At 42.8% G+C, this 144,179-nt stretch overlaps 4 protein-coding genes and 1 pseudogene across 7 annotated transcripts; 3 read left to right on the top strand and 2 right to left on the bottom strand.

Moving 5' to 3' along the window:
- Nucleotides 1-3,782: 3,782 nt before the first annotated feature.
- LOC311134794 (RING finger protein 122-like) lies at nt 3,783-26,471 on the bottom strand. Of its 3 annotated transcripts, none has more exons than XM_084168578.1 (7): nt 25,942-26,471; nt 25,352-25,678; nt 20,054-20,210; nt 10,938-10,980; nt 10,648-10,689; nt 10,419-10,501; nt 3,783-5,315 (listed from the first exon to the last, which is right to left on the bottom strand). In XM_084168578.1, exons 3-7 carry the CDS (start codon nt 20,161-20,163, stop codon nt 5,195-5,197), a joined length of 399 nt encoding a protein of 132 aa, XP_084024704.1. In that variant the 5' UTR covers nt 20,164-20,210; nt 25,352-25,678; nt 25,942-26,471; the 3' UTR covers nt 3,783-5,194. The 3 variants fall into 3 exon arrangements, with proteins under 3 accessions (XP_084024704.1, XP_084024705.1, XP_084024703.1); XM_084168579.1 differs by having other exon boundaries at nt 26,093-26,471; XM_084168577.1 differs by having other exon boundaries at nt 25,352-26,471.
- A 13,174-nt stretch (nt 26,472-39,645) lies between these two features.
- LOC311133357 (calcium homeostasis modulator protein 2-like) lies at nt 39,646-40,799 on the bottom strand (annotated as a pseudogene). Its single transcript has 2 exons — nt 40,247-40,799; nt 39,646-40,096 (listed from the first exon to the last, which is right to left on the bottom strand). The product of its transcript is annotated as a calcium homeostasis modulator protein 2-like (transcript).
- Nucleotides 40,800-63,597: 22,798 nt separating this feature from the next.
- Nucleotides 63,598-78,065, top strand: LOC311140589 (lymphocyte-specific helicase-like). The gene is made up of 23 exons (XM_084175714.1): nt 63,598-63,735; nt 64,546-64,646; nt 64,769-64,890; nt 65,011-65,133; nt 65,465-65,506; nt 65,613-65,637; nt 65,763-65,824; nt 65,922-65,963; nt 66,109-66,333; nt 66,440-66,622; nt 66,772-66,915; nt 67,206-67,402; nt 67,527-67,623; nt 67,731-67,892; nt 68,044-68,186; nt 68,567-68,711; nt 68,924-69,007; nt 69,147-69,266; nt 73,530-73,646; nt 73,760-73,919; nt 76,171-76,267; nt 76,487-76,563; nt 76,836-78,065. The coding sequence occupies exons 1-23, from the start codon at nt 63,728-63,730 to the stop codon at nt 76,922-76,924; spliced, it is 2,565 nt and encodes an 854-aa protein (XP_084031840.1). The 5' UTR covers nt 63,598-63,727; the 3' UTR covers nt 76,925-78,065.
- Nucleotides 78,066-80,228: 2,163 nt separating this feature from the next.
- On the top strand, nt 80,229-81,782 carry LOC311117455 (calcium homeostasis modulator protein 3-like; the record flags this gene model as incomplete). The annotated part of the gene is made up of 4 exons (XM_084157523.1): nt 80,229-80,515; nt 80,651-80,778; nt 80,952-81,079; nt 81,330-81,782. 4 exons carry the CDS (start codon nt 80,229-80,231, stop codon nt 81,780-81,782), a joined length of 996 nt encoding a protein of 331 aa, XP_084013649.1.
- A 19,878-nt stretch (nt 81,783-101,660) lies between these two features.
- On the top strand, nt 101,661-143,036 carry LOC311127361 (uncharacterized protein). Its single transcript, XM_084159200.1, has 8 exons — nt 101,661-102,007; nt 116,001-116,836; nt 130,272-130,433; nt 134,992-135,157; nt 136,924-137,057; nt 137,225-137,346; nt 139,171-139,276; nt 139,483-143,036. Exons 1-7 carry the CDS (start codon nt 101,929-101,931, stop codon nt 139,265-139,267), a joined length of 1,596 nt encoding a protein of 531 aa, XP_084015326.1. The 5' UTR covers nt 101,661-101,928; the 3' UTR covers nt 139,268-139,276; nt 139,483-143,036.
- Nucleotides 143,037-144,179: the final 1,143 nt, after the last annotated feature.

Here is a 144,179-nt window from a genome sequence, read left to right as displayed (position 1 = left end):
ACAATTATCAAAAATAAAATATAATCACGTCTTCCTCGCTCCTGCATGAAGTTAACACATGCAATACACCCTCTAGACTTAAGCTGCTGTCACACCCTGGCTCTGGGGACTCTATGTGTTGAGCCAGGGTGTGTAGATTCTATGTGGTTTGTTCTATGTTCACAGTCTAGTATTTGTATTTCTATGTTGGCCAGAGTGGTTCCCAATCAGAGGCAACGAGTGTCAGCTGTTACTGGTTGTCTCTGATTGGGAGCCATATTTAGACAGGCTGTTTTCCCACAGGTGTTGTGGGATCTTGTTCCTTTTGGTTTGTTCCGTGTTGGTTTTGTTTAAACTAGGACGTCACGTTATCGTTTATTGTTTTGTTCGTGTTATCACTTTGGAAAATAAAGTATGTTCGCTCATCACGCTGCGCCTTGGTCTACTCCGTTCAACGATCGTGACAGAAGATCCCACCATACCAGGACCAAGCAGCGTGTCCAGGAGCAGGCAGCCTGGACGTGGGAACAGATATTGGACGGGCAGGGGTCCTGGACCTGGGAGGAAATCCAGGCCTGGATGGATCGCCGTCCATGGAAGGAGACGGTGGAGGCGCGACGGAGAGAGGAGCAACGGCGTCAACAGTGTCGTCGTCGGACGGACGAGAGGCAACCCCAAACATTTTTTAGGGGGGGGCACACGGCATGGGCGACGGGGCAGCAGGAGGCAGCTACAGGGCGTATTGGGAGGTTAGGTGAGGAGGCCACCAGGTTAAGGGGGCTATTGGTCCAGAGGGAGCAGGAGTTAGTGGTTCAGAGGGTGGAGCTACTGGAGGCGATAAGGGAGAGGGTGAGAGTAGAGGCACGGCGAGAGGAACTGTGTAGGCAGCTGAGGGAGCGGAGGGTTATGAAGAAACCCAGTCCCGCTCCTCACACCAAGCAAGTGGTGTGCGTCACCAGTCCGGTCCGGCCCGTTCCTGCTCCCCGCACTAAGTTGATGGTGCGCGTCGCCAGCCCGGCCCGGCCTGTTCCTGCTCCCCGCACCAAGCCTACGGTGCGCGTCGCCAGCCCGGCCCGGCCTGTTCCTGCCACTCGCACCAAGCCTACGGTGCGCGTCACCAGCCCGGCCCGGCCTGTTCCTGCCACTCGCACCAAGCCTACGGTGCGCGTCGCCAGCCCGGCCCGGCCCGTTCCTGCCACTCGCACCAAGCCTACGGTGCGCGTCGCCAGCCCGGCCCGGCCTGTTCCTGCCACTCGCACCAAGCCAGGGGTGCGAGTCGTCAGCCAGGTACGGCACGTTCCTGCTCCACGCACCAAGCCAGGGGTGCGCATCGTCAGCCCGGTCCGGCCCGTTGCTGCTCCACGCACCAAGCCAGGGGTGCGCATCGTCAGCCCGGTCCGGCCCGTTCCTGCTCCACGCACCAAGCTAACGGTGCGCGTCTCCAGCCCGTCCCGGCCTGTTCCTGCTCCCCGCACCAAGCCAATGGTGCGCGTCGCCAGCCCGGCCCGGCCTGTTCCTGCTACTCGCACCAAGCCTACGGTGTGCGTCGCCTGCCCGGCCCGGCCTGTTCCTGCCACTTGCACCAAGCCTACGGTGCGCGTCGCCAGCCCGGCCCGGCCCGTTCCTGCCACTCGCACCAAGCCTACGGTGCGCGGCGCCAGCCCGGCCCGGCCCGTTCCTGCCACTCGCACCAAGCCTACGGTGCGCGTCGCCAGCCCGGCCCGGCCTGTTCCTGCCACTCGCACCAAGCCTACGGTGCGCGTCGCCAGCCCGGCCCGGCCTGTTCCTGCCACTCGCACCAAGCCAGGGGTGCGAGTCGTCAGCCAGGTACGGCCCGTTCCTGCTCCACGCACCAAGCCAGGGGTGCGCATCGTCAGCCCGGTCCGGCCCGTTGCTGCTCCACGCACCAAGCCAGGGGTGCGCATCGTCAGCCCGGTCCGGCCCGTTGCTGCTCCTCGCACCAAGCAAGTGGTGTGCGTCACCAGTCCGGTACGGCCCGTTCCTGCTCCCCGCACTAAGTTGATGGTGCGCGTCGCCAGCCCGGCCCGGCCTGTTCCTGCTCCCCGCATCAAGCCTACGGTGCGCGTCGCCAGCCCGGCCCGGCCTGTTCCTGCCACTCGCACCAAGCATACGGTGCGCGTCGCCAGCCCGGCCCGGCCTGTTCCTGCCACTCGCACCAAGCCTACGGTGCGCGTCGCCAGCCCGGCCCGGCCTGTTCCTGCCACTCGCACCAAGCCTACGGTGCGCGTCACCAGCCCGGCCCGGCCTGTTCCTGCCACTCGCACCAAGCCTACGGTGCGCGTCGCCAGCCCGGCCCGGCCTGTTCCTGCCACTCGCACCAAGCCAGGGGTGCGCGTCGTCAGTCCGGCACGGCCCGTGCCTGGGTTACCGGTGCCTGGTCAGGTACCGGTCAGCTGCTCCACACCGGAGCTTAAGCAATCCGCTCCTACGATGTCCAGTCCAGCTCCAGCCAGCGGTGCCAGACCGGACCAGGGGCGCTACGGGGGGATTATTGGAGGGTGGTGGGCAAGCCCGGAGCCGGAACTGCCTCCGAGGAGGAATGCCCACCCAGCCCTCCCCTGTTTGGTTTATGTTAAGGCATGGTCGCAGTCCGCGCCTTTGGGGGGGGGTACTGTCACACCCTGGCTCTGGGGACTCTATGTGTTGAGCCAGGGTGTGTAGATTCTATGTGGTTTGTTCTATGTTCACAGTCTAGTATTTGTATTTCTATGTTGGCCAGAGTGGTTCCCAATCAGAGGCAACGAGTGTCAGCTGTTACTGGTTGTCTCTGATTGGGAGCCATATTTAGACAGGCTGTTTTCCCACAGGTGTTGTGGGATCTTGTTCCTTTTGGTTTGTTCCGTGTTGGTTGTGTTTAAACTAGGACGTCACGTTATCGTTTATTGTTTTGTTCGTGTTATCACTTTGGAAAATAAAGTATGTTCGCTCATCACGCTGCGCCTTGGTCTACTCCGTTCAACGATCGTGACAGCTGCTGTCATTTCATCAGTGATCATATGATAATTCAGATTGATTCACATTACGACAGATCATGTCTATGAACTCAATGGGCTTGGAGAGGCACTTCTCACTATCTTACCTGTTGGTTTCTGGCCTCTCTCTCTCCCTCTCTGCCTGTCTGTCTGTTCATGGCTGTCACTCTAATACCATGATCATGATAGCACCAAACAAAGTTTTAACACATGGAACACACCTTCATGACCCATAATCACTGTGATTTTTTCAAAATTGCCAGCTAGTTTGCCATGGGGTGGTGTGCGGGCAGTTGCCTAGAACCTTACTTACAGTCCTTTTTCACTCCTTTGAAAAAAAACTCTTATTTACTCTTTTTTTTTAATCTTCTTGACTGGTGGCACACCCATTGCTAACTTGCTGACCCTATGATGAAGACTATGACAGTGATTATGCAAGTAATTCTGTAGATAGCAAGTATTCTTGGTAGTTAGATAAAACCTGACACAGCTTAAAATGACAACTGTAAATGTAAAGCTAACTAGCTACTAGCCAGGAGAAAGCTTGTAGTTGTTCATGTTCGTTCTAACATATCAAAGTTTATTCACATTCATACACTTTTTACTTAAACTTACTCTGTTGTTGTCGTCTCCATAAAACTGTCAGATTTATAAAGGGAAACATACTTCTATATGGGGTGCGCCAAGTTTATAAATCTCAATATTTTTGTAGATGTAGGCCTACTTATTCTTTTCAGAAATGGCGCATGCAGATACTTGAAATGGTTATAAACTAGGCCCCAGCTGAATATAACATCAGAGTTCTCAATATCACTGAAACAATATACTTTATTGAAAGCCAGTTATAATACAAAACAATTCCTTAGAAATAATTTAAAGATTATATATTTCATTGATGGGTCATTCTTGAATTGCAGTGGCATTTGCGTCCCTCAGCTTTGCAACAATGAAAAACACTTTAGACAAATAGTTACACATCATATACATGTTTTTGTTTATATTGAACCGTTTATAAATGATAAAATATAGCTAAATCAATTTGTACTGCAAAACTGTATACTTAATTCATTGTTTAAAGTGACTTCGCTAGTCTCATTAGTAGGCCTATCTTTTTTCATACATCTGCCCCAGAACGTAATCAGGCATCTGACGCAATTACACCAGATTTTAGTTTGGGGTTTCTGAGATGACTCATTACACAAAATATATACAAGGACCTTGAGCATTCCCTCCAGTTGCAAACTGTTATTGGGGGAGGGGTCTATATTAAAGAAAGTTCTTAGCTAATCACACCCTTTTAGCATGTCATAATTTTTTTGGATTCCATTGATAACTTGGTGTCTAAATAAAAATTGTCATTGGTATTACTCAGTTTAAAAGAAGGGAAATTACATTGTGAGTAAAATATTAATAATTTCCCTTTAGTAAATTTATTTTTCAAGGGTTAAGCATCTGTGGCCTCCATTTAAGAAAATCCTCAATTACCTAAAATGTGTCATTACCGTCCTTGATATTTAAAGTGATTAAGCTGCCATATTAGTTCATTTAGAATGGGATGTACCCAAATACAGTACATTTAAATAAAAACAATTCAACAAAAATGAAGTTAATTTCTTCCAAAATGCCATGCTTAAATGGCAATGCAAATCAAGAACGACCCTGATGTGTTATCTAGTGACAGGGTCACTGCACCCTATGTCATAGCTGGATACCTCATAGGCCCATGATGGCAGCTGTGGGCGTGGTATGTAGATGTCACCTCCATCCAGGCCCCATGTTACTCATCAACCAATCAGGACACCCTATCTTCACTTGGCAACAATTGGATGGAGGGTTATTGACTATGATTTGGGAAAGTAGAGCCCAATGCACAGCATCCCAACTTTTTTTCAGTACCTCTCCTGTATGGGTTGGCTGGTGGTCATGGGACAGGGTCTCTTCATCCATCCCCTGCCTTTCAGATATTGTTCTATAAGTTCCACTTTAAAGTCTCATCTCACACACACCTGGAGGGGTCTAACACCTTCAAAACCAGAGTAGAGTGGATTCAAATGGTCTGTCAGAACTCTAGGATGGGGGTATATTGGAGAGGTCAGGATGGAATGCCTGATTCACTTCAACTGGACCAGGGTGTGATTTGTAGGGGTCGGGTGGAGTGGGATGAGGCAGGTTGGAACTGTAGTTAGGGGTGTTGAGGTGCTGTGGTGGGTCCCTCTCTCATCTCACACCTCCATTGGGCTTGGGGGCCCCTCTGCGCCCTGTGGGGGGTCTGGCTGCAAACGGCAGATGGGTTTGTTGCACATGGGGCAGACACTGCGGATCTCCAGCCATTTTAACAGACACCTGCGTAGGGGTAGAGAGGGGAACATATTATATTACAGAAAGAAATTGAGAAGAAAAGGAGAGATAATGAGGGGGGGGAGAAAAAGAGACAGAGAGGGAGAGAGGGAGAAAGTGTGAAAGATAGCGACAGACAGACAGAGCGAGCGAGCGAGAGATAGAAAGACATACAGAGAGAGCGGTAAGTATTCAGACCCCTTGACTTTCTCAACATTTTGTTACGTTACAGCCTTATTCTAAAATGGATGAAATAGTTTTTTTTCTTCATCAATCTACACACAATACCCCATAACGACAAAGCAAAAACAGGTTTAGATTTTTTTTGGCAAATGTATAAAAAATAAAAAACAGATCACATTTACATAAATATTCAGACCCTTTACTCAGTACTTTGTTGAAGCACCTTTGGCAGTGATTACAGCCTCCAGTCTTCTTGTGTATGACGCTACAAGCTTGGCACACCTGTATTTGGGGAGTTTCTCCCATTCTTCTCTGCAGATCCTTTCCCTCGATCCTGACTAGTCTCCTAGTCCCTGCCGCTGAAAAACAACCCCACAGCATGATGCTGCCACCACCATGCTTCACCGTAGGGATGGTGCCAGATTTCCTCCAGACGTGACGCTTGGCATTCAAGCCAACGAGTTCAATCTTGGTTTCATTAGACCAGAGAATCTTGTTTCTCATGGTCTGAGAGTCCTTTAGGTGCCTTATGGCAAACTCCAGGCGGGCTGTCATGTGCCTTTTACTGAGGAGTGGATTCCGTCTGGCCGACTACCATAAAGGCCTGATTGGTGGAGTGCTGCAGAGATGGTTGTCCTTCTGGAAGGTTCTCCCATCTCCACAGAGGAACTCTGGAGCTCTGTCAGAGTGACCATCGGGTTCTTTGTCACCTCCCTGACCAAGGCCCTGCTCCCCCGATTGCACAGTTTGGCCGGGCGGCCAGGTCTAGGAAGAGTCTTGGTGGTTCCAAACTTCTTCAAATTAAGAATGATGGAGGCCACTGTGTTCTTGGGGACCTTCAATGCTGCATAAATGTTTTGGTACCCTTCCCCAGATCTGTGCCTCGACACAATCCTGTCTCAGAGCTCTACAGACAATTCCTTCGACCTCATGGCTTGGTTTTTGCTCTGACATGCACTATCAACTGTGCAACCTTGTATAGACAGGTGTGTGCCTTTCCAAATCATGTCCAATCAATTGAATTTACCACAGGTGGACTCCATTCAAGTTGTAGAAACATCTCAAGGATGATAAATGGAAACAGGAAGCACCTGAGCTCAATTTCGAGTCTCATAGCAAAGGGTCTGAATACTTATGTAAATAAGGTATTTCAGTTTTATTATATACATTTGCCAAAAAAAAAAAAAAAAACTATTTTCACTTTGTCATTATGGGGTATTGTGTGTACATTGATGGGAATTGTATTTTATTTGATCCATTTTAGAACAAGGCTGTAACGTAACAAAATGTAGAAAAAGTCCAAGGGGTCTGAATACTTTCCGAATGCACTGTAAGCCCGTTGGCTACTAACATGCAAAACATACACTACCAGTCAAAAGTTTGGACACACCTACTCATTCAAGGGTTTTTCTTTATTTCTACTATTTTTTGCATTGTAGAATAATATTGAAGACATCAAAACTATGAAATAACACATATGGAATCATGTAGTAACCAAATAAAAATGTTAAACGAATCAAAATATATTTTATATTTGAGATTCTTCAAATAGCCACCCTTTGCCTTGATTACAGCTTTGCACACTCTTGGCATTCTCTCAAACAGCTTCATGAGGTTGTCACGATCGTTGGTTAGAGATGAGGACCAAGGCGCAGCGTTGAAGGTGAACATATCTTTTTATTACTGATCTAAACGATAACGTGACGTCTACAGTTTAACACAAACCGAAATGAACAAGAAACCACAAACACAAAGTGAAAGACAGACAGTTAAATATGGCTCCCAATCAGAGACACCCAGCTGACACTCGTTGCCTCTGATTGGGAGTCACTCAGCCCAACATAGAAAATCAAACATAGAATTACACACCCTGGCTCAACATAACATAGTCCCCAGAGCCAGGGCGTGACAGTACCCCCCCCCAAAGGCGCGGACTCCGGCCGCGCCAAACAACCACAACAGGGGAGGGACCGGGTGGGCACTCCGCCTCGGCGGCGGATCCGGCTCCGGACATGACCCAGGCACGGGTTGTGCTGGACTGACGACGCACACCCCTGGCTTGATGCGTGGAGGAGGAACGGGCCGGACCGGGCTGACGAAGCGCACCCCTGACTTGGTGCGGGGAGCAGGAATGAGCCGGACCGGGCTGACGACGCGCACCACTGACCCGGTGCGGGGAGCTTGGACGGGCCGGACCGTACTGGGGACACACACCACTGGCTCTACACCGGGATCTGGAACGGGCACCACAGGATCTGGAACGCGCACCACAGACTTGGTGCGGAGAGCAGGAACGGGCCGGACAGGGCTGACGAAACGCACCATAGACTTGGTGCGGAGAGCAGGCACGGGCCGTGCCGGACTGACGACGCACACCACTGGCTTGGTGCGGGAAGCTTGGATGGGCCGGACTGGGCTGGCGACGCGCACCACAGACTTGGTGCGGAGAGCAGGAACGGGCCGGACAGGGCTGACGAAACGCACCATAGACTTGGTGCGGAGAGCAGGCACGGGCCGTGCCGGACTGACGACGCACACCACTGGCTTGGTGCGGGAAGCTTGGATGGCCCGGACTGGGCTGGCGACGCGCACCACAGACTTGGTGCGGAGCGCAGGAACGGGCCGGGCTGGGCTGTCGACGCACACCGTAGGTTTGGTGCGGGGAGCAGGAATAGACCGGACCGTACTGGGGACACACACCACTGGCTCTACACCGGGATCTGGAACGGGCCGGACCGGACTGGCAACACACGCCAGTACCTCTCGCCGTGCCTCTACACCCTCCATCCCCTCTTCTACCAGTGACCCCCGTAACCTGGCGGCCTCCTCTGCAACCCCGCTGGACCGCTCCATAGCGGCCTCCTGCTGCCCCGACGTCGTGAGCCCCCCCCTAAAAATTTTCTGGGGGTCTCTCCTCCCCGTGGGCCAGGCCTCCATCATTCTCGCCAGACTCTCACCCCACTGCTCCAAACTCCAACCTCTCTCCTCTTCTCTTGGCTTGGCCCAGTCGAGACTCCTACTCAACTGCTCCCAAGTCCTTCCTCTCTCTTCTTCATGCTGCTTGGTCCTGTTATGGTGGTTTCTTCTGTCACGATCGTTGGTTAGAGATGAGGACCAAGGCGCAGCGTTGAAGGTGAACATATCTTTTTATTACTGATCTAAACGATAATGTGACGTCTACAGTTTAACACAAACCGAAATGAACAAGAAACCACAAACACAAAGTGAAAGACAGACAGTTAAATATGGCTCCCAATCAGAGACACCCAGCTGACACTCGTTGCCTCTGATTGGGAGTCACTCAGCCCAACATAGAAAATCAAACATAGAATTACACACCCTGGCTCAACATAACATAGTCCCCAGAGCCAGGGCGTGACAGAGGTAGTCACCTGGAATGCATTTCAATTAACAGGTGTGCCTTGTTAAAAGTTAATTTGTGGAATTTCTTTCCTTCTTAATGCGTTTGAGCCAATCAGTTGTGTTGTGACAAGGTAGTGGGGGTATACAGAAGATAGCCCTATTTGGTAAAAGACCAAGTCCTTATTATGGCAAGAACAGCTCAAATAAGCAAAGAGGAACGACAGTCCATCATTACTTTAAGACATTAAGGTCAGTCAATCCGGAAAATGTCAAGAACTTTGAAAGTTTCATCAAGTGCAGTCGCAAAAACCATAAAGCGCTATGATGAAACTGTCTCTCATGAGGATCGCCACAGGAATGAAAGACCCAGAGTTACCTCTGCTGCAGAGGATAAGTTCATTAGAGTTACCAGCCTCAGAAATTGCAGCTCAAACAAATGCTTCAGAGAGTTCAAGTCACAGACACATCTCAACATCAACTGTTCAGAGGGGACTGTGTGAATCAGGCCTTCATGGTTGAATTGCTGCAAAGAAACCACTACTAAAGGACACCAGTAAGAAGAAGAGACTTGCTTGGGCCAAGAAACACAAGCAATGGACATTAGACCGGTAGAAATGTGTCCTATTGTGTAAGGGTGCTTTGCTGGTGACACTGTCTGTGATTTATTTAGAATTCAAGGCACACTTAACCAGCAAGGCTACCACAGCATTCTGCAGCGATACGCCATCCCATCTGGTTTGGGCTTAGTGGGACTATATATTTTTTTTCAACAGAACAATGACCAAACACACCTCCAGGCTGTGTAAGGGCTATTTTACCAAGAAGGAGAGTGATGGAGTGCTGCATCAGATGACCTGGCCTCCACAATCCCCCGACCTCAACCCAATTGAGATGGTTTGGGATGAGTCAGACGGCAGAGTGAAGGAAAAGCAGCCAACAAGTGCTCAGCATATGTGGGAACTCCTTCAAGACTGTTGGAAAACATTCAAGGTGAAGCTGGTTGAGAGAATGTCAAGAGTGTGCAAAGCTGTCATCAAGGCAAAGGGTGGCTATTTGATGAATCTCAAATATAAAATATATTTGGATTTGTTTAACACTTTTTTGGTTACTACATGATTCCATATGTTTTATTTCATAGTTTTGATGTCTTCACTATTATTCTACAATGTAGAAAATAGTCAAAATAAAGTAAAACCCCTAAATGAGTAGGTGTGTCCAAACTTTTGACTGGTACTGTATCCTGTGGGAGAGGTCGTTATACTATTCTACCCTTGCCCAGGGAGCGAGATGGTAGTCTATTATCTCAAGCTAACAGTCTGCAAACAATGTCATAGGGGTCTTGCCTTAGGGGTAAACAGGTGCATTTAGTCAAATGACTGAAAGTCACACAGACAGTAAATGCCTGTCACTTTCACACTAGACCTGGAGGGCTTTGTCAATATTTTTGTCTCTGTTTTTTAAATTAAAATGTTTGTTTCATTGCTTTTGATCTCTTCTTCCCTGGGTATGCCTTCAGCTTTTCACTTCACGCCATCAAAGCCAGGACTGTGGGAGGGGCCTTACTTCTTGTGAAAGGCATGTGAGCAGGGACATACTCCAAGCTCATCTCTGCTTTTGAACTCTTCTAAGCACACGGCACAGGTCTGCTGTAGGATGGGAAAGAAATCACGTTAACACTATCCTTCAAAAAACAAACTCTCAATCCCCACCCTAACCCTCTGATGCTGAGGCCTAAATTCTACTCCCCTGCAAAAACAGTTTGCAAAGTCATGGAACAACAAAATGAACTTACTCCAAGAAGACTCAGTTTATTTCCTGCTCCTTTCAAAACCACCTAGAGACAAAGATTAATTTATGACAGAGGGAATTATTTTCTACAATAAAAGCGCAACAAAATAACACCTTTTTTAATTAATATAACAGAGATCGATTTTCGAAACAACAACTGGCAATCCAAAGATATCAAGAAGAAACAGATCAAAGTCATTCTCATCAATTGAGAAATGTACCATGTTTGAGAGATTTTTCTACTGTCTGTATGTCTTACACTACAAATGTTTTATTAATGCAAGATGAAATTACCTCATTATATCCATATTGCTCCCTTGTGCCTTGTCGCCTTAACCTGAAACATAATTATATAAAAAGGCATATTGACTGATATCCACATGATCTGTTTATAATTTACATTTCATAATTCCATATTACATTGATCTGTTATGAAAGCTTTTCCCATTACTTTTGATCATATGTCCCAACATGCTTGATGTGTCGTCATGGAGACCGCTATTCATTAGGTTGCACCTCCGTCACTTTGGTCGCGTCATGCCATTGTTATGAATGTTCTCAAGCCGCCCTCTACCGGCGGCGCCATAATGGTACCCTAAAGTGGTGATAAGCACAGTCATGGAAGCGGATGTTCTGTTTGAATCAGATGGCTTGTCGAGTGGAGATGAGAGTGAGAATAATTGGATTACAGTGGCGAATGCAAAAGGAAACGAGAAGTAAAGTGGTAGTGGAAATTAGTAAATCCAAACCTAGGTCTGAGTCTTTTTTGGTTGGAATAAGGGTTTTGGATCAATGTTGTTACCTGGGAGATCCGTTTGAAGTCTCTGTTAAAATTGGGGATGCGTTGGATGAGGTGCCGTCGATGAGAATAACGAGAAGTGTTTTTTGTGTGTTTTTTTGTGTGTTTTCTATGGAACTGAAGGAACCTCAAGAAGATGTCGGATTGCAATGTGTCGTGTTTCTGGATCTTCGAAGCAGGGCACCTATCAAGGGTGTTATCTCTGGGGTGGCACTAGAAGTAAATGCAAAGGATATACACTACCGTTCAAAAGTTTGGGGTCACTTCGAAATTTCCTTGATTTCCATGAAAACATACATTAAATGAATTTGAATAGGAAATATACAGTTGAAGTCGGAAGTTTATATAAACTTAGGTCGGAGTCATTAAAACTCGTTTTTCAACCACTCCACAAATTTCTTGTTAACAAACTATTGTTTTGGCAAGTCGGTTAGGACATCTACTTTGTGCATGACACAAGTAATGTTTCCAACAATTGTTTACAGACAGATTATTTGACTTATAATTCACTGAATCACAATTCCAGTGGGTCAGAAGTTTACATACACTAAGTTGACTTTAAACAGCTTGGAAAATTCCAGAAAATGAAGTCACGGCTTTAGAAGCTTCTGATAGGCTAATTGACATCATTTGAGTCAATTGAAGGTGTACCTGTGGATGTATTTCAAGGCCTACCTTCAAACTCAGTGCCTCTTTGCTTGACATCATGGGAAAATCAAAAGAAATTATCCAAGATCTCAGTAAAAAAATGGTAGACCTCCACAAGTCTGGTTCATCCTTGGGAGCAATTATAAAACCACGTTCATCTGTACAAACAATAGTACGCAAGTATGAACACCATGGGACCATGCAGCCGTCATACCGCTCAGGAAGGAGACGCGTTCTGTCTCCTAGAGATGAACGTACTTTGGTGCGAAAAGTGCAAATCAATCCCAGAACAACAGCAAAGTACCTTGTGAAGATGCTGGAGGAAACAGGTACAAAAATGTATTTATATCCACAGTAAAACGAGTCCTATATCGACATAACCTGAAAGGCCGCTCAGCAAGGAAGAAGCCACTGCTCCAAAACCGCCATTAAAAAGCCAGACTACGGTTTGCAACTGCACATGGGGACAAAGATCGTACTTTTTGGAGAAATGTCCTCTGGTCTGATGAAACAAAAATAGAACTGTTTGGCCATAATGACCATTGTTATGTTTGGAGGAAAAAGGGGCAGGCTTGCAAGCCGAAGAACAGCATCCCAACCGTGAAGCATGGGGGTGGCAGCATCATGCTGTGGGGGTGCTTTGCTGCAGGAGGGACTGGTGCACATCACAAAATAGATGGCATCATGAGGAAGGAAAATTATGTGGATATATTGAAGCAACATCTCAAGACATCAGTCAGGAAGTTAAAGCTTGATCGCAAATGGGTCTTCCAAATGGACAATGACCCCAAGCATACTTCCAAAGTTGTGGCAAAATGGCTTAAGGACAACAAAGTCAAGGTATTGGAGTGGCCATCACAAAGCCCTGACCTCAATCCTATAGAACATGTGTGTGCAGAACTGAAAAAGCATGTGCGAGCAAGGAGGCCTACCAACCTGACTCAGTTACACCAGCTCTGTCTGAAGGAATGGGCCAAAATTCACCCAACTTATTGTGGGAAGCTTGTGGAAGGCTACCTGAAACGTTTGACCCAAGTTAAACAATTTAAAGGCAATGCTACCAAATACTAATTGAGTGTATGTAAACTTCTGACCCACTGAGAATGTGATGAAAGAAATAAAAGCTGAACTAAATCATTCTCTCTACTATTATTCTGACATTTCACATTCTTAAAATAAAGTGGTGATCCTAACTGACCTAAGACAGGGAATTTTTACTAGGATTTAATGTCAGGAATTGTGAAACACTGAGTTTAAATGTATTTTGCTAAGGTGTATGTAAACTTCCGACTTCAACTGTAGCAAAATGCATAGGAAATGTACTCATTGACAAGGTTAGAAATAATGATTTTTAGTAGAAATAATAATTGTGTCCTTCAAACTTTGCTTTCGTCAAATAATTCTCCATTTGCAGCAATTACAGCCTTGCAGAACTTTGCCATTCAATTTGTTGAGGTAATCTGAAGAGATTTCACCCCATGCTTCCTGAAGCACCTCCCACAAGTTGGATTGGCTTGATTGGCACTTTTTACATACCATAGCTGCTCCCACAACATCTCAATAGGGTTGAGATCCAGTGACTGTGCTGGCCACTCCATTATAGACAGAATACCAGCTGACTGCTTCTTCCCTAAATAGTTCTTGCATAGCACTCCTCCAGCATCTTTCCAGTTGGTCTGCGTCTCACAAATGTTCTTCTTTGTGATCCGAACACCTCAAACTTCGATTCGTCTGTCCATAACACTTTTTTCCAATCTTCCTCTGTCCAGTGTCTGTGTTCTTTTGCCCACCTTAATATTTTCTTTTTATTGGCCAGTCTGAGATATGGCTTTTCTTTGCAACTCTGCCTAGAAGGTCAGCATCCCGGAGTCGCCTCTTCACTGTTGACGTTGAGACTGGTGTTTTGCGGGTACTATTTAATGAAGCTGCCAGTTGAGGACCTGTGAGGCGTCTGTTTCTCAAACTAGAAATTCCAATGTATTTGTCTTGCTCAGTTGTGCACCGGGGCCTCCCACTCCTCTTTCTATTCTGGTTAGAGCCAGTTTGTGCTGTTCTGTGAAGGGAGTAGTACACAGTATTGTATGAGATCTTCAGTTTTTTGGCAATTTCTCGCATGGAATAGCCTTCATTTCTCCGAACAAGAATAGACTGACGAGTTTCAGAAGAAAGTTATTTGTTTCTGGTCATTTTGATCCTGTAATTGAACCCATAATTGCTGATGCTCCAGATACTCAACTAGTCTCAAGAGGGGCCAGTTTTATTGCTTCTTTAATCAGCACAACAGTTTTCAGCTGTGCTAAGATAATTGCAAAAGTGTTTTCTAATGATCAATTAGCCTTTTAAAATGATAAACTTGGATTAGCAAACACAACGTGCCATTGGAACACAGGACTGATGGTTGCTGATAATGGGTCTCTGTATGCCTATGTAGATATTCCATTAAAAATCAGCCGTTTCCAGCTACAATAGCCATTTACAACATTAACAATGTATACACTGTATTTCTGATCAATTTGATGTTATTTTAATGGACAAAAAATTTGCTTTTCTTTCGAAAACAAGGACATTTCTAAGTGACCCCAAACTTTTGAACGGTAGTGTACGTGAAGAATTGGATCAAGTGGTTGGTGCACAACGACTGACCCGCATGGTAGATGAAGTGCGGAAGCCCACTCCATCCATTATATTGTTTTTTGATGAAGAGTCTCTCCCTTCTCACGTGTATTTAGGTTATATGAGATTCCCTGTGAGAGCCTTTGTGCCCAAACCCATGCAGTGTGATAAATGTAAATTATTTGGTCATGTGTCAAGTGTATGTAGACGGGAAGAGTATTATATGTCAGCTGAGCCTAAATGCTGCAATTGTGGTGCTGAACATTCACCCGAATTTCTGAAGTGTCCTGTTAGGTGAAAGAGATGGAGGTGGCAAGAATAAGGGCTGTCTAGAATGTCTCCTATTCGGATGCATTGAGAAGAGTGGAAGAAAGGAGTGAAGTTGTGGAAGTAGGAGTAGAGACACAAGATTATGTTCTTATTATTAGTCATCAGAGGGATCCTGACATGTTGCATGTTAGGAAGGTGGACTTTGTAGCATTTATTACATTTACATTTGAGTCATTTAGCAGACGCTCTTATCCAGAGCGACTTACAGTTAGTGAGTGCATAAATCTTTTCATACTGGCCCCCCGTGGGAAACGAACCCACAACCCTGGCATTGCAAGTGCCATGCTCTACCAACTGAGCTACAAGGGCCCATATTACTTTGGTTATCAACTGCACAGCGCAAAAGGAGAGGAAATCTGAGAAAATAGGCATCATTGTTGACCGTTATTTGGGACTCAGGGACTTTTCTGCAGAGGCATTACAAGGAATCCTGTCGATGAGTGCCCCGTCCTCACAGGCACCTGAGCCTGTGTAGGGATGTGATTTGAATGTGACTGAAGGAGTGGGATGGTTTTTGGATTTATTTGTTTATTATATTGTATTTATATATATATATATATATATATATATATTTGTTTGTTTCATCTAAATTACACTATAGTGCCTGGAAATATGATGACATTGCTAAAGTATTCAAATATTTAGTAGGAAACAACGTTGCCAGCATTATCATGCCGTCAAATTTACTTTAGACAGATGGCAATGTTGTCATTAGCTAGCAAAGATCATAAAAAATCCGGTGGCCTCAATCTTAGCTGGTTAGCTAACGTTATACTTCATCTAAAGTCAATCTGGCGACATCAATATCATAATAAAATAATTTGCCTCCTTTTGAATGCATTGTATTTCCATGACACTGTAATGTACTTTTGATGAAATCTTCATCAGTGCTCATTGATGATGCATTGAGTAGAATGCTCAGTCGGGCATCAGTCCAAAACGAACGTTCAAAACAATATTGTAACGAAACATGCAACCCATGAATAGTATGCCAAATGCAAGTGACAATGTGTCTACACTTGGCTGTGCTACAGCTGCAAAGCACCTCATCAGGAGCAGATCTGAGTATGTAATTTTGGTTCCACATCTCGACAACAAGAAAGTCTAAAAGAAGTCGCCTCAGATTTGGCCAGAAAACACATTTTGCTCCAGGTGTAAACACAGTCTTAGCAAAAGGCTCGCAGCTGATGATGTCATGAGGTTGTTCAACACCTAGCATTGATCACATTGATGTTTAAAGATGCACTATGCAGAAATCGCTCCGCCATTTTCCTGGTTGCTAAAATTCTAATAGTTTGCCTAATTTCAGTTTATGTGACAAAACAAGCAAGTATAGTGTAGAGAATCATTGTAAACTGCTGTGAAATATATTTTCCTTAACCAAAAATATTGTATTTTCAACTGTTGAAGCTGGTGTACAAAACGTAAGAAAGGGAAGCATAGAAATAACGCACATAGAACAGATCTACCACTTCTTAGACTTCCTTTCAATGAAAGAGCGCATAAAGTTACAAATTGCAGCTTTTAAACATATTGTACAACTGATTGCCTCAGGGTTGTATTTTCCAAAGCAGGATCAATAGGTCAGCCACCTGAGCTAATATTGACAAAAAACATAACTCAATGTTGTGGGCCCAGTTTCCCGATAGCGATGGCTTACAAGTATTTTACATTTACATGTACATTTACGTCATTTAGCAGACGCTCTTATTCAGAGCGACTTACAAATTGGTATTTTAAATATGCATCTTTCCTACAATGGCCGAAGATGTAACATGCATTTCCCAAAACACCACACAGAGAGAACAGTCGCTAAGTGTGTCGTTGGAGCATGTGAAAGGCAGTGCTGCTCTCGGATCAGCTTTCTCAAATCAAATCTTACCTTCAAATAAAAATTATTTCACAATATTGATGACGGATCAGTTCCTAGAGAGGAGGGTGATTGGTTTATAACATTTATGACATGCGTTTTTCTGGATTTTTTTGTTATTCTGTCTCTCACTGTTCAAATAAACCTACCATTAAAATTATAGACTGATCATGTCTTTGACAGTGGGCAAACGTACAAAATCAGCAGGGGATCAAATACTTTTTTCCCTCACTGTATATATTCCCTGAAATACCTCGACTAACCGGTGCTATCGCACATTGACACATTGACATATTTTTATTGACTATGACTTTTCAGATCACCCAGTAATGCTAAAACTGCATTGTTGGTTAAGGGCTTGTAAGTAAGCATTTCACTGTAAGGTCTACACCTGTTGTATTCGGCGCATGTGACAAATAAAATTGTATTTGATTTTATTTGAAATATTGAGGCGGCTTATTCTAATGCTTACCCAATAAAAATGCACTAAATCACCAATTTGGCACATCATTGTGCACATGTTAGGCTACACATCATGAAATATTACAGACAGATATGTTACAAATTCCTATTTGTTGAGGCTAACGTTAGCTAGCTGGCTAACACTAATGTTAGCTAGGTTGGCTAACATTAGCTAGGCTAGGGGTTAAGGTCAGGGTTAAGGAAAGGGTTAGTTAACATGCTAAGTAGATAAAACGTAGTAAGTAGTTGCAACGTTGCTAATTAGCTAAAATTCTAAAGTTGTCCGTGATGTGATTCGAACATGTAACCTTTGGTAGACGTTCACGTTATACGCCCAACCATCCACTCCGACCAATCACCCTCCTTTCGTTTTTGCTTTAAGTAATCTTATGTCTTATGTAACCATCCCAAACGTAACATTCTAATTTCAGTGTCCTGGATTTACATTTACTATGTTACGTCTAGTCTATGAGACCAGGCTGTGTATTTGTTGTCAACTTTGTTTTGACTTTATGGGTGGTTACAGAGAGACAGATAACCAATGTGATTCTATGTTTAGCGGAGATCTGTCCTATGAGTAGTCTGAGGCTGGCGTTAGATTACGAGTGTTTTCAAATGCAACGTTAATAACGATGGTTTTGGGAAACAGCTCGGAGATTTAATGATGCTCCTACGAAGGTTCTAACGATGAACTTAGCCTTAAGATGCTTTCGGGCCCTGGTCTATAAAGAAAGCTATAGCTGACTATGGGTTAATGAGAGTACCAAGCCCATAACTCATTGACCCTGATTAATGACATGGCCCCTTGGTCAGGGATCAACAACTAGATTCAGCCGAGGGAGGATTTCTTTCTTGAGCGGATGTTCAGGGGCCGGAATATAATTACAAATAATTTGTAGACTTCAAATTGACCACAAGAACCCCAAACAGATGTATACTGAACAAAATGTTTAATGCAACATGCAACAATTTCAAGTTACGGTTTATATAAGGAAATCAGTCAATTTAAATAAATTAATTAGGGCCTAATCTTTGGATTTCACATGACTGGGCAGGGGCACAGCCGTGGGTGGGCCTGGGAGGGCATAGGACCACCCACTGGGGAGCCATGCCCACCCACTGGGGAGCCATGCCCAGACAATCAGAAATATTTTTTCCCCCCACAAAAGTCCTTTATCACAGACAGAAATAATCCCCAGCACCAACGGTCCTGGGCTGGTGTGGTCTGTGGTTGTGAGGCCGGTTGGACATACTGCCAAATTCTCTAAAACGACGTTGGAGGTAGCTTTTGGTAGAGAAATGAACATCCAATTATCTGGCAACAGCTCTGGTGGACATTCCTGCAGTCAGCATGCCAATTGCACACTCCTTCAAAACTTTAGACATTTGTGGCATTGTGTTGTGTGACAAAACTGCACATTTTAGAGTGGCCTTTATTGTCCCCAGCATTACATTTTACATGTTAGTCATTTAGCAGACGCTCTTATCCAGAGCGACTTACAGTTAGTGCATAAATTATATATTTTTTTAAATGTCATACCCCCTGTGGGAATCATTGCAAACGCCATGCTCTATCAACTGAGCTACATCCCTGTGTAATGATCTGTGTAATGATCATGCTGTTTAATCAGCTTCTTGATATGCCACACCTGTCAGGTGGATGGATTATCTTGGCAAAGGAGAAATGTTCACTAACTGGGGTGTAAACAAATTTGAGAGAAATAAGCCTTTTGTGCATATGGAACATTTCTGGGAACTTTTATTTCAGCTCATGAAACATGGGACCAACACTTTACATGTTGCGTTTATATTTTTGTTCAGTATAATATTTGAATAAAACATAATCATTTCAAACCTTGATTACATTTGTATACAATCAAATATTAATGAATCTGTGAAGGAAGAAACCTCATGGAAAAAGTGCTAAGCAAGTTAGGTCCAAAAAACAAATTTTCACTATATCAATTGTACTTGTGTTAGAGGTTTCACGATACTTGTATCTAAACCAAAGTAGATACTTTTAATATTGTTCTATACATGAGTTGGGGTCTCTATAAGCTTCCATATGAGGTCCTAAACCTCGCATGAAAGTGCATTATTGTAGCTGTGTGGGCTAATATAGTCAAAATGTTAGCCTTGGGGTAAGTTGAGCCAATGGTTGAGCCAATGGCAAGTTGAGCAAATTGAAGTGCTTTCTTTCCAGGCGTAATGCAAGGCATTGTCGCTGGGATATGAGGTAACAACAGGGTCTGGCCTATGTTAAAAGTGTTTTAAAAAGTGTTTGTTAGGTGTTAAGCCTGTGTTAAAATATGATTTAAATGATTAAATGACAAAAAAGCGATTGTGATTGTGTTGAATTGTGCTTGGGAAATAAAGATAGACATGGTTTTAGAAAGGTAGTGGTAATACTTAATTTAGTACAGAAATGTGTAGGCGGCTTAACTTACCCTGTTCCGTGACTCAACTTACCCCATATCCTGGTAAAGTTTTGGCCAGAGACCACTTTTTTGGACAAACTATGTTTTCAAAACTGTCATGTTTACATGAATTCTGATTATTTCCAGGGATACCCAACATCCTGAAATATATGTAGATATCTTTGTTAGAAAGAATACTATATTTCCCTTGACGGAGTGATACTGAATGTAAAAAATGGCTCAATTTACCCCACTCTTCCCTAAGCCTCACCTGAACATGTAGCAGCAGAAGATCAGGCTGAGCATGAAGATGAAGAGGCCAATGCCCAGGATGATGACATACACGTTGAGGGGCAGGTGGTAGATTTCTTCCGATGTCATCTTGCAGTAGGGGTGTGAGCTCTGCGATACTTAACCACACAGACATCCTGAGAGGAGGAAGACAGACAGCGAGCCTTGAGTTTACTTGACCAAATGCTACAGGCCCTTCTGTCGTCACAGACAAAAGACAAGAGGGGTTCAGTACGTATGTAATTCTCAATAATGGATTCTGAAGCACATTTCTGTGGCATGTGTGTTTCATTTACAATGTATAAGGATGTTTTACATTCAAGAAATTAGTATGTGGCATTTTAAAACATTGTGGTATGTCTGTGTGTGTGTTTGTTCATCTACAAAGCGCACAGAATGGCGCCGGAGAAGATGGCTGCCGTTTTACAGCCCTCTAACCAATTGTACTATTATGTGTGTTTTTTTGCGTTATTTGAAATGTATTCTGTACATAATGTTTCTGCCACCGTCTCTTATGACCAAAAAGTGCTTCTGGATATCAGGACAGCGATTACTCACCTCGTATTGGAGGAAGATTTTTTCTTCAACTAGTCGGACGTGAAGGATATCCTACAGACACCTGACAAGGCCCAAATCCCCGTCATTCGCATGAGCAAGTGACAGAGATATTGTGGACGTAGGTCGGGGTGCCTTGTAAGGATCCGACGGCAAGCGAGTAAACTGCCTCTTCCATCAATTCTATTAGCCAATGTTCAATCATTTGAAAACAAATTGGAAGACCTAAGATTAAGGTTATCCTACCAACGGGACATTAAAAACTGTTATATATCTTATGTTTCACCCGAGTCGTTGCTGAACGAAGACATGGATAACATACAGCTGGCGAGATATACGCTACATCGGCAGGATAGAACGGCTGACTCCGGTAAGACAAGTGGTGGCGGTCAATGTATATTTGTAAACAACAGCTGGTGCATAAAATCTAATACTAAGGAAGTCTCAAGGTTTTGCTCGCCGGAGGTAGAGTATCTCATGATAAGCTGTAGACCACACTATTTACCAAGAGAGTTTTCATCTATATTTTTCGTAGCTGTCTATTTACCACCACAAACCGATGCTGGCACTAAGATTGCACTCAATGAGCTGTATAAGGCCATAAGTAAACAGGAAAACGCTCATCCGGAGGCAGCACTCCTAGTGGCCTGGGACTTTAATGAAGGGAAACTTAAATCCGTTCTACCAAATTTCTACCAGCATGTTAAATGTGCAACCAGAGGAAAGAAAACTCTAGACCACCTTTACTCCACACACAGAGACCCGTACAAAGCTCGCCCTCCATTTGGCAAATCTGACCATAACTCTATCCTCCTGATTCCTACTTATAAGCTAAAACTAAAGCAGGAAGCACCAGTGACTCGATTAATAAAAAAAGTGGTCAGATGACGCAGATGCTAAGCTACAGGACTGTTTTGTTAGCACAGACTGGAATATGTTCCGGGATTCTTCCGATAGCATTGAGGAGTACAACACATCAGTCACTGGCTTCATCAATAAGTGTATCAATGATGTTGTCCCCACAGTGACCGTATGGACATATCCCAACCAGAAGCCATGGATTACAGGCAAAATCCGCACTGCGCTAAAGGGTAGAGCTGCCGCTTTCAAGGAGTTGGACTCTAACCTGGACGCTTATAAAAAATCCCACTATGCCCTCCGACGAACCATGAAACAGGCAAAGAGTCAATACAGGACTAAGATTGAATCGTACTACACCAGCTCTGACGCTCGTCGGATGTGGCAGGGCTTGAAAACTATTACTGACTACAAAGGGAAGCACAGCCGTGAGCTGCCCAGTGACACAAGCCTACCAGACGAGCTAAATCACTTCTATGCTCGCTTCGAGGCAAGCAACACTGAAGCATGCATGAGAGCATCAGCTGTTCCAGATGACTATGTGATCACGCTCTCCGTAGCCGATGTGAGTAAGACTTTTAAGCAGGTCAACATTCACAAGGCCGCAGGGCCAGACGGATTACCAGGACGTGTACTCAGAAAATGCGCTGACCAACTGGCAAGTGTCTTCACTGACATTTTCAACATGTCCCTGACTGAGTCTGTAATACCAACATGTTTCAAGCAGACCACCATATTCCCTGTGCCCAAGGACACTAAGATAACCTGCCTAAATGACTACCGACCCGTAGCACTCACTTCTGTAGCCATGAGAATGCTATTCATTGACTACAGCTCAGCGTTCAACACCATAGTGCCCTCAAAGCTCATCACTAAGCTAAGGACCCTGGGACTAAACACCTCCCTCTGCAACTGGATCCTGGACTTCCTGATGGGCCGCCCCCAGGTGGTAATGGTAGGTAACAACACATCTGCCACGCTGATCCTCAACACGGAGGCCCCTCAGGGGTGCGTGCTCAGTCCCCTCCTGTACTCCCTATTCACCCATGACTGCATGGCCAGGCACGACTCCAACACCATCATTAAGTTTGCTGACGACACAACGTTGTTAGGCCTGATCACCGATAACGATGAGACAGCCTATAGGGAGGTGGTCAGAGACCTGGCTGTGTGGTGCCAGGATAACAACCTCTCCCTCAACGTGATCAAGACAAAGGAGATGATTGTGGACTACAGGAAAAAAAAGAGGATTGAGCACGCCCCCATTCTCATCGACAGGGCTGTAGTGGAACAGGTTGAGAGCTTCAAGTTCCTTGGTGTCCATATTACCAACAAACTATCATGGTCCAAACACACCAAGACAGTTGTGAAGAGGGCACGACAAAGCCTATTCCCCCTCAGGAGACTGAAAAGATTTGGCATGGGTCCTCAGATCCTCAAAAAATTATACAGCTGCACCATCGAGAGCACCCTGACTGGTTGCATCACCGCCTGGTATGGCAACTGCTCGGCCTCCGACTGCAAGGCACTACAGAGGGTAGTGCTTACGGCCCAGTACATCACTGGGGCCAAGCTTCCTGCCATCCAGGACGTCTATACCAGGTGGTGTCAGACGAAGGCCCTAAAAATTGTCAAAGACTCCAGCCACCCTAGTCATAGACTGTTCTCTCTGCTACCGAACGGCAAGCGGTACCGGAGCGCCAAATCTAGGTCCAAAAGGCTTTTTAACAGCTTCTACCCCCAAGCCATAAGACTCCTGAACAGCTAATCATGGCTACCCGGACTATTTGCACTGCCCCCCCCCCCCCCCCCCCACCCCCCCCCACCCCCACCCCACCCAATCCCCCTCTTTTACGCTGCTGCTACTCTGTTTATTATTTATGCATAGTCACTTTAACTCTACCCACATGTACATATTACCTCAATTACCTCGACTAGCCGGTGCCCCCGCACATTGACTCTGTACCGGTACCCCCCTGTATATAGCCTCCCTACTGTTATTTTATTTTACTGCTGCTCTTTAATTATTAGCTTTTATTTTTTACGTATCTATTTTATACATAACACTTTTTTTTTTTTTTTTTTTACTCTATTGTTGGTTAATGGCTTGTAAGTAAGCATTTCACTGTAATGTCTACACCTGTTGTATTTGGCGCATGTGGCAAATAAAATGTGATTTGATTTGAAGATGTTTTACATATGAAGCAGATTGAATCAAATTCAATTTGGAATGTCCTATTAGCATAAATGTTTTGCGTTCTTTACTGTGAAGTGGGCTGCGCATCGTATGTCTGACCGGTACTGGACTCTTGGCTCATCACATTGCATGTGTGCTCCCAAGGCTGGGTGGGCATGCATATTGCATACTGTTAGCCACTCAGCAGCTTCTTGTTTTACATACTGTATCAATGTAACACTACTTCCATTGTTGAACTTCATTGAGTTGCATGAACTTTTCAAAACGTACTGCGTTACTTCAACTGAAAAGTGAGCTCTCAGTGGGAGTGGGGTGTGTGTTGGACCAGCTCCCCCAGTAAGGCCTGTGTGTGTGTGTGTGTTTGACAGGTGTGTGTGTGTGTGTGTGTGTGTGTGTGTGTGTGTGTGTGTGTGTGTGTGTGTGTGTGTGTGTGTGTGTGTGTGTGTGTGTGTGTGTGTGTGTGTGTGTGTGTGTGTGTGTGTGTGTGTGTCCCATATCTGAAGGCCACCCCAGCAACGAGGCACTCCACAATGACAACAAGAAAAACACTTTAGTAACATTCCTTGGAGGTTAATCTGTTATGAAACATTTCCATAGCCAATGTTTTCCAGCACAGAAACATTCCACGACCACATACTGTATTCTCTCCATTCATGGTCCTTTAAACACAAACTATATCCCTAGAATTCAACATCTAAAAGCAATTACATATAAATAACAACAGGCCATACATAAAATGCATGCACGAATGAGTGTAAGTCGCTTTGGATAAAAGCTTCTGCTATATGGCATATATTATATCAGTGGTATTCAAATCTTAAGCGGGGACCCCATAGAATTTCTGGGGACCCCACCCCAAATCTAATGACAAAACCTTAAAATCAGTACATTTAGATTTTTACGTCAACAAATAACCTTCAATTTATTGCATTATAATCTAAATGAAAAGAAACCAATAAATACATTTACTCAATAAAATATATATTTTTAAACGGTTGTATATTGTCCCATACAATCATCTGATTTTTTTGTTCCTAATCCCGATTTTGAATACCACTATTATATTATACAGTATATTGTTGGACTGTAATGTGTTACACTTGTTCATCGGCCTGGGGATGTGTGTGTGTGTGTGTGTGTGTCATTTTGTGGGCCTGAGTGGGAGATGGGGAATTGGCAAATTGGAGTTGGGTCCTTTCAGTCCATGCAGCCGTTTCAGACCATCACCAGCAGAACTATCTATGGAGAGAATGGTGAGCAACCCTAATGTCTAATGCCACCCATATTCCCACAATGAGTAGAGTACTTCCTGGGTCAAAGGTCACTTCTGCCTGTGTGAGGGTCTGGCCAGAAGGGCCATTCCACCGGGTCTGTCTCTGAGGGGGGTGGGGTACTGGGTTTGGGTGAGGGAGGGGGCATCTGTAATCTTAGGAGGATGTTAGTAAATCATTGACAGTCGAGCTCTAAGAGGTAGGCCACTGTGAACACATGCTGTCTGGGAGAGGGTTTAGGGCCTAGCATTAAAGGGAAAGGCACACAACAAAACACACAGGACCATACAAGTCATACCCACTCAAATGCAAACCAATTGTAACGAGACAACACATTGTTACACCACAAACACAAAGGTCATTATTACGCCACTACACATAGGAAGGACGCACTCACCGTGACACCACTGGACCGGGTGAAATCAGCCTCCAGACAGCCAGAGGGACCCAGGGAATCAGTGGACGGGGGTCAAAACGTCTGAAGTTACTCACAACCTCTAGAGTCACTGTGTCTGGTGTCACAACCAGTCCTGGTTCTTTGTTTGTTGGGGTGCCGACAGATCGAGGAGGTTTTCCCCAAAAAAGTCACTGTCTTTCAGACAATGATGTGAGTCCAACCTCTTCTGTGTCCCCAATGAAAATGACTTTTGTCTGTAGGCTATGAGTCAATCCCATTGGGACAAACACTCTCAGTTCCCCAAGATGCTCTCCTGTAGATGATGATCTGTTTTCCAGTAAAACATTACAAAAACAAGTCACTCATTGTTGAAATCCACACTCTTCTTTGTGATGATTTGTCATGATGTGAATAATGAAGCAAAAATGTAATCAGGAATTGATAGCTACTTTTTAAAATCCAAAATTATGCTTAAAAGTGTGAAAAGTTATTAAAGGCAACATAAACAAATATAGCTGTATTGCAATGGCTCCCCTCTTCAAATAAACAAATGGATTTCCAGATCATATATTATGGGATAAACATCCTACCCTCGCAGGTTAAAGACACATCAATGTCATTGTTAATATTTCAAATGGAGAGAGAACTGTCCAAGTCCCATGCAGCTAACTGAATCTATCCAGCTGAGTGCAGTCGCTGCTTTGCTTTGTCTCCCCTTCAAAACATTGTCACAAGGCTTACCCCTCCCTCCCCTGCTCCTCTGAAGGCCTCTGTTTTCCTCTCCCTCTCTCTCTCTGCCTCTGCCTTCCTTGGATACTTGTCTCGACATAGATTTCCTCTCTTGCTGTGAAAACCTGCCAATTATGGGAAACAAAGGAAGAACTTGAATGGCTCTCTGCAGTGCCTAGTGTTCCTGTAAAAGCAGCTCCTCATGCCCGCACTGGCGTTGTGCTCTCTGCTCTGTCAGGCCCAACCATCTGCTCCCCTTCTTCCAAAACAGACAAAGAGGGGGTGGAAAAGGAGACAGCGAAAATTAGCCTAACACTGATAATTTTAACCCAGGCAGCCGCTCTCCTCTGGTCCCACTCGCTCTTTATCTCTCTCTCTGCTCTCAGTCCCTCTTCCTCATAATGGAGCTAGTGAGCACACCTCCTCAGCTCCGTTTGTAAACAAAACCCTGCTCATGTGATTCGCTGTCTGCATCCCAGCTCTGCTTTCACCCTCCCCCTCCTTTCTCTCTGCCTTGCTCACTTTCCCTCTCTCATTTTCCCTCCCTCCCCCTCTCTTTCCAACTGAAAGCTATTACTAGGTGACAACAGAGCAGGAGCTATACAGGCAGACAGACAGAAACCCAGCTAACAATTCTAGGCAGAAATAACATTTTTGTAATGTTACCCGTAATGTTCCCCTAATGTTTGACTGTCCAGTTTTCCGTTAGATAGGGGAACATTCTATCTATGTTAGTAAAGATCTTGTGAGAACCTTTTTAGCATGTTTTGCCATTAGAGTTAGAACATTCCCTTAATGTCAAACAGAACCATGTTCTCAGAAAATATACAATGTTAATGTTCTAGACACATCCATGTCACAGGAGGTTGGTGGCACCGTAATTGGGGTGCCACCAACCCGCAATCTCTCGGTTCATGGTACACCGATCTTCTTGCTATGCCACCATGTCCTTGTTAAATATCGGTTAATCTGACTATTCTCATCACTGATTTGATGTACTTATTTCAGCAATTTAAGGGCTTTCAGTATAGTTGTCTAATGTTGGTGGGGCATGTTAACCTGTTTTAATGATACTCCTGAATCACTATGATCAATAAAAGTTTTTCTTGAGTGTACTTTTAAAAGAGCTGAGATTTACTTCAAAGTGTATTTTTTTTGGAGAACCTTTCTTTCGGACCATCCGTCGAAGTCCTGAAAACTGATACACAGAAATGTTCCTGCAACGTTCCCATGAAACTTGTTTAGAACATTAATATCATGTTCTGAGAACATGGCAACCATGTTCTGTGTATGTTTGGTGGGACGTTGATGGAATATTCTCCTAGCCCACAGAAAACTGGACACATTGCAACGTTCCCATGAAACGTGTCTAGAGCATATTAGTTAGTAGGCCAAACCGTTCGGATGCAACAGACATTTTCTTGAGAAGACCGATATTCGGGATGTCTCCTGGACTGACAAACAGCGCTGTAGCTCTGCCACTTTCCACCACAGACATGGAAGGTCGACATAGGCTGATGCGGTAGATTGAGACGCAGCCCATGCAAAAAAAACAGCTTAATCTCTTAAGGGTCGTACCCTTTTTTTCAATTTTCGCCTAAAATGACATACCCAAATCTAACTGCCTGTAGCTCAGGACCTGAAGCAAGGATATGCATATTCTTGGTACCATTTGAAAGGAAACACTTTGAAGTTTGTGGAAATTTCAAATGAATGTAGGAGAATGTAACACATTAGATCTGGAAACAGATAATACAAACCATCTTTGAAATGCAAGAGAAAGGTCAGACAGTGATGTAGGAATCTAGGTGTAATCTAGATATTGTCCACAAGATGGCATCATTGTGTGTGCAAAGTTTCAGACTGATCCAGTGAGCCAGAGACAGCAGGGGGACAAACTGTAGAACCCAGTTCCTACATTTGAATATAAAAATGGATTTTATCAAACAAATCTATGCTACATCTTATCTCTGGGACCCTCAGGGTGACAAATCAGAGCAAGATTACTGAATGTAAGAACATTATTTACCTTCAGAGGTGAATGTATCAAACCAGTTGCTGTGACAAAAGTGTTTTGTTGTGCACTATCCTCAAACAATAGCATGGTATGTTTTTGCTGTAATAGCTACTGTAAATTGGACACTGCAGTTAGATTAACAAGAATTTAAGGTTTCTGCCCATATAAGACATGTCTATGTCCCGGAAAGTTGGCGTTGTTTATAATAATAAATACACAATGACTAACGATAACTTGGCTATATGCACGGGGTACCAGTACCGAGTCGATGTGCAGGGGTATGAGGTAATTGAGGTAGATATGTACAGTGAGGTAGATATGTACAGTGAGGGAAAAAAGTATTTGATTCCCTGCTGATTTTGTTTGTTTGTCTACTGACAAAGACATGATCAGTCTATTATTTTAATGGTAGGTTTATTTGAACAGTGAGAGACAGAATAACAACAAAAAAATCCAGAAAAACCCATGTCAAAAATGTTATAAATTGATTTGCATTTTAATGAGGGAAATAAGTATTTGACCCCTCTGCAAAACATGACTTAGTACTTGGTGGCAAAACCCTTGTTGGCAATCACAGTGGTCAGACGTTTCTTGTAGTTGGCCACCAGGTTTGCACACATCTCAGGAGGAATTCTGTCCCACTCCTCTTTGCAGATCTTCTCCAAGTCATTAAGGTTTCGAGCCTGACGTTTGGCAACTCGAACCTTCAGCTCCCTCCACAGATTTTCTATGGGATTAAGGTCTGGAGACTGGCTAGGCCACTCCAGGACCTGTTTTCAATGCCCTGGCTGAGGGAAGGAGGTTCTCACCCAAGATTTGACGTTACATGGCGCCGTCCATCGTCCCTTTGATGCAGTGAAGTTGTCCTGTCCCCTTAGCAGAAAAACACCCCCAAAGCATAATGTTTCCACCTCCATGTTTGACGGTGGGGATGGTGTTCTTGGGGTCATAGGCAGCATTCCTCCTCCTCCAAACACGGCGAGTTGAGTTGATGCCAAATAACTCAATTTTGGTCTCATCTGACCACAACACTTTCACCCAGTTCTTCTCTGGATCATTCAGATGTTCATTGGCAAACTTTCGATGGGCCTGTATATGTGCTTTCTTGAGCAGGGGGACCTTGCAGGCGCTGCAGGATTTCAGTCCTTCACGGCGTAGTGTGTTACCAATTGTTTTCTTGGTGACTATGGTCCCAGCTGCCTTGAGATCATTGACAAGATCCTCCTGTGTAGTTCTGGGCTGATTCTTCACCGTTCTCATGATCATTGCAACTCCACGAGGTGAGATCTTGCATGGAGCCCCAGGCCGAGGGAGATTGACAGGTCTTTTGTGTTTCTTCCATTTGCGAATAATCGCACCAACTGTTGTCACCTTCTCACCAAGCTGCTTGGCGATGGTCTTGTAGCCCATTCCAGCCTTGTGTAGGTCTACAATCTTGTCCCTGACATCCTTGGAGAGCTCTTTGGTCTTGGCCATGGTGGAGAGTTTGGAATCTGATTGATTGATTGCTTCTGTGGACAGGTATATTTTATACAGGTAACAAGCAAAGATTAGAAGCATTCCCTTTAAGAGTGTGCTCCTAATCTCAGCTCATTACCTGTATAAAAGACACCTGGGAGCCAGAAATCTTTCTGATTGAGAGGGGGTCAAATACTTATTTCCCTCATTAAAATGCAAATCAATTTATAACATTTTTGACATGAGTTTTTCTGGATGTTTTTGTTCTGTCTCTCACTGTTCAAATACACCTACCATTAAAATTATAGACTGATCATTTCTTTGTCAGTGGGCAAACGTACAAAATCAGCAGGGGATCAAATACTTTTTTCCCTCACTGTACATATAACTAAGAATAAAGTGACTAGGCAACAGGATGGATAATAAACAGTAGCAGCAGCATATGTGATGAGTCAAAAACGTTTGCACAAAAAGGGTCAATGCAGATACTCCGAGTAACTATTTAACTAACTATTTAGAAGTCTTATGGCTTGTTTGTAAAAGCTGTTCAGGGTCCTGTTGGTACCAGACTTGGTGCATCGGTACCGCTTGCTGTGCGCTAGCAGAGAGTACAGTCTATGACATTGGTGGCTGGAGTCTTTGATCATTTTTAGGGCCTTCCTCTGACACATGGTATAGAGGTCCTGGATGGCAGGGAGCTCGTATGCACTACCCTCTGTAGCATCTTGCGGTCGGATGCCAAGCAGTTGATGTAGCCAATCAAATTGCTCTCAATGGTGCAGCTGTAGAACCTTTTGAGGATCTGAGGGCCCATGCCAAATCTTTTCAGCCTCCTAAGTGGGAAGAGGCATTGTAGTATTTTATTTATTAGGATCCCCATTAGCCGACGCTTACTTACAATAGAGATTGCGTCATCTGTGGATCTGTTGGGGCGGTATGCGAATTGGAGTGTGTCCAGGGTATCTGGGATGATGGTGTTGATGTGAGCCATGACCAGTCTTTCAAAGCATTTCATGAGTGCTACAAGGGGATTTATACAGGTTACCTTGGCATTCTTTGGCAGGTTACCTTGGCATTCTTGGGTACAGGGACTATGGTGGTCTGCTTGAAACATGTAGGTATTACAGACTGGGTCAGGAAGAGGTTGAAAATGTAAGTGAAGACACTTGCCAGATGGTCAGTGCATGCTCTGAGTACGCATCCTGGTAATCTATCTGGCCCTGCGGCCTTGTGAATGTTAACCTGTTTAAAGGTCTTATTCACATCGGCTACGGAGAGCGTGACCACACAGTCATCCGGAACAGCTGGTGCTCTCATGCATGGTTCAGTGTTGCTTGCCTCGAATCGAGCATTGAAGGCATTTAGCTCGTCTGGTAGACTTGTGTCACTGGGAAGCTCGCGGCTGGGTTTCCCTTTGTGGGGCGGCAGGTAGCTTAGTGGTTAAGAGCGTTGTGCCAGTAACCGAAAGGTCGCTGGTTCTAATCCCCGCGCCGACTAGGTGAAAAATCTGTCGATGTGCCCTTGAGCAAGGCACTTAACCCTAATTGCTCATGTAAGTCGCTCTGGATAAGAGCGTCTGCTAAATGACGTAAATGTAAATGTAATCCATGATAGTTTGCAAGCCCTGCCACATCTGACGATCGTTAGAGCCGGCGTAGTAGGATTAGATCTTAGTTCTGTATTGATGCTTTGCCTGTTTGATGGCTCATCGGAGGTCATAGTGAGATTTCTTATAAGCATCCGGATTTGTGTCCTGCTCCTTGAAAATGGCAGCTCTAGCCTTTAGCCCATATGTTGAGGGTCAGCGAAGTGGAGGTGTTGTTTCCTACCTTCACCACCTGGAGGCGGCCCGTCAGGAAGTCCAGGACCCAGTTGCACAGGGCAGGGCCTCGAGCTTAATGATGAGCTTGGAGGGTACTATGGTGTTGAAGGCTGAGCTATAGTCAATGAACATAATTCTTACATAGGTATTCCTCTTGTCCAGATGGGATAGGGCAGTGTGCAGTACAATGGCGATTGCATCGTCTGTGGATCCACTTTGTCTCTGTACTGACATTTTGCCTGTTTGATTGCCTTACGGAGGGAATAACTACAATGTTTGTCTTCGACCATATTTCCAGTCTCCTTGCCATGGTTAAATGCAGTGGTTCGCATTTGATTGTGAGGTATTCTAGGTAGGGTGAACGAAAGGACTTTAGTTTCTGTACGTTATCACAATCACACCATGAGTAGTTAATAGTGAAACATACACCGCCTTTCTTCTTCCCGGAGAGTTCTTAATTCCTGTCTGCGCGATGTACTGAGAATCCAGCTGGCTGTATGGACGGGGACAGTATATCCGGAGAGAGCCATGATTCCGTGAAACAGAGTACGTTACAGTCCCTGATGTCTCTCTGGAAGGAGATCCTCGCCCTGAGATTGTCTACTTTATTGTCCAGAGACTGAACATTAGCGAGTAATATACTTGGGAGCAGTGGATGGTGTGCACTCCGGAATACCTCTTCTCCGCCGGCGGCGTCTTGGAGCGGCCTCTGGGATAAGTTAAATTGTCCTGGGGACAAAAAACGTTCTGGGCTAATGTAAGAAATAACACACAAAAAAACGAAATACTGCAAAGTTTCTTAGGCGCTAGAAGCAGAGCTGCCATGTCTGTCGGCGCCATCTTGAATCCCAGAACATATTCCAGTCTGTGCTAGCGAAACAGTCCTATAGCTTAGCATCCGCTTCATCGGACCACTTCCGTATATTGAGCGCATCACTGGTACTCCCTGTTTGAGTTTTTGCTTGTAAGCAGGAATCTTGAGAATAGAGTTATGGTCAGATTTGCCAAATGGAGAGCGAAGGAGAGATTTCTATGTGTTTATGTGTGTGGTGTAAAGGTGATCTAGAGCAGGGGTATTCAACTCTTACCCTACGAGGTACGGAGCCTGCTGGTTTTCTGTTCTACCTGATAATTAATTGCACCCACCTGGTGTCCCAGGTCTAACTCAGTCCCTGATTAACGTCTACGGGATCGGTGTCCCGTATACGGGACAGTTGAGCTAACGTGCGCTAATGTGATTAGCATGACTGTTGTAAGTAACAGCAAACTTTCCAGGACATAGACATGTCTTATATGGGCAGAACGCTAAAATGATTGTTAATCTAACTGCACTGTCCAATTTACAGTAGCTACTACAGTGAAAAAAGACCATGCTATTGTTTGAGGAGAGTTCACAACAACAAAAAACGTATCACTGCAACTGGTTTGATATATTCACCTCTGAAGGTAAATAATGTACTTACATTCAGTAATCTTGCTCTGATTTGTCATCCTAAGGGTCCCAGAGATAAACTGTAGCATAGTTTTGTTTGATAAAATCAATTTTTATATTCAAATGTAGGAACTGGGTTCTACAGTTTGAACCCCTGCTGTCTCTGGCTCCACACCCACCCCGCCCAGCCATCTAGATGTGTGAAAGTTAGTGTATAAGCTAATGATCCATCATGTATGACATTCCTGGGAGGGTGTAAACTTACCATATCATTTTTGTATGTTCTCTATAGTTATGTACTTGAAAATGTATCAATTGACCAATTCGGCACATTTGGGCAGACTTGACACAAAATAGTCCAGTATTGCAACGCTTCACTGGATCAATCCGAAGCTTTGCACACACACTGCTGCCATCTAGTGGCCTAAACTAAATTGCACCTAAACTGCAATATTACATTGTGGCCTTTCTCTTGCATTTCAATGATGAAAAAAATTGGTAATATGCATGTTTTTTGGTTTGTATTATCTGTTTCTAGATCTAATGTGTTACATTCTCCTACATTAATTTCACATTTCCACAAACTTCATAGTGTTTCCTTTCAAATGGTATCAAGAATATGCATATCCTTGCTTCAGGTCCTGAGCTACATGCAGTTAGATTTGGGTATGTCATTTTAGGCGAAAATCAAAAAAAAGGGTCAGATCCTTAAGAGGTTAAAGGGGAACAATTTAAAAAATGCAGTGGAACTGGCTTTGAGGTCCAGCGCTGAGTTTGAGGGATCTAGAGTTTTGTGTCCTCTAGTTGCAAAGGTGACTTCCTGGTAAAAATGAGGTAAAACGGATTTCAATTTTTCTGCATTAAAATCACTCATAGGCTGGAGCCATCTCCTGTTTCTGAAGCTTGAGGCAGAGGCAGGAGATTATGTAGTATGATGTAGTGTTATATATATTAAGTATATTATGTTATTATATTATGTATTTTATTTGTTGTGTTTTGTTTCCTGTTTGGACCCCTGGAAGAGTAGCTGCTGCCTTGGCAACAGCTAATTGGGGATCCTAATAAATACTACTACTACTACCGGCCACTAGGAGTGCCGCCTCTGGATGAGCACTTTCTTGTTTGCTTGGACCTATACAGCTCGTTGAGTAGGGTCTTCGTGCTAACATCGGTTTGACTGCTACAAAAAATATAGATAAACTCTCTCGGTAAATAATAAAGTCTACAGCTTATCACAAGGTATTCTAACTCAGGCGGGCAGAACCTTGAGACTTCACCAGCTGTTGTTAACAAAGAGACACACACCTCTCCCATTGAGCTTACCCGAGGCTGCCGTTCGACCCTGCCAATGCATAGAAAAACCAGCTAGATGTCTATTATCTATGTACTTGTTCAGCCACGACTCGGAGAAAGATATGATATTACAGTTCTTCAGGTCACGTTGATAGGATAGTCTCGAACGGAGCTCGTCCAGTTTGTTCTCCAGTGATTGTACGTTCGCCACTAGAACGGAGGGTAGAGTCAGATTATTTACTCGCCGAGTCAGTTTTGTCAGGGTTCCTGCACGTCGGCCACTCTTACGCCGTCTCTTCCTTTTCTGCGTCTCGGGGATTAGGGCCTGGTCCGTGATGAGCAGTATGTAGAAATCTTCATCCAAATTGAGGTTAGTGATTGCTGTTCTGATGCCCAGAAGCTGTTTTCGGTCATAGGAAACGATGGCGGAAACATTATGTACAAAAAAAGTTACGATCAGCGCAATAAAACACACAAAATAGCAGAATTGGTAAGGAGCCCGAAAAACGGTAGCTATCCATTGCAACAAAACTCAAGTGCAAAGAGAATAGCCTACAAGGAGTTTTACTATGACGTCTGCAGTGCCTGGCTGGACAAACCAAGACTCGGGCATGAGGAAAGAACATTTAAAAGCCCTTTTGGCATCGGAGAGAAAATTCTGCAGTTTTCAAGCTAATTTACTGCAATTCTACACATTTTGTCATGGGGCAGATATATTTTTTGTTGTTGCAGCTTTAAAGGCCCAGTGCAGTCCAAAATGTGATTTTCCTGTGTTTTATATACACTGACTGTACAAAACATTAAGAACACCTTCCTGAATGGCACACATACACAATCCATGTCTCAATTGTCTCAAGGCTTAAAAATCCTTATTTAACCTGTCTCCTCCCCTTCATCTACACTGATTGAAGTGGATTTAAAAAAGTGACATCAATAAGGGATCATCGCTTTCACCTGGATTCACCTGGTCAGTCTGTCATGGAAAGAGCAGGTGTTCTTAATGTTTTGTATATTTCCACACTATGAGGCTGGAATAATACTGTGAAATTGTGAAAAGGATGATAATGGCGTTTAAGTGTAAGAGCTGTTTGAAAAGAGCCTGTTTTCAGCCTGTTTTGGTGGGATGGAGTTTTGGCCTTCCATGGAGACATCACCATGCAGTAAACTACTTAATACATCGATAAGAAAGGAAGTTCAAAACCTCTCTGCCGTTAACAGCTAGTTTTCAGTTTTCCCCTCTCCTCTGAGACCACTTCCATACGCAATTATTGCTTGAGAAATTGCCCTTTGCTAAGAAGTTTATTTTTGACCCTTTTAATTGAAAACAATCACATTAAGGTATTTAATTGTTACCCAGAAATGATTTAATATTGAGATAAACTCATCTGCATTGGACTATTGAAGCTAATATCCTGTAATTCTACACATTTTGCAATGAGGCAGAGAGAAAACTTTGCCGTTTTAAAGCTTACAGTAAATGACAGTACATTTATGTTTTTAAAACATTTGGGGAATAATATTGAGTTGAACATTTGATGAAATGGTGGAGTACTGTGGATACAAATATACCTGTGAGCCTCCCAGGCCCATGTTGCCCAAGGTTACGAACATACATTTTGGATGATATTACATTGTATTGTATTGCACACTTACTCCACGGATAAAATGAAGAAATACCCTTGAATGAGTAGGTGTGTCCAAACTTTTGACTGGTAGTGTGTGTGTGTATATGTATATATATATATATATATACAGTGCCAGTCAAAAGGTTGGACACACCTACTCATTCAAGGGTTTTTCTTTATTTTTACTATTTTCTACATTGTAAAATAATAGTGAAGACATCAACTAGATCTGGCCGCGGACTCCCTGCAGTACCGTGGGTCTGCAGACCCCACTTTGAGAACCCTGTCCTAACACACAGAAAACTGGACACATTAATATTCTTGCAACGTTCCCATGAAACGTGTCTAGAACATTAATATCTTAAATTCTAAGAACATGGTAACCATGTTCTGGGTAAGTTCTATTTGACATTAAGGGAATGGTCTCTTGGAAACATTCCTTGCACATCACGGGAACATTGATGAGACTAATGAGACTCTTAAGGGAAGTTGTGAGAATGTTTGTTATCTGGGAAGGCAGGCAGAGCGGCAGACAGGATCACAGACAGACAGCAGGCAGACAGATGGTTGAGTTCTTGCCTGACACAAATACAGACACATGCCAGATCTTACAAAGCATGGATAGGTATTCAACAAATCAGCCAACCACATATGCAGTGGTGACCCTTAATTCAAGGCAGGTGGGGCTGACAACAACCCACCTGTTTTGAGCCCCTCCTGTTTAGCTAAATAATAATAATAATCTATTTATTTATTTTTTGGGGGGGGGTGTTGCCTGTTCTGCATGTTATTTTGGTGTTAATACGTGTCACATATCAGTTTGCAAGCAATGTAAAAAAATAAATAATCATTGAGTTAATAAAGCCGCATGCAAACATGGTCTCTGTTTTGCATTCTTGAGTAAGGCAGTTCCAAAATGCAGGTGTTTCAGCCTAGCTCAATGCTTTCTGTGGTGGTGGGGCAGCTAGCGGAAAATACGGAGCATAGGGGTTGGTAATGTTCTCTAGTTGTGCTGTGATTGGCTCAGTCATGGGGACACTACGTCACCACAAAATCTACGGGGAAAGCTAGAAAATTCAAGCCCCTTGGGTGCTGCCATAGAGTTACATTAGAAGTGCCCATCCAAGAAGGCTCAAGGTCATTGGCCACAGATAAAATTACATCAAATCACGCTGTAGCTTTGATTGGACTGATCATGTCAACATAATACTTTCAAAATCTTAGCTAGCAAGCTAGCAGTCATTACCATGAATCAAGTCGACAATCTACTGGCAAATCCTTTTCAATCCTTGTCATATGAAGAGAAATTATAGATAAAACGTATCGGTGCTCATCAGCCATTGGAATAAACATTACACAACAAGTTGGAAATTGCAAATTCAACAATGAGTAGTTTGGAAGGAATCAGTGACTTGCCTGCCATTCAGTGGAGTGGGTGTATGATCCAAGTCTGGGTTTAAGGGTCTCTTTTCCAAGCTTAAAAGGATAAACATTCAACATTGGCCATGCTGTCAATCCAGCATGACTTCTTCCGCATTCAAAACAACTGGAAACTCTGAACTGGGAAATCTTAAACTTCAGTGAGTTCAAGACAACTGGGAACTCTGGGAAATAAATGAGCTCAGACTGGGAAAATTTTTGAATGGTCATCCATCTCGGAATTCCAAGTTGGGAACGGGCCTCTTTCTAGAGCTCCAACCTGAAGATCACTGACGTCATGATTCAACTTTGTTTTTTTCCGAGTTCCCAGTTGTCTTGAAAGTGCCATAAATCCAGAGAATGCCAGACTTTGATGACAAAGTTTGATGACAAAATTTGCCCACAAGGACCGCCGCGCCACCTTCCTGTTCAAGTGAGCACAGCACAACAAGCTGTCCATAAATGTCTTGTATGCTGCTGCATAAATTATGTAATATGCCAGGGAGATATGTATACTGTAGCTAAGAAAGTAATACTAAGTGTATGTTGTGTAGTAAGCTGTTAGCTGTTGGTGGTGCACATGTAGCCTATAGCCAGTTTTAGAGAAATGTCCAAATCTAATATTGTAAAAGCTTTCATTGTCTGCTTACTGTATATGCCTCCTTTATTTATCCTTGGTGTACAGGGAGAATACTGTAAGAATGACCCATGTTCGGAATTCTGTCGCTGTACATTTCAAAAGTGCTAAACAAATAGTTATATTGACTACGTCCGTCCTAGCTCGGTAATTAATGTTTTAATCGAAATTACGTACTGCCTCTTATCCGCTCGTCGTCCCCTTATGCCATAGTTTGTACATCTCAATTGTCAGTAGAAACCACATTTGTTTAAGCAAGTCAGCCATATCAGCTATGTTTTTTAAAAGGCAGTAAATGAGGCTGAATTAACTGTTTCGCTGGCAAACAAGGCTCTGCTGATAACCAGGTGTAGCAGTGGTAAGGATTCACTCCATGTGCTGAAATGTTGCAACATGCTGAAAAGAAAGCTCTGCTGTTGGGACAGCTTTATGTAGACCCTAACAGTTTCCTGTCACCGTTATAGTGCAATTAATCTATTTATTTGTGTTGTGTAGTGGCTTTGCTGAATTTTGACCAACCAAGATTTACATGTTAAAATAACCACTGCACATATTATAAATCAAGCAATCTGATGCCTGACTACACAGTCGATTACGTGGCACGCAACCATTGATTGATGCAATGCATGTCACTGGTGTAGAGAGGAGTAGGCAGGAGGCAGTCACAGGTTTAGAACTATTGAATTTATTTAAGCGCCATAGACAAAAGAGGGACGAAACCCAAACGCTGTTGTGCTCAAAATATATCTTCATAAACAAAAAGGCACAGGGCGCACCCAAAGTGCAAAATATAAAGTACTCAGGAAATAGTAGGAGAGATTCCTCTCAGGAAAACAAGTAACATTTACAATGACCGATAAAGACAAATGGCAGAGGGAGTATATATACAGTGATAGAGTGGGGATTGGATCCAGGTGTGTGTAATGATGACGAGACAAGTCTGGGGTTGATGAGTGAAAGGCGTTTGCCAGCAGTAGGTTCAGCAGCAGCTAGAAGGCTGGCGACGCCGAACGCCTGAGCTGGACAGGAGGGGGAGCCAAAGCGAAGGCTGGTGTGACAATGCAACACCTGCACATTTAGTTGGGCAGGAACTCGACCATGGTAACATAGACAGACAGACATGAGGACAAACAGGCAAACAGATAGGTACAAATGAAAGGCTCCTAGACAGATAAGCAGACATTCAGGTGGGTTTGACAGTCGGACAATCAGGCAGCCCGTGAATCTGATAGTAAGACAGACAAGCAGATAAGCAATCAGATAAACACACACAGAAACAGACAGACTTGGCGACTATTTTAGAGATAATCCGGAAGAAAGGCAAAATAGAAAATGACCAGTAAAAAAGCAACAGAACTGAATTCTGACAGAGAGAAAGGTGCTCTGTCTACTGGCTGATGTTTGGAAGTGCAGGATGTTACAGCAACTGACCATCTCAAAGAAAAAGCTCTGAGCTTTTTCTTTGAGGGGGAGGGTAAAACACCTTGCATACAACGTCCTGTTAAACATGGACCGTGAACTAGACACAATAAGCATATAAACACACTCAGAAATCCTTTATCAGCCATTACAAACATTTGACAACTAGAAGAGAACAGAAATAAATGGGGAACAATGACAGTAATGTTGGGAACATTATTTCAGTCCATATTTGAGTCTATTCCAATTTACTGACATTTATCACAAGTTGATGGATGTTACACATATCAATGTGGGAAAATACAAGTAAAGGACTAATCTACCTAGGCCAGTGTACTTCAACCCTGGTCCTGGGTACCCACTGGGTGTGTATGCTTTTGTTCTAGCCCTGTGCTTACACACCTGATTCATTCAACTAATCAAGGACTTGACTATTAAGTTAATCAGTTGAATATGTCAGTGCTGGGCTGGTACAAAAGCCTGCACTCCCTGTTGGTTCCCAGGATCTCTTTCTCTATGGCCTCAGTGTTGTTCTCCACACTGTACTGGTCCCACTTGTTGAAGCGGTTGTAGAGGGGCAGTCCCTTGTTCTCTTTGTACAGGTAGACCCCAGTGATCCGGTTCCACACTGTATTAAAGATGGAGCTGGCGCTCTTGTGCTCCTCCAGTTTCTCTTTCTCCTCTTTCGCCACGAAACCAAAGTAGCTCTTCACGCTGTCGGCGGTTAGGGTGCGGGCGTGCACATCGGCCGTGCGCGGAAAAGGTCATGCTTGTTGGAGCTGAACTGGAACCAGTACGCCTCCTATTGGTAGCCCAGGGGAGAGCAGCAGCGCTTCATGCACAGCAGGAGGAACAGAACCACTGACATCCCGCCACCATCAGCCAACCTAGCAGCTGAAAGGAACAACACAATGACAAATCACCACAGGAACAGAAGCCAAACAGCCAAGTAACCTTATCAAGGGCACTGATAAACCTTTGAATGTAATGACACAGTGATAAATAATGTTTATTTGTACTTCCTCTTTCCACCAGCTATAATGCCACAAACATATCTCTACCGAACACACAGGAAATGAACATGGAATTGTGGAATGTGATAAAATGAAATATCTGAGACTTCAGCCGGCGTTCAATCTCCGCCCAGAAACCCTGCAGCTCCTGTGGGACAGTAGCCGTACAGGGAAACCTGGCCATGCCCATGATCTCTAACCCCTGTCCAGAGTCGTAATAGTCAGATGACCGTCCAAGTCACAGGAGCCACGGCCGCTCGGCCAATGATAGTGGCTAGGACGGCGAAGGCAGCTGCCCCCGATAGTTTCCGGCAACTCCTGAGGCGGCACTCAGACACCAGGTCCCAGGTACTCTTATTCAGCATGTCGCCAACGAGGTAGAACACCAGGGCGGGCACCCCGATGGCTGCCAGGCCGTAGAGGTAGTTCCGCCGAGCAGAGCACGGGAAGTCGATGACAAAGATGTTGTACATGGTCTGACTGGCCACTGTGCCCAGGGCTATCAGGCCATTGAAGATCATGACATCCTTGTTCTAGAAGAAGAGCGAGACAAAATTGAAGTTCTCTGTGATGAGAGCGGCCATCTTGCAATGTTTGTTGTATGGTCTGACACTGGACAGCATTGGAGGGTTTTCCTATTTTTTAGAGCTAAAGCCCTAAAACAAACCATGTGATTCCACAGGAAAACAGAGAAGAACATTTGGAGTCAATGAAGTCATGTAAACTTACGTTCCACAGCCGTGAGATAGGATATTTGAGGCACACTCTTTTGTGTAGAATGGTTAAAAAACAAAAACTATGAGTAAAAGCAGCTTTCAATGGAATTTTGCATGGGTATATCTATTCCTAAAGTACCAAAGAGTCTGTGCTGGTAGGTTTGGGGGTAGAAACATCCCTCTTCATCTATGATGTCTTTATTTTACTGGAAACGTGTTGGAGATCACAGAGCAACATGGTTGCTGCCAGGTCACTACTAACTCAAAGCAACAGAAAGTATTCACACCCCTTCACTTTTTCCACATTTTGTTGTGCTACAGCCTAAATTTTAAATTGATTAAATTGAGATTCTGTCACTGGCCTAAACACAATACCCCATAATGTCAAAGTGGAATCATGTTTCAAATAAAATACAAAATACAAATTTATTAAAAATGAAAAGCTGAAATTGAGTAATTATTCAACCCCTTTGTTAAGGCAAGCCTAAATAAGTTCAGAAATAAACATTTGCTTAACAATTCACATCAGTTGCATGGACTCTGTGTGCAATAATAGTGTTTAACATCATTTTTGAATGACTACCTCATCTCTCTACCCCACACATACAATTATATGTAAGGTCCCTCAGTCGAGCAGTGCATTTCAAACACAGATTCAAGCACAAAGACCAGGGAGGTTTTCCAATGCCTCGCAAAGAAGGGCAACTATTGGTAGATAAAAATTAAAAAATTAAAAGAAGCAGACATTGAATATCCCTTTGAGCATGGTGAAGTTATTAATTACACTTTGGATGGTGTATCAATACACCCAGTCACCGCAAAGATACAGGTGTTGGCAGAGAGGAAGGAAACCGCTCAGGGATTTCACCATGAGACCAATGGTGACTTTAAAACAGTTACAGAGTTTAATGGCTGTGATAGGAGAAAAATGAGGATGGATCAACAACATTGTAGCTACTCCACAATACTAACCTAAATGACAGAGGGAAAAGAAGGAAGCCTGTACAGAAAAAAAATATTCTGAAACATGCATCCTGTTTGCATGAAGGCACTTAAGTAAAACTGCTAAAGGTTTGGCAAAGAAATTAACTTTTTGTCCTGAATAAAAAGCGTTGTGTTTGGGGCAAATCCAACACATCACTGAGTACCATTCAAGCATGGTGTTGGCTGAATCATGTTATGGGTATCCTTGTCGCCGGCAAGACCTAGGGAGTTTTTTAGGATAAAAAATAATGGAATAGAGCTAAGCATAGGCAAAATCCTAGAGAAAAACCTGGTTCAGCCTTCTTTCCAACAGACACTGGGAGAAAACTTCAACTTTCAGCAGGACAATAACCTAAAAATGTCTTACCAATACAACATTGACTGTTGAGTGGCCTAGTTACAGTTTTGACTTAAAATCTGCTTGAAAATATATGGCAAGACTTGAAAATGGCTATCTAGCAATGATCAACAACCAACTTGACAAAGCTTGAAGAATTTTCAAAATAATATAATTTTTGAGCCTGTGTGCTGTAGGATGTGAAATCTGAAACCACTTGAAGCTGGTATGTTCCTCTTACCATTTAATTTGCTCTTCCTACTGTCTATCAACTCATGGCTGAACCCTACATCACAGCCACAGACAAAGCACATGCCTGCAATCCTTACATCGTAGAGCAGCATGAGAGAGTAGTTTCATCACTGTAGCACATCCAGAGATTGATTTATAGTGATTAATGTAAAACAATTCATAGATTTTAAACACAAAACACTTTCTGTTTGTCATAGACAGACACGATTAATATGAGATGAAAGGCGAGTTCCTAACGAGTTCAGGAAGCCAAGCTAGAGCTATGTGGGACATTCACCGCGATGGGGTCAGAAGTTTTGATCAAGAGAGACCTTTAGAAGATATGCACATTTTCTCTAACACTAAACATACAAATATGTATTTTACAGTTATAAGGAAGGTGAAATCTTATAGTTAGTCATTTTATAATTTGATTATACTATATTTAGAAAGTATATTTGTAATTTCAAGTCTTATTCATACAGTTTTGTTGAATAGGAAATACAACATAAAATGTCATATTTTCAAATTTGTACTGTGTACTTGAGCTTGTGTCCTCAAAAGTGACTACACCTCAACAATTCATAACTATTTTTACCAGAAAGTTGAGATGTTAACCTTTCTTGGAGTATGCAGCATTACTAATTATTGTTTATGACACTCTCATGATAAATAATTACTTTTGGGGATTACGTAGATTACATTTTCGATAACATTTAACTGATTTTAATTGATTTTTAATTCAGGCTGCAACACAACAAAATGTGGATTAAGTCAAGGGGTATGAATACTTTCTGAAGGCACTGTAGGCTTTATACAGTTGTAACTGTTCAAGGTTGAATTAAAAAGTGGTAAGATGAAGGCACTAGAGCAGGGATCATCAACTAGCGGATGGTCAGGGGGCCAGAACGTAATTACCAATAATTTGTAGACTGCAAATTGACCGCAAGAAGCCAAAACAGATATCATGTTTGACTAAAACATAATAATTTCTAACTTTGCTTACATTTGTCGTTACTTGGATGACTTCAGCAATTCTAGAGCTAATACATGCCAACAAAGTGCTGATCTTCACGGATGCATGTGGCAGGATCACTTAGGTAGACCCCCACAACATTGATGTGTACCTGGCCTTTAATGATGGGGGAGACCCAAGCGCACCCATGCGTACCAAGTGGGAGGCCCCAACCTACCAACAGCTGAAGCCGTGGGAGCTGAAGCACCGCTCGAGATGTGTTCTTTTGGAGTATACTGCACAATGGAGCCAATAACAGGGTTTGAAAAACACAAAGTGTCTCTGATGCTGGCTGGTGACCCAGTGGTCGCCGGAGCAATGGTCACCTGCAGGGTGTGAGAAACCAGACCTGGGAGAATGAACATTTAAATATTGCACTCAGAACCACTTAAAATTATCAAAATTGCAACAGGATACAAATAGGTATAATACAAATAAGTGTTATTTGACAAAAATAAGTCTAAAAGGGTCATTATAGAAGTTTATTAATGAGTTATGTCCCTTGGAGTGGAAATGTCCCTTGGAGTTGGAAATCTCAGGCTTTATGGTCCATTTTGGTCCTTATTGTTAACAATAAGCCTTCCATTTGATTTCACCAAAACATTGCTTTTTATACTTCAATTGTCAAACAAATAATATTTATTTTCAACTATACATTCAAAAGGTGTTACACCAAAGGACTAAGTAATCTATTTTATGATGGCAGAAAAGTAAATATTTCTGATAAAAATTACAATCTGTTCAGACCATGTGATCCAGCAATGTCTTTTGTACTTCCTCATTGCAGGAGAACCTTCCCCTGCAATGGTGCCCAAATGCTGGCTTGTTGTTTAATCACAGAATTGTCACACCATGTGGAAATTGATTTTAGGGACAAAATGTAATCAATCAGAACTATTTGGAAATATCATGAATGGAATTGGGGACTACTGTTTCTTGAAATAGACTGTGTCAGAAGTACAAGAGTAGTTGGAGGGAATTGTATTAATGTTTTCATTCATTAAGTTCCACAACAGTACCCGGGACAGTCACACCATCGGAAAATTACCATGTTTGGTTAAACATTTTAAGAAAACAAACACACTGCATGAATTTACTCATTTTTTTGTTGCTTTTTTTGTAATATGTCACAATTTTAACCAATTTAATTAAGTTATTTGTGTTTGCCATTATGGGCAAAAAAGGGGCGTCACATCAACTTGCAGTTACCGCTGAGCAGAAGAGGCAGAGACATTAGAGAAAGGAGAAGATAGGAATCCCATTGAGCAATGAATAATGCCTCTCCCAGAAGACTGTCAACCAATCGCGTTCACATTGTCATGCTGCGTCATGCGGTTGGTAAGCATCATGCAATCCCTTCTCAAAGTCAGGGTATGAGTCGAAACCTGCCTATTTTACTCAAAAGTACATAATGTCACGATTCCAAAGCTATAGATCGTTATCAATAAAGCGTCACAATATGGTGCAGAGCATTCGATTTGCCTGCTGGGGGGCAAGGAGACCCCCAGCTCCGCTGAAACCAAAAACATCTACGTGCCGTTTTCAAGGGATTGTTAAATAAATGTGAACTATTTGGTTAATATCATCACCTCTTGAAGAGCATAGTCAGAACAAAATATTTCATATTATTCCATGCAAATTTTGCTCTATCATCAGAGTTACAGTGGGGAGAACAAGTATTTGATACACTGCCGATTTTGCAAGGTTTTCCTACTTACAAAGCATGTAGAGGTCTGTAATTTTTATCATAGGTACACTTCAACTGTGAGAGACGGAATCTAAAACAAAAATCCAGAAAATCACATTGTATGATTTTTAAGTAATTCATTTGCATTTTATTGCATGACATAAGTATTTGATACATCAGAAAAGCAGAACTTAATATTTGGTACAGAAACCTTTGTTTGCAATTACAGAGATCATACGTTTCCTGTAGGTCTTGACCAGGTTTGCACACACTGCAGCAGGGATTTTGGCCCACTCCTCCATACAGACCTTCTCCAGATCCTTCAGGTTTCGGGGCTGTCGCTGGGCAATACGGACTTTCAGCTCCCTCCAAAGATTTTCTATTGGGTTCAGGTCTGGAGACTGGCTAGGCCACTCCAGGACCTTGAGATGCTTCTTACGGAGCCACTCCTTGGTTGCCCTGGCTGTGTGTTTTGGGTCGTTGTCATGCTGGAAGACCCAGCCACGACCCATCTTCAATGCTCTTACTGAGGGAAGGAGGTTGTTGGCCAAGATCTCGCGATACATGGCCCCATCCATCCTCCCCTCAATACGGTGCAGTCGTCGTGTCCCCTTTGCAGAAAAGCATCCCCAAAGAATGCTTCACGGTTGGGATGGTGTTCTTGGGGTTGTACTCATCCTTCTTCTTCCTCCAAACAGGAGGAGTTTAGACCAAAAAGCTCTATTTTTGTCTCATCAGACCACATGACCTTCTCCCATTCCTCCTCTGGATCATCCAGATGGTCATTGGCAAACTTCAGACGGGCCTGGACATGCGCTGGCTTGAGCAGGGGGACCTTGCGTGCGCTGCAGGATTTTAATCCATGTCGGCGTAGTGTGTTACTAATGGTTTTCTTTGAGACTGTGGTCCCAGCTCTCTTCAGGTCATTGACCAGGTCATGCCGTGTAGTTCTGGGCTGATCCCTCACCTTCCTCATGATCATTGATGCCCCACGAGGTGAGATCTTGCATAGAGCCCCGGACCGAGGGTGATTGACCATCATCTTGAACTTCTAACATTTTCTAATAATTGCGCCAACAGTTGTTGCCTTCTCACCAAGCTGCTTGCCTATTGTCCTGTAGCCCATCCCAGCCTTGTGCAGGTCTACAATTTTATCCCTGATGTCCTTACACAGCTCTCTGGTCTTGGCCATTGTGGAGAGGTTGGAGTCTGTTTGATTGAGTGTGTGGACAGGTGTCTTTTATACAGGTAACGAGTTCAAACAGGTGCAGTTAATACAGGTAATGAGTGGAGAACAGGAGGGCTTCTTAAAGAAAAACTAACAGGTCTGTGAGAGCCGGAATTCTTACTGGTTGGTAGGTGATCAAATACTTACAGTGGGGGGAAAAAGTATTTAGTCAGCCACCAATTGTGCAAGTTCTCCCACTTAAAAAGATGAGAGAGGCCTGTAATTTTCATCATAGGTACACGTCAACTATGACAGACAAAATGAGGAAAAAAAATCCAGAAAATCACATTGTAGGATTTTTAATGAATTGATTTGCAAATTATGGTGGAAAATAAGTATTTGGTCAATAACAAAAGTTTCTCAATACTTTGTTATATACCCTTTGTTGGCAATGACACAGGTCAAACGTTTTCTGTAAGTCTTCACAAGGTTTTCACACACTGTTGCTGGTATTTTGGCCCATTCCTCCATGCAGATATCCTCTAGAGCAGTGATGTTTTGGGGCTGTCGCTGGGCAACACGGACTTTCAACTCCCTCCAAAGATTTTCTATGGGGTTGAGATCTGGAGACTGGCTAGGCCACTCCAGGACCTTGAAATGCTTCTTACGAAGCCACTCCTTCGTTGCCCGGGCGGTGTGTTTGGGATCATTGTCATGCTGAAAGACCCAGCCACGTTTCATCTTCAATGCCCTTGCTGATGGAAGGAGGTTTTCACTCAAAATCTCACGATACATGGCCCCATTCATTCTTTCCTTTACACGGATCAGTCGTCCTGGTCCCTTTGCAGAAAAACAGCCCCAAAGCATGATGTTTCCACCCCCATGCTTCACAGTACGTATGGTGTTCTTTGGATGCAACTCAGCATTCTTTGTCCTCCAAACACGACGAGTTGAGTTTTTACCAAAAAGTTCTATTTTGGTTTCATCTGACCATATGACATTCTCCCAATCCTCTTCTGGATCATCCAAATGCACTCTAGCAAACTTCAGACGGGCCTGGACATGTACTGGCTTAAGCAGGGGGACACGTCTGGCACTGTAGGATTTGAGTCCCTGGCGGCGTAGTGTGTTACTGATGGTAGGCTTTGTTACTTTGGTCCCAGCTCTCTGCAGGTCATTCACTAGGTCCCCCCGTGTGGTTCTGGGATTTTTGCTCACCGTTCTTGTGATCATTTTGACCCCACGAGGTGAGATCTTGCGTGGAGCCCCAGATCGAGGGAGATTATCAGTGGTCTTGTATGTCTTCCATTTCCTAATTATTGCTCCCACAGTTGATTTCTTCAGACCAAGCTGCTTACCTATTGCAGATTCAGTCTTCCCAGCCTGGTGCAGGTCTACAATTTTGTTTCTGGTGTCCTTTGACAGCTCTTTGGTCTTGGCCATAGTGGAGTTTGGAGTGTGACTGTTTGAGGTTGTGGACAGGTGTCTTTTATACTGATAACAAGTTCAAACAGGTGCCATTAATACAGGTAACGAGTGGAGGACAGAGGAGCCTCTTAAAGAAGAAGTTACAGGTCTGTGAGAGCCAGAAATCTTGCTTGTTTGTAGGTGACCAAATACTTATTTTCCACCATAATTTGCAAATAAATTCATTAAAAATCCTACAATGTGATTTTCTGGAAAAGAATTCTCAATTTGTCTGTCATAGTTGACGTGTACCTATGATGATAATACAGGCCTCTCTCATCTTTTTAAGTGGGAGAACTTGCACAATTGGTGGCTGACTAAATACTTTTTTCCCCACTATGTCATGCAATAAAATGCAAATTAATTACTTAAAAATCATACAATGTGATTTTCAGGATTTTTTTTTTTAGATTCCGTCTCTCACAGTTGAAGTGTACATATGATAAAATATTACAGACCTCTACATGCTTTGTAAGTAGGAAAACCTGCAAAATCGGCAGTGTATCAAATACTTGTTATTCCCACTGTATACAGCAAGTAACTGCATGATTTTCATGATCAGTAAACATCAGTTGATCATGCAATTTCAGGTACGTAAGGGTAGCCTATCCATTTGGCATATGGCATGTAGTTAGCTTGCTACATCAGGGATTTAGGCTTTTGGAACAAGCTTGATATCGGCAAGTCCTCATCCTGGCAAAGTTGTCAGTAGGACTACTGTGATCACCACTGAGGGTACAACACATTAGGAACAGCTTCCCAATATTGAGTTACACCCCCTTTTGTCCTCAGAACAGCCTCAATTCGTCGGGGCATGGACTAGAAGGTGTCGAAAGCGTTCCACAGAGATGCTGGCCCATGTTGACTCCAATGCTTTCCACAGTTGTGTCAAGTTGGCTGGATATCCTTTGGGTGGTGTACCATTCTTGATACACACAGGAAACTGTTGAGCATGAAAAACCCAGCAGCATTGCAGTTCTTGACACACTCAAACCGGTGCATCTGACACCTACTACCATACCCTGTTCAAAGGCACTTAAATATTTAGTCTTGCCCATTCACCCTCTGAATGGCACACATACACAATCCATGTCTCAATTGTCTCAAGGCTTAAAAATCCTTCTTTAGCCTGTCTCCTCCCCTTCATCTACACTAATTTTAAGTAGATTTAACAATTGAAATCAACAAGGGATCATAGCTTTCATCTGGAATCACCTGGTCAGTCTGTCATGGAAAGAGCAGGTGTTCTTAATGTTTTGTTCAATCAGTGTAGATGGCAAGCAAATAAAACAATATTTGTATATAGCCATCTAGTTTATCCCCTGAAAGTTAGCTCCTTAACTAGCCATACTGACGTGATCTGTTATTAGCTAGCTAGCCAATTTGATGTGGTCCATCAATCAATTTAGCCTATCATGTCTGTGAGCAGCAATCGTGATTAAACACTCTTAAAAACAATGTTGAAAAGGGTATAATGTTAGTTAACTTCACTAGGTAGGCCTACGTTGGTTGGAGAAAGAAGTACATTATGTCTATTTATCACTGTTTAGCCAACTGTACAAAGTTTCTAAGCTTTCAAAGTAAACACTATCAGCTAACAGTACATCAGCAAATGCGTCCTTCTGCTGCTTGACAGGCAGAGCCCACAAAGGATGGGAAATTAACCTAAATCACTCATACATAAAAATAAAAAAAATATGCCATTTAGCAGACGCTTTTATCCAAAGCGACTTACAGTCATGGGTGCATACATTTTTGTGTATGGGTGGTCCCGGGGATCGAACCCACTACCTTGGCGTTACAAGCGCCGTGCTCTACCAGCTGAGCTACAGAGGACCACATGTCATGTATAGTTCACTTTGATTTTATATCACTCAAATATCCAATTAATGGTGGCCAATATTGAGAGATATCTTGAGGCTAATCTCACGTATCTGAAATTACATGCTCAATTGATGTTTACTGATCATGAAAAGCATGCAGTTTCTTGCTGTTTAACTCTGATGATAGAGCTAAATGTGCGCAAGTGTTTCGAATGGAATAATCGAAAATGTGTAGTTCTGACTATGCTCTTCAAGAGGTGATAATATTACAACCAAATAACTAACATTTATTTAACAATCACTTGAAAACGGCACGCAGTTGTCAATGGTTTTAGCGGAGCTGGGAGTCTCCTTACCCCCCAGCAGGCTCTGCACCTTTTATTGATAACGACCTATACAGATATTACAGAGAATAAGTTCATTCTCACATCTCGGAAAATATTTGTAATGTTGTACTTCTTGTTCACGAAATTCATGCTAATGTTGGATTTTTGAGCTAGCGCCCAGGTGACTCCCATTCACTCCTTGGAGACCCCTCCCTGTCCCAGAATCACCCAAAATGCACTGCGCGGACCATTGACGACACATGGGCAACGTACACAATGGCCATTAATACAATGGAGCTTACCATCTCCTCGTTGCATGCATCAACCAATGGTTGCGTGCCACGTCAGTGACTGTGCAGTCGGGCACCAGATTATGGAACGCCGTTTGGGTCTTTGCGTGTCAAATAAGCTTGTTCACCAATCAGGTCCTGAATATGACTGCATGTCACATAATCATTTAACACGTTATTAAAACATTTACGTAGTTATTACACATTGATTACACTATCACTCGTATTTCATATGTCACAGCGATTCACCGATAGGTATGCTTTGATGCTGGTAAAGTTTTTATGGAGCCAGATACCTACCGGTTCAACGTAGGTATCGTTAGGATCGTAAGAAAATCCATACGTAAATTGTTAGGATCGTAAGAAAAGCCATTTGTGATAAATGAAAAGTAACCATTAAATTAAATCTGTAAACGTACAAACCCGATGTTACGACTATGCATGAAATTTACACGTTCAATTCTTACTTTACGTCTCCCTTTACTCGGTTACAGATCTTTTTTATACGTACAAACTTTTGTCGGGAATGTGGCATCTGAAAAGGACATGAACCAAACGTAGCTAGTCAAAGTTAGCTAGTCAATCAAGCAACTCTAGCCCAGACTTTAGAGTTACTTTGCAGCTTCCGGTTTAATAAAAAAAAAAGTATATAGTTTGTTTTAGAACAGCATTCGATAACGACGTTATACCAGTAGATGGCGTAGTATAGGCTTGGGCCTTCAGCAAATTACTTGTGTGAGAATTATACTATAAAGACACAGAAGAGCCTTCTCTAGAATAACCACCTGAGCTGCAAAATAGAAAGTAAATATGATTTAGGCTAGGCCTATTCCACTATCTAAATATGACATGCTGTTGTATGTTATTTAATGGCCATATAATTGCATAATTTATTTTTATACAGTGCCGTGCAAAAGTATTCATCCCCCTTGGGGTTTTTCCAATTTTGTTGCATTACAACCTGTAATTTAAATGGATTTTTATTTGGATTTCATGTAATGGACATACACAAAATAGTCAAAATTGGTGAAATGAAATTTACAAAATAACTTGTTTCAAAGAATTCTAAAAAATAAATAACGTAAAAGTGGTGTGTGCATATGTATTCACCCCCTTTGCTATGAAGCCCTAAATAAGATCTGGTGCAACCAATTACCTTCAGAAGTCACATAATTAGATAAATAAAGTCCACCTGTGTGCAATCTAAGTGTCACATGATCTCAGTATATATACACCTGTTCTGAAAGGCCCCAGAGTCTGCAACACCACTAAGCAAGGGGCACCACCAAGCAAGCGGCACCATGAAGACTAAGGAGCTCTCCAAACAGGTCAGGGACAAAGTTGTGGAGAAGTACAGATCAGAGTTGGGTTATAAAAAAAATCCCACGGAGCACCATTAAATCCATTATTAAAAAATGGAAAGAATATGGCACCACAACAAACCTGCCAAGAGAGGGCCGCCCACCAAACCTCACAGACCAGGCAAGGAGGGCATTAATCAGAGAGGCAACAAGGAGACCAAAGATAACCCTGAAGGAGCTGCAAAGCTCCACAGCGGAGATTGGAGTATCTGTCCATAAGACCACTTTAAGCCGTACACTCCACAGAGCTGGGCTTTGCGGAAGAGTGGCCAGAAAAAAAGCCATTGCTTGAAGAAAAGAATAAGCAAACACGTTTGGTGTTAGCCAAAAGGCATGTGGGAGAATCCCCAAACATATGGAAGAAGGTACTCTGGTCAGATGAGACAAACATTTTGCTTTTTGGCCATCAAGGAAAACGCTATGTCTGGTGCAAACCCAACACCTCTCATCACCCAGAGAACACCATCCCCACAGTGAAGCATGGTGGTGGCAGCATCATGCTGTGGGGATGTACTGGCCCACGGGGGGCCAGTATAAAAAAATATGCATTCACTAACTGTAAGTCGCTCTGGATAAGAGCGTCTGCTAAATGACTAAAATGTAAATGTAATGTTTTTCATCAGCAGGGACTGGGAAACTGGTCAGAATTGAAGGAATGATGGATGGAGCTAAATACAGGGATATTATTGAGGGAAACCTGTTTCAGTCTTCCAGAGATTTGAGACTGGGATGGATGTTCACCTTCCAGCAGGACAATGACCCTAAGCATACTTCTAAAGCAACACTCAAGTGGTTTAAGGGGAAACATTTAAATGTCTTGGAATGGCCTAATCGAAGCCCAGACCTCAATCCAATTGAGAATCTGTGGTATGACTTAAAGATTGCTGTACACCAGTGGAACCCATCCCACTTGAAGGAGCTAGAGCAGTTTTGTCTTGAAGAATGGGCTAAAATCCCAGTGGCTAGATGTGCCAAGCTTATAGAGACATACCCCAAGAGACTTGCAGCTGTAATTGCTGCAAAAGGTGGCTCTACAAAGTATTGACTTTGGGGGTGTGAATAGTTATGCACACTCAAGTTTTCTGTTTTTTTGTCTTATTTCTTGTTTGTTTCACAAAAAAAGTATTTTGCATCTTCAAAGCGGTAGGCATGTTGTGTAAATCAAATGATAGAAACCTCCAAAAATCCCTTTTAATTCCAGGTTGTAAGGCAACAAAATAGGAAAAATGCCAAGGGGGGTGAATACTTCCGCAAGCCACTGAAGTAACCGCGTGGGGCTACTGTGGTGATCATGTAACCTAATGAATTACACTTTTTCCAGTATTTGGGAGCACGGACTGTAGGCCTTATATTAGGCATTTTGACTGTTGTATTTGTGAATTCCACTCTGTATTGTTATAGCCATTTGTGTTGCACAACCCCATCACGCAGAGGCTATATCCATATCAATAAATGAGACAAAGCAATTTATTTCATCAATCAAAATCTTGCCAAAGCAAATTCTGTAGGTGGGGTTAATGTGAATGTAAAATAATTTGACATGATTTATATGAATCGGGTCATGAACGTTAAATGTAGGCTAAGTCTGGCATAAGCTTATTCCCACATTTAACAATAACTCTGTTGCAGTGGTTTTAGGTAGTCGCCAAATAGGCTATTCCCTCCATCGCGACACTGCTGCCCAGTTGAAGAGCTTGTGATCTCCATGCAGCACCACAGCACCATGCGCCTTCGGAAAAGCCCTTCTGGAGGCATGCAGCCATAGTCATTATACCCTAATGTAGGCCTATTTGCCTACTAGCCAAATAAAGTGCAGAGCATGCACGATGCGTGCAACTCATCATTCCAACATATTTGAACATTTCATTCATCCTTCATTCAGTTCAGTCAGTCAGTATGTAATCCATTCTGTCATTTGTCTGAGTTGCAATAGGAACTAAATCAAAGAGAATAGAACAGTCTCATCCATTTGTTTATTGAAATCCAAGTTCTTTAGCCTATCACTTTAATAATTCAAAGTCTAATTTAGGCCGACCCCCCCTACCCCTTGGCTATTTAGCTCAGGACAGGTTATAGCCAAGACTTAATCAACATTTTGTTTTGTCTCATTTATTGATATGGATATAGCCTCTGCGTGATGGGGTTGTGCAACGCAAATGGCTATAATAAGCCTACATACAGAGTGGAATTCGCAAATACAACAGTCAAAATGCCTAATATAAGGACTACAGTCCGTGCTCCAAATACTGGAAAAAGTGTGATTCATTAGGTTACATGATCACCACAGTTGACCCACACGGCTATAAAAATAAATGATGCAATTATATGGCCATTAAATAACACAACAGCATGGCGTATTTAGATAGTGGAATAGGCCTAGCCTAAATCATATTTACTTTCTATTTTGCAGCTCAGGCTCTTCTGTGCCTTTATCATTCTCACACAAGTCATTTGCTCAAGGCCCAAGCCTATACTACGCCATCTACTGGTATAACGTCGTTATCGAATGCCGTTCTAAAACAAGCTCTAGACTTTTATTTTGGAAATGAAACCGGAAGCTACAAAGCAACTCTAACGTCTGAGCTAGAGTTGCTTGATTGACTAGCTAACTTCGACTAGCTACGTTCGGTTCATGTCCTTTGCAGATGCCACATTCCTGACAAAAGTTTGTACGTATAAAAAAGATCTGTAAACGAGTAAAGGGAGATGTAAAGTAAGAATTGAACGTGTAAATGTAAATTAATCTGGAGGCAGGGGCCGGCTGGGCCCCAGAGACAAGGTCAGGTGGTCTCACACGTGGGAAGGGCTGAGGGTCGTCCAAGGCAGCAGGCGGGTGGCCCCCCAGAACTAGAGACAGCAGGCCCCCCGGGTCAGGGAACGGTGGTTCCCCCAGGTCAGGGAGATGAGGGCCTAGCAGGGCAGGGGACTTGGAACCAACTACTAAATCTGAGGACTTCAAGCCAGGTATGGTGGGAGGCTGCAAACCTAGCCGAGCAGGGATCATATAGTCTACGCTAGTATAGGCGACTGGGTACAGGCTGACGGCTGTGAACAGTCTAACTGCACACCTAGAGGAGCAGATAACTAGGGCAGGTGGTTTGGCGTGTAGCACTGAGGGAGCTGACTGCTTGCCGACTGAGGCTGGGGGCTGCGGACCAACTGAGGGCAGATGCTGCAGACCTAGTGGGGCAGAGAACCTATAGCCTGGCGGAGCAGTGGACTGAGGGCCGACTAGAGCTGGACACAGCGAAACTGGAACGGCTGAAGGCTCGGAGCCTAGTGCTGATAACTTTGGGTCTGACAGGGAGAACATCTCTGAACCTGACAGGGAAACCGACTCTGGACCTGACAGGGATACGGACTCTGGACCTGACAGGGAAAATTATTTTGAACTTGACAGGGAGAACGACGCTGGTCCTGCCACAGAAACTGACTCTGGACCTGACAGGGAGAACGAATCTGGACCTGACGACTTTGGTTCTTCTATAGTGCTGTCCGGTTAGAACATGATGTTGAGGCCCATCACTGTACTCTTATTCCACGCTGTTGGCTTGAGCGCACATATAGCCTACATCAGTGGTTCCCAACCTTTATTGGTTACCCTACCACACAACTGAATTTTGCTCTGCCCGGAGTACCCCTGAAGTACCCCCTCATGTGAATTTTACCAGTAACCCTATGGACTCATGAGTCTTTTCAAGTACCCCCTGTGGATAGGCCAAGTACCCGGATGGGAACCACTGGCCTACATGATGAGATTATTATGGACAAAAGAGCCAGATTATTTTGTCAAAGGGCAGCCAAGCATCGACGATCATGTCACCATCATAAGACCCTAAATATTTATTGAAAAGGAACATCAAGCTCATCACCTTGCACTTTCACCACCCTGTGAAGGTCATCATAATTTATTTCATCTGTAGCCTAATAAACTGCATGCTTTCCCGACAAGTCATAGTGGGAGGACCACACAACATGTCATCGCGTGACTCCAAGTTTACTTCGATATGATGGTTACTATATCAATATTTGCACATTAAAGCGTTTCCACCAACATTTCTCGCATAATTCATTTTACCAACGCAAAAAGATCCCACCTTGTCTAGCGTATTTTGTTTTGTAGACATTTGGAAAGTTTACTGAAAAATGTTTTAATGTTTCCATCAGGCCTGTCATTACATTTCTTATCTGACATTTACTTTACTCCCATAAAAAGGTTGGAGAGAAACCTGGTTACTGAGGAGGAAAAAGTACCACAATATTCTCATCTGGAATGGATAGTGTTATGATAAGGGATAATCTTTCTTGTCCAAACAAAGTACTTTGTTTTCAAAACATTAATTACATTCAGATGTCTTCAGTTACTAATAGGTTATAGTATGATGAACATAGCCTACTTATTGATACTGATGATTTGTCGCTGAAGATGGTTTGTTTACATTTCTACAGTCGTGGCTAGATGGAGTAGGCCTACAGCTCCATCTAGTGATCACGTCGGGACAACAGCGTTTAGTATTTTATTAGGCTACTCTTCCTAGTGTCCAAACAGGAAACAAAACACAACAAATAAAATACCTAACACTACATATAACAATACATAATACAATGCAAAATACAATACAAAAAATATAAAAATGTCTGTGTTCTTTTACCTGTTTGTTTTTTTATCTTGTTTTTATTGCTAGCTTGAGTTACCTGGGGTGGCAGAGATTTCCATGTAGGCATGGCTCTATTTAATACTGTGTGTTTCCCAGCCTCTGTTCTGGACCTGGGGACTATGAAGAGACCTCTGGCTGCATGTCTTGTGTGGTATCGATGAGTGTCCAAACTGTGTCCCAACTGCTTAAACAGACAGTTTGGTACCTTTAACCCATCAACACCTCGCACAAAGACCAATAGTGATGCAGTCAGTCTCTCCTCAACTTTGAGCCAGGAGAGATTGACATGCATACCACTGACATTCGCCCTCCATGTACAGTACAGCTAAGTGAAATACGTGCTGCTCTGTTCTGGACCAACTGCAATTTTCATATGTCCTTCTTTGCCGCACATGACCACACAACTGGGCAGTAGTCTAGGTACGACAAAACTAGGGTCTGTAGGACCTGCCTGGTTAATTTAGATGTCAAGAAAGCAGAGCAATGCCTTATCCCGGACAGACCTATTCCCATTTGAGCAACCTTTGATTCTATATGTTTTGACCATGACAGCTTGCTATCTAGGGTTACACACAGCAGTTCAGTCTGCTCAACTTGCTCAATCGCCACATTATTCAGTAATAGATCTAGATCAGGTTTAGGGTTGAGTGAGTGATTTGTCCCAAAAACTATGCTTTTAGTTTCTGAGATATTTAGCACCAGCCTATTTCTAGTTACCCATTCTAAAACGGACTGGAGCTCTATGTTAAGGGTGTCAGCTACAGTTGAAGTCGGAAGTTTACATATACTTAGGTTGGAGTTATTAAAACACATTTTTCAATCACTCCACAAATGTCTTGTTAACAAACTATAATTTTGGCAAGTCGGTTAGGACATCTACTTTGTGCGTGACACAAGCAATTTTTCCAACAATTGTTTACAGACATTTATTTCACTTATAATTCACTGTATCACAATTCCAGTGGTCAGAAGTTTACATACACTAAGTTGACTGTGCCTTTAAACAGCTTGGAAAATTCCAGAACATGATGTCATGGCTTTAGAAGCTTCTGATAGGCTAATTGACATCATTTGAGTCAATTGGAGGTGTACCTGTGGATGTATTTCAAGGCCTACCTTCAAACTCAGTGCCTCTTTGCTTGACATCATAGAAAAATCAAAAGAAATCAGCCAAGACCTCAGAAAAAAAATGGTAGACCTCCACAAGTCTGGTTCATCCTTGGGAGAAATGTCCAAATGCCTGAAGGTACCACGTTCATCTGTACAAACAATAGTAGTATAAACACCATGGGACCACGCAACCATCATACCGCTCAGGAAGGAGACGCGTTCTGTCTCCTAGAGATGAACGTACTTTGGTGCGAAAAGTGCAAATCAATCCCAGAACAACAGCAAAGGACCTTGTGAAGATGCTGGAGGAAATGGGTACAAAAGTATCTATATCCACAGTAAAACGAGTCCTATACCGACATAACCTGAAAGGCCGCTCAGGAAGATGCCACTGCTCCAAAACCGCCATAACAAAGCCAGACTATGGTTTGCAATTGCACATGGGGACAAAGATCGTACTCTAGTCTGATGAAACAAAAATATAACTGTTTGGCCATAATGACCACCGTTATGTTTGGAGGAAAAAGGGGAAGGCTTGCAAGCCAAAGAACACCATCCCAACCGTAGAGCATGGGGGTGGCAGCATCATGCTGTGGGGGTGCTTTGCTGCAGGAGGGACTGGTGCACTTCACAAAATAGATGGCATCATGAGGAAGGAAAATTATGTGGATACATTGAAGCAACATCTCAAGACATCAGTCAGGAAGTTCAAGCTTGGTCGCAAATGGGTCTTCCAAATGGACAATGACTCCAAGCATACTTCCAAAGTTGTGGCAAAATGGCTTAAGGACAACAAAGTCAAGGTATTGGAGTGGCCATCACAAAGCCCTGACCTCAATCATATTGAAAATTTGTGGGCAGAACTGAAAAAGCGTGTGCGAGCAAGGAGGCCTACAAACCTGACTTAGTTACACCAGCTCTGTCAGGAGGAATGGGCCAAAATTCACCCAACTTATTGTGGGAAGCTTGTGGAAGGCTACCCAAAATGTTTGACCCAAGTTAAACAATTTTAAGGCAATGCTACCAAATACTAATTGAGTGTATGTAAACTTCTGACCCACTGGGAATGTGATGAAATAAATAAAAGCTGAAGTAAATCATTCTCTTTACTATTATTCTGACATTTCACATTCTTAAAATACAGTGGTGATCCTAACTGACCTAAGACAGGGAATTTTTACTAGGATTAAATGTCAGGAATTGTGAAAAACTCAGTTTAAATGTATTTGGCGAAGGCGTATGTAAACTTCCGACTTCAACTTTATTTATTTTACTGTCGTAGCTGATGTGTATACGGTTGAGTCATCAGCGTACATAGACACACAGGCTTTATTCAAGATCAGCGGAAGGTCATTAGTAAAAACAGAAAACAATAATGGCCCAAGCCGGCTGGCCTGCGGTACATTACATTTACATTTTAGTCATTTAGCAGACGCTCTTATCCAGAGCGACTTACAGTTAGTGCATACATTATTATTTTTCACACTCAACCGAATTTGCATTAGAGAGGCTTCCATTAAAGAAAACCCTCTGTGTTCTATTATATAGGTAACTCTCAATCCATGGTAAGGCAGAGGATGTAAATCCATAACACCTAAGTTCTTTCAGCAATAGGTTATGATCGATGATATCAAAAGCTGCACTGAAATCTAACAAAACATCTCCCAAAATCTTCTTATCAATTTCAGTGCCAAGCATGTTAAGTGTCCTTCCCTATAAGCATGCTGGAAGTCTGTTGTTAATTTGTTTTCTATAAAATATCATTGTATTTGGTCAAACACCATTTTTTCCAAAAGTTTGCTAAGCATCAGTAACAGGCTGATTGGTTGGCTGTTTGAACCATTAAAGGGTGCTTTGCTATACACAAGTTTTTGAGCCGTTTCCGCTCTACTTCCTGAACTCCTCCCGTCGATGCAATCCACTTCCGTTCTGCCGGGCTGGGTTTGTTTTGCTAGCTAGCTCCGTTGTGCCGACAAAGCACTGATATCGCAGTGACAAAGAGGATATAAAAATTACAATTACAACATGAAGAAAAGTGGTTCGGGAACGACGTGTGCGGTAGTTGGTTGCAAAAACTCGAGAAAGCACCTGAACGAGTGGTTAGATAGAGAGTGCTACGACCACAAACCAGCTACGAAGAGGCAATGTCCATGCGCTCCATTGTTTACATTTTTTTGCAAGCCTGATACCGACTCGGAATCAAGGACCTGGCTGAAGGCATTGAATCTAAAGAAACCACCCCTCAACGTTTTTGTTTGTTCCTATCACTTTGTTGACCAAAAACCTACCAAGGATAATCCTTTCCCAGAGTTGTGGTTGGGATACAATCGCCCTCCCCAGCCAAAGAGGCGTCAACTCACCCAGCGGACCACTGCCTCCCCCCAGATAAAGAAACACAGACTTGAATCTGAGGGTAAGTTCAGCAACTTTAGCTATGAAGCTGACAATACTGTTAATTATGAAGAAGTTGTCATACATTAACATTGCTACCGGTATTTTGCTAAGGCAGTTGATTGTTTTGGAGATGGGACAAACAATGCCCACGATAGCTACATCATTAATTGTGTGTGTGTGTGTGTGTGTGTGTGTGCCTGCCTGCGTGTGCCTTAGTCTACATCATAAATACAATGCAAGGTGGCAGGCTGTTGTGATGATGATTGTGTGTGTGTGTGCGTGTGAGTGCAATGTTGTAGTACACATTTTTCCATTGTGATGTTTGTAGTGAGAGGACTCTATGCCTGCATTAATTTTGCTCCATCCATGTTTTCTCTTCCCCTTTTTAGATGCTCCAGAAACCTGTCAGCCTGTCTGTGAGGCCGAGCCTGCTACACCAAAATTTCGAGATGCCCAAACCCAATGGGAGGATCCGTCACATATTGATCACATTTACTGTTCAACAACACAGTCTGTTAAAGTAGACAAGGCCACACAGTGCGAGGCAGAAATGGGTCCTACTGTGACCAGCACCACGGTCATTGATGATGCTAGGTCCCGGCTGTATACAGGAGTGCTTATGGTTCAATTCTTCACCCTGGTGACGGTGTTGTTGCCTTTCAGTAAGCCATCAATTACCCTTCCTGTTGTTGACCAAATACTTATGACGTTGATGAAACTAAAACTAAACCTAATATTAGGAGATATTGCTCACCGCTTCAATGTGTCTACATCCATGGCAAGCATTGTGATTAGTCACTGGATTGACGTGATGGGTGAACAGTTCAAAGTCCTGATCCCCTGGCTTCCAAGAGAGACCATTCGTGCCACCATGCCCTTGTCGTTTCAGAGGAACTACCCTTGAACCACCTGCATCATTGACTGTGCCGAAAGTGCCATGCAGAGAGCCACAAACCACGACTCAAGGAGTGACACTTTCAGCCAGTATAAATCACGCAACACTGTGAAATATCTCGTCGCTGTGGCCCCTAATGGGCTAATCATGTTTATATCTGATGCCTATGCTGGCAGAAGCAGCGATAAGTTTATCACCATGGACAGTGGGTTCCTAGACTATCTGAGGGCTGGTGATGAGGTCATGGCGGACCGTGGGTTCACCATTCGAGACTTGCTTGATGAGAGAAGGGTCAGTTTGAACATCCCTGCTTTCACCTACAGGCGCAATCAGTTGACCAATGAGGAGACGACACGCACCAGGCGAGTAGCCAATGTCCGCATACATGTGGAAAGAGCAATCCAGAGACTGAAGTTGTTTAAGATTTTATCCCAGAATGTTCCCATCAGCATGGCACCGAAACTGGACAACATCTTAACCATCTGTGCTGGCCTAGTTAACCTGAAGAGTCCACTGATCAGTGAGGTTTAGAATCTTGCCCTGTGTCCCTGTCTACCAACACCCAGCCATGTTGTTCATTAAATACAGATAAACACAACAAATACTGCGTGCATTGTATTTTTTAATATTATATATGAATATTTTCATAGTGATGTAATTGTGTGGGCTGCTTTTGTATTTTACTTTTTAATACCTGTTAAGATTAAACACGCAATCTTTCTTGTTGAAGCCATTTGTTTAGTTTCCTCAAAACAATTAATTAATCCAGTGTTATTTATGTACAGTATGAGCTTACTATGAATTATGAACTGTGTTAAAATAAATTGTAGCACTCTAAGGATTGAAATTACATCAAACTTTATTTTCACTCAAACAGTAGGCACACTGATATATTGCACAGCATAAAGAGATCATGTAAACAATGGACATCTGTTGGCTCCTGTGGGCATGACCTAAATAAGGCAGTTTATTTTGGTTTTAAAATGCTGAGATATTTACTGCAGAACTGTAACCTTCCCTCAACAAAATCATCAACAATTTTCGGGAGCATGTGGGCAAAGTAGAATGTGCGCAGCCTTATGATATGCCCCTGGACAAAGCCTTGGTCGTAGGGTACTTCGATTTCTAGGTGCTCAGTTTTGTTCCAGATCACCAACTTGGAGTGCTGAAGCCCTGTGCAGTGCATCCCAATTTGTACCTGCATGTAGTAGCCTTTTGGACCATTGCAGGCAATATGGTAATCTACCCTATCTCCGTTTGCCACAGTTGTGATTTCGCAGTTCTTTGTTGCCAAAAATTCTGCAAGTGACTTGTTTCCCATCACAGGTGATTTGATCTCCAACAGAATGTCGTTGTTTATCACTCCATCGGGAGATGCTGCAAGCCACGGTTCCTTTTCACACACCACTAAGCCTTTGGTTTCAATGCTGTTGCCCAGAGTTTCCAAATAGTCCCTTGCAAGTTCCTCCCCCTCCGCTCCTTGACGGGTTGCGGCATTGCCACGGAAGGATGGGTGTAAGTGTTCTGACAAAAACTTGTCAGGCGCCGTGGTTGAGCGAATGGGCACCTTTCTAGCTGTAGTAGTAGTAGAACCGTGTTCCCAAGCTAGCGTCGACATCGCTGTGTTTACACCGGCAGACGTTGTGCAAACAACTTCCGGCGGAAATTAAATGCATTTGTGTAGAGTTATGGCGCCACCCGGGATACAGCGCGTAAACTTGTGTATTCTTGGGCAGCGGAATGACCTTTGCCTCTCTCCAGGCCTGAGGGCACACACAGTCTTCTAGGCTTAATTTGAAGATGTGGCAAACAGGAGTCGCAATGTATTCCGCTACCAACTTCAGCAATTTACTGTACCATCCAGGTTGTCAGTACCAGGTGGCTTGTTCTTATTAATAGATAGCAACAATGTGTTTACCTCTTCCACACCAACTTTGGGGAACTCAGAATTACAGTGCTTGTCTTTCATTATTTGGTCCGTTATGCATGAATATGAAGCGTTTGTTGTTTGCATGTCATGCCTAAATTTGCTAATCTTGTCAACAAAAAAGTTATTAAAGTGGTTGGCAATATCAAAGGGTTTGTTATGAACAAGCCATCTGCCTCAATGAAGGATGCAGCTGAGTTAGCTTTTTTTTGCCTAGAATTTCATTTAAGGTACTCCAAAGCTTTTTACTATCATTATTTATATCATTTATCAACAACTGTAGCATTGTAGCTAAGCCTAACCCTAACCCTTTTCCTAACCTTAACCTCATTCCCCTAACCTGCTACATCAATTCACCTAACCTGCTGTGTTAGTTCTCCTAACCTGCCACGTTAATTCACCTAACCAGCCACTTTAATTATCCTAACCTGCCACATGAATTATCCTAACCTGCTATGTAAACAAACCACCTTGGTGACAAATCATCAGGATCACCACACACTTCTATATATTTTCCCCACAAAACATAGAAACGTGCCATTTTCACATATGTTGATGTTGGGGTGGTGCTGGAGATTATGAATATTAAGTGGAACATTTGTGGAATTTACTTTGAAGGACCAATGGAATGGTCTAATATGTACACCGGGTGCCTGGCCAGGCCATGCAAAACGAATCAGCTACTGTGTCGCCGAATGAATGAATACAAGAGTTTTGCGGGAAATATTAACGCAATGGATCTAGATATCCTAAGAAGGGGTACATGTTTCATGAAGCGATTTAATATCTCAATTCTGAACAATTGTATTGCGGAAAAAAATGTAATATGATCTTGGTAATGATCATACTATCAACTCTTCTCTCTTTCGATGCTCTGCAAACCAAAAATATAGAGACTTGGTTTTGCAAAATATCAGACACCCCTGTCTTTTACGTTGGTTGCATCCACTTTGGCGCGAAATGCTGAAGCCACGCCTTCTTCATTCTACAGTCAGTCATACACAGACAGCTGCATGCTTTATGTTGTGTAACTTGCAATTTTACTCTAACGAGTTCTTCTTTAAACAAATACCCCAGGGAAATAGTTTATTTTACTACATATCTAGTTAGGCAGTTTTTCAATATGAGTTGGTAAGTTCTTCTGTTTTGTTTCAAAACGGTCTTTGTTGTGCAATCAGCTAGAGCTAGCTAAGGAAGGTTAGGTAGTAACCCTTGCTTAGTCTTCCTTGTTTAGAGATGGCTTGTTGCGGAAGCTTCCGTAGCCTGGCGTCCTTGATCAAGCAAGTCTAAACTATTCGATTTCACCAAAATAACGTTTCCAGTCAACAGAGCTATATTGAGTGTCTCTAGAACAATACTTACGATTCGAGGTTTTGAATGTGGCCTTCGCCATCAAATGAGTGTTTAAAACACGTTTGTATACAGCAGGGTCGCCTATTTTCTGCATGCTGTGCCACTGGGGCTGCCATTGTAGTCCATTCTATACCACATACATGTACCAAATAATCTTCTACATGCGGAAAATGGGAGACCCTGGATAAAAACGTGTGGAAAATGGGAGGCCCTGGATAAAAACGTGTTTTAAACGCTTATCTGATAGCAAAGGACACATTCAACACGTCGAATCGTAAGTATTGTTCCTAGAGATATTGGATATGCCTCTTGACTGGAAACGTTATCATGGTGAAACCGAATAGTTTAGATTTGGTTGATCAAGGACTCCTGGCTACCGAAGCATCCGAAACGAGCGGTCTGCAATGGCTAGTTGCGGGATGAAGCAATGGTAGCCCTAGCGCAATGACCTAGCTGGCTAGGGCGCTGGTAATAACGTTAGTGTGGTGTTTCAAAGCTAGTTATCTGAACTGCTAATTTGCCATACAGTTAACACAGGCAAGATTATTTATCAGACTCACATTCATTGAATATTCACTCACAACACAGTGTAAAGGAAGAAACCCGAAGCGTGTCTCCTCATTGTCCGAAGCCTAACGAATCGGAAAAACCCCTGGGTACGGCTATGGAGGAGACTTTGCCAGGAAATGGTAAGTAACGTTAGTTATAAACACATTCATTGGCCAGCGGTGGCTAAATAGGTAGTAGTATCATTAGCTAATTGAGAATTCTCCCCTTCATGTAAATTAACCATATCACCACTTGTTCTCAGCAGCTGCAAGTGTGAAAGCTGAAGCTGCGGTGTCTGAAGTTGTCATCACGAAAGAGATGGCGGAAGAGGAGAAGCAGTTGACGGTGAAAGGAGAGAAACAAGAAGAGGAGATTATGAAAAAGGTTTCTTAGTAAAAAAAAAAAAAAAAGTTGTAACATCTTTGAACAACTGTATTGATATTGTTGTTTGGCAAGTGTAGATGTTATTAATGCCCAACAACATTGTAAACATTTTTTTACTAGGCTCGAGAAGCTCATGAGAAGGAATCTCATGACATTCGCTTCAAGAGACTGCAACACTTGCTGGAGAAAAGCAACATCTATTCCAAATTCCTTCTTACAAAGATGGAGCAACAGCAGCAGGAGGTAAGTCCTAATACCAGTGGAATGGATATGAATATTAGAAGTAGCCCTTGCACAGCATATTGTACAACTACTACTTTTCCTGTTACAGCTCATGCGTGATGGGTGAACAAATGTGAATGAGCACAGTAATCTAGGGAGCCACTACCTTAGTCTCCCTCTGCGGTTATGTTAATCTTGAACTCTGCTGTAGCTATCCCTAATTGCTTTCCGACTCATGTTTTAATGGTCGGAAAATGCATGGAAACACGTAAAGGCAGGGGTCAAATCTACCCAAGGAGTGATAAGTCTTTGAAAAGACTTGTCTAACCGTACTTTTTCCCTGTAAACCCAGGAAATGCTGAAGAAAGAAAGACTGGAAAAGAAGGCAGAGAAGGTGAGTGAGTTTTACTTTCTTTGTTGAGTCGTTTTTTGTTATGTTTCAGTTACAATTGCTGCCAGCAGCTCCTTAATCACTGACCTTATCAACTTTTCTGTCACAGGGCATTGGCAAAAAGACTGGGAGAGGTAGGCAGCACTTGTGTCCCGTTACTTTGCATCCATGACAATTGAGTTCCTCTCTATAGTTGATTTGGAAACACAGTTTATATTGACGATTTCCGACTTAAGTTTCTGTGTTGTTGTTTTTTCAGTGGAAAAAAAGAAAAGGGAGAGAGAGGAAGATTACAAAATTGCTGATGTCATGTCTAAAGAGGTAAGGAGGTCTCTCTTTTAAAATATAGACAAAGGCCTATTTCACTCTATATTTTGGATTTTTGCATATTACATTTTTTGGCATGTTTTTGTTTCAGGAAATTATGTCCAAGGCCAAGAAATGTAAAGTGGAGGAAGAGGTAAAGGACTTTTGTTTATACACTGCGAGGGACATTTTTGTACTGATCTTTACTCTTACAGACTCAAGAAGTTGGAGAGCGTTGAGATCTCCTAGATATACCGTACCTCAAATGTCAATAATATATCTCTGTACATGAATAACAGGAGGTCCCCGGGATGAAGAAGCTGGAAGCAGAGGACATTGAAAAGATGAGTGACTCCAATGCTGACATCAAGGGCCGTCTGTCGGAGGCTGTGAGAGACAATGCCAAGCATCTACTGGACCCAGACAGGAAGGTAAACGGGCAGGCAGTGCCCGCCCAGCAGCCCCTGCTCTTCACTGGGGGAGTCATGAGGTCTTACCAAATAGAGGGTGTGGAGTGGCTCAGGGTGAGTGTGGACTGTTGATTATGCATATTTTGTTTGTTTGGTCATTGATCATAGAGATACAGTATTTCATACTATCCTTGGTGTGTTTGTATTTTTTTAAATCCAGATGTTGTGGGAGAATGGTATCAATGGGATCCTGGCAGATGAGATGGGTCTGGGGAAGACCATCCAGTGCATCGCCCATGTGGCCATGATGCTTGAGAGAAAGGTGCTGGGACCCTTCCTGGTAGTGGCCCCCCTGTCCACTCTGCCCAACTGGATCAACGAGTTCAAGCGCTTCACTCCAGAGGTAAAAACCACTCCTCGCTAAAAATAAGTGTTCAAAGTATTACATAAGTTGTGCAATTGATACCATTTTAAAAGTGAATACATGTCATGTGTATCGCCAATTACTGATTGACTTCACTGTTAAATTGTCTTTGTTCATCTTGTTGTAAGGTGTCAGTGCAGCTGTACCATGGGCCTGCTAAGGATAGGATGGCATTGTTAAAGCAGATTCGTAAGCCCCAGGGGCCTCACAACATGTACCCTGTGGTGGTCACCTCCTTTGAGATTGCCATGATAGACAGGACGTTTCTACAGGTAGGCCCACCTCCCCCACTAATATCATCTCTATGTAGGCTGTAGAAGTTACATTTATTACTTTTCTGTACTTGGTATTCTGATGTAGCCGTTGATTTGTAACTTACGATACTGAGCTCTTATCTATTGAAAGGCACGAGCATAACTTTCCTTTTCATGCAAATAATGCATTGATGTCAAAAGTAAATTTGCATAAAAGTTTGAATTATGCATGCATACTTCAAGTTGTGCAACCTATTTAACCCATTCAGCCTCTCACTGATAACCCCCCTCTTGCTTTTCCTCCCTAGCGCTTCCACTGGAAGTACCTGATCGTGGACGAGGGCCACAGGATCAAGAACCTGAACTGCCGGCTGGTGAGGGAATTGAAGATGCTGCCCACGGACAACAAGCTGCTCCTGACAGGCACACCACTGCAGAACAATCTGGCTGAGCTCTGGTCACTGCTCAACTTCCTTCTGCCTGAGGTGTTTGACGACCTCAAGAGGTAGAGGACATGTCTGTCTGTCTTTGTCGGTCTGTCTCTGTTGGAATGGGACTATATGGAATGTTTTTTAATTTTGCCTTGCTAAAAGAAAAAGTGTAATTGCACTTCACCTATATCTCTACAGCTTTGAGTCGTGGTTTGACATCGACACCGTTGGTTCGGATGCAAAAAATGTTGTGCCTAACGAACGAGAGCAGAACATCCTGCACATGCTCCACCAGGTAGGCCTCTCACTGACTAGCTCTGCAATCCACTGGGAACAATAAAATGGTTAAACAAGTAGATGACCAGTAGGGAGTTGTCCATAAACTTTCTAGTTCATCTGCAGATTCTGACGCCATTCCTGCTGAGAAGACTGAAGTCTGACGTGACGTTGGAGGTGCCGCCCAAAAAGGAGATTGTTGTGTATGCCCCACTCACTGCCAAACAGGAGTCTTTTTACACTGCTGTGGTCAACAAGACCATCGCCAAAATGCTGGGCCAGGAGAAGGTAAGGCCCTCAGTTCACTGCTACACTGTCATATGGTTATATAGAAAAACATAGGTATAGAATGGCGAAAATGTATGCATTGCCGACTTCTCAGATGTCAGACTTTGTTTGAAGGAGGTTTCTAACAGACGTGTCCCCTTTGACGTGTCAGGTGGAGGCTCCAGTGGTGCTGACGACCGACGGCAGGCCTAAGCGCAGGACCAGGAGGCCTGTGGACTACAAAGAGACTGATGGTGACACGCCCTACGACCTGGAGAAATACCTGGCGAGGGTTCAGAAGGAGGCAGAACAGAGGTCAGAATATCCTCTACTATGGCAGTGTTCTGTGTGAAGCAAACATGTGGTGCGGTGCCCATAGAAATTGAATGATTCTATTTGAATGGCTTTGCCTTTACCCACTAGGGGGTGCACTGGTCATACCAATGATAGTCTGTATATTTTCTACATTATATGAATTGATACACACACACACACACACACACACACACACACACACACACATCCATGAAGACAAACTACATGATCGTACCAATTAGATTTTTTGTGAATGTGAAACTCATTTTAAACTTGCATTTTAATGTGGCCTCCCCTTAAAATAAATTAACTAAGAAGACTTGAGGTTGATAGTTGCCCCAGCAGAGGTCTAACGTGTTGCCTGTCCCTGTCCTCTCCAGACCTGCCCCAGTGGTAGACGTGCAGATGCCCATGGACTCCCAGATCAACCTGAAACTGCAGAACATCCTCATGCTGCTGAAGAGGTGCTGTAACCACCCCTACCTCATAGAGTACCCATTGGACCCGGCCACTCAGGAGTTCAAGGTAAAGGCCCCGCTGGATTGCAATGGCTTCTGTAACAAAATTCTGTAGAAATGACACGGCCAATGAATGTTGTGTGTGCATTCGTGACTTCTCTCAGCACAGCTAAGTAGAGGCTTTGTCAGAGTGTTTAGGGAGTTAGACTGCCATTTGGTGTAGCTCATGTGTAAATACATGATCTTGTGTTTCACCCTCTGAATCTCTTTCCCTTGCAGATTGATGAGCAACTGGTACAGACCTCAGGGAAGTTCCTCATTCTAGACAGAATGCTGCCAGAGCTGAAGAAGAGAGGACACAAGGTAAACGCCCAAATACAATTATTATACTTAATGTCCTCAGTCAAGTGATTCATTTTAACTCCCCAAAATGTAGCTTGACCATGAATATGTATTTATTGAGAGATGTTTGTGACTACTTCTGACCTGACCTTGTCGACAGGTGCTGATTTTCAGCCAGATGACATCCATCTTGGATATCCTAATGGACTACTGCTACCTGCGGGGTTACCTGTACAGCCGACTGGACGGGAGCATGGCCTATCCCGACAGAGAAGAGAATGTGAGTAGTGGCAGGTTCTACTCCCCACAATGGAATTATCCTTCTTAAAGCACTCATTACCATGAAGCAGTCATAAAGCGCTTATAATTAGGGCTGCACAATTATTCAAATTTTGATCGCAACAGTCTGCAATATTTTGACGCTCCACTCCACGGTGTGTAACGTCTGTTTTTTATAGTTTACTCCGTTTGCTACTTGAGACGTCTCGCTCCCCCTCTCCTGCTGCACACGCACACCAAGCCCCGGCCCCTGTCACTCAAGGAGCGCAGTTGCTTGCCTTACCCACTTGCTGTTCCTTCCAAGTTCACTCATGGTCAATGCAACAAGATCTTGATGACAAAGATGCTGCTTTCCACTTTGCATCTTAATATAAATCCACATGCGTTTTATAATGACACTATTTCTTTGTGTATAGAACTCTCTGCAAACAGCTAGTTAGTCTTTTCTTAGCAAGTTGTGGCCAAAATAATCTGTGTTAGCCGCTAATCACTTGTTGGCTAGCTAGTTAGCTAAAGGCATTGAGCTAGAGCAAATGTAGCTAGTTAATACATTCTGATACCACTGGTGCTGTTTGCCTGGCTACCCAGACTCAGGGCTTTCTGATTGGTCCAGAAACCGATGGGTTGGGCCAGAGCCAGAACACACGTGGGTAAAGCGGCGGTTTGAAAATTCGTCATTGGCTTTGATACTCTGATTGGTTAGAGACGATCCAATCGCTGATGTCTTTGTCTTGTACAATACCCCTCGTCACCACAAACGACTTCAATGATGGCAAAAGTATGTAGCGAAATACAGAGCAGCAGAATAATTTTGTGAGTCGTCAGGCTATGGTGCTGTAGGACTAGATCAGCATATTGTTTGTGCAACGGTAAGTCGGAGAGGAATAGGCAAAGCATGAATATGTAACATTTTTCCTCTACCTTATGATTAATGTAACATCTATTCAAATCTACACGGAACAAAAATATAAACGCATCATGTGAAGTGTTGGTCCCATGTTTAATGAGCTGAAATAAAATATCCCATGAATTGTCCATATGAACAAAGAGCTTATTTCTCTCAAATTTTGTGCACAAATTAGTTTACATCACTGTTAGTCACCATTTATCCTTTGGCAAGATAATCCATCCACCTGACAGGTGTGGTATATCAAGAGGCTAATTAAACAGCATGATCATTACACAGGTGCACCTTGTGCTGGGGACAATAAAAGGCCACTCTAAAATGTGCAGTTTTGTCACAAAACACAATGCCACAGATGTCTAAAATTCAGGGAGTATGCAATTGGCATGCTTACTGCAGGAATGTCCACCAGAGCTGTTGCCAGACAATTGAATGTTCATTTCTCTACCGTAAGCCCACTCGAACGTTGTTTTAAAGAATTTGGTAGTACGTCCAAGCCTCACAACCGCAGACCATGTGTAACCATGCCAGCCCAGGACCTCCACATCCTGAGACCAGCCACCCGGACAGCTGATGAAACTGTTGGTTTGCACAACCAAATAATGTCTTCACAAACTGTCAGAAACCGTCTCAGGGAAGCTCATCTCTGTGCTCGTCATCCTCACCTGGGGTTGACCTGAATGCAGTTCGATGTTGTAACTGTCTTCAGTGGGCAAATGCTCACCTTCGATGGCCACTGGCATGCTGAAGAAGTGTGCTTTTCATGGATGAATCCTGGTTTCAACTGTACCGGGCAAGTAGCAGACAGTGTGGTAGCCCCATGATAGCGGAAGGGTTATGGTATGGGCAGGCATAAGCTATGGACAGCGAACACAATTGCATTTTATCGATGGCAATTTTAATGTGATGAGATCCTGGGGCCCATTGTCGTGCCATTCATCCGCCACCATCACCTCATGTTTCAGCATGATAATGAACGGCCCCATGTCGCAAGGATCTGTACACAATTCCTGGAAGCTGAAATTGTCCCAGTTCTTCCATGGCCTGCATACTCACCAGACATGTCACCCATTCAGCATGTTTGGGATGCTCTGGATTGACGTGTGTACGGCAGTGTGTTCCAGTTCCCGCCAATATCCAGCAACTTCGCACAGCCATTGAAGAGGAGTGGGACAACATTCCACAGGCCACAAACAACCGCCTATGCTAAGGAGATGTTGCGCTGCAATAGGCAAAAATGGTGGTCACACCAAATACTGACTGGTTTTCTGATCCACGCTCCTACCTTTTTTTTAAGGTATCTGTGACCAACAGATGTATACAGTTGAAGTCGGAAGTTTACATACACCTTAGCCAAATACATTTAAACTCAATTTTTCACAATTCCTGACATTTAATCCTAGTAAGAATTCCCTGTCTTGGGTCAATTAGGACCACCACTTTTATTTTAAGAATGTGAAATGTCAGAATAATAGTAGAGATTTATTTCAGCTTTTATTTCTTTCATCACATTCCCAGTGGGTCAGAAGTTTGCATACACTCAATTAGTATTTGGTAGCATTGCCTTTAAATTGTTTAACTTGGGTCAAACGTTTCGGGTAGCCTTCCACAAGCTTCCCACAATAAGTTGGGTGAATTTTGGCCCATTCCTCCTGACAGAGCTGGTGTAACTGAGTCAGGTTTGTAGGCCTCCTTGCTCGGACACGCTTTTTCAGTTCTGCCCACAAATCTTCTATAGGATTGAGGTCAGGGCTTTGTGATGGCCACTCCAATACCTTGACTTTGTTGTCCTTAAGCCATTTTGCCACAACTTTGGAAGGATGCTTGGGGTCATTGTCCATTTGGAAGACTCATTTGCGGCCAAGCTTTAACTTCCTGACTTATGTCTTGAGATGTTGCTTCAATATATCCACATAATTTTCCTTCCTCATGATGCCATCTATTTTGTGAAGTGCACCAGTCCCTCCTGCAGCAAAGCAGCCCCACAGCATGATGCTGCCACCCCCGTGCTTCACGGTTGGGATGGTGTTCTTCGGCTTGCAAGCTGCCCTCTTTTTTCCTCCAAACATAACAATTATGGCCAAACAGTTCTATTTTTGTTTCATCAGACCAGAGGACATTTATCCAAACACTACAATCATTGTCCCCATGTGCAGTTGCAAAACGTAGTCTGGCTTTTTTATGGCGGTTTTGGAGCAGTGGCTTCTTCCTTGCTGAGCGGCTTTTCAGGTTGTCGATCTAGGACTCGTTTTACTGTGGATATAGATACTTTTGTACCCGTTTCCTCCAGCGTCACAAGGTCCTTTACTGTTCTGGGATTGATTTGCACTTTTCGCAGCAAAGTACATTCATCTCTAGGAGACAGAATGCGTCTCCTTCCTGAGCGGTATGACGGCTGCGTGGTCCCATGGTGTTTATACTTGCGTACTATTGTTTGTACAGATGAAAGTGGTACCTTCAGGCATTTGGAAATTGCTTCCAAGGATGAACCAGACTTGTAGAGGACTACAAATTTTTTTGAGGCTTTGCCTGATTTCTTTTGATTTTCCCATGATGTCAAGCAAAGAGGCACTAAGTTTGAAGGTAGGCCTTGAAATACATCCACAGGTACATCTCCAATTGACTCAAATGATGTCAATTAGCCTATCAGAAGCTTCTAAAGCCATGACAATTTTCTGGAATTTTCCAAGCTGTTTAAAGGCACAGTCAATTTAGTGTATGTAAACTTCTGACCCACTGGAATTGTGATACAGTGAAATAATCTGTCTGTAAACAATTGTTGGAAAAATTACTTGTGTCATGCACAAAGTAGATGTCCTAACCAACTTGCCAAAACAATAGTTTAAGAAGACATTTGTGGAGTGGTTGAAAAACAAGTTTAATGACTCCAACCTAAGTGTATGTAAACTTCCGACTTCAACTGTATCTGTGTTCCCCGTCATGTAAAATCCATAGATTTAGGGCCTAATGAATTTATTTCAATTGACTGATTTCTTTATATGAACTGTAACTCAGTAAAATCTTAAATTGTTGCATTTTATATTTTAGTTCAGTGTAATTAGGCCCCCCTGGGAAACACTGACCAACACTTTGTTTCCTGCCCCTGTCACAACCCCTCCTCCCTGGCTTTTTGATTCGTTGTCATGCCAAACAACACTATTTGAGGTGCCCACTGTATTCCAACCATAGAGTTGGAATAATATCGCAAGTAATATTGCAAGTCAATCGCAATATTTGCTCAAAAACAAAAATTACATTATTTGCCCATATCGTGCAGCTCTAATTATAATAATGTAGCAGTCATTCTCCATCACTATTTATTGTGTTGTGAGCTTATCCCTCACTATATTTTTTTTGCAGATGGCAAAGTTCTCTTCTGACCCAGAGGTGTTTCTTTTCCTACTGAGCACCAGAGCAGGTGGCTTGGGCATCAACCTGACTGCTGCTGACACGGTCATCATCTTTGACAGTGACTGGGTAGGTGTAGAACTCATGCTCTCTGGCTGACCTTAACAACCGTTGCTTACTACTACATGTTTGGTACTGATTGGTCTAGTGCAACACGATAATTCATGGACTTCTTCTGTCAGAACCCCCAGGCTGACCTGCAGGCCCAGGACAGGTGCCACCGTATCGGGCAGACCAAACCCGTGGTGGTGTACCGACTGGTCACTGCCAACACCATCGACCAGAAGATCCTGGAGAGAGCCTCAGCCAAGAGGAAGCTGGAGAAGATGGTAATTCACAAGAGTGAGTAGAGTACCACTCCTCTCACATCCAGGACACATCAAAGCTGTTATTAGATTGAGGGGAATGTGAAACCCACCTGAATAGAAGGTGCATGGAAGAGCTACTAAATATGTCAGAATAGAAAACTATTGTAATAGTGATTTAGGTGATTGTGGTGCATGTGTTCCAGACCTGGATTCAAATGCATGTATATTTGAGGATCTGGTATATAAAATACTTTTTCTGTGTGTTTTCAAATACACAGTGCAGAACAAGTTTTTTTGAATGGTTATTTGTAAAAACCAAATAGTCTGCCAAATTGTATTTGACAGCAGTTTCAAATAGTTCCAGACCACGTGTATGGCATCATGTGGGTGAGCGGTATGCTGATGTGAACGGAGTGCCCCGTGGTGGGGTGGGGTTATGGTATGGACAGGCATAAGCTATGGATAACCAACCCAATTTGTATTTCATCGATGGCAATTTGAACGCACAAAAATACTGTGACGAGATCTTGTGACCAACAGTTGCATATCTGTATTCCCAGTCGTGAAATCCTAGATTAGGGCCTCATTTATTTATTTCAATTGACTGATTTCCTCTAACTCAGAGCGTTTTTATATATTTTTTCAGTATATTTAAAATACTATTTTCAAATACCTGGGTTTAAATGCATGGGAGTGTATTTGAGACATGGGGTGGCAGGTAGCTTAGCGTTTAGAGCATTGGGTCAGTAACCGAAAGGTTTCTAGTTCAAATCCCCGAGCCGAGGGTCTCTCTTTCCATTTCACACCTCACACTTGTACATGCAACATTTTCTCTTGGCTCCATGGAGGAATTTGTAGAATTGCAGGACATTTTCTTAAAAATGAAAACATTTCTCTACACCGCCAGGATGGGGGGGCCTCTAAAATCTTCTCAAATTCAACTGGCTGACCGCACTCCCTGCCACGCCCACCACCTAAGCCCCTTTTTGATCCAGAAAAAAAACTACCTTTCCAAGTGCATTTCCAAATACATTTACATATTCAACTTACTTTGAATGTATGTGAAAGTAATTGAGATATTTCAAATAGTATTTGAACGCATGTCTGGTGTGTTAATTTGAAATTCCAATTAAATTCTTGAATTCACTCATGAAGTGAAGAATCATGTTGAATTCAATTTGAATTTCCACAATCTTCAAGTTGTGGAATTGAATTGGAATTCGACAGTTTTGAATTGGAATTGTAAAAACATTTAATCTTGAACTGAATTGGAATTCAATGTTTGTACATTTCCCAGTTATGTCTATTGACACACCTGTGCGTCAATTTAAGTGGCATAAAAAAAATCCCCATCAAAATCCGGCAGTTTAAGATAGAGAGATTTGCATGGGCTTCGTCTCAATCCACCACATCAGCCAATGTCGGCCTTCCGCAGCTGCGGTGGAAGGTGGCCGAGCTACAGCTGTATTTGGCTGTAGCTCGGCCACGAGACATCCTGAAAATCGGTCTTCTCACAAACGTCTGAATGGTTTGGCCTACAAACTAATATGATCACTGTGTGGTAAGATGGGACTCTCACAAACATGATGGTGTTCTCGGTTTTGCTCTACGACCCCACAAGTATCACGGGACTTAACAAATGAATGGAAGTTTAGAGGTAGTTTTGTGCCAACAAAAATAAGGGTTTAAATATGTGTCCAAAAAAATCCCAAAATGTCCTGAGCTTCCTTATATCTCCTAGATATGGGACACACTTCAAAACCGTATTCCTTGTGATACATTTTTTTCCATTTATGAATGTGCTATTCAATGCGTTTCTATGGGCTATAGTAGTAAAGGCCAAATTCAATATTTTATCAAATAGTAAAAGGTCCTAAAATTAAAAATCAAATGACTAAATGATCCATGTTATTACCATCTTAAAACCATTCCATATGTTAACTTTGTAGAAGCCCCCTCCCCCCCAACGGTTTAGACTTTGAGAGGTTAATGTTACTAATGCACTTAGTATCAAAGCTATATTTCTATATTTCCAGTATAGCTAAGCTGTCTGAACAGTGACATGATCAGCCTAAAATCCTGAGGGAATTTGTGGAATTGTTGGGGATAATATTTAATTGAATTCTTGGAATGAATGTAACATTTGAATTGAGGAATTTAATTATCTCTGAATTCAAAGACTGACCTGGAATTTGAATTTAATTAAATGGAATTTACAGGGATATTGAATTGAATTTGTAAAATTAACACCAAACCACATTTTGGTACCTTTTTATATTTATTAGAAAAATTCAAAGGAGGAAAGGCTGAGCTCAAACAGACCAAGAGCTGCATCGACGTGTCCGAGCTGATGGATCTTCTCAACACCAGAGATTACGAGAAGTACTAGAGATTTTCTTCCATTGTTGATACATTTCACATCATATATTGTATTTTGATCTCATTGTATTTTATATTTTCATTATAAAACTCATTAGAGAAATAAACATTTAATTTAATAATTTTAATTTTAAATTAAATTTTTTTAATTTAATTTTTTAATTTATATTAGGTTGGTCAGAAGTCTATGGTTATCTAATGACTGTTTCTTGTTATTTTCAGGGAAGTGAAAAGCACCAAGGGGAAGGTCATTAGTGACAAGGACCTGGAGTTTCTGCTGGACCGCAGTGACCTACTGGGTGAGTTAAGCTGTGGGTTCTATTCAATTCACAACTACTGTCATCATGAATGAGATGTTGGGGTGCTTTCTAGAAAGTTGTCATACATGCTTCACAATATACTAAAGTCCTCTGTCTTTGTCAGGGTGCTTTACCACTGCGTAGCACCAGTGCCTCCCACCGTAACATGGTCATCCAATGAAACCTCAACGTCATATTTTCTATCATTAGAAAACCTTTTTGGGCCTCATAGTTGTATTGTGTGTGTAATGTAACCATTTGTCTCTTTCCAGACAAGGCCAAGAGGAGCTCCAAACAGGAGAAGGTTGGAGTTTTCAAGGTGATCGAAGCCAAAGAATCATCGGAGATCAGCTTGACCTAAGTTTGAAAAGCACAGACATGATACTCCTAAAGGAATAACCTAAAAAACCTTAAGCTAGAGCTGGATCCTAAGGGTCCACGACGCTGCTGTTGGTTATAGTACTGAACCAACTTAGACAGGAACCAGAGAACTTATTCAACCCATCCTCCTGAAACTACAGAGGAAAGGTTTTGATGTCATTTTCTTAACGGCTTATGGTAAATGTTTATATTTTTGTTGTGGAGTTTGTCAAATGCTGTTGGTTATGTTGGAGACTGAAACCTGTCTTCCAGAAACTAGTGTTTATATACACAGTGTACAAAACATTAGGAACACCTTCCTAATATTGTGTTGCACCCCCTTTTGCACTCAGGACAGCCTCAATTTGTCAGGGCATGGACTCTACAAGGTGTCGAAAGCATTCCATGTTGACTCCAATGCTTCCCACAGTTGTCAATTTGGCTGGATGTCCTTTGGGTGGTGGACCATTTTTGATACACATGTGAAACTGTTGTGTGAAACCCAGCAGCGTTGCAATTCTTGACACCCTCAAACAGGTGCTCCTGGCACCTACGATCATACCCCGTTCTCTTACCCATTCACCCTCTGAATGGCACACATACACAATCCATGTGTCAATGCTTAAAAATCTTTCTTTAACCTGTCTCCCCCCTTCATCTAAACTGATTGAAGTGGATTTAACAAGTGACATCAGTAAGGGATCATAGCTTTCACCTGGATTCACCTGGTCAGTCTTTCATGGAAAGAGCAGGTGTTCCTATGTTTTGTACACTCAGTGTATAATAGAGTATTTTTAAGTAATTGACAAATCGCTGAACTGACATAATGTTTGCTATGGAATTGGATGATGTTTGGACTTTTACCCATTTAGGTGCAATGATGATTAAATCACTTGAAGTAATCATTCATAAGCCCTACTTGAATTGGAATCAATTACTTTTCACAATACATGAAAGTAAATGCTGAACTCTTATATCTTGTCCAGTTCACTTAACGGGTTAATTGACACTGTATGTTGGACCAAAACTCCAAGCACTTTTATGTAAGGAAAGGTATTTATTTACAACAGAGACCATGTCCTTTTAATTGTTTTGTATGCAACCCCTTTTCTAAAAATAAATAAACTAACACCTGAATGTGTAATTATTCTAATGTGAGTTCAATTTCTTATAATAGATTAACATAGTGCTGCTTACATACAGACAGATGACGGTCTGTCAAAAGGCATATGGCAAAAAAGATGAATGCATCTTTGTCTTTGAAAGGGGTATCCATGTTTTCACATGTATTAATAAAACAACAATGTATGGTTGGGAAGTAATGTGAGCTATAAAAACAGAGTTGCGCACTCCATATGTATAGCCTAGTAATTTATTGTGTAAAAAAACAAACAACGTTTTGGCATCATTGTGCCTTCTTCAGGGTAATGTCGTGAATGCTTGAACCAGGTTATGTAGACAAAAAGTGCAATTAGTGCAACCAATGACAATACTGAGGGGTGTGTTGTAATTGATAGATTGATCAGATTGAATTGAGCAAAACTGTTAAGACAATAGCAACATACTCAATGCCTGTGTATTTGAGGGAGGAGATAGGATGGTTAGCTTCAACAAAGTGAGCTGCTACTGGATAGTTGGTGTTATTACACCTGATTGAGCTGCGGTGTTCAGCTATGCTTTGTTTTCATTGTCTTTTCGTTTGTCCTACGTAGGCTTTCCCACATGTACAGGTAATGAGATAGATTACTCCCTTTGTCTTGCATGATATTATACCCCTAACAGGGATTTTTCTACCTGTATGTGGGTGTCTGAAGAAGGATGTTTTTGTAGTGCTATTGAACTGTGCGCATGAGACACATTTGTAGTTCCCATTTGGAATGGGTGTCAAGAGTGTCTGAGTGGGCTCGGGGCAGGTCAGATCTCACTAAGCTATCCCCAATATTGCGACCACGCTTATAGACCACCAGTGGATGTTCCTTGAAGAGGTGAGCAATTTTTTTGTCTGATTGCAGATTATGCCAGTGCTTTTTCAGGATTGCTTTCATTTTCTCCGAACACTTGGTGTACTTAGTGCAAAATACTGTTGCGTTGTTTTTCTTCTTTGGTTTAGCTTTTAGCAATTCCTCTCTTGGTTTTTGAGATATTTTCATCATTGCAGCATTGAGAGTTTTATCCATGTAGCCTCTCATTTTGAATTTATCTGTCATTTTCTTAGCATTGCTGTCAGAATCTGACTGGTGGCCACAAATTCATTTAACCCTGCATAACTGGTTATATGGTAGACCATTCTTGAGGGGAAGGGGATGCATACTATCCGCACGTAGCAGGGTATTGCGGTCTGTGGGCTTTGTGTATAAGTCTGTATGTAATACACCATTCTCTTTTCTTTCTCTCATCAGTCTGCATGGTGAATTTGAGATATTCAGAGCTCTCGTTTAACAGAGTTTGTAATTCATTTAGTTCCTGCTGACTTCCTTCCCAGAGCACAAAGACATCAATCTATGTATCTCTTCCATAGGAGGATTTTTGAAAGTAGGGGGTGTGTCTCTGTTTTATAAATGAGTGCTTCCTCAAATTGTCCCACATACAGGTTCGTATAGTTGGGGGCAAAAGGGATGCCGATGGCTACAACCTGAATTTGAAGGAAAAAGTCTGACTCAAAGATGAAGTAGTTATTGGATAATACCAGTTCAGCGAGTTGCAAGATGCAATCATTGGATGGAGCAAGGGAAGCAATGTGAGCCACCAAAAGTTGACGTAAACAGTTCACATACATTGGGGTTATTCAGAGTAAAAAGAATTAGAAGAAAAGGCTCTGTCTCTTACAAGAGAACAGCAAAATCATTACAAGCACCTTCTGTCATTCAAAGATCAGCAATTGTTATACAGTGTTGAACTCGGTTGCACCTGCACAGTAGGAGCTAGTGAACACACCCTCCATTCTCTCCAAAAGCCTCTGATGTCAGTGTGCTCAGCCCTGCACACACGACTGGGGTGTGGTCAGAGGACACTAATCTGTCTGGTGCATTTTCAACCTCTGCTCTGACTTGAGACTTAACCTAAAACAAAAAAATACTAGTACGGTATTGACATTTTTATTCAACACTGGAATTAAGTTGATTCTTCAGTGAGGACTATTTTGTGGTAGGGCAAATCTTACTTGTTTTAAAAAAAGAAGGTGTTGGCGGTTACTTTTATGCAGTATCTCTGTTCTAGTATCTATTTTGACAGTGTGTTAACCTAGTCTGACCACTTTACCGGATCATTGTCATATGTGTGCCTTAAGTTTTCGGTCTAACTAAACCATGGACCGTCTGAAGTTAGTTCTGCAGTATTTTCAGTCCAACTCCGAGTCCATATCAAATGGAATCTGTATTGTACTGGCCCTGATCAGTGTGAAGCTCTACACCAGCTTTGACTTCAACTGCCCCTGTATTCCACAATACAACAAACTCTACGCACTGGGGGTGATGTTTGTCCCACCTTTAATATTCTTCTTCCTGGGAATCTTGGTCAATCGACACACAGGAGTCATGATGGAAGAATGGTTGAGACCCATTGGGAAGAGAAGCAAAAATCCTGCCATTGTCAAGTGAGTTGTCAAGTGCTGCTGTCAAACCACCTTCTCATGTTCCTGTGTTTACTACCACTACCATCACAGCTTTTAGACCAAAAAACAACTATTACTTCCTGTAATTATTGTGATGTTATTCCTAACCCTTTGCAGGTACATGTTCTCTGCCATGATGCAGAGGGCTCTACTGGCGCCCATGGTGTGGATTCTGGTCACTCTGCTGGATGGGAAGATTTTCATCTGCGCTTTCAGCATGAGTGTAGACCCCAAGCCTTTCTCAGGTAGCTATAGCCCGAAACACCTGTCAATCATAACCTTAACTCATAGCACTGTAACTGTAACTCTGACTTTCACCCAAACTCTCACCCAGAATAAAAATGGTCTAGTCTTGTCCACTATAACACTCTAACTTGGACTCAAACACCAACTTTAGTTGTACTCTATACTTTCACAGGCATGCCCAACAACACTGGCCTGGACCTGATCAAGCTCATGGCCAAGGTGCCCTGCAAGGAGGACATGATCTTTAGGAACAGCACATTTCGTAAAGCTGTTTCACGCTACGTGCGCTGCTACTCCCAAGTGAGTGTACTCCCATTTTTAAATACCTCTGAAACTCATGTCTTTACTTTGCGTATTTTAATTGATGGGTTTAGTATTCAAATGGGCAAAAATGTTGTTTCTCTACTTAGGTAGGTTGGCTTTTGTTCGAAATTTGTACAGTCAAATCCTATTCTTAAACCGGGGTGTGTCAGAAACAATCACCCTGATGACTGATGTCCTCCACCATCCATTCGAGAATGCCAATGCTTTGTACTGTATTTCCTGACAGGCGATTGGCTGGTCTATCCTCCTCTTCTTCATTCTCTTGGGTGCACTGGGCCGTCTCATCAAGCCCTGTTTCGACGACCATGCCACCAACCTCCAGACACGCTACTGGAGCAACTACCTTGACATCGAGCAGAAGCTCTTCGATGAGACATGCGTGCTGCACTGCCGCGATTTTGCCCGCAAGTGCGTGGTGCAGTTCTTCGAGGGCATGCGGGATGACACAGTACTCAGACTGCCTCTCTCACCCGAAGTCAGGTACAGGGGGGAAGAAGACATGGTGGATGAAGAGGAGGAAAGACTCCATGGGATCACCAAGCAGGAACAGATGGATCAACTGCTTCAAACATGGTTCCAGTGTAGGCCTGAGCTGGATGTCACTAGAATGGCCTACAGACCTAGGGTGTGTGTCACCTGGGAGGACCACAATGGACAAACCCTCTACTCGGATGTTTAGATGTGTGTGTGTGTGTGTGTGTGTGTGTGTGTGTGTGTGTGTGTGTGTGTGTGCTATAGTATAAATAGCTATAAGCTACAAACAATACATTCAACATGATTATGTCGAAAATCCTATTAGAGAGTGGACCTTAGAAACCTTGTTCCTCTGAATATTTGAATATGCTGGGATTTAGACTGGCAAGTTTTGCATAGTTCATTTACATATCCTATGAATACAAGACATGCAAATTACAGATGGCCGACAAATAGTCCCTAGTGGTGCCTGATTCATCTAATCCCAACAAATAAGTAATTCTATGTAATTATAATTTTACCGTATATATTTGAGTTAATCCCTGGTAATGTCTGTACCATAACATAAAGTGCCAATAAATATTATTATTGTAATTTACTGTATATGTACTAAAGGATACATGGCTTTAGTCACTCTCAGCTACAGTGCCTTCAGGAAGTATTCATACCCCTTGACATATTCCACATTTTGCTGTGGTACAGCCTGAATTCAAAATAAATTCTCACCTATCAGAAACACGATACCCCATAATGACAAAGTGAAAACATGTTTTTACAATTTAAAAATGATGTATTGAAAATGAAATACAGAAATATCTCATTTACATATTAGAATCACCTTTGGCAGCGATTACAGCTGTGAGTTTTTCTGGGTAATTCTCGAAGAGCTTTACACACCTGGATTGTACAATATTTGCACATTATTCTTTTTTTAATTCTTCAAGCTCTGTCTAGTTGGTCGTTGACCATTGCTAGACAGCCATTTTCAAGTCTTGCCATAGATTTTCAAGACGATTTAATTCAAAACTGTGACTAGGCCACTCAAGAACATTCAATGTCATCTTTGTAAGCAACTCCAGTGTACATTTGGCCTTGTGTTTTAGGTTATTGTCCTGCTGAAAGGTGAAGTTGTCTGTTGGAAAGCAGACTGACCCAGGTTTTCCTCTAGGATTTTGCCTGTGCTTTGCTACATTCCGTTTATTTTTATAAAAAAGAAAACTCCCTAGTCCTTGCTGATGACAAGCATATCCATAACATGATGCAGCCACCACCATGCTTGGAAAATATGAAGAGTGGTGCTCAGTGATGTGTTGTGTTGGATTTTTTGCAGTTTTTTGCAGTTTTACTTTAGTGCCTTATTGCAAACAGAATGCATGTTTTGGAATATTTTATTCTGTACAGGCTTCCTTCTTTTCACTCTGTCATTTAGGTTAGTATTGTGGAGTAACTACAATGTTGTTGATCCATCCTCAATTTTCTCCTATCACAGCCATTAAACTGTAACTGTTTTAAAGTCACCATTGACCTCATGGTGAAATCCCTGAGCGGTTTCCTTCCTCTCTGGCAACTGAGTTAGGAAGGATGCCTGTATAATGTAGAGACAGGATGTATTGATACACCATCCAAAGTGTAATTAATAACTTCACCATGCTCAAAGGGATATTCAGTGTCTGATTTGTTAAATGTTACCCATCTACCAATAGGTGCCCTTCTTTACCAGAAATTAGAAAAACCCTCTGGTCTTTGTGGTTGAATTCGTGTTTGAAATTCACTGCTCGACAGATAATTGTATGTGTGGGGTACAGAGATGAGGTAGTCCTTCAAAAATCATGTTAAACACTATTATTGCACAGAGTGAGTCCATGCAGCTTATTATGGACTTATTTAGACTTGCCATAACAAAGGGGCTGAATACTTTACACTACATTTCAGCTTTTCATTTTTTATTAATTTATAAACATTTCGAAAAACATAATTCCACTTTGACATTATGGGGTATTGTGTGTAGGCCAGTGACACAAAATCTCAGTTGAATCCATTTAAATTCAGGCTGTGACACAACAAAATGTGGAAAAAGTCAAGGGGTGTAAATACTTTCTGAAGGCACTGTATATCTATCCCAGACTTGACAATAGGGTTATTGTCTTTGGTTAAAGCCATGATCATATGGTGCTGGCTCTGAAATAATCAATTGAAACAAAGATGGGATTCACAGTTGCCAATCTGTCTCATGCAACAAAGACTACTGTGAATGGTCCAGGGACAAGGCTCTTGCCCCCCTCTCCCCGATGCCATCTTATCTTCTCCCAGGGCAAGTGAGTGATCTGTGTCACATTTCAGTTCAGCATGTCCCCATCCTAAATTCACCCTCTCCTTTTCTGAGCCCAAAGACAGGACACATACTTTGTAGTCATTGTGGCCCTCTCTTTGTGGTCCTGCTTTTTGCCTTAGATAATTACTTTTTTGTTATTTTACTATAACACAAGATTGAGAGACTACACCAATCAAATTATATTGATTGTTCAATCACAGGCTTTTAGACTGCATGTGATAGGCTACTTGACAGGGAGACAGTGTATTTGGAAACTTGTAGATGGTGTAAACTAGCTGCTGCTGTGTGCCTCTTGCATTCCTGAGTGTTTTGCCCAGGCTTAGCTAACCATGTTGTGAAAATCTGTGGCGAAGATGTCCTGAAGAGCAAAACTGTTTTTGTTTGAGTTTTGTGTGCCCATGTTTTTACGATCACTGATGTTGCTCAATCAAGGAGGCTCTTGAAAAGTAAAAAAAAAACATAGATGATCTGTTATCCAAGGGAAATAAAAGTACATAAGGAATCAAGTCATTTTACATGGGCTCTGCATTATTTACTGCGGTTCATGGTCTATTGACACAATGGGCACCCCATTCAACCACAAATTGACCTTTGGTAAGATATCAGAAAATACACAATCACCCACATCACACCCTGGGCTATATTCATTTCACAGGAGTGAGTCATGCAAGTGTGTGATGAGGATAAAAAAGAAACTGAAACAATACTGTAACCCCAGGATGACTTGCCAGTTTTAGACTACAAAACCAACACTAAGGAGCAGCCGTTGGGCTGGTAAATATGCTCTTTGTTGAGTCAGCATGTGCAGGCTTTGGGCCCACATGCTGGGGGTGGAGAGAAATATGCCCGGGTTATCTGTGAGGTTATCAACGAGACTGCTAGCTGTAAACATATGGAAACGACCCATTAACCCATTTCCTCCATTGCATCGCCCCATCAGTTACTTTAGCAAAAGGCTCCTCGACTCTTTTTTCTTTTTGTCCCATAGTGTAGGAAGCTTTGTACTTTATTTAAAAAAGGCCTGTACATGTTCTTATACCCCTTGAGACTTTATAGGGCTACTGTTCCTCTGCTTTACTGTTCCATATATAACCAAATGTCGTTAACACCAAGTTCCCCAAAACCCTCCATTTGACTTTCATCAAAGCCTGATTGTTCATTCCTTTTTACATTGTTATTCTTACTGTACCCTCAACCAAGAGAGCAACATGCAAGAAACGACTTGTCTGGGTTTTTGTTGTGGACACATCAACGCCGTCCCCCCTCATCATAAATCTAGAGGCTAAAGGCAAACCTCCTCCATCGAGGTAACAACAGTAAGTATAGACTTACACACTGTCTGAGAGTCAAGCAGGCTTGAATTACTAGGGAGAGTGTTCATGTGGTGATGTGGTAGTCAAGGTGTGAGCTGTAAATACACTGTAACCTATACATGACAGTATCAGATAGGACTCCCTGCCAGTGTCTTACAGTGTGATTCAGGAGGGTTGACCTTGGTATACCCTGGCGAATAAGACTCATTAAATTTACTTCTTCAGTTACTGTTTGTGTTTCTCTGATACGATATCTCCTGAAATATGTCATGTTGAAGCATTTCTCAAGCTTGTTCACCCACAGGTCATATTGTTACTGTTATCTCACACAAGCAGAACAATTATTTTTTATTAATCATAAAGTGTAACAATGCTTAGCTTTTAAAATGTTAAAATGTATAGCCTGGTCAAATACTTTACTTTGACACACTTTTATGGAGCTGAGGACTTTGGTTTTCATGGATGTCAAAACATCAATTATTTTCCAGTGTTAACATGATAATGATACATTGCAACTGTCCACATACTGCATGTGGAAAACACTGTATTCTAAGTACTGTGAAAGACACAGCACAAGTCCCACACGCCTTAACAATTAATACAATCATTCTGACATATGTTCTGATTTATAATCATTATCATGTGTGCATAAACTAATCTCATAAAGGCCAAGTGTAGTTCAAAATGCCTTTTAAAGTTCAAGAGGAAACAGAACTTAAATTGATTTCAAGAACCTGTTATAGTTTTCACACAGAGGTGGCTAGAATTCCAAATCAACACACACTTGTATCAATGGATTTTGAAGTGTCAGCATTTCAAATAAATATACAACTGTATTCCAAGTGTGCTGTCAAAAAGAGAAAAATAAACTGGACATGCTCTTTCATTTCTACTAATGTGGGTGCTATTATGACCACAGTTGTTGTTAAAATAAAATGATTAATCAAACAACATTCAGTATATTATCTGATTAATATTGACAGGTTTTTACCTTGATTGACATATTAGTCATAACTCTTTCGAGATGATTTGCCAATACCATTACCTTCACAATGAATTGTCACATATTAGACTGACATCTTAAATAATAAGCCCCTATCCTATTTCTTCAGGTTAAAGGTGCACCCCAGTGCTTTCAGTCTATATGACTTTACTAAAGTTCAGGAACACCTAATATGTTTGTTTAGCAGCAACACCATTGCAGACACACAGTCAGATTTACTTAATAGCAGTCGGAATGCCTTATGATAACACAGACAATAATCAGATTACTGAGGTCATCTCCCTCCTCGAGAGAGCTTGATCTGAAATAAAACGACCCCCCCCCATCTCCCCCCTCTCAACTTACTATGTTTGGGGCTCAACAAAACCTCTCAACTGACCAATCTTTCTGATCTTCTGACCACCAGAATCAAATTACCCTAAATTGGTTTATTCTTAAATTAGTCAGTTAGTAACTAAATGAAAGGCTTAGATGTGCATGTGGTGAAAACCATGGCATTGGCAGACTATGAGTGTAGGTGGATGAGTGTGCCCTTATGATTTCATTTGGGGTCTGTCCCATTGATGTCTTTGTCAAACTCTTTCAATCAAATGAAATCAAGACAAAAGCTGTGGATCAGGTGGGAGGACGGCTCTTTGCTCGTGATGGAAAGTGCAGCCGTAGGTCTGGTGTAGCGAACATTTTGTTGTATTACAGCCTGAATTCAAAATGGATTACATTTTTTTTCTCACACATCTACACACAATTCCGCATTATGACAAAATGAAAACATGTTTTTTTTTTGTTTTTTTTTTTATGTATTGAAAATGAAATACAGAAATATCTCATTTACATAAGTATTAACACAAGTCAAAACATGTTAGAATCATCTTTGGCAGCAATTACAGCTGTGAGTTTTTCTGGGTAATTCTTTCACATTATTCTTCAAAAATGTTTTCAAGCTCTTACAAGTTGGTTGTTGATCAATGCTAGACAGTCATTTTTAAGTCTTGCCATAGATTTTCAAGACGATTTAAGTCAAAACTGTAACTAGGCCACTCAGGAACATTCAATGTTGTCTTGGTAAGCAATTTGTATCCCAGTGTCTATTGGAAAGCAGACTGAACCAGGTTTTCCTCTAGGATTTTGCCTGTGCTTAGCTACATTATTTTAATAAAACTCCCTAGTACTTGCCGATTACGAGCATACCCATAACATGATGCAGCCACCACCATGCTTGGAAAATATGAAGAGTGGTACTCAGTGATGTGTTGTGTTGGATTTGACCCAAACATAACACTTTGTATTCAGGACATAAAGTTAATATCTTTGCCACATTCTTTGCAGTTTTACTTTAGTGCCTTATTGCAAACAGGATACATGTTTTGGAATATTTTTTATTCTGTACAAGCTTTCTTCTTTTCACTCTGTCATTTAGGTTAGTATTTAGGTTAGTATTGTGGAGTAACTACAATATTGTTGATCCATCCTCAGTTTTCTCCTGTCACAGCCATTCAACTCTGTAACTGTTTTAAAGTCATCATTGGCCTCATGGTGAAATCCCTGAACGGTTTGCTTCCTCTCCAGCAACTGAGTTAGGAAGGACGCCTGTATCTTTGGGAGTATTGATACACCATCCAAAGTGTAATTAATAACTTCACCAAGCTCAAAGGGATATTCAATGTCTGCTTTTTCTTTTACCCATCTACCAATAGGTGACCTTCTTTGCGAGGCATTGGAAAACCTCCCTGGTCTTTGTGGTTTAATCTGTTTGACATTCACTGCTCGACTGAGGGACCTTACAGATAATTGTATGTGTGGGGTACAGACACTATTATTGCACAAATAATTAGTCTATGCAACTTATTATGTGACTTGTTAAACAAACGTTTACTCCTGAACTTATTTAGGCTTGCCATAACAAAGGTGTTGAATATTTATTTACTCAAGACATTTCAGCTTTTCATTTTTTATTGATTTATTTAAAAAAATGAAAAACATAAATCCACAAAATATATATTTTTTAATGTAGGCTGTAACACAACAAAATGTAGAAAAAGTAAAGGGGAGTGAATACTTTCTAGTGCTGAGTGCTTTTTGAGGTCGGTTTGGTTTCGGTTCGATTCAAAAAATTATTCAATTTCAAAATTATTTTATTTTACATTTTGCGCTATGCATTATGTGGGTTGAATGCTGTAACAACACAGAATAAAACAATTAATAAAAGTCCCATGATGGTAGTGACAGCCCATTACTGCTTATCACTTATTAACCATACTTTATTCACATTACTTTACTTTAATAAAATATTTCAGTTGTGTATGTTACATTTGTTTTATTTGATGACTATTATTTCATTCCAAGTCATCATCTCATCTCTATAGAGCTGCTGGCTATACTGTCTGACAAAATCACTATTTTGAAGTTCTTTAAAGTAAATAAAGCATACTTTTATGACTGCTGAATACCAATTATCAATCACTTAGATCATGTATTTTCAGGTAGAGTTACCTCATGAAGCAACAGCTGCTCTCTATATCAGGATTTCCCGAACTCGGTCCTAGGGCCCCCCTGGGTGCACGTTTAGTTTTTTGCCCTACACAGCTGATTAAAATCACCAACTCATCATCAAGCTTTGATAATTTGAATCAGCTGTGTAGCGCTAGGGCAAAATCCAAAACGTGCACCCCTTTGGGTCCCGAGGACCAAGTTTGGGAAACACTGCCCTAGGAACTCACTTGGTTAAGGCCACAGAACTGAACATGAATGAATTCAACAACCATGTTTCTGTCACTAACAAATACAGTCATGGGTGATAACTCTACAATTCACTCAAAGGCAAGGCACACTGTGAAATTATATTGGAGGTGTGGTTTAGTGGGGGCGTTACTCAAAATGTTCAAGCTGATACAACTAAAATCTGGACCCCCAACAGCAGTGGTCAGCAACCTTTTCTGAGTCAAGTTCACTTTCGCAGTCAGAAAGCAAGCCGAGATCTACCGCTCAGATTTATTTTTACAACATGACTTAAAAAATGTAACATTAACCTAATAAAAACAGTTCTGTAGGAATGATGGTCATGTTGCTTTCAAGACAACTGGGAACTTGGGAAAAAAACTAGGTCAAATCATGAAGTCAGTGATCTTCAGGTTAGAAATATTTTCTTACTTACTAAAGAAATTACTCTGCATTGTTGGTTAAGGGCTTCTAAGTAAGCATTTCACAGTAAGGTCTACTACACCTGTTGTATTTGGCGGATGTGACAAATAGAATTTGATTTGATTTAGATCTACCGGGCCGCCGGGTAGGCGGAGTTTGTCTTTTTAGACAAATTAAATGGTCCAAAATGGGAACACTTTGCCTACCCTTGTGGCAGGGTTTCTGAATCAAGTGCACCTACCGCCAACAGCTCAACACAAAAAATAAATAAATAGCTCAAGCCTTTATCGTTGATCGAATAGGAATGCCTTGAAGATCGTGATTGACCGGTTGGTGACCACTGCCCTACAGGGTTAGAGTGATCGGTTTGAGTAACGACTACAAAATCACTTTAAGTAACTGTACTCAGACATATTAAGGGCAACATGTTTCCTCAAAAGGTTTGAGTAATGACAGCACATTGGGGTTTACAGTGCGTAGTCCTTGGATAGAACATTTGTGCTGCGGAAAACCAGTCTATTAATACCAAATAATACAATCAGTCCACCGTCAAACCAATAACTTACTAGGGATTGTTTCATTATGTAGACAATGCAGTCTATCTGTAGCTATATACAGTATTTAGCTGGTAGCCTATTTGTATTACACATTGGCAGGTACGGCGTTATGGGCGAGATTTAGGGGGCCTGGCCCGCCGTAACGCACCTCGTTGCCCGTCTTCTGTCTCAGTATCTGTAGACCATGTATCTGATGCTATCTGGATCAAAAGAGCATGTCATGACATACTATTTCTGGCCAGACAGCATCAGATACATGGGCTACATATAGAGGGGTGCTGTTTCGCTTGCTCGGATGCTTTCTCCGGTGACATACAGTGCATTATGAAAGTATTCAGACCCCTTGACTTTTTCCACATTTTGTTATGTTACAGCCATATTCTAAAAGTGAATAAAAAAACAAGTCTTCATCAATCTACACACAATACCCCATAATGACAATGTGAAAACAGGTTTTAAGACAATTTTGCAAATTTATAAAAAATACAAAACTGAAATATCACATTGACGTAAGTATTCAGACCCTTTACTCAGTACTTTGTTGAAGCACTTTCTGGCAATACATACAGTCTTGAGTTTTCTTGGGTATGATGCTTCAAGCTTGGTACACCTGTATTTGGGGAGTTTCTCCCATTCTTCTCCGCAGATCCTCTCAAGCTCTGTCAGGTTGGATGGGGAGCGTTGCTGCACAGGTATTTTCAGGTCTCTCCAGAGATGTTCAATCGGGTTCAAGTCTGGGCTCTGGCTGGCCACTCAAGGACATTCAGAGACTTGTCACAAACCACTCCTGCATTGTCTTGGCTGTGTGCTTAGGGTTGTTGTCCTGTTGGAAGGTGAACCTTCACCCCAGTCTGAAGTCCTGAGCGCTCTGGAGCAGGTTTTCATCAAGGATCTCTCTGTACTTTGCTTCGTTCATCTTTCCCTCGATCCTCAAATCAAATCAAATCGAATTTGATTTGCCACATGCGCCGAATACAACAGGTGTAGACATTACCGTGAAATGCTTACTTACAGCCCTTAACCAACAATGCATTATTTTTTTTTGTAAAAAGTAAAATAAAACAACAACAACAAAAAAGTGTTGAGAAAAAAAGAGCAGAAATAAAATAAAATAACAGTAGGGAGGCTATATACAGGGGGGTACCGGTGCAGAGTCAATGTGCGGGGGCACCGGCTAGTTGAGGTAGTTGAGGTAATATGTACATGTGGGTAGAGTTAAAGTGACTATGCATAAATAATTAACAGAGTAGTTGCAGCGTAAAAAGATGGGGTGGGGGGGCAGTGCAAATAGTCCGGGTAGCCATGATTAGCTGTTCAGGAGTCTTATGGCTTGGGGGTAGAAGATGTTGAGAAGCCTTTTGGACCTAGACTTGGCGCTCCGGTACCGCTTGCCGTGCGGTAGCAGAGAGAACAGTCTATGACTAGGGTGGCTGGAGTCTTTGACAATTTTGAGGGCCTTCCTCTGACACCGCCTGGTATAGAGGTCCTGGATGGCAGGAAGCTTGGCCCCAATGATGTACTGGGCCGTACGCAGTACCCTCTGTAGTGCCTTGCGGTCGGAGGCCGAGCAGTTGCCATACCAGGCGGTGATGCAACCAGTCAGGATGCTCTCGATGGTGCAGCTGTAGAACTTTTTGAGGATCTGAGGACCCATGCCAAATCTTTTCAGTCTCCTGAGGGGGAATAGGCTTTGTCGTGCCCTCTTCATGACTGTCTTGGTGTGTTTGAACCATGATAGTTCGTTGGTGATGTGGACACCAAGGAACTTGAAGCTCTCAACCTGTTCCACTACAGCCCCGTCGATGAGAATGGGGGCGTGCTCAGTCCTCTTTTTTTTCCTGTAGTCCACAATCATCTCCTTTGTCTTTGTCACTTTGAGGGAGAGGTTGTTATCCTGGCACCACACGGCCAGGTCTCTGACCTCCTCCCTATAGGCTGTCTCATCGTTGTCGGTGATCAGGCCTACCACTGTTGTGTCGTCGGCAAACTTAATGATGGTGTTGGAGTCATGCCTGGCCATGCAGTCATGGGTGAACAGGGAGTACAGGAGGGGACTGAGCACGCACCCCTGAGGGGCCCCCGTGTTGAGGATCAGCGTGGCAGATGTGTTGTTACCTACCCTTACCAAAGCCCTTCTCCTCTGATCGCTCAGTTTGTCCAGGCAGCCAACTCTAGGAAGACTCTTGGTGGTTGTAAACTTCTTCCATTTAAGAATGATGAAGGCGCTGTGTTCTTGGGGACCTTCAATGCTGCAGAAATGTTTTGGTACCCTTCCCTAGATCTGTGCCTCCACACAATCCTGTCTCAGAGCTCTACGGACAATTCCTTTGAACTCCTGGCTTGGTTTTTCCTCTGATATGCACTGTCAACTGTGGGACCTTATATAGACAAGTGTGTGCCTTTCCAAATCATGTCTAATCAATTGAATTTACCACAGGTGGACTCCAATCAAGTTGTAGAAACATCTCAGGGATGATCAATGGAAACGGAATGCACCTGAGCTCAATTTTGAGTCTCATAGCAAAGGGTCTGAATATTTATGTAAGTCAGGTTTTTCTGGTTTTGATTTTTTAATAAATGTGCTAAAACTTCTGAAAACCTATTTTCACTTTGTCATTATGGGGTATTGTGTGTAGATTGATGATGAAAATAATTAATTTAATCAATTTTAGAATAAGGCTGTAACGTAACAAAATGTGGAAAAAGTCAAGGGGTATGAATACTTTCCGAATGCACTGTAGTTTCAGCAGAGAGGAAGAGGCGAAGCGAGAGGTCTCACTCTCTGCAAAATCGGTCCAGAATAGGCTCAATGCGTTGCTATGTGCATAAAATGCAGACCTAAGCTTCGCCCCTTCCCGCCTTTGGGACAAAGAGTCCCATTGTTAGGCCGGAGAAATGAGCATCTCGTCATTTTATACAGATCTCTGGTTTCAGCCTCTTGCGAATTGGAAAGGAAAGTTGGCGGGTGCACAGTGCACTGTTAGGATTCCCCTAAAATTTTTATTTTGTTATCTGTGTTGGTCCCATGTTTCATGAGCTGAAATAAAACATCCCAGAAATGTGCCATATGCAAACAAAAGCTTATTTCTCTAAAATGTTGTACACAAATTTGTTTACATCCCTGTTAGTGAGCATTTTTCCTTTGCCAAGATAATCCAACCACCTGACAGTTGTGGCATATCAAGAAGCTGATTAAACAGCATTATCATTACACAGGTGCACCTTGTGCTGGGGACAATAAAAGTAAACTCTAAAATGTGCAGTTTTGTCACACAACACAACGACACAGATGTCTCAAGTTATGAGGGAGCGTGCAATTGGCAAGCTGACTGCAGGAATGTCCACCAGAGCTGTTGCCAGATAATTAAATGTTCATTTCTCAACCATAAGTCGCCTCCAACGTAATTTTTGAGAATTTAGCAGTATGTCCAAACGGCCTCACAACCGCAGACCACTTTTAACCACATCAGGCCAGGACCTCCACATCCAGCTTGTTCACCTGCAGGAATGTCTGAGACCAGCCACCCGGACAGCTGATGAAATTGTAGGTTTGCACAGCCAAACAATTTCTGCACAAACTGTCAGAAACCGTCTCAGGGAAGCTCATCTGCGTGCTCATCGTCCTCACCAGGGTTTTGACCTGACTGCAGTTTGGCGTCGTAAATGACTTCAGTGGGCAAATGCTCACCTTCGATGGCCACTGGCACGCTGGAAAAGTGTGCACTTCACGGATGAATCCCGATTTCAACGTTACCGGGCAGATGGCGTCGTGTGGGCGAGCGGTTTGCTGATGTCAACGTTGTGAACAGAGTGCCCCATGGGGGCGGTGGGGTTATGGTATGGGAAGGCATAAGCTACAGACAATGAACACAATTGCATTTTATCGATGGCAATTTGAATGCACAGAGATACCGTGATGAGATCCTGAGGCCCATTGGTCGTGCCATTCATCCTCCGCCATCACCTCATGTTTCAGCATGATAATACACGGCCCCATGTCGCAAGGATCTGTACACAATTCCTGGAAGCTGAAAATGTCCCAGTTCTTCCATGGCCTGCATACTCACCATACATATCACCCATTCAGCATGTTTGGGATGCTCTGGATCGACGTGTACGACAGCATGTTCCAGTTCCTGCCAATATCCAGCAACTTCGCACAGCCATTGAAGAGGTGTGGGACAACATTCCACAGGCCACAATCAACAGCCTGATCAACTCTATGCAAAGGAGATGTGTTGCGCTGCATGAGGCAAATGGTGGTCAAACCAGATACTGACTGGTTTTATGATCCACACCCCTAACTTTTTTTTACGGTATTTCTGACCAACAGATGCATATCTCTATTCCCAGTCATGTGAAATCCATAGATTAGTGCCTAATGAATTTATTTCAATTGACTGATATCCTTATATGAACTGTAGCTCAGTAAAATCTTTGAAATTGTTGCATGTTGCGTTTATATTTTGTTCAGTGTATAATGTCTGTCTGACTCACCTACTACCCATGTAGGCTGGGCAACACAAACACTTTGCTTGCTACATGTGGAAATTAAAAAGGAGGGTTGCTTTCAAAATTATTTATTAAAACAATTAATACCATTTTGACATACAGTTGAAGTCGGAGGTTTACATACACTTAGGTTGGAGGCATTAAAACTCATCTTTCAACCACTCCACACATTTCTTGTTAACAAACTATTGTTTTGGCAAGTCGGTTTGGACATCTACTTTGTGCATGACACAAGTAATCTTTCCAATAATTGTTTACAGACAGATTATTTCACTTATAATTCACTGTATCACAATTCCAGTGGGTCAGAAGTTTACATACACTAAGTTGACTGTGCCTTTAAACAGCTTGGAAAATTCCCAAAAATGATGTCATGGCTTTAGAAGCTTCTGACAGGCTAATTGACATAATTTGAGTCAATTGGAGGTGTACCTGTGGATGTATTTCAAGGCCTACCTTCAAACTCAGTGCCTCTTTGCTTGACATCATGGGAAAATGAAATGCTCCCAAGTCTGGTTCATCCTTGGGAGCAATTTCCAAACGCCTGAAGGTCCCACGTTCATCTGTACAAACAATAGTACGCAAGTATAAACACCATGGGACCACGCAGCCATCATACCGCTCAGGAAGGAGACACGTTCTGTCTCCTAGAGATTAATGTACTTTGGTGCGGAAAGTGCAAATCAATCCCAGAACAACAGCAAAGGACCTTGTGAAGATGCTGGAGGAAACAAGTACAAAACTCTCTATATCCACAGTAAAACGAGTCCTATATCAACATAACCTGAAAGGCCGCTCAGCAAGGAAGAAGCCACTGCTCCAAAATCACCATAAAAAAGCCAGACTACGGTTTGCAACTGCACATGGGTACTTGGGGACATAATGACCATCGTTATGTTTGGAGGAAAAAGGGGCAAGCCGAAGAACACCATCCCAACCGTGAAGCACGGGGGTGGCAGCATCGTGCTGTGGGGGTGCTTTGCTGCAGGAGGGACTGGTGCACTTCACAAAATAGATGGCATCATGAGGAAGGAATATTATGTGGATATATTGAAGCAACATCTCAAGACATCAGTATGAAACAGTATGAAAATGTATGCACTCACTAACTGTAAGTCGCTCTGGATAAGAGCGTCTGCTAAATGACTAAAATGTAAATGTAAATCAGTTAGGAAGTTAAAGCTTGGTCGCAAATGGGTCTTCCAAATGGACAATGACCCCAAGCATACTTCCAAAGTTGTGGCAAAATGGTTTAAGGACATCTTAATGGGAGATTTTAACATTAATTATGAAGACAAGTGTTGTAGGAAAACCCTCAAACGGATCACTAATACCTTTGACCTTACACAGCTAGTTAAAGGGCCAACCAGGGTGACTTGTTGCTCTAAAACACAGATTGATTTGGTGTTCAGTAATAAACCAGAGAGTGACTAAATCATTCAATATGGTTACTGGGCTATCTGATCATAATCTGACACTTATAGCCAGAAAGCTGTCTAAGAGCAGGTTTAACCTCTCTACTGTTAGAAAGCCTGATCAACTAAGAATACCTAAGAGTGAATTAAGCTATTTTGAAAATGCAATTAAGGGAATTAACTGGAATGATCTCTTGTCCTATGCAGACGTGGAAGCTGATAGTCAAGTTTTTCTATCCACAATCCAGACTACATTAAATGGTTTCCTAAAGAAAATCAAATCCAAACCTGGCCAAAAGAGCACTCTTCCTTGGCTAAATGGAGAAATCTGGAAATTGATGAAAGAACGAGATTATTATCTAAAAATAGCCCTAAGATCCAAATTAGAGCATGACAGACGTAGGTTTACCATGTTGAGAAATAAGGTGATGAAAGAAATCAGACAGGCCAAGGCAAACTTTTTTATTAACATAATTGGTGAAGCAAAGGGAAATTCTAAACTGATCTGGGAGAATCTAAAAAAGTTAACAGGGAAAGACCATAGTAACACTGCAAAAAGACTAGAAATCATGGTGAATAACAATCTAACACAGGATGCAGTCGAAATAGCAATAGCCTTCAATTCCTACTTTATTGACTCTGTCAGGGTACTGACACAGAACCCCTCCACTGGTTTATTGGGCTCAGTGCTAGTAAATGATGCTCAACCTGTCTTCATCATAAGGGAGGTTTCTGAGTCAAAGGTAGACAAGGTGATTAGCTCACTAAAGAACTCTAAAGCCAAAGATGTGTTTGGGATGGACTCTACCTTTCTTAAAAACTACAAAGAGTCACTCATTGGCCCCATTACTAAGGTCACCAATACATCTATTGGTCTCGGGGTGTTTCCAAGGGTATGGAAGTCGGCCATAATAACGGCCATCTTTAAATCAGGCGACCCTGCTGACGTGAGTAACTACAGGCCCATTAGTATACTACCTGTGGTGTCAAAGGTTGTTGAAAAGTGTGTAGCAGAACAACTGATTGCCCACCTCAACAACAGCCCCTTCACATTACATTCCATGCAGTTTGGCTTCAGAGCGAAACACTCCACAGAAATGGCCAACTGCTTTTTTCTGGAAAATGTGAAGTCCAAGATGGACAAAGGGGGCGTTGTTGGGGCTGTGTTTCTGGACCTAAGGAAGGCTTTTGATACTGTTAACCATGAGATTCTCATCACAAAATTGTCCAAGTTCAACTTTTCCCCCGATGCCTTGAGATGGATGAAATCATACCTTGAAGGCAGAACTCAGTGTGTCAGAGTGAGCAATGAGCTATCGCCCACTCTTAGCTATGATGTGGGTGTGCCCCAAGGGTCAATACTGGGGCCCCTCCTGTTCAGCCTGTACATTAATGATCTGCCTTCTGTCTGTACTGGGTCTGAAGTTCAAATGTATGCAGATGATACAGTGATATATGTGCATGCAAAGAGCAAACAACAAGCTGCACAAGAACTCACTACTGTAATGGTCCAGGTTACAAAGTGGCTCAGTGACTCGTGTTTGCATCTCAATGTGAAAAAAACTGTTTGCAAGTTCTTCACAAAGAGGGCAACAGATGCTACTGAGCCAGAAGTCTATGTGTCAGGGGAGAAGCTCCAGGGGGTATCTGATTTTAAGTACCTTGGCATCATACTTGATTCCAACCTCTCTTTTAAAAAGCATGTGAAAAAGGTAATTCAAATAACCAAATTCAACCTAGCTAATTTCCGATTTATACGAAATTGTTTGACTACAGAGGTAGCAAAACTGTACTTCAAATCTATGATACTCCCCCACTTAACATACTGCTTGACTAGTTGGGCCCAAGCTTGCTGTACAACAGTAAGACCTATTCAGTCTGTCTACAAACAGGCTCTCAAAGTGCTTGATAGGAAGCCCAATAGCCATCATCACTGTCACATCCTTAGAAAGCATGAGCTCCTGAGTTGGGAAAATCTTGTGCAATACACCGATGCATGTCTTGTATTCAAGATCCTAAATGGCTTGGCTCCCCCTCCACTCAGTATTTTTGTTAAACAGAAAACTCAAACATATGGCAGCAGATCCACAAGGTCTGCCATGAGAGGTGACTGTGTAGTTCCCCTAAGGAAAAGCACCTTTAGTAAATCTGCTTTTTCTGTGAGAGCTTCCCATGTCTGGAATACACTGCCATCAGACACACACAACTGCACCACATATCACACTTTCACAAAATGCTTGAAGACATGGCTAAAGGTCAATCAGATTTGTGAACATGGTCCCTAGCTGTGTGTTGCCGCTTTCCATGTCTGTTGTCTGTAACTTCTGAGGTGTGGAAACATTTTGTTGCTTTTATGAATTTTGTCTTGCTGCTTTTTGTTCTATGTTGCTCGGTCTGTATGCTACGTCTTGCTTGTCCTATGTTGCTATGTCTGTATGCTATGTCTTGTTCTATGTTGTTATTGTCCATATTGTAATTGTTTTTAATAACCTGCCCAGGGACTGCGGTTGAAAATTAGCCGGCTGGCTAAAACCGGCACTTTTACTGAAACGTTGATTAATGTGCACTGTCCCTGTAAAAATAAACTCAAACTCAAACAACAAAGTCAAGGTATTGGAGTGGCCATCACAAAGCCCTGACCCCAAACCTATAGAAAGTTGTGGGCAGAACTGAAAAAGCGTGTGCGAGCAAGGAGGCCTACTAACCTGACTCAGTTACACCAACTCTGTTAGGAGGAATGGGCCAAAATTCACCCAACTTATTGTGGGAAGCTTGTGGAAGACTACCCGAAACGTTTGACCCAAGTTAAACAATTTTAAGGCAATGCTACCAAATACCAATTGAGTGTATGTAAACTTCTGACCCCCTGGGAATGTGATGAAAGAAATAAACCTGAAATAAAATAAATTATTCTGACATTTCACATTCTTAAAATAAAGTGGTGATCCTAACTGACCTAAGACAGGGCATTTTTTACTAGGATTAAATGTCAGGAATTGTGAAAAACTGAGTTTAAATGTATTTGCCTAAGGTTTATGTAAACTTCTGACTTCAACTGTAGATGATGAGCGCATGTGCAGCCAGAGACCCCCCCCCCCCCCCCCCCCCCCCCCCCCCTTTCCCTAAAACCTAGGATACAGCATCAACCTTCCCCTTCCCTAAAATCCGACACAGCCTCTGAGAAGGTAAAGGGTGGAATAGGATGGGATCCAGTACCAGTGCTCACTCAATCATTCATTCACTCCAAAAGGATTTCACCCCTGTGTTGTCTCTCCTCTAGCCTCTCCACCTGTCCCTTACCAAAACAACGTTAATGGCCTGCATTGGAGCAAAAATGTCAAAACACAATGGCTTAATCTGTCTCTTAAAAGGAATTTGGTATATTAAGAATCTGCCCAACATTTCCCTTCCAACAATCACTCAAACGCTTGGTTAATTTATCTCAATAACTACAAGGCTTTAGTTTGTTCAACCCAGAACAAAGAAAGCTTAATGAAAAGGATCATTAGTGTCCCAACAGACAACAAGCGATTCCACCCCCTCATCCATCTGCAGTTAGGAAGAGAGAAAGAGAGAGAATGAAAGAGAGAGTGAGCTTTAATTAAAGGATAAGTATTGTATTGTGGCCCAGCTGACTGCAGCAAATGTGTGGGTGTGCCTGAATTCCATCACCTTGTTTTGTTTTCCATTTAGAAGAAAAAGAGGAGAAATACTTGCTTTAATAAGTACGATTATCATCTAATAATATCAGGACCACCGGTGCAACAAATTATAAGATTGGAAATTCCTACACACAATACATCGTCAGAAATCTCATTCCAAAATCATGGGCATTAATATAGAATTGGTCCCCCCTTTGCTGCTATAACAGCCTCCACTCTTCTGGGAAGGCTTTCCACTAGATGTTGGAACATTGCTGCGGGGACTTGCTTCCATTCAGCCACAAGAGCATTAGTGAGGTTGGGCACTGATGTTGGGCGATTAGGCCTGGCTCACAGTCAGCGAGCATCCCAAAGGTGTTCGATGGGGTTAAGGTCAGGGCTCTGTGCAGGCCAGTCAAGTTCTTCCACACCGATCTCGACAAACCATTTCTGTATGGACCTCGCTTCCTGCTGAAACAGGAAAGGGCCTTCTCCAAACTGTTGCCACAAAGTTGGAAGCACAGAATTGTCTAGAATGTCATTGTATGCTGTAGCGTTAAGATTTCCCTTCACTTGAACTAAGGGGCCTAGCCTGAACCATGAAAAACAGCCCCTGACCATTATTCCTCCTCCACCAAACTTTACAGTTGGCATTATGCATTCGGGCACGTAGTGTTCTCCTGGCATCCGCCAAACCTAGATTCGTCCGTCGGACTGCCAGGTGGTGACGCGTGATTCATCACTCTAGGGAAACGTGTTTCCACTCCTCAAGAGTCCAATTGCGCGCAAGCTTTACACCACTCCAGCCGATGCTTAGCATTGTGCATGGTGATCTTAGGCTTGTGTGCGGCTGCTCAGCCATGGAAACCCATTTTATGAAGCTCCCGACTAACAGTTGTTGTGCTGATGTTGCTTCCAGAGGCAGTTTGGAACTCGGTAGTGAGTGTTGCAACCGGGGACAGACAATTTTTAAGCACTACGCACTTCAGCACTTGGTAGTCCCGTTCTCTGAGCTTGTGTGGCCTACCACTTCGTGGCTGAGACGTTGTTGCTCTTAGACGTTTCCATTTCACAATAACAGCACTTACAGTTGAGTGGGGCAGCTCTAGCAGAACAGAAATTTGACGAACTGACTTGTTGGTAAGGTGGCATCCTATGACGGTGCCACGTCACTGAGCTCTTCAGTACAGGCCATTCTACTTCCAATGTTTGTCTATGGAGATTGCATGGCTGTGTGCTCGATTTTATACACCTGTCAAAATCAAATCAAATCCAATTTTATTGGTCACATACACACGTCAGCAACGGGTATGGCTGAAATAGCCGAATCCACTAATTTTAAGGATTGTCCACATACTGTTGGCCATGTAGTGTATATTTCTGGAATGTTTTCAAACGTCTCACTTTGGCTATCATTGATTAACAATAGTACAGTTGCAGGCTTGAAGTGTAGTGAAACATTTACAGGTCCATTGTTTTGTTGAGGTGTTAGCGGATGGCAATAATGTCTGGCTTTAACAATGGGATAAAATGTCAGATCTCTAGTCAAGAATCTACTTGAGGATTTTCTTTTGGTGTCAAAGTAGATTAGGAACTCTACTGTGAGGCAGACTGGATCATCCAATCCATTTTCCTTTGGTATTTCCTGGCCCATGTGAGAGTTTATAATGAAAGACAGCAAAGCACATTCTCTACCCTGTCTCTCTTCTGAGATGCGAAAGTGAAACAGATCTGTTTTCCCAATAGAGTAATTGACACATGATGCAGATTCCACCCCCCTCACTTTCCCTATGACAAGGTGGATAAAAAAGTATTCAAGAAAATCCTCAAATACTATATTTCAGTGAATAATACTTCATCTGGCAATCAACCCCCTCTACCTTTTTCTCTCTCCTTCTATCCAGCTGTTATTATTCTCAAACATTCACTCTCAGGTTGAATTTGAGTCCCAGGCTTCTCCCTAGTCTTTTCCCTTCCTCCCTCTCCTCCCTCCTTCCTTCCCCCCTCTCTTCCCTTCCTCCTCCCTCTGGCTCGCTGCCACTCCTCCCAGCGGATCTGTGCCTGTGGTAGTGGTGTGTGATGTCGGTTGAGGCCGGCCCCCTCTCCCTCCTCAGATGGAGGAGTGAAGCTCACTGACATACTCACATACAGATGCAACAAGCCACAGGCAGGCACGCTACCAGACAGACCGGCAGACAGGTAAGCAGGAGGCAGGCACCATGACCCAAACAGAAGACAGACTCAGCTCTGTGACAACAGATGTCTCCCACAGAACTGAACACTGAAGTTTACTTTGAGAGCCTCAGAGGAGCTGGAGTAAGCAGAAAAAAAGGACACATAACAAGACGGGATGAGGAGTTCTTGACTGCTGTTTTGTAGGCTGAGGAGGGGATATTTTACTCACTTTTTCTGAAGTTGCTGAACCTGTGGAATTACATTCATGAGCCAGGGGAGGACTAAAGCCAGCATGGTATTCAGCTGGCAGAAGTCCTTTGCCATCCTGAACCCCTGGAGGAAAGGTAGAGTACGCTTCATGTTGAACCTGTCTCTGTCTCTTGTGCCATCATGTTGTCTCATCCTACCAGCTGGATTTGCCAGCACAAATTGTAATTTGAGTGTCTGCTGGATGTGTTTTTGTGGTTTGAGACAGGTGTAATTTCAGTCTGAAGGTCTTTAGTTAAAAGCATTGGGTTATTGTGGTGTCAGGATTTTAGGAGACTAATCATCTCGTCACATAGACCAGTGGTTCCCAACTCCTCGAGTACCCCCAACAGCACACATTTGTTGTTGTAGCCCCAGACATAAAACACCTGATTCAACTCATTGAGGGCCTGAAGATTAGTTGACAAGTTGAATCAGGTATGCTTGTCGGGCTACAATAAAAATGTGTACTGTTGGGGGTAATCGAGGAGTTGGGAACCACTAACATAGACAAGTCCTCATATCCAAAAACAAACATATATTGACTCACATCCACATGGACTTTTTCTCAGTGAACAGAGGAGAGTAAAGTATTATTGTTACCTCTCACATACAGATGTAGGATCTTAATTTGATCACTATTTTGTTGCTGAACATTTTCCTGCAAAGCAGGAAATGCAAACTTGTAGTGTATTTGAGTTTTAAAAGACTTCTAAAGTTTGTAATTTCCACTTCGAAATTTCAGACTTCATTTGCCCTAACGACAAATGTATCAACCCCTACAGAAATGTCCATTATTTATAATCCACATAATAATTCACATTTCCTGTTGCTGAAGGATTATTTTCCTGCTGTAGCAAACTGGCTCAAATTAAGATCTCACATCTGTAGTTCAATTGACTAGGGGTGCATTTTGTGGTAGACGTGAAAAGTTGCAATGGCAAGACAACACATTTGCTTTGCTGTGAATCTGCAGGTGCTAAATTCAGACCTTTACTGACAGAACTGGACTTGATAAGGAATAAATGGTCTCTTGATTAGAATAAGCAACAATATGCTCTTTTATATAGCCTAGCGTGGTTTTAATTTGGAGCCCAGACAATACAATTACTTTTGCTTTCCAATGCCAATACATTTAATTACTATACCATTGGGAAGTGAGACATCTTTTATTATCATTCTCATTTATGTACCATCTGTTTGTTTTATATGATCCAAGCTAAAGCAAAGCATATTGTACAGACGTGCCACCAAAAAGTAGGTTGACTCTTCAAAACTCAGCAGTGTCATGAAATAACAAAACCTAAGAGGAAAGGGACATTAATAGTCGGTGCTGTGGAGCCGTTCTGAATAAAGCTGTGAAACATGTTCATATCAATCCACATCCTCATGTCTGGGGTAATTGGAGAATATCATATTACATTACATATGGCAATCAGCAGACAAAAGCTTTATGTTATATGACAATGCAAGACCAAGTGCTTTGACAAATTACATCCGATAAAGCATAATAGCTACATATTACATGTTTCAGGAAGGAAGTCTGAAATATCCTGACTGGAAAACACAGTAATCATCTTGTGTTTAGGACCTGTTGATAGTCACAGAATCTATGGGGCTCTTGTGATACAGTGTAACCCCTCATTCTCCTTCCACTAATGGGACTATTCTGTAGCTTACAGGTGTATCTGCATTCCAAGAATCCGCCTGTATCAGATAACGATCTCAGCTTATGTATGACCAACATATGTTGGGAAGGATTGTCCCCCTCAGATCCTCAATTTGTTTTGTCCTGAGACCGAGAATTCCCAGCATTGTTGTAGTTGTGAAAGACACTAGACTCCCCTTGGCAGGAATCACGTTGTTTGCCATGATCCTTGGCTTGGAAGAAAAAGCCCATTGTAAAGATAACGCTCACATTGTGTACAGTACATCAAGGCAAGTTATTTATTGGTGTATTCTTGTGTGGCCCTATTGTTGTCATTCTATCGCAGTTTATTTCACAGCAAGAGGATTGTCTCAAAAACTGAGGGTGAAATACAATGACACTGTAATTCTTCTTGGGAAAAAGGAGCTAACAATCAGAAAACGTCCTTGGCTCTTACTTTGTACATTCACTCTGGCTATCTACGTCGATTTCCGAGTACTCTCGTCTGAGTGCAGAATAACTGATGAATTTATGAACACACCCTTTGTGTATAGCGTTTCCCTGAGTACATACTAAGGAATTATATCAGTAATGTTAAAATGTTTTTATATTATAGCGATGAACAAATCAAGAGTCCCCCCTTGCCTCCCGATATTCATCACCCTGACTCATAAACAGAACCAGGCAGAGCGGCACGCGGTGGAATTCACTGCTATATGGAATGGAATCATCCTGTGAGGACAGGCTGACAGGTATGATTCAGGTCCTGAGGAATTTGAGCACCTGAAGGGAGTAAGGGGAGTACTTTACATGTTAAACATCAGATTTACTTCAACTATGTGTGAAGTTCAACTGTGTCTTGATGCCCTAGTTTTTCCAGTGTGATCCTGCCACAATAATTAATTATGATCACAATAATCAAAAGACAATGGCGGTGTCGATATAAGATTCCTTCATCAAACCTCCAACAAGATTGGGAATTACCTATTGAAACATATTCATGTTGATTTGTGTTCAATTTTGAAGTAATATGTGTTATTTAGAAACATCAGAGTTGGTGGGTGAGGGGGATTGTGGGAGGATTCTAACTCCAGACCTGCGCTGTCGGAGGAAACTAGCCCCAAGGAGACTTGACTTGAGTTAGCTCTCCTGCACATTCTTGCCTTATCCTAATGGCGTCTGATAGTGGAGGAGTTGGGAGCGGTGTCACTGCTAGCTCCTAGCTCGCAGTCTGGGAACCCTACTCAGGGTCGACCTCACATCCAAGGAAGAGGTGGAAAGGGAGAAAAGATACTAGGCCTGTGTGTTGAGAGACATGGAGCTGAGAGGTGCCCTGGTGGGTTTCCTTGGGGGAAGGGGTGAGAGATGGGGGAATGGCTGAGAGGGAAGGTGTGTGGCGGTATTTCACACCTCATCAGGACATCTTGTTTCTGTCACCTGAACTGCAGTTGAAATTATGTTGGAAAATATGTTTTTTGTTTTCTTTCGGTCAATTGGATTATAATTGTGTTTTCCTTGAATTATAAATATGTCTCTTGAGTATTCACCTCCGGTTACCATTACATCATTAACAACTTCAGGTTGAAACTTGTATTAAAAAACTAAATTTCATGACAGTGACTAGTAGTGGGCATGAAGTTCTACCAGCAGGCTTGTGGTCAGTCTGACTGACAGAGAACTGACATTCTCCAAAGCCCCCCGGCCGTAAAAATAGCACGCCTGTCACAACCTGTTTATGACCTTTCCACTTAGGATCCAAGGGGCCAACTGAATGAACAGTTTTGCCCGGGGCTTACACATGCCATTGCCCAGAGCCTGAGCTACTGGAGCCTACCTTTTGCCTTAGGAGGACCACACCTGCTTGGGGAGATACAGCCTACTTCCAAAAACACTAAGCAGGAATACACCCTTTTCAGTGAGTGGAAAACAAGTTTATTTGAAACTCTTCTTGGCCTAGTTTAAGTAATGGGAGCATTTCAGTAGAAATATACTGTACATGCTCAACCTAACAACATCTGTCATTCTCTAGTTATAAATCATCTGTTTGTTGGGATGACAGCTTCTGTGGAATGTTGAGTCTGCAGTGGACAACACACCTCAGGGAGGGTCCGTGGAATCTAATGAAGGACACACACACACACACTGCAGAGGGGAGGAATGGATATTACCCCTCCTTACAGCACATCTTTTAGCCCCTCCCCGAACCGACCAGCCTCTGGAAACTGGCTGGCTGGCTGTATTTCCCCTGTGAGGGAGTGACAGCCATCCAGGAGCTTAAACCTTTGTTCTCACAGTAGAGTAGAAGCTCCAGGCATTTGGCAGCAGGGCGATCAATTTATCTAAACTCCCCTTTAGAGACATCATTGTGAAGTTGAGAATCCAGGGCTTTTTTTGTTGGCCAACCTGAATGACAATATTATACTGCGCGTCTGGAATGTGAAATTCATGTTAAGGAAAACACCTGACTCCGTCATTTATGACAGAATGACGAGTCTAGGGGGGCGGACAGTGTGTAGCCTAATTACATGTTGTGGGGTTACTCAGTCTTACTGGTACTGGGCTGACTCAGCTGTCTGTTCAATTACAGTGTAGGATTTCAGATCTGTTTAGTCTTTCCGATGATGACACCTGGATGATGTTGACACTTACTTGGGTGCGATACCAGATGATTTGAGGGATCAAGCCAAGCAGATTGTATCACAATGGTAGTAGTTGGATTACATGGTTGAATAAGCAAGGTGACTTCAGCGTGAAATTCATGTCAATCTGGTCCCATTTCTGTCTGCTGCTAATTCAGAGGAACCGGCAATCACTGCATTTATAAGGATAAAATAGCATAGACAGAGAGGAAAAGAGGCAAAAGTTTATTCTCACAAAGCAAGATTGTTGTTTTTCTCATTTCTTGAACCAATTTATCTATTAACTTTAATCCATAAAATAACGTTTTTATTCATCTCCAGCTTTTATTAATTTCCACATTCTTGGTTTTGAAAATAAATTCCTAGTTTCTTCAGTCACAGAAAAATATGTTTTCTCTTAAAACCTCTTGAATGATAGGGGAAAATTGTGATTTCCTCCTAAATAGACATACCCAAACGTAATTATTTTTCATGAGATGGCCATAAACAATAACTGGTAATGTTGCATATTTTTAGAAAGGTCTGGAACTCACCATTCTGGTAGTAATTAGTTATAAATTGTCAATTTGTAATTTGGGTGAACTATCCCTTTAACATTGAGGGGGGGATTTCTTTTTTTAAATCACCTAATAGCAGGAACAGCACCATCTAGTGGACATAACCTGGTCATATCAGGATGTAGGATGGGACATAGACCTAACAACTTCAATCACTAATTTCTCTGAACAGGGGGGAAAAACATCCCCGAATTCACTGAGAACACATAACATAGGATGAAGAAACAATACTCAGAGCCTTGGCTCCGTACTACTTGTCAGACATAGAGAACTGATACTGTATACTCGTTGTTGGAGTGGGATTGGCATGGGGTGTGGGGGGTCTGTTGGTGGCTTTTGACCAATTCTTTGTATTCCTCATGTCTAGCTTTTTGTTAGAAAAAACGTTGGTCCAAATCGGATGTTAGGTACTATATTTATTAAATATTATATTAAAATGTCCAATTTGGGTGCAATCAATTATCTTAGTTTCTGAAACCTGACACTGCTGAGAGACAGATGGGGCTTGCTGGCATTATAAGGCATGAGACCCTAAGGCGTTCACAGAGCGCTTTGCACACCAAAATTCCAGTCGGAACCAGTCCGGAACCGCTCATATGGGGGACTTAACATCTAAGAGGTGCTGTTGATTAAGAAAGGATGGCTTGGATAAAGGGACTTCAGAAATGGTTTCCTCTAAGCTTATTCTGTGTAGGCAACCTGAAACATAGCAACCCTTTAGTTCTTTGGTTTGCTATTGAATGAAAACCTGTAGCCAAAACCAGTTGACCAAAACCAGGTCAACTTCTCCAACTAAGTCATTCCAATACTTCTGCTGAAAGATAAGGTCTTGAATAAAGAGTTTGTGGTCGAGGTTATAGAAGAAAACTGATTGGGAAATAGGGTCTCTACATATCCTGCAAGCACAGGCATTGACCTATTTCTCTTGTTTGTATTTTACAAAACACATACCTTCACTTTATTCATACTCCTGGGCACTTACAATATATTGCATTATTCACATTCCAAGCTGCCTGGAGCTGCGCGAGGTGCTGTTTGATCTCTCTGAACAGGGAGCCAGGTCTCTGGGACATTAATTGAAAATCCAAAGGGATTTGGATGCAGATTGCTTTCTTCTCAGGACAACAGAAAAAATGCCCCTTCATCAGCAAATCCCTGTGCTCAATTAGAAGCCCAGCACTGCTTTAAATACTAGCGAATATCAATACTTAGGATGTCAGTGAACTTTGAAGTACAGGATGAATGACACCTTGTGAGAGTAAAGCTTTGGCTGCTAGCATAAACATTATGGCAATGCAGTTTACAATTTGCTTGCATGTTAAAGCAAACTCGGATTAGTTCTTTTTGGTGGGACAGTTGAGGGGCTTTAGTTTACAGTAGCAGATACAAACATTTAGTAACTTTCAACCAAAATATAACAGCCTACATGTTGTGCAGTACACTAGTTGTCAGGGCCGGCTCTAGTCTTTGGGGGGCCCTAAGTGAAATTTGGTTATTTGGTTACCTCTTGATGGTGGATGAAATGTTTAGTTTTAAAGTTAATTTCCTGCAATTCTACCCATTTTGCCATGGGGTGGAGATACTTTTTAGCATTTTTAAATCTAATTTCCTAAAATTTTACACATTTTGTAATGACTTTTGCCATATTAATATGATATCTGAGTGAGAATGACTAACAAAATCAATGCAGGCCCCCTGGAGGTCAGGGCCTCTGGGCACGTGCCCTGCGTGCCCGGTCGGAATTCGGCTACAAGTTTAGATAGCTGGCTAGACTAACTACCAATAAATTGAGCTAATTGAGTGACTGTCAGTGACTGACATAACAAGAGAAAAAATGCTGATGCACAACCACATTTTTAAATTGCGCCTGGTATATTCAACTATTCTTACTCTCAATGGTAAGTTGAGACCACGACTGAGTTCCTGGAACCGGCCCTGGTAGTTGTTATGCAGGAGATCATCGGTGTTGCTCTTTAACTATCTACTCCTTCTGGTCTGTTGCCATCGTGTGAGATACACCAGTTCCCATTACACTCGTATTGATAACACATGACTGACCATAGACTGACCTGATAAAGCCAATTAAGAGAGAGTCAGAGCAGGACTGCTAGAGGGTTACACATGGACTGCAGTCTCTCATATCTCCCCCAAGGGACCACAGCCTTATCAAGGCTTAGGGAGCTGCTGTAAATGGGTATACATATGAGATTTACAAGTTCTTTACAGTACAGTCATACCTTGAGGACCATCCCAGACATCCATTTCTATACTTCTGATTGGACTGCTCAGGATTCAGGAGTGTCCATGCTATGTGTTCATCTGGGAACAATAGGGCTTAGTTAAATGTGTCTTTAAGTGTGTTTTAATTTGCAGTCTTGCTGTTGTTTGTACTGGTGATACCTCTATTAAGGGAAACACCATATGATCCTGTATAAGCTTTTGTTCAGGACTCATGCTGGATAAAAGGCTGTATACTCCAGACTCCAGAGACATGTTTAAGAATGACTTACCTCAGAAATAACCCACACTGGGACTAGTCTCTCATCTGATATTGCTAGGTAATCGTTGACACAATAGGGCATAAACAGTGTTGAAGTACAGTGCCTTCAGAAAGTATTCATACCCCTTGACATATTCCACATTTTGTTGTGTTACAGCCTGAATTCAAAATGGATTAAATCATTTTTTCTCTCTCACCCATCTACACACAATACCCCATAATGACAAAGTAAAAACATGTTTTTAGAATTTTTTTGCACATGTATTGAAAATTGAATACAGAAATATCTCATTTACATTAGTATTCACACCCCTGAGTCAACACTTTGTAGAAGCACCTTTGGCGGCAATTACAGCTATGCGTCGTCTTGGGTATGTCTGTATAAGCTTTGCACATCTGGATTTGGGGATTTTCTCCCATTCTTCCTTGCAGATTTTCTCAAGCTCTGTTAAGTTAGATGGGGAGTGGCGGTGAACAGCAATCTTCAAGTTTTTCACAGATTTTCAATGGGATTCAAGTCTGGGCTTTGGCTGAGCCACTCAAGGACTTTCACATTCTTGTCCTGAAGCCATTCCAGCATTGCTTTGGCTGTATGCTTGGGGTCATTGTCCTGTTGGAACGTAAATCTTCACCCCAGTCTAAGGTCGTTTGCACTCTGAAGCAGGTTTTCATCAAGGATTTGCCTGTATTTGGCTCCATTCATTGTTCCCTCTATTCTTACCAGTCTCCCAGTCCCTGCCGCTGAAAAGCATCCCCATGGCATGATGCTGCCACCTCCATGCTTCATGGTAGAGCTGGTGTTAGACGGATGATGAGCTGTGCCTGGTATTCTCCAGAGATAGCACTTTGCATTCAGGCCAAAGAGTTCAATTTTTGTCTCATCAGACCACAGAAACTTTTGCCTTATGATCTCAGAGTCTTTGAAGTGCCTTTTTGCAAACTCTAGGCGTGCTGTCATGTGCCTTTTTCTCAGGAGTGGCTTCTGTCTGGCCACTCTAACATAAAGCCCAGATTGGTGAAGTGCTGTAGAGACTGTTGTCCTTCTGGCAGGTTCTCCCATCTCAGCCAAGGAACTGTAGTTCTGTAAGAGTGGTCATTGACTTCTTGGTCACCTCCCTGACCAAGGTCCTTCTTGCCCGGTTGCTCAGTTTGGTCGGACGGCCAGCTCTAGGCAAAGTCTGGGTAGTTCCATATTTTTTCTATTTCCCAATGATGGAGACCACTGTGCTCTTGGAAACTTTCAACACTCTAGAAGTTGTCTTACACCCTTCCTCAGATATATGCATTTTACATTTACATTTTAGTCATTTAGCAGACGCTCTTATCCAGAGCGACTTACAGTTAGTGAATTATTATTTATTTTTTATACTGGCCCCCCGTGGGAATCGAACCCACAACCCTGGCGTTGCAAACGCCATGCTCTATCAACTGAGCTACATCATTGCCGGCCATTCCCTCCCCTACCCTGGACGACGCTGGGCCAATTGTGCGCCGCCCATGAGTCTCCCGGTCGCGGCCAGTTAGCACTGTGATGCGGTGCCTTAGACCACTGCGCCACTCAGGAGACCTATGCGCCTTGCCTCCTCACAATTCTATCTCGGAGATCTACGGACAGTTCCTTGGACTTCATGGTATAGTTTCTGCACTGACATGCATTGTCAACTGTGCTACCTTATACAGAGAGGTGTGTTTCTTTCTAAATCATGTCCAAACAATTGAATTGGCCACAGGTGGACTCCAATCTCAAGGATGATCAAATTAAATGGGATGCACCTGAGCTCAATTTGGAGTGTCATAGCAAAGGGTGTGAATAGTTATGTAAATTAGATATTCTGTATTTTATTTTCAATAAATTTAAAAACATGTTTTCACTTCATTATGGGATAACGTGTGTAGATGGGTGAGAAAATAAATGATTTAATCAATTTTGAATTCAGGCTGTAACACAACAAAATGTGGAATAAGTCAAGTGGTATGAATACTTTCTGAAGGCACTGTAGTTGTACTTTTGCTCTGACCACAGTGGAAACAGTTGTGCTACATTTTCCCGGCATTTGAAGAAAACAGGAAATACATTCCCTTGCCTCTACTGCAATAATTTGTTTTGAGAATACTGTCTTGAGTTGAGCCAGTGAAATTCTTTCCACATGTAACATTAGCACTATGGGAATGTCATGTAGGAAGTACACATCTCATTCTAATTAAGTGAGACATACCAAATGACACATGTACACCACATGACATTTTGTCGATTTAAATCTCATTCATGATATCTATTTAAATAAACAGTGGATTTTTGACTGAATGTACTTTAGTTGCACACATAGAACTCTGCATTTGAAAGAGAAAACACATGTAGGCTACATTTTACTGTATATGCTAGCGAGTATTGTCTTCTGATACTAATTTTAAAGTTATTTGTCCACCTTGAGAGCACTTAGCAACAGTGGAACCTCTGAATCTTATAACATTTTCAAGAGGCCAACGTTGTGGCGGCAGGTAGCTTAGTGGTTAGGAGCGTTGTGCCAGTAACCGAAAGGTCGCTGCTTCTAATCCCCGAGCCGACTAGGTGAAAAATCTGTCTGTGCCCTTGAGCAAGGCACTTAACCCTAATTGCTCCCGTAAGTCGCTCTGGATAAGAGCGTCTGCTAAAATGTAAAATGAAAACCCCACGTAACTGTTCCACAAGCTTTGGCCAAAATCGGTAAATGTAAACTAACTGGGAAAACAAGGCTATTGTTTTAAATGGGAAGAGACCTGAGCCAGAACCAAGGCTGATAGGAGCCGCTATCTAACCCCAAAACAGTATTATCACAACTGGTTGTTTTCTCAGGGAAAACATGGGTGTGCCTCCATTGTTGTGGATGTCATTCACAGTGAAATAAAAAAAACAATGGGTTTTGTTTTGTGAGAAAAAGCTGCGAGCAAACAGGTTGGAAGTATCTCCACCTCACAACCCCCACTGCAATTCAAATGCAATTCCATACTAAGATCATTCATTCAACTTCAAAAAGGAGGGAAGAGTATCACTGTAATATGATTATAAGAATGTAATTGACTGGCTGCTTTTAAATCTGACACGTCACCATCTCTAAATAGTTTGGCAGTAGAATGTAATAACAAATCATGGTGGTTACACCTACTTCCAATCAGTTTTGTGTCCTTCCAATCAGGACTAACTTCCTGCCAATTAGGTTTTAGGATCTATCGCTCAGCCTGAGCTCCTGTGAATTTGATCATTCATCATCCTATCCATGTCCCCTCCCCTCCAATCCAATCACAAACTCTGCCCTCCTAATTTCCTAACAGTCAACTATGGAATTCCCCTGTGAGTGTTTATACATTTCTGCAGTCAAATGACCAAATCACCCTCTAGTGACCTCATGGTTGGAATGTTATTAATATTTTTCATAATGTCATAATTAATATATATATATTTTTTAAAGCACCGAAAATCCGGTGTTTTTATGTCAAGACGTTTTGTTATATTTCAGTCTTCTGTGATGTATATAAAGTGTATATAAAGTGTATTATTGGGATGCAAACTCAATGTAATACATTTCAACTCTATATCTGACATGGTACAGGTGTCTTCTTTTTTTAAGCCAATAACCATGTGTGTGAGGTGTATACTTTTGTTTCAAAGTAGATTTGTTTAAGAATACCAAGAAACACTCTAAAAGGTTTTAAATGGCCCGCCACAACCGCTTAAGTAGGCATCATTTAAGTGGGCATCATGTTAGGAAGTTTTGTTTTGTTTGGTAATGTGGTAATGAGATTCAACTAATATTGATTTCAAAAGACTTCTCGCAAACGTTTCCTTAAAAAACTCCCCTCAATAAAGTTCCCTCTGAAGCCCTTTTTAATCTCACATTTGCCGTGGCCAGATCTTCAATTTAAATAGCCGGTAGTCGCCAAATCTCCTCTATTGTTGAATTTTGATCTAACAGTCTACTATTATGTTATCCCAGAAAGGTGCTTGGGTTAGATTTGCAGTACAAGACTAAATAAATAGAATAAAGTAATACTCAGATTTAATTAAAACATATGAGCTGCTCAAGGAGATGGTGGAGATCTTCTCAGGTCCAAAAAGTTGGACCCGGACCCGAAGGGACCTGAGGACAATCAGACCAGGACCCGAACGGACGTGATCATTTAAAAAAAGGGGGAACCCGGACCCAAACCGACCCGAGTACAATCAGACCTGAATCCGAATGGACCTGACGACAACCAAACCTAGACCAATGATGTATATAAACCCTGGATTGCTGAAACTATGTATTGGTCACTGACAACGTTTACATGCACACCAATATCCTGCTATTATTCGGGATACTCAAGTATTTTGTTTTTGAGTTGACACATGTAAACATCATATCGCATTTACAATAACCCGAAAAAGCTTGTATCCCGGTTATGAGAAACCCGGATAAGATGCCTGGGATATGCTGATTTTAGAGGGGATACTGTGGCATGAAAACATCTTATCTCATTTACTGTTGAGATAAGATCTGTGCAGGCTCAGTTTTGCATATCATGGGTGTTGTGTGATGATGTTTTCATCTGATTGTCAAAGACATCACTTCAAATGTAGGCTACCTGTGCAGTTCGATCCACTATAATGATTCCATAATAATTTATTTTGCTGATACTCCTTACTGGACCGTATAGCCTACTGGCTACTTTCATCCCATATCTAGACAACTTTCTGCTTATAATTTCCGACATTTGGTAGGCCATTTGTTTGTCAACTATAGTTAGATACATGCAGCTTCTCTTCTGTCATAACTTGTTGCCCCAGAAGACTAAATAAAGTAGTGCTCACCAGAATAATGTCTTACATTGATAGAATGAATGCATTAGTAATCTAGTTAACACTTGTAAAGTTGTCTGTTTTGTTTAGGGACCGGGGAGAAAACGCAATAATTCCTAAACGGATTGGTCCTGTGTAATATGTCCAAATGTCATCAGTTTGACCGGTTTTAAGGAAATGAAAAGCTGAGAAAACTATGAAATGTTTCTGATAAGACTTCAGTTAATCTTGGGTGCATATTTTGTGGTTGAAATACTGTCTGGTTGCATAACAGTGTCAAATATAACACATTACACGCACATTCATATTTTCTCAAGAGATACTGAAAAAAAGAAATCATATTTCTCCACTCCTGTTCCTGAAACAAAATTAACATTTGTTGTATCATTTTACTGCAAGAAATGCATAATTCTGCAGGAGTTCATATTATATTACGCTACATGTGAGAGGTTATAGATACAGTCAGTGTCCATATTTCAGCTACTATTCCATTTAACCCATATTAGTTTAAATTAGGAATATTCTGTTGGCACTCCCAAGTAGGAGCAGTCCTCCATAGGACTGAATGGAATTCTACAGTATTTCAATTAAATGTTTCAAGGACAAAAGTATATGTATTTATGTATTTTTCTTGTTGTAGTGGGGACAGTTACATTTGTAATCTGTAATGTTTTCATATATACAAAATAAATAATGTTTAGCTCACATAATATACTTTAAAAGTATGCATTAAGGTGTCTGCCAAGATGGAGGCCCGGTGGCTTCAACACATCGCCCCCTATCAGTCATCTAGAGTATATATAAATAATTGACCTAGACCCGACCCGATTGGACCCGAGTGACAAAATAAATATGTTTATCAGCCAAGTTGCTCTTCTGGTTAATGAATAGGTCTTAATAATTTATGTTGGCTAAGCCTTTTATAAGTCAATACATTCACCTTATTAGCGCAAAATAAATATGCTACAGGCTATGCAGAGCCGTAGTCGGGTCCATTCGGGTCCACTCGGGTCTATCAGCTGTAGTTACATAGACCCATTGACAATCAAACAGGACCCGACACGGACCCGAGAGAAAAGTTACCATTTTGGACCCGCTCGGGTCGGGTCTTGGGTATTCAGGTTCGAGTGGACCCGTGAAGACCTCTAGGAGATGGTGTTATGTAAGTTTGTTGTTTTGGAATTCAAAGTAAGGGGGGAAAATAATGTTTGATTGACACCGAGGAGTATCAGATTGCCCGTGGCGAGAAAGAAGAGATGTCACATATGAATGCACCCCATAATGGTATTAACCGGACCTTAAGATCAAAGCTGGACAGTCCAGTGTGGGGCACTGATAAATAGTGTGTGTCCTGGGGTATTTGTGCACGCCCGAGTTAAAGAATGCTGGTTTGTATAAAACCAGTCTTCAGGTTTCATAGGAAGATCCTCAAATACCTCTTAGATGTATATTTTGACAGTACATCTGTCATTCATGGTCAAAGGAATTGGACATGCAACTGTGAGTCCTTTGGAACAAAAACACCATCCTCCTGCTTACACAAGAAGAGAGAATGTTTCAAATACCTGAGCAGCTACAGTCTTAAATTTACTCTTGACATCCACTCTCCTTAGAAAGACATATTGTAATTAGATGTTAGTGATGTTGTTAGGTATTCTCTGGTCAATAAAAGTACATTTTGTAATCTGAAAGGGTTTACTTTTTGCTTCACCATCCCTTTAGTGCAGTTGAAGCTTTCTGGCATATGTTATTTTTGCAGCCCTTAGAGTAGACTGCTATGCAACACTTGAAAACTGGCATACACTCAGGTATTTTATTTCATTGGGGATAATTTTGAGTGAAATTCAAGTCACTTGTGGGAACATTCGAAATAGGCAACTCAGGTAATGCGCAAAAAAAGCTGCTTTACTAATTGTGCTTTTCATTATTCACAGGGAAGGGGGACAATGTGCTGGAGAATGAGGTTGTTTTGACCAAGATGAAGCTCTTCAACAACTTCCATGAGAAGACCCTCAACAACGCTGATGATTCTTCATCCACAATCTCCATGTCAGTATCTGAGCAGGACATCTCAGAGCCTGTCAAAGGTTTGGAGGGGAATGCTGACCTGGATAACATGCCTGGACAGCCCCTGATGGAGTCAAGCTCAGACTACCTCTCTGACATTTTCTCAGACTCTCAGCTTCCCATGCTGTACAAGTTTGAGTCGGAGGACTCTGGAGTGGAACTGCTCAGTGGAACCAACTCTCCCTCCACACCCACCGGCTCAGAGCAGAGCTTTATGGTCCACAGCCGGGAACCCTCCTATGACTCCTGTAACCTCAACACACCTGTCCCTACCCCAGATCCACTCCTCACCATTGAACAGTGCTCTGACACCAAACAAACAGAGGATATCAGAGACACACCATGTACGACTGTAGACAATGCTGTGCTGGAGTGTGATATTGTGGAGTCGGGGGCTGAACTCAACACAGAAGTTGAGAGGGTAGACCTTCATATAACTGAGAAGGACATAAATATGGAGAGGGCCCAACACAGGGCCATGAAGGACACTGCTGAGGACAGTGAGGGGGTTTCAGAGCAGCTGGGTGAGAACAGGGCTGTGACTGAGGGGGTCAACTCAGCGAACACAAGGCCCAGGAGCCAGTGCTCTACAGGGACCTGTGATGATATGACAGGAGTTAACTTTGAGCAGCGGCCTTTGAGGAAAAGCACGACGAGCGACAGCCTGGAGAAGTATATGGAGGAATGCTGCAGACTGAGTGAGGTAAAGATATCCCTGCCCCCCACACTTCGTATTTACTCACAGGGCTGCATGCAAGCCCAAAGATGTTACCAATTATATTCTGTTTTATGTATAAACTATAAAGGTTTATTTATGGGGAAATGTGTTGTAGCTATGCCATCTGTGTACTTTCATCTGCAACATTAAGTCTGTTGGCTACTTGAACAGAATCAAGGACCTCATTTTTCATTTATATGAAAAACACATATCTCTTAAAATTATCCAAACCAGTGAGCATCTGCAACTGTGAGACTGAACTGAAAGTTCATATTTGTCCCTACATCACCTTTAGAACTAGAACATGTCATTATATTTTTGGAAAATATACTATAGTGACTTCCCACTAATTTAAACATGATGCCCTCAGTAGTTTGATGGATTTTGGGTGGTGGACAGCAAATATCTTTACGCTCCCTAATGATCTCTAATTACCAACCCTTCCCAGCCTCTATGTCAGCAGCTAATCATGGAACCTCCAACAACAACAAGGCTCTAGGAAACTATCTCTATGGGCAGGAGAGTATTTTGAGAACAATTACTAAACTTTGTCTTTGAGTTTACAAGTGAGTGCTAGATTAAAACTCAGGTGAATCAAACCTCTAAAATACATTCAATTAGGCAACCTCCTCATCACATTATTGTAATAAGATAATGTCGTACTGTTATAAGATAAAAGTGCTTGTTGATTTTACAAACAGCACATGACAAGAACTCAGCTTAAATCCCTATTTATGGGTAAACAAAAAGAGATACAGTATTCTCATACTGAACCTCCATGACAGCTATGACCTCAACTTGTCCTTAGTGAGATAGCTGAGCAATAAAAAGCTACTTTACCCATTCAAACGGACCAGTAGAGGCACGTTTCCTAATTAAAGCTTGCCAATGACAGCTGTGTTTTCATTCATGTTTGGAAAAAAATACATCTTATTTCCAAATGAGAAAACAGTGTTGTCTTGCAGAGCTGCACCTGACAGCTGTGGAGCTTTGCCAACCCATAATAACCTGTTTGATGTGCTGCTAGACACATCACTATCAGCTCTCAGCTCTGTCTTTGATACAGCACTCTCATCTGAATGTCTGGTCGATTTAGGTTTTGAGTGAAGATGAGCGTTTAATCTGACTGAGATGCTTTGCTCTTGTGGCCCAAAAATATGTTATCCGTTTTTGAAAGTGTTTGCATAACATTTATATTACTGTAAAGCCTAGTCATCAATTTAATTAGGCACTAAGGGATACATGTGCTATAAAAGTCAACCGTGGACAGTTTGGTGTGCTGTGTCAAGCAAGGCAAGGTGAAAGTGATGCCCATTACATCTAAACGTCCCTTTTTCAGGACCCTGTCTTTCAAAGATAATTCGTAAAAATCCAAATAACTTCACAGATCTTCATTGTAAAGGGTTTAAACACTGTTTCCCATGCTTGTTCAATGAACCATAAACAATTAATGAACATGCACCTGTGGAACGGTCATTAAGACATTAACAGCTTACAGACGGTAGGCAATTAAGGTCACAGTTATGAAAACTTAGGACACTAAAGAGGCCTTTCTACTGACTCTGAAAAACACAAAAAGAAAGATGCCCAGGGTCCCTGCTCATCTGCGTGAACGTGCCTTAGGCATGCTGCAAGGAGGCATGAGTACTGCAAATGTGGCCAGGGCAATAAATTGCAATGTCCGTACTGTGAGACGCCTAAGACAGCACTACAGGGAGACAGGACGGACAGCTGATCATCCTCACAGTGGCAGACCACGTGTAACAACACCTGCACAGGATCGGTACATCCGAACATCACACCTGCGGGACAGGTACAGGATGGCATCAACAACTGCTCGAGTTACACCAGGAACACACAATCCCTCCATCAGTGCTCAGACTGTCCTCAATAGGCTGAGAGAGGCTGGATTGAGGGCTTGTAGGCCTATTGTAAGGCAGGTCCTCACCAGACATCACCGGCAACAACGTCGCCTATGGGCACAAACCCACCGTCACTGGACCAGACAGGACTGGCAAAAAGTGCTCGTCACTGGTTTTGTCTCACCAGGGGTGATGGTCGGATTTGCGTTTATTGTCGAAGGAATGAGCGTTAAACCGAGGCCTGTACTCTGGAGCAGGATCGATTTGGAGGTGAAGGGTCCATCATGGTCTGGGGCGGTGTGTCACAGCATCATCGGACTGAGCTTGTTGTCATTGCAGGCAATCTCAACGCTGTGTGTTACAAGGAAGACATCCTCCTCCCTCATGTGGTACCCTTCCTGCAGGCTCATCCTGACATGACCCTCCAGCATGACAATGCCACCAGCCATACTGCTCGTTCTGTGCGTGATTTCCTGCAAGACAGGAATGTCAATGTTTTGCCATGGCCAGCGAAGAGCCCGGATCTCAATCCCATTGAGCACGTCTGGGACCTGTTGGATCGGAGGGAACTTGCAGGTGCCTTGGTGGAAGAGTGGGGTAACATCTCACAGCAAGAACTGGCAAATCTGGTGCAGTCCATGAGGAGGGGATGCACTGCAGTACTTAATGCAGCTGGTGGCCACACCAGATACATTTACATTTACGTCATTTAGCAGACGCTCTTATCCAGAGCGACTTACAAATAGGTGCATTCACCTTATAGCCAGTAGTACAACCACTTTACAATGTTTTTTTTGTGTGTTTTTTTTAGGGGGGGGGGGGGGGGGGGTGTTGGGGTAAGGGGGGGGGGTAGAAGGATTACTTTATCCTATCCCAGGTATTCCTTAAAGAGGTGGGGTTTCAAATGTCCTGGCGTCGTGAGGGAGCTTGTTCCACCATTGGGGTGCCAGAGCAGCGAACAGTTTTGACTGGGCTGAGCGGGAACTATGCTTCCACAGAGGAAGGGGAGCCAGCAGGCCAGAGGTGGATGAACGCAATGCCCTCGTTTGGGTGTAGGGACTGATCAGAGCCTGAAGGTACGGAGGTGCCGTTCCCCTCACAGCTCCATAGGCAAGCACCATGGTCTTGTAACAGATGCGAGCTTCAACTGGAAGCCAGTGGAGTGTGCGGAGGAGCGGGGTGACGTGAGAGAACTTGGGAAGGTTGAACACCAGGCGGGCTGCGGCATTCTGGATGAGTTGTAGGGGTTTAATGGCACAGGCAGGGAGCCCAGCCAACAGCGAGTTGCAGTAATCCAGACGGGAGATGACAAGTGCCTGGATTAGGACCTGTGCCGCTTCCTGTGTAAGGCAGGGTCGTACTCCGACTGTTGTAGAGCATGAACCTACAGGATCGGGTCACCGCCTTGATGTTAGCAGAGAACGACAGGGTGTTGTCCAGGGTCACGCCAAGGCTCTTCGCACTCTGGGAGGAGGACACAACGGAGTTGTCAACCGTGATGGCGAGATCATGGAACGGGCAGTCCTTCCCCGGGAGGAAGAGCAGCTCCTTCTTGCCAAGGTTCAGCTTGAGGTGGTGATCCGTCATATGTCTGCCAGACATGCAGAGATGCGATTCGCCACCTGGTTATCAGAAGGGGGAAAGGAGAAGATTAGTTGTGTATCGTCAGCGTAGCAATGATAGGAGAGGCCATGTGAGGATATGACAGAGCCAAGTGACTTGGTGTATAGTGAGAATAGGAGAGGGCCTAGAACTGAGCCCTGGGGGACACCAGTGGTGAGAGCACGTGGTGCGGAGACAGCTTCTCGCCACGCCACTTGGTAGGAGCGACCGGTCAGGTAGGACGCAATCCAAGAGTGAGCCGCGCCTGAGATGCCCAGCTCGGAGAGGGTGGAGAGGAGGATCTGATGGTTCACAGTATCAAAGGCAGCAGACAGGTCTAGAAGGATAAGAGCAGAGGAGAGAGAGTTAGCTTTAGCAGTGCAGAGAGCCTCCGTGACACAGAGAAGAGCAGTCTCAGTTGAATGACCAGTCTTGAAACCTGACTGGTTTGGATCAAGAAGGTCATTCTGAGAGAGATAGCAAGAGAGTTGGCTAGAGACGGCACGCTCAATAGTTTTGGAGAGAAAAGAAAGAAGGGATACTGGTCTGTAGTTGTTGACATCAGAGGGATCGAGTGTTGGTTTTTTGAGAAGGGGTGCAACTCTCGCTCTCTTGAAGACGGAAGGGACATAGCCAGCGGTCAAGGATGAGTTGATCAGCGAGGTGAGGTAGGGGAGAAGGTCACCGGAGATGGTCTGGAGAAGAGAGGAGGGGATAGGGTCAGGCGGGCAGGTTGTTGGGCGGCCTGCCGTCACAAGTCGCATGATTTTATCTGGAGAGAGGGGAGAAAGAAGTCAAAGCATAGGGTAGGGCAGTGTGAGCAGGACCAGCAGTGTCATTTGGCTTAACAAACGAGGATCGGATGTCGTCAACCTTTTTTTCAAAGTGGTTGACGAAGTCATCCACAGAGAGGGAGGAGGGGGGGGAGGAGGATTCAGCAGGCAGGAGAATGTGGCAAAGAGCTTCCTAGGGTTAGAGGCAGATGCTTGGAATTTAGAGTGGTAGAAAGTGGCCTTAGCAGCAGAAACAGATGAAGAAAATGTAGAGAGGAGGGAGTGAAAAGATGCCAGGTCCGCAGGGAGTCTAGTTTTCTTCCATTTCCGCTCAGCTGCCCGGAGCTCTGTTCTGTGAGCTCGCAATGAGTCATCAAGCCACGGAGCTGGAGGGGAGGACCGAGCCGGCCGGGAGGATAGGGGACATAGAGAGTCAAAGGATGCAGAAAGGGAGGAGAGGAGGGTTGAGGAGGCAGAATCAGGAGATTGGAGGGAGAAGGATTGAGCAGAGGGAAGAGATGATAGGATGGAAGAGGAGAGAGTAGCGGGAGAGAGAGAGCGAAGGTTGCGACGACGCATTACCATCTGTGTAGGGGCAGAGTGAGTAGTGTTGGAGGAGAGCGAGAGAGAGAAGGATACAAAGTAGTGGTCGGAGACATGGAGGGGATTTGCAGTGAGATTAGTAGAAGAACAGCATCTAGTAAAGATGAGGTCAAGCGTATTGCCTGCCTTGTGAGTAGGGGGGGACGGTGAGAGGGTGAGGTCAAAAGAGGAGAGGAGTGGAAAGAAGGAGGCAGAGAGAAATGAGTCAAATGTAGACGTAGGGAGGTTGAAATCCCCCAGAACTGTGAGGGGTGAGCCATCCTCAGGAAAGGAGCTTATCAAGGCGTCAAGCTCATTGATGAACTCTCCAAGGGAACCTGGAGGGCGATAGATGACAAGGATATTAAGCTTAAATGGGCTAGTGACTGTGACAGCATGGAATTCAAATGAGGAGATAGACAGATGGGTTAGGGGAACAATTGAGAATGTCCACTTGGGAGATATGAGGATTCCTGTGCCGCCACCCCGCTGACCAGATGCTTTCGGGGTATGCGAGAACACATGGTCAGACGAGGAGAGAGCAGTAGGAGTAGCAGTGTTTTCAGTGGTAATCCATGTTTCCGTCAGCGCCAAGAAGTCGAGGGATTGGAGGGTAGCATAGGCTGGGATGAAGTCTGCCTTGTTGGCAGCAGAACGGCAGTTCCAGAGGCTGCCTGAGACCTGGAACTCGTGCAGGGACCACCAGGTTAGAGAGGCAGCAGCCACGCGGTGTGAGGCGTTTGTGTAGCCTGTGCGGAGAGGAGAGAACAGGGATAGGCAGAGGCATAGTTGACAGGCTGCAGCAAATGGCTACAATAATGCAGAGGAGATCGGAATGAAATGAACTAAACATCTGGGAAAGGAGAGAGGGGGGCCTCCCTCACCACAACTCCCAAATATAACTCTCCCAACTTCCACCTCAGAAACTATAATTGTTGTAAACTACAGCGGTTCAATGTTTTCTAGGAATAGACTAACTCAGCTAGCTAACTAGGCGCAGCACGAACGGCACGAACACACAGAGAGAGCCAAACTAACGTTAACTAGTCACCCATGTCCCGAATTCCCTGAACGACTCGGGCTATCAATATGTAAAAACAAAACACAGATGTAGGTTATGACTTACCCCTAGCAGCTACTGTTAGCTAGCCAAGTGCAAAGCTAGCCACTGAATTGACTCAGCCAGTTCGCGTCTGTTCGCTAGGTCGTTCCAGCTATTGTTTACTAGTAGCTATCCAGGTAGCAACAAGCTAGCTAAATTTCAAGCACAGTAGCCACTTGCTACCTAACGTTAACGGTTCAGACATGAGGTTAGAAAACAGCTGAATGGTAGGCAATTATTGTATGTAATCATTGTAGGCAGCCAGCTGGCGTAACCACAGGCACTCCCAGGCGTGAAATAACAATACCGTTGCTAATAGCTACTCGCCAGCTAGTCCAGGTGGAGGGTTAGCCAGCTAGCTTCGTGCTACGCCCGGCGCCGCCGAATACAATACTAACCTAAAATAATTACATACAACAACCCACGATAACTACCAACAATACCTAACTACAATCTAAATACATATGTAGGTTATGACTTGCCCCTAGCAGCTACTGTTAGCTAGCCAAGTGCAAAGCTAGCCACTGAATTGACTCAGCCAGTTCGCGTCTGCTCGCTCGGTCGTTCCAGCTATTGTTTACCAGTCAGCGTTAACGGTTCAGACAATGAGGTTAGAAAACAGCTGAATGGTAGAAAACAGCTGAATGGTAGGCAATTATTGTATGTAACTATTGTAGGCAGCCAGCTGGCGTAATTACAGGCACTCTCAGGCGTGAAACAACTATACCGTTGCTAATAGTTGCCAGTAGCTATCCGCCAGCTAGTCCAGGTGGTGGGTTAGCCAGCTAGCTTCTAGCTTCAGCCGAATACAGCTAGCTTCGTGCTCAGCCGAATACAATACTAACCTACAATAATTACATACAACAACCCACAATAACTTCCTACAATACCTAACTACAATCTAAATACATAGTTTTAGCCTTACTCGACAAAGCCCAAACTATGTATAAAGCCAAGCTTACCCGACGACCTCACCCGACGACGACCTCACCATATCCCAGACCCACTTTGTTCAGGGACACATTATTCCATTTCTGTTAGTCACATGTCTGTGAAACTTGTTCAGTTTATGTCTCAGTTGTTGAATCTTGTTATGTTCATACAAATATTTACACATTTTAAGTTTGCTGAAAATAAACGCAGTTGACAGTGAGTTTATGACCTTTTGACAATTTTGCAGGATGACACAAGCTGTTAGTTGATCTCACATCCTTTACATGATACATAAAATGGTCAACAATCCAATATTAATTCATGAGCAAACTAATCTGCTATAGAATTAGAGGTGGTCAAACTAGGCCATACTTCAAAGCCAGCACCTCTTAACACTTACTTCCCCATCTCTCCCTCAAAGACCATTCATAACAATGTCACGTTCAAAGACCCAGTGAAGACAAGGCTGTATTATGGTATACAGCAGGGGACTCTTAACACAGGGCTCAGTAGCTTACAGACTGAAAGGAAAGGTGGAGAGGTCATGTGTTACAGTGTGGGGGCCTATTTCATGCTACCGCATGTCAAACAGCACCTGTTCATCTGTGCTGAGTGACTGTGCAGATGACTGTGGTGATATTGTCCTGGAGAGCCAGGCAGCCAGCTCCCATCTCTCTCTCTCTCATCTGGGTCCTGCCGCTCCCTGAGCCCAGAGCTGGACGGTCTACGTGGACGCATTAAACAGGTGTCAAATTGCTCAAATTACTCACATATTTACCTAGATAAAGCCCCTTTGATAGCCTCTAGGGCCCCTTTAAGGGACCGGCCGACTAGCCGGCGGGTGGCGGATATTTTGGGGGGCCCTTCTGTGGCTTACTTTAGAGGTGCATTGCTGACAGGCAGTCCGGCGGTAAAACTCTTCATCATCATCATCACTTGTCACCACAGCTAATAATGCCATTCCTTTGCCTGCCAAATGGGGCTCTGTGGCCCCAGGAATGTAGACCCCCCTCTCCTCCGTCAAACATCAAAGACTCTCTCTCTCCCTCTGCCCCTGTTTTATAGTTTTAAATGTTAGGATGGCCTCAAGATGGTCTGTCAACCAAAAGTTTGAAAATAACATTCCCTAAGCATGCTGAACATGAAAACACTGTCAGTTAATTATCAATAATACAGCCTTCTACTGTAGATAGAGACAGGGCTGCAGGGCAGCGTAAGAGTGCAGAGTGCAGCGCAGACATATTTCACCATGAGGAGAATAGGTTTATCATATGGATGTGTTTAGCTATCTGTCTGATCTTAAGCAAGCCTCTATCCGTAGGAGGAACCACCGGGTATTCAAAGCATACTTTCCCCTCCGTTGAAGGATGTGTGGAACACTGAAATATGGTGTCATAAAATAATGAAGACGGGGGGAGACGACAACCCCAGTTAATTAAAATGTTGGTCCTGTCGAATTCCTCCGCTGCAGTCCATAAACATGCACATGATGTACTAAACACACTTCCTAGGGGCTTCAGATGCATTCCACTGATTTTCTATTTATGATGAGCTGATCTGTGTGTATTGTGGTGCTCGTGCCTATATGTCCTTTTGCTCAAGGCATCTGTAGAGTACATGAGAAGTATAGCTGCTGAATTTATGGTAGACACCCAAGTACTTCCATCGGTTATTGTTGGCAGGTAGTAAGAGCAACTGAGGTAGACCAGAGTTTTGGTGAGGTGTGGTTGGTGGCTAATTGAGACAGGTAGCTAGCATCATTGGGGTTGTTAATCTCACCACTGACCCATATCGGCATCACGTCATACATTCTGTCTCTCTGTAAATCCTCAAGACCCCCTTTTCCTGTCAAAGTTTGACAGAGCCAGCACGGACACACAGAGTGTTCCCCAAAGAGTGCCTTGGGAGATATACAACAAAGCAGAGAGGCAAGAATATTATCTCAACTCTCTCCCCAGATTGTGTGTGCTGAAAACAAATGGGGCTTCTGGACAGAAAATGAGTAAACGTGTACAGCACATTCCTTTCTCCCTATCTCTGTGTGCACCCCACATCTGACGCCTCATTCCTTTCCAACACTGTCATGTTTAGGAAAGTATTTGTTGATGCGGTAGACGCAGTGGAATCTCCAGAACCAAGACCCGAGGAGAGTCTTAGTTTTCCACAACTTTGATATGTTGGTATATCATGCTCACATTTTCTATGTCCTGTGTGGCTTACTTAGTAGAGCATGGCACTTGCAACGGCAGGTTTGTGGGTTTGATTCCCAGGGGGGACTAGTATGAAAATGTGTGCTGTCGCTCTGGATAAGAGTGTCTGCTAAAACAATAAAATCATTAGTTACTGCATGATATGAAAAATATTCACACTGTGGAATCCACAGTTGTTTTTTATATATTTTTCTCATTGTCAAGGCAATGTAGAAAACGTGTGAATTGCTGCCATGTGGATGAAATGCCAGGCTTTGGCCTAGTTAGTGAATTACTTTTCACTTGGCTCTTTCCTTTAAAGTTGTGAAAGTGTGAAATAGAGAGAAAGAAGAGGTGCATATGTTAAAATGACACTTATGGGCAGGTCCATTTTCTTGTGTATTTGCTTTGGAAAAGGGACCTGCCAATGAGTGTCATTTTAACATATGCACCTCTCCTTTCTCTCTATTTCACACATTCACAACTTTCACTAACTAGGCCAAAGCATGGCATTTCATCCACACGTCAGCGATTCCCACGTTTGAAACATTGTTACCCCCTCACAACATAAGGGGCCAGAGGAAGTTCTGTGGAAGGGAGTGGGGGCATTCCCAGACCCATCTACTTCCCCTCTCGTTTCCCCTCTAGTCTCCTTCCATGACCTACGAGGGACCAGGAGGGTCATGGAGGGGTGATAAGATCAGTCCCAACCTGCTTCCATCACCGCCTCTGCCAGGAAGACTGCTAATGACTGCCTGTCTCATATCCTCTGCCCATGACTTACTGTGTGTGAGGAGGAATCTCCTCTTTATCTTAATGAACCCTTGTAAAACAAAGCTGGGATGGCCATGCTACAAGCTACAGGCTAGAGGAACAGGCACCTGATCACTGTCCACCCGACTAATCATCGCTGAGGCCCTGGTCAGACACCTGCATATCTGGGGAGATAAGGGGAGAGCTAGGACAGTACTGGACGTCTCCATGAGCCATTGACAAATGCTTGAAAACCACTGTCTGGGAAATGAGTAGTAGGTCAAGACTGTGTGTAATGGGCAGAAGGTTCATTTCTCTGTCAGAGGAAATGAGTGATGTCAGTTCTCCTGACTGTTATGACTTTTTGTCCCATTGTTTGGCCTGCGTTTCCATTAGTGGACAGATCCCTTACTGGAGTTTCACAGAAGTGGCACGGAAAAGCCTTCTGGTTGCTTACTTCCTGCTTTTGTTTGGACACTGTGGAATGTGGATGATTGTATAAATATTTGCTCAAAATGTCCTTTTCATATTTCTGCAAACGTGAACATCTGCGCCTCTCGGGCTAACTGTCACACCATAAAACATACAAACAAACAAACAATGGCACACACCTGTCTTTGTGTTCCCACACCAACGGCAATTACTTAACCTCTGCTCCACTCCTCTCAAAGGCACTATGTCTCACACTGTTATCTCAGACCTTTCACTTACACGTCTCCAGCCAATGGCCTCATGGGCGATTTGATGTTTAAATTGAACATCTTCATAACTACCATGGGAATATTACAACCACCCACCATTACCATCAATCAAACGATTAGAAACGTATGCACTGCCATTATGGTATGTCGAGAGATTATGCAATACAGTCAGGATGAGGCTAGACCCTAAGATAAATTCATATGAGTCACACATAATCCCTTTCAGTCTTTCAGACTCGACTCCTCCTGGTCAATGATGACATGAAGCTAGGGGAAGACAAGTGGGCCACGGCAGCAGAGGAATGGATTTACAAGCTTGTACAATGATTCGGAGTAGTAAAACAGCCTCAGCCTATATGGTTCACATATAACAGTGTTTTGTAAGTCATAAAATATCCCATAAGAACATTACTAAACTCAGCGAAATCAGATAAGTCCCTTTTTCAGGACCCTCTTTCAAAGATAATTTGTAAATATCCAAAAAACTTCACAGATCTTCATTGTAAAGGGTTTAAACACTGTTTCCCATGCTTGTTCAATGAACCATAAACAATTAATGAACATGCACCTGTGGAACGGATGTTAAGACACTAACAGCTTACAGACGGTAGGCAATTAAGGTCACAGTTATGAAAACTTAGGACACTAAAGAGGCCTTTCTACTGACTCTGAAAAACACCAAAAGAAAGATGCCCAGGGTCCCTGCTCATCTGCGTGAATGTGCCTTAGGCATGCTGCAAGGAGGCATGAGGACTGCAAATGTGGCCAGGGCAATACATTTCAATGTCCGTACTGTGAGACGGCTAAGACATCGCTACAGGGAGACAGGACAGACAGCTGATCATCCTCGCAGTGGCAGACCACGTGTAACAACACCTGCACAGGATCGGTACATCCGAACATCACACCTGCGGGACAGGTACAGGATGGCAACAACAACTGCCCGAGTTACACCAGGAACGCACAATCCCTCCATCAGTGCTCAGACTGTCCGCAATAGGCTGAGAGAGGCTGGATTGAGGGCTTGTAGGCCTGTTGTAAGGCAGGTCCTCACCAGACATCACCGGCAACAACTTTGCCTATGGGCACAAACCCACCATCGCTGGACCAGACAGGACTGGCAAAAAGTGCTCTTCACTGACGAGTCGCGGTTTTGTCTCACCAGGGGTGATGGTCGGATTCGCGTTACACTGAGGCCTGTACTCTGGAGGGTCCGTCATGGTCTGGGGCGGTGTGTCACAGCATCATCGGACTGAGCTTGTTGTCATTGCAGGCAATCTCAACGCTGTGCGTTACAGGGAAGACATCCTCCTCCCTCATGTGGTACCCTTCCTGCAGGCTCATCCTGACATGATCCTCCAGCATGACAATGCCACCAGCCATACTGCTCGTTCTGTGAGTGATTTCCTGCAAGACAGGAATGTCAGTGTTCTGCCATGGCCAGCGAAGAGCCCGGATCTCAATCCCATTGAGCACGTCTGGGACCTGTTTATTCGGAGGGTGAGGGCAAGGGCCATTCCCCCCAGAAATGTCCGGGAACTTGCAAGTGCCTTGGTGGAAGAGTGGGGTAACATCTCACAGCAAGAACTGGCAAATCTGGTGCAGTCCATGAGGAGGAGATGCACTGCAGTACTTAATGCAGCTGGTGGCCACACCAGATACTGACTGTTACTTTTGATTTTGAACCCCCCTTTGTTCAGGGACACATTATTCAATGTATGTTAGTCACATGTCTGTGGAACTTGTTCAGTTTATGTCTCAGTTGTTGAATCTTGTTATGTTCATACAAATATTTACACATGTTAAGTTTGCTGAAAATAAACGCAGTTGACAGTGAGAGGACGTTTCTTTTTTTGCTGAGTTTATGATAAAAATGTAATGAAATAGAAATGTGTTGAATATCAGAGTGGATGGATACCCTGCCTGGCAGGTTACATCATTCATCAAACATCAACTTCTTGTTAAATCCACTGATCATATGGGGCACTTTTAAGACAATGTTATATCTGGACCCAAGAATTTCAGAGGACATAAAGTTATTTTTATCACACAGGAACTTTTTGTGGATTAGAGATCAGTAAATCAGTAGTCCTTTCTTTAATCTGGCTATCAGGGTGATATAAACCTCTGGAATCATTTGACCACTTACCTCGCAACAATATATTACCTCTCCCTCTACCGCTCCCTCTCCCTTTACCACTCCCTCTCCCTCTCCCTCTCCCTCTCCCTCTCCCTCTCCCTCTCCCTCTCCCTCTCCCCTCTCCCTCTCCCTCTACCGCTCCCTCTCCCTCTCCCTCTCCCTCTCCCTCTCCCTCTCCCTCTCCCTCTCCCTCTCCCTCTCCCTCTCTCCCTCTCCCTCTCCCTCTCCCTCTCCCTCTCCCTCTCCCTCTCCCTCTCCCTCTCTCTCTCTCTCTCTCTCTCTCCCTCTCCCTCTACCACTCCCTCTCTCTCTCCCTCTCCCTCTCCCTCTCCCTCTCCCTCTCCCTCTCCCTCTCCCTCTCCCTCTCCCTCTCCCTCTCCCTCTACCGCTCCCTCTCCCTTTACCTCTCCCTCTCCCTCTCCCTCTCCCTCTCCCTCTCCCTCTCCCTCTCCCTCTCCCTCTACCTCTCCCTCTCCCTCTCCCTCTCCCTCTCGTGAAACACTGGGTTGAATTACTTACAGTACAAGCAGTAGCCCAGTTAATCCCATTACTTAGTGGTTACCCATTGTACAAAATAAGGAACTATAGAGGTTCCCAACAAATTCTTACATCCTTTCCCAGATCACATGTGGTAGTGTCTTGAAACAAAATATGTAAATTTCACATCTAGTTCTCAGCAGTAAAGTTTCATTTTTGTTCCAGATTCTGCGCACTACAGTAGCCCTACAGAGCCCTAATGACCTCACTAAGCTCACCAACCAAATTGTCTCTCTGGTTCCTCAGGTCCACCAGGCCAGCTCCAACCCCCTGGGTTCCGGACTGGGCTACCTGGAGCACATCTGCCAGCTCATTGAGAAGATTGGTCAGCTCCAGGAACACAACCTCAGGCTGCAGAAGCAGATCTGTGGGCTGCAGAAGGATGGAAGGATGACCAAGACCAAAGAGGTGAGTCACTTACAGACAGTACTATACACTATCATCCTCATCAGCATACTCACACGGTGAGTGCGTCTGCTGGTCATTGGTGGGCACCCTGGGAAGAATCCCCATTAGGTTAAAACATCTGGATAGGCTTCCGCCACATAGCTTTTACATGACACATCCAGTCTTGTCAGATAAGGGAGGGCGAAAAGAGTAAGTACTGAGACAAAGCTTGCTTATGGTCAAACCATCTCTCAATGAGTTATAGCAAACAAGGCGGTCTTAACAGTGTGAATGTTCTAATGTTACGGTATTATGATTTATCTCAGCTACTACCTAATTTGTCAGAGATACAAAGCTCCTAAAAATGTTGTCAAAACATTGTAAACGTTGCTGTAGGTCGTGCAGGGCAGACCTAAAACCATTGATCTATGATTTGCAGTTGACTGCTGTCCAGGTGGTGCAGAGATAGCCATGCCTTGAAGTGAGTGATTACTCACCATGCTGTCCCAGTGTTAATCCAGCTGTTTCAGAACTGCAGTAGGAGTTGTAAGTCATGCCGGATGAAAGTGTATTTAATAAATAGAACAGCTGGGTCCAGCCCATTGCAGTCTTCAAACATATGGGGTACACATTTAGGAATGTTCTTATAGCATGGCAAAGGGGCACGTGTGTGTTTTATGTTTATTAATAACAAACATCAGGGGCTTTCCGGCCACCTGTTTAGAGAGAGCAGAGAAGTTAGGGTCTGTGGCTGGGCCAATGATTCATGATGATAACTAGACTACCTGAAAAATCTACATCTGAACCCAAACAACATCATGCAAACGAGACGATTTACCAGAATTGGTGTAAAAAAATAAGAATAATCAATTTATATCTGAAATAATGTCAATTTTAGCTAATCATATACTGTATCTGTAACACCACTCTCTCACAGCTATCCAAAATTAGATATAGACAACGGTTTAACAACCAAATGTGGCTATGAAATGTACAAAGGCAAGCACAATGTCAGTAGTAAAATAGGGCAAATTACGTTTCTTGTTTTTTAATAGTAAGCACCATTTAGAGTAGCATTCCAGTAAACTCTTATAAAATAGCTACAATTCTGCTCAGTTAACAATGTGTAACCTATAAAATCCCCAGGCCAGCTCTCCTCACTCTCGCTTTCCGTTCCCAAACAGGATGAATACGTTGGCTCTGAATGTTATCTTACCAACGCCAGAGAGACATTTTTTATTATTCTAGGCCAGTTTTCTTCTTGTGTGGATTGTTTAAAAAAATCAGTACGGTAATAACATGGGCCACATGGGACTCCGAGCCATTTGAACACACTTGACTAATCTCGTAGAGTTCACAGTGTCCCAAAGCTACCTCAATTTTAGTTTTTTTCCCCAGCTCAACACAAGAAGAAAACCTGACCTTGAATATGAAAACAACAACATTGGCACAAGATTTCTCCCAACCCTATTGCATTGTATTCAACTTTGCCCCCTCTCTTGTGACATTTGCCTGTGCTTCTAAAGAAAAGTACTTTGGCATTGTGTGTATGTCTCCCTTTCCTTTTGAGACTTTGGCACAATACCGGAGTGGCTATGTTCAGGGGGTTTCAGAGAGCTTGTTCCAAACTAGCTCTGTCAGTTTGGGCCTGGGGGCCGGAAAAGCTTTCCACTGAAGCAAAGGGTGAGCCCAGCAGGAGCATACACTTCAAAGGGTAGGGAGGGAGGGGGAGAGAGAGAGAGAGAGAGAGAGAGAGAGAGAGAGAGAGAGAGAGAGAGAGAGAGAGAGAGAGAGAGAGAGAGAGAGAGAGAGAGAGGAGAGAGATGAGAGAGAGAGAGAGAGAGAGAGAGATGAGAGAGAGAGAGAGAGAGAGAGAGAGAGAGAGAGAGAGAGAGAGAGAGAGAGAGAGAGAGAGAGAGAGAGAGAGAGAGAGATCCCAAAAAGTGCTCATTCAAAGACAACCGCATCCTCTCTTACAAAAGCGCTCTTCAATAATCTTAGCCGAATTTACAATTCTTTGAGGTAATCAAATTCTGATATGATTTCACCTTGATAATGATATTTGTCCATTCAAATTTAAGATAAATGGAGATAACTTGGTGTTATTCTCTCCGAGCCAAATCCTGACTTGAAATAAGATTTTTAGGACCACACCGGCTAGCCTCCCAAGCGTTTGGTAATTTTCCTGCTGTGAGTGTTTCTATGGTTACGCCACAAGCTGAAACTCATAGATGACACATCAAAAGGAGGAGCAAGTCAGCTGGGGCACATCTAAGCTCCATGAATGACACCCATGGTTCCCTGTGCCTACACACATCTACCCCACCTTTCACATCAGCACCAGGGTCACCGGTGGGCTCATTATAAACACAGAGATCAATGAGACAATGGCCAGTTACCACCTACATAGAGCCCTCTTTTCTAGCTTAATCTTTTCTCTACCAGGACCAGTGTGGTTTGGGGTTTCACGCGATCACTCAGATGAACTGAGATGCAAGAGTCAATACTAGAGTGGAAGAAGACTTGTAATCAAGTTTCTAATGCGAGCAATGAACATGAGCTCACTCTTAAGGACTCAAGCTCTCCCTTTCCCTATCCTCAAAGTAGTACTACCTCAGACAAAGGAGCCATCTGCAGGCTGTCCCTGGGTTATTGAGGAACGGGATTTGATGAAGGGAACATTCCAGGGCCGGAGTGTTCTGGACCTTCCCTTTTCCCCTGAGTGCACAGAGGCATAATGCCTTTAACAGTTTAATCCTCTTCTCAGAGGTCAAAGGCCTGGTGTGGCCGGCCCTCTGAGTCCCCAAATGTGGGCCGCCTCCTTCTAAGGGCTAAGCACACACAGATGGGGTGGTCCTTGGAGAGTGCAAAGACCACACTGTTATCGCCCATGGAAACCTGGGCCAGGAACCTGGGTCAACCCCCTTTTCAGGAGAAGCGGTGCCTTCACAGAGGGGAGAGTGTGCCTGAGGTTCCAGCTGAGATTTCAGACTGTGGTCAAAGTTCCGTAAAAACAAAACAAACCGTGGAGACTTCAGTGGTCATTCATCATGCTCTTTACCCCTTTTTCTGTTTAAACGTCCAGTGGTTGCGTAACAGGCTATTCAGAGTCCAAACAATGAATTCTGGGAGAGAGCACTGCCCAGAGATGATGTTATTCTAGTGTAGAGTTTGCACCTTGTGTCCAGGGCAGAGGTAACTTCAGTGCGGAGAAGGAAATCATTTTGCACAAGATTAGGAAGTGACTTCACCTAATGAGCCTCTTGGGTAACGGCCTTGGGTTCTGAAGTTATGCAGGTGGCGAGTGTGTAACCTTCACGTGATGAAAAATCCCCCTACTTTAGTAGTGACACTGCAAGTTTAAATGTTAACAATGAAGCAGAAAAAAACAACACTTGTCTCCAGGCTTTCATGACTGGAACGAACTGCAAAAATCTCTGAAGCTGGAGATACTTATCTCCCTCACTATCTTTAAGCATCAGTTGTCAGAGCAGCTTACCGATCACTACACCTGTACATAGTCCATCTGTAATTAGCCCACCCAACTACCTCATCCCCATATTGTTATTTACATTGTTATTTATTTTGCTCATTTGCACCCCAGTATCTCTATTTGCACATCATCTTCTGCACATCTATCACTCCAGTGTTAATACTAAATTGTAATTATTTTGCACTATGGCCTATTTATTGCCTTACCTCCATAACTTACTACATTTGCACACACTGTATATAGATTTTCTATTGTGTTATTGACTGTACGTTTTGTTTATTCCATATGTAACTCTGTGTTTGTTGTTTTTATCGCACTGCTTTGCTTTATCTTGGCCAGGTCGCAGTTGTAAATGAGATCTTGTTCTCAACTGGCTTACCTGGTTAAATAAAGTATATATATATATTTTTAATCATCTTGTTCCGTGTATGCTACTGCTGGGTATCTGCTTGGTTTGAGCTATAATGGGATTTTTTACGTTAGTGACGTCCAGAGTTTCCTCAGCAGGGATAAACGGATGTGAAAATTTTCCTGACAAATTCCAACTCTAAACAATGACTCGGAAAGTCTCTCAAATTGTTCTTTGAAATACCATACATGTATCTGCATAGCACATAGATTGTAAGGCCTAATTTGGACAAGTTAATGTTGAGTTCAGAAGTTGATCTTTTGAGGTTAGGTTAGCATAAACCCAACTCAATCAGCAAAAGAAATAGGAAAATACACACTCTATGTATGAAAACAACAATTAAAGTAAGTTATTAAGTTAAAGTAGGATTAGAACAGTAAAAACAAACTCAGATATCACAAAGACTCTCATAAAAAATGTGGCAGCATTTAAGGCCAAAAAATGCAAGAGTGTGATGGCCATAACACATTTTCACTCTCCTGAATTTGTAACAGATGGTTGCTGGCTGAGTATGTAGTATTGGAGAGCCATTCTTGACCCACGAGCGAGAAAAACAACAAGACTAGATTCGGATTGTAAAATACCTTTCATATGCACTGTTTTTTCCAAGATCATTGTTTTGTTCTGTGTCCCTCCTACTCACAGTCCTGTACCTTCTCTTCCTGTCTGTCCCCCAGGACTTCTTCCTGCAGCACTGTAGCTGTGGAACGGCCGGCATGGCCTTCCAGGAACAGAAAAGACACTCTAGGAGTGAGTTCCTGACCACCTCCATGAGCGGCACCCTCTCTGACCTGTCCACCATCCCTGAGGTCACACGCCACACAGGACTCACAGCCAGGGGAGGTCAGTTAACTGCTTAATAACATGTTAACAACCCATAATCAACGTCCAGTCAACTCTCCTCACTCAAAATCCAATGGATATTCCATACATTCTCCAAAAGTGTTTTTGTCCCAGTTTGACTGTAATTTCATCAGATGTTTCCAGCCCAACCCTTTCGTTTCCCTGCTCCTGCAGGAATCATTCAGTCACAAACAACCACAAGACCGATTTAAAGTAAATGTTTGCCCAACGTTTCCCTGAAATGGATATTCTGGGTTTATTTAAAAATCGTTAGTGATTCTTAGGTTTCAAAACCGGGCGACGACCCCAGGTATGTTTTCGCCCAATGTTCACCTTTCCATCATCTCATATAACATTCCGAGCAACAATAGTCACCCAGCAATATCATTATTTCCCCAAATGTTTTTCCTCTCCTGTTTTCGGAGCGGCTCACGTTCCCTCAGGTGGGCAGGTGACAGTGTGGTGGTTCTGCCTGTTATTATGTATTTTGATTTATTCAGGGAAGACCAATTGAGAGCAGATTCTCATTTGTAATGGTGCCCTGAGGACAGAAATTCCATCAACACAACAACAAAAGATAAAATACAAGAAACAAGCTATAAAACATTACATCAGGTTATTACAACAAGTTATAATAGTCCATTGAAACAATTGCAAACTTCAGTAAACTCATTTAACAACAGAGTTTTAAACTTCCCTATAGGCACCAGGGAATCCAGGTGTAATTTGTTTTGTAACTGTGGTGCGTTAAAACTAAAGGCGGATTTACCAAACTTTATGGAGACAAGCGGGACCTCAAGAGTTAACGAACCCTGCGACAGGACACAATGTGTGCTTTCTGATGGTGTCAAGTCTAGTTTCTAGTTTCCAGGATTACTTTATACTATTCCAGGTATTCCTTAAAGAGGTAGGGTTTCAAGTGTTCAAGTACATATTCACTCATTGGATGGCTCTCTCATCGAGCGGGTTCCCGCCTATAAATATCTGGGCGTTTGGATTAATAAAGATCTAATGTTTGAAAAACATACTGATGAGGTAGTTAAATGGAGGGAACATATAGAGTCCCATGGATTCAGGAATTTCTTGCTCCTCCGATGGGCAGGATTCAGGAAATTGGAGCTGGGGAGTAGGGGGATGGCGAACGGTCCTCTCTCCACTGCAATAACAGATTGAGGGGGTGGGGAGGTTGAGTGGGCAGCGGCAGCAGGTTGAAAGAAGGGGGTCCTCTGGGACTGCTGATTCACATCACCATGTGTCATAACAGTTTCCCCCCACTATGAGCAGCGAGTGGTTCCAGCCCTTGTGACTCTAGCCTCATTTATACCTGGCGCTAACATGCGTCCTTGGTCCTGATCTTTCCCACATTCTGATTGTGCTCACATTTTCAGAAACATGTCTACACATGGTATTAAAATGTGTCTCACTGTGTTCGCATTGTGACCAGCTATTCTTTCAAAAAAATATGTATTTATTTATTTTAAGACACATATTGATGCCATAAATCAATGGTGTCACCTGTCAATGATTTAAGAAGGTGGGATAGTGATGGATTAAATGGTTTCACTGTCCAGATCCGTGCCTGATTACCTCCGGAGGCGGTCAGGAAGATCTGATCACAATGCGTATTTTAATCATCTACGCCGGTCTGAAAATGTGGGCACAATCAGAATGTGGACAAGATCAGAACAAAGGATGCATCCTAGAAACAGGTAGAAATGGGGCTTCTGATTCATTTTGTCTCTCTCTCGCTCTCTTTCTCTCTATAGAGAGTGACCAGGGTGGATGCCAGCCCCTGGTGCCCCTTTGGAAGAGGGGCCTGAATCGGAGGAGCTACAAAGAGGGAGATACGCGCTCCTATCTCTGTGACAGTACGGAGGGTCTCTCTGCCCCACACAGACGGGTGAGTCACTCTTACATCCCTCCTCTGACTCACTGGGCTCTGCACAATACCCTCAACCCTTGTTTACGGTCCAAATATCTACATCAGCACAACACAATGTTACCTGACCAAACAGTGGGTAAAGCACCTATTTGTTAATGCTGAGAGATATGTGTTTGGTTGTGTAGCTGAGTGAGAACTACACATGGGGCAGAGTGAAGGATCTGGTGAAGAAGACCAAGCTGAGGAACCAGAGCAGACTGGGACAGACATCCACCTCCCTGAAGAGATCCTGTCCACAGCTTTACCGGTGAGGACCCACACCCCGCTCTCTCTCTCTCTCTCTCTCTCTCTCTCTCTCTCTCTCTCTCTCTCTCTCTCTCTCTCTCTCTCTCTCTCTCTCTCTCTCTCTCTCTCTCTCTCTCTCTCTCTCTCTCTTTCTCTCTCTCTCTCTCTCTCTCTCTCTCTCTCTCTCTCTCTCTCACTTTCGCTCTCTCGAAGGAAATGCTCAGTCTACTCGAAATACTGTACCTCTACAGTATCTGTAAACAAACACACAACTAACACTAGGATTACCACACTGGAAAACTTAATAAAAATAACAGTTGGAGCTTGTTGGTCCTTCAAGGATGTTTGAACATCTTGAGCTGATCATGATACAAGAAAGGAGAGTTGTAAATAATCACAGCTCTCTTATTTTCATCCTCTTTTGTGGGTGACTATTATTTCTAGATAATTTAGTCTTAGCAGAAAGAGGAGTTAAGGCAGTCATTGGCAGTAGGTCATGGGTTGTGTTTGCAGAATGACTCAACTCCTGCTTCCTAGAAAGAAAGTTGACACTGAAAATACTGAAAATGCCCGACCAACTCATATCATCTTACCATTTTGAGATAATTACTTAAATAAAATGACTTTTATTTTGCTATTTAAAATGCAGTTCTAACACATCCCTTGTAAGTAGCGATTTAACTTTCCCCCGTGACAAATTATCAGCCAAGCTAAACACAGAAAGGCCTGGTCAAAATTAAATTGATTTTGAGAATAAACGTACCACTAACCAGAATATATTGTTATTCAGTCAACACAACTGTCAGAATTATGTGCCTTGACAAATTATCTTGAGTAATAATCACAGCTATAATATTTTATTTTACACCATTCAGCATGCATCATGGAGAACTTAGCCCACAACCACTGACATCTATCTTAAATAGCTTCCCTAAAATGTCACAATGAAGCAAAAAAAAACAGACTTGTACACAAAGCAGATGCACTCCTCGGTGTCAGGGAGCAACTATGCACCATTTATTTCAATATGACTGAGGCAAATATGATAAGTGTAAGTGTTTTTATCAAAACACAAGCCTGTAAACTAATACTTCCTCTTCAGACCTCTGCTTCTCAAGTTCACTGGCTCTCTCCACTGGTGGTAATTGGTGACTATCACTGCTGGGTTTAAATGGCCTAAGCTCAAAACCACTGAAAAAAAACCAACCTCCATCATTTGTTAAACAAAACACAATTGGCCCCCTCTAACAGTATGTGAGCTTTTTTGCTAATAGGAATCTACACCAACGTAATTGGAGTAGACAAAAAAGACGTGTGGATATTTTGGGTTAGAAAGTGTTGACAGCCTTAGTGACTTTAGGTGAGTACCAAATTATGACAGGTTCTTGGCACTTCAAGATTTTTTCTTATTTTGTTAATGCAAGATGGGTGTGTCAGTGGATGAATTGTGGTATTCTTTTGTTTGAGGGTTGTAGAACATAAGAATCTGGTGGGAGTTGTAGAGCTTGAGGAAAGAACAGCTATTTGTTGGGCTCTTCAACCTATTCCACAACTTGGATGGGGCACTCCTCAGAGGGAGGGAGTTTGGCACGGACCCAGACAAATAGCGGAGGGGTTGCAGTGTCAGGTTTGAGGTATGCAGGGAGGAGTTGGAGAATTCCACATGTATTTCAGAGTGGTCCAATGATATATAGAGATACGCAGAATTTATCAAAAGGGAGACCCTCTCTTGGAAAGAAATGCATGTGGAAAAATCATCCTGGTCTCAGGCATTGTGCATAGCTAATGCATTGCTCATTGTAATAGCATTGGAGCACACCAATAACAATGCCCTATTTCCTTACAGCCCTGACCTGGGACCAGTGGAACTACCAGGAAGAAACAGGAACTCCATGATCGCCTTGGGGCATCAGAACAAACTGGACTTCCAGTGGCCCCAATAACCAATGTTGGTACACAAAGTTCTGACACAATCAAAATATTGCTAACGCGTAGTGAAACATGTTGGAAGCATGCTGTGCACGTACAAGCACAACTGATTTAGCAGCTATCATATGATCTATGGGCAGCATACATGCATAATAAAGATATCCATAGAGGTGAAGAGGCAACACTTTTTTAACACTGCCAACACTGAACGTCTTTATTTTCTACTCAGATACGAAACAGACGGCCCAAAGTGGGAAGAGACTGCCCGGAAGAGGATAAGGTGAAGTTGACTGGACTGGGAGAGGAGTGTAAGGAGGGGTGAGAGAAAGAACACTTGTGATGGATGACAACATTTCAGTGAGGAGTGAATAGAAAACGAAAAGTGGGATGGTCATAGACATCTCTCTTGAGATACAATTCTAAACTAAGGGATTTTATTGTTTCAGATAAGGGAACATTGGTATTTATATGAGAATAGAGATGCATTTACTCCACAATGTACAAGAATATGATACAAATTATTTAATCTTGTACTATAATCATTTTCTATACAATTCATATGGTAATGATTTCTCTAAATATATTTAATGTTATTGACATTTCAATACTATGTGTTGATGGAGAAAATAATAACTCTTTGATATAATTGTTCCAACTAAGAAATAGCCTATAAAATATTATGGGTTGATATTAAAGGGATAGTTCACCCACAAAATGACACATTGGTTTCCTGACACTGTAAGCAGTCTATGGACAAGGTATGACAGCAATCCATCCTTGGTTTAGTTTCCCTTGCACTGTTTCAACATGCTAACACTTTAGCATTTGTGGCACAAATCCCATTCAAGTCAAAATGCTAATATCGGCCCCATGACAGGGTAAGGAAACCCATATGTCATTTTGTGTTTGGGTGAACTATCCCTTTAAATACTCATGTCCTCTTGAACAAATGTGAAACATACACATATCATACATATTTCAGGATAGTACTTATCTATTCAACATATTTTGTGTGAATTATCTTCTTGTTTTGAGTGTGGAGTCGTGGTCAAAAGTTTTGAGAATGACACAAATACTAATTTTCACAAAGTCTGCTGCCTCAGTTTTGATGATGGCAATTTGCATATACTCCAGAATGTCATGAAGAGTGATCAGATGAATTGCAATTAATTGCAAAGTGAATTTTGCCATGAAAATGAACTTAATCCCCCAAAAACGTTTCCACTGCTGTGATGAGTGTGATAGAAGGAGTCAGGCGCAGGAGGGGAATCACCGAATGCAGAGTTTATTCCGTCGCACACAAATAGCGCTGGATAACGACAAACGAAACAGGCACAGGGCAAAATCTACCCTGGCAATACAAGGTAACGGTAGCTCCAACAATAACAGGTACAGGGGAAATATCTACCCCGGCAATAACAATGTACGAGTAGCTCCACCGAGCTACACAACTCTCACAAATAAACAATCACCCACACGGACAAGGGGGCAGAGGGAACACTTATACACGGACTAATGAGGGGATAAGAACCAGGTGTGTGTGATTAACAAGACAAGACAAATGGAATGATGAATAATGGAGCGGCAGTGGCTAGTAAGCCGATGACGACGAATGCTCAGGAATGGCAGCAGGCAGGTGTGAGTGCATCTGCACGCACAGTAGGCAAAGACTTTTGGAGGATGGCCTGGTGTCAAGAAGGGCAGCAAAGAAGCCCCTTCTCTCCAGGAAAAACATCAGGGACAGACTGATATTCTGCAAAAGGTACAGGGATTGGACTGCTGAGGACTGGGGTAAAGTCATTTTCTCTGATGAATCCCCAGTCCGATTGTTTGGGGCATCCGGAAAACACCTTGTCCAGAGAAGACAAGGTGAGCGCTACCATCAGTCCTGTGTCATGCCAACAGTAAAGCATCCTGAGACCATTCATGTGTGGGGTTGCTTCTCAGCCAAGGGTGTGGGCTCACTCACAATTTTGCCTAAGAACACAGCCATGAATAAAGAATGGTACCAACACATCCTCCGAGAGCAACTTCTCCCAACCATCCAAGAACAGTTTGGTGACGACCAATGCCTTTTCCAGCATGATGGAGCACCTTGCCATAAGGCAAAAGTGATAACTAAGTGGCTCAGGGAACAAAACTTCAAAATTTTGGGTCCATGGCCAGGAAACTCCCCAGACCTTAATCCCATTGAGAACTTGTGGTCGATCCTCAAGAGGCGGGTGGACAAACAAAAACCCACAAATTCTGACAAACTTCAAGCATTGATTATGCAAGAATGGGCTGCCATCAGTCAGGATGTGGCCCAGAAGTTAATTGACAGCATGCCAGGGCGGATTGCAGAGGTCTTGAAAAAGATGGGTCCTACACTGCAAATATTGACTCTTTGCATAAACTTAATGTAATTGTCAATAAAAGCCTTTGACACTTATGGAATGCTTGTAATTATACTTCATTATACCATAGTAACATCTGACAAAAATATATCATAACACTGAAGCAGCTAACTTTGTGAAGACCAATACTTGTCATTTTCAAAACTTTTGACCACGACTGTAGGCCTACAAGTGCATGCACTATACAGGGATAATAGATTGTGGTGATGTTGTGTGAATGTGCTGTATATAACAAAAGTTAATTGTTTACAGTCAGTGTGTATGTACAGGAGAGGAGTTATGCCTCTGTAAATTCCTATGTCTATATGATGGAAATGTATAATTTTTGGAGATAGGGGTTGAAGATCCCTTAAGATAAAAATCACTTTGAGGACGCTAGAAAACGTTTGTGATGCTTTTTAATGTTCCTCTCAAACATTTATGTTTAAAAAACTGTCAAGAAAAACCATGAATCATTTCACATCACTACAACATGTATTTTATCATAGGCTGCTGTTGCACATTTTTTTATCGTGACATGCAAGTCTGGTTTGACAAGCTAACGGTGATTTCGCTTTTCTACACCACTGTTACATCTAGGGTTGTAAAATTCTGGTAATTTTCACAAAATTCAGTTTTCCAGAAATCCTGGTTGGAGGATTCCCGTATTTCCTTCTTTTCCCTCGTAATTCACGGAATCTTCCAACCAGGCTTTCTAGAAAACTGGGGAATGTTGGAAAAGTTACTGGAATTTTGCAACCTTAATTACATCACTATGAGGTTCCTTTGATAACAGACAGGCAAAACAAGTGCCACGGTAGCTTGGAAATCTCACTGGGTAACTAGAGAAGGAAAGTTTCACACAGAAACTTTGAAAAGGATTATTAAAATGGCTTCAAATCTTTGACATCTAATTGAAATACAGCAGCAGTAAATTCCAACTGCTCAAAATTGTCCAGCGTTGTCTACAACAGGAATGGAGGTCATCAAATTTTAGAAAACACTAATCCCACAGAAAGAACAAAACAGTTAGTTATCCAGTATATACTTCAGCAATGTGAACAACAGTATAGTACAACACCAATGAGTTCTTCATCATGTCAACATGTACTCCTATTAAAATAATAATGTACTCTGTAGTACATGTAGCACAGCTGTAGCTGTATCATATGGAATTCATGTACTTCTAAATACTCTAACCAAGTAGAAAATAAATCTGTTGCAACTTGAGATGCAGTAAATGTTGTCAATATGTATGATAGGCCTACATGTTTTGTCAGGGCTGGGATCTAAAGACTAAATATCTGTATATTGTAGACTTACAGTAAGTTGTACGTTGATGGAATATCTCAATATGCATAATGTATCATTATTCAAACTTATTTTTCAAAATAAAGTTGACATTTCCAATGACATGAAATGTATGCTGTGCTTTTAGTAATTTTATACCACTTACTGAGTCCTGCAGGATATAAAGCAAATCATGAAAATGTATGCACTCACTAACTGTAAGTCGCTCTGGATAAGAGCGTCTGCTAAATGACTAAAATGTAAATGTAAAATGTAAATGTTTCTCATGGAAAGAAGGATGTAAAGATCACTCATTCACTAGAAACTAGCTGAGTTTCCAAATAAGTGGAAAGATACACTCAACTTTGTGTCCTTAGAGATTCCCCTCTCTTTATGATTCATACTATAGTAAAACCTACTATGGGTTGTCTTGGAAATTCTACACAGGGACACTCGAAGTCAAACTTAAATGAATAATTGTTTATTAACAGCATGCTGGAGAGGTCACAGACAAACTTAGATGCATAAAGTACCGGTCTGAAGTGAGCTCCCCCGGGGCAGTCCCGTTAGTTCTCTTATTTACTGCTTACACAGACAAGTTATATTTGCATAATTTAGCTTATTCATCATTCATAATTAATTCATCATTAACGTTTGGTTCGTGCATGTGACCGACCAATACCTCACGAGGCTTCTTCTCTCCAAGCTGAGACCTTGAAACTGTGATATCCCTTACATTCTCAAAACAACAAGGTTCTGGGCGTACAACCAAATTGCTTTACTGCTACTGAAGATTCTTCCCAGGCACATTCAATCAGTCACTTGCATGAACACAGAAATTGGTTATTAGAACAGCACAAACATAGAACAAAGAATTTGGTTATTAGAACAGCACAAACATAGAACACAAAAATTGGTTATAAAAAATACACAAACATAACATTTTCCATCACAGGGTATAGCGTGCAGTGGACACAACACAGAGTTTGCAGTTCCCAATAATCAATTTATTAAACACATAGAATATCCCCCAATAACCCAGCAGAGCTAGCAGAACCCATGAATAGACAGCCCAGTACCCTAACGCTTTCCCTACCTTACCCTGCCTATCACCCGGTCCTTGCACTTAATCCCTAAGCACTATACCTCAGAAAATAAACTAAACAAAAGGGGGAAAATAAGATGATAAAGCAAAGGGACATCAGATATCGTCTATGAATGTTAAGGAAGGGGGGAGTCTATTAAATGGGGGAAACTGGAA

Source organism: Coregonus lavaretus (genome assembly GCF_964263955.1).
Source record: "Coregonus lavaretus genome assembly, chromosome: 1".
Taxonomy (NCBI): Eukaryota; Metazoa; Chordata; class Actinopteri; order Salmoniformes; family Salmonidae; genus Coregonus; species Coregonus lavaretus.
This window is presented reverse-complemented; position numbering and strand designations above follow the sequence as displayed.

Bases quoted from the DNA above. Each gene is read 5' to 3' on its own strand.
- LOC311134794 (XM_084168577.1), bottom strand. From the start codon at position 20,163: ATGACATCGGAAGAAATCTACCACCTGCCCCTCAACGTGTATGTCATC. The intron at 10,690-10,937 runs GTAATTTCATCT...CTTTGTCTCTAG, and splicing joins AGCAATATGGATATAATGAG to GTGGTTTTGAAAGGAGCAGG. The intron at 5,316-10,418 runs GTAAGGCCCCTC...ACCCCTACGCAG, and splicing joins TCACATGCCTTTCACAAGAA to GTGTCTGTTAAAATGGCTGG.
- LOC311140589 (XM_084175714.1), top strand. The intron at 65,134-65,464 runs GTAAGTCCTAAT...CTGTAAACCCAG, and splicing joins TGGAGCAACAGCAGCAGGAG to GAAATGCTGAAGAAAGAAAG. The intron at 66,334-66,439 runs GTGAGTGTGGAC...TTTTAAATCCAG, and splicing joins AGGGTGTGGAGTGGCTCAGG to ATGTTGTGGGAGAATGGTAT.
- LOC311127361 (XM_084159200.1), top strand. From the start codon at position 101,929: ATGAGCCAGGGGAGGACTAAAGCCAGCATGGTATTCAGCTGGCAGAAG. The intron at 102,008-116,000 runs GTAGAGTACGCT...CATTATTCACAG, and splicing joins CCTGAACCCCTGGAGGAAAG to GGAAGGGGGACAATGTGCTG. The intron at 116,837-130,271 runs GTAAAGATATCC...CTGGTTCCTCAG, and splicing joins AATGCTGCAGACTGAGTGAG to GTCCACCAGGCCAGCTCCAA.